This window comes from Lynx rufus, unplaced genomic scaffold (genome assembly GCF_022079265.1).
Source record: "Lynx rufus isolate CCGP_SWC_20201006 ecotype Redwood Valley unplaced genomic scaffold, mLynRuf1.p SCAF_1, whole genome shotgun sequence".
In the NCBI taxonomy this organism is placed as follows: Eukaryota; Metazoa; Chordata; class Mammalia; order Carnivora; family Felidae; genus Lynx; species Lynx rufus.
The window spans coordinates 122,902,232-123,046,410 of record NW_025814823.1 but is presented as its reverse complement, the minus strand read 5'-3'; the positions used below and the strand labels follow the sequence as shown (position 1 = coordinate 123,046,410).

At 39.7% G+C, this 144,179-nt stretch overlaps 1 protein-coding gene across 3 annotated transcripts; it reads left to right on the top strand.

The window, feature by feature from the left end:
• Positions 1-43,496: 43,496 nt before the first annotated feature.
• On the top strand, positions 43,497-111,543 carry JAKMIP2 (janus kinase and microtubule interacting protein 2). Of its 3 annotated transcripts, none has more exons than XM_047102505.1 (20): positions 43,497-43,625; positions 55,943-56,440; positions 60,271-60,480; positions 62,332-62,430; positions 66,421-66,567; positions 67,446-67,586; positions 70,087-70,143; positions 71,311-71,430; positions 72,481-72,609; positions 75,690-75,773; positions 76,454-76,516; positions 79,056-79,154; positions 80,606-80,704; positions 82,496-82,549; positions 83,387-83,452; positions 88,354-88,422; positions 91,710-91,787; positions 93,748-93,951; positions 99,912-99,977; positions 111,433-111,543. In XM_047102505.1, the coding sequence occupies exons 1-20, from the start codon at positions 43,497-43,499 to the stop codon at positions 111,541-111,543; spliced, it is 2,523 nt and encodes an 840-aa protein (XP_046958461.1). The 3 variants fall into 3 exon arrangements, with proteins under 3 accessions (XP_046958461.1, XP_046958544.1, XP_046958611.1); XM_047102588.1 differs by lacking the exon at positions 111,433-111,543 and adding an exon at positions 103,178-103,228; XM_047102655.1 differs by lacking the exons at positions 76,454-76,516; positions 111,433-111,543 and adding an exon at positions 103,178-103,228.
• Positions 111,544-144,179: the final 32,636 nt, after the last annotated feature.

Sequence of the window (144,179 nt, the reverse complement as noted above, 5' to 3'; positions counted from 1 at the left end):
GGTTCCGAAACAAAAGGCTAATAAGGGAGGAGAGGGGCGCCTGGGTGTCTCAGTTAAGCAGCTAGCTTCATCTCAGGTCATGATCTCGATTCCTGAATTTGAGCGAGTTCAAGCTCTGCTTCGCGAGCTCGGCTTTGCGAATCGGGCTCTCTGTTGTCAGTGGAAAGCCCGCTTTGGATCCTCTGTTCCCGTCTTTCTGCCCCTTCCCCGCTTGCGCTCTCTCTATATATCAAAAATAATAAACAAAAAAAAAGGGAGGAGAGGAGGTTTGCAGTAGAAAGGAGAAAGGTTATTTAGTTTAAAATCCAGCTTCACTGGGGGTGCCTGGGTGGCTCAGTCGGTTGAGCATCCGACTTGGGCTCAGGTCATGATCTCGAGGTCTGTGAGTTCGAGCCTCGCGTTGGGCTCTGTGCTGACAGCTCGGACCCTAGAACCTGCCTTGGATTCTGTGTCTCCCTCTGTCTCGGCCCCTCCCGTGCTCATGCTCTGTCTCTGTCTCTCTCTGTCAAAAATAAATAAACGTTAAAAAAAAAAAATCCAGCTTCACTGAAGCATCGTGCAGGCCTTGTGGATTTTGTTCAACTTTATGCTTTTAAGAAGTTTTCAGGGGCACCTGGGTGGCTCATTTGGTTAAGTGACCGACTCTTGGTTTTGGCTCAGGTCATATCTCATGGTTCATGAGTTCCAGCCTTGCACTGGGCTTTGTGCTGACAGTATGGAGCCTGCTTGGGATTCTCTTTCCCTCTTTCGGCCCCTCTCCTGCTCTCTCGCTCTCTCTCTCTTTTTCTAAGTAAACTAATTAAAAAAAAGAAGGAGAAGGAGAAGAAGAAGAAGAAGAAGAAGTTGTTTCCATTGCACTTCTGTTGTAACCCAAATATTGTCATTGTCCTTCTATGAATAACATTGCTCCATGCTATTCCTTTATTAGCTACCCTCTGCTGGGACTGGTCATGCACTTTAACAGTTTCAGCTCACTCTATAAGAAAAAAAGAAATAAGAAATTTCAGTTTATGATATTCTGGAACCTGCTGGTGCAAATCCTCAAAGATTTAGAAATTTGGGGAAATCATGAAAAGGAATTTTTGGGAAAGAGCCACTCCTTACACAAGGAACCTCCCATTTGTAAACTGCATAATTAAAAGCAAAGGACAAATTAAAGGGGTGGAGGTGGGGGAAAGAAGTGAAAGGAAGAGAAGGGCAGGGGAGAGAAAAGAAGGGGGGAATAACTAAAAAGAGCAAGGAGAGAAACCTGAAATCTGTGAGAGCATGTTATAACAGCATCCTTTAAGAAGTGCACAGGTATTTATAAAACTGCAAGGGTGAGAATTGCAACCAGAAGCAAAATACTAAGATTAGTCATTTGCAGCAAAGTTGGGTACAGAGTGCAAACAGCAATGAGTCAAATTTAGACCTTTTAGAAATCATTCAGTTCACTGGCTTTAAAATGTACTTTCAAATCCTTTGCAGTGTACACTATTTATGAATACCCAAGATAACTGGGACTCATACCTGTTGACAGGTAGTATAGTGTTTCATAATTAATCTTAAATACTTATCATTTCTAAGGTGAATCCTTCCTGAGCGGTCCTAGCCTTGGGAGAAAATAAGGAAGGTAATTCCCACTTCCTCCTACCCTTGAGTATGAAAGAAATATGATTAAAAATAATAATGTCATTAGATGTCTGGAAGGGGCCGTCATTTTTTTTTTAAGATTTTATTTTTTTAAGTAATGTCTACACCCAACGTGGGGTTTGAATTCATGACCCCAAGATCGAGTGGCTGCTCCCATTGAGCCAGCCAAGTGCCCCTTGAAAAGGCCATCTTTAACTCAGAGAGGAGTGTTTACAAAACAAAAACAAAAACCTCCCAGTATGTTTATGGATTTTTCAGCTTTTGTTTATAGTTTGGCTAATTTTGCTTTATGTTCTTTGAGGCTATGTTAGCAGATACACATAAATTTAAAATTTTTATATCTTTTTGGGGAATTGAATTTTGTCATTGTGAATTTACTCTATTTTCCTCTAGTGAAATTTGATTTTTGTTATTAATGCAGTCAACACTTCTTTCAACTTTGTTTTAGATTATATATAACATAAATATCCATTTATATAGTTTTAACTATTTCATATCTTTGCACTACTATAGATATGGCTCTTTAAAAAGCATGTAATTTTGGATTTTTTGCTTTTTTTCCCCAGTGTGTCAATTTTATCCCATAACTGATGTATTTAAATTATAAATTTGATGTAATGTAATGTATTTACTGATATTTGAATTTATATCTACTACCTCATTATATATTTTCTGTTTGTCGCAAGAGTTCTATATTAGTTTCATTTTTTTCCCTCTCCTTCCTTAACTTCTTTTGGATTGATAGGATAATTCAGTTTCTTCTCTGATAACTTAGAAGTTACAAACTCTTTATTCTAGTCTTTTAGTACTAACCTAGTAATTACAACATAGTCTTGAGTTATCAAATCCCTCTATCTATTTTCCTCCTAGTCCATATTTACCCCTGTGGAATTCTAGAACTATATGCTGTATTATTTTTGTGAATTTTAATTATATATACTATAATTACATATATAACTATATATATCTCCCAAAAAATATTCAAATTTTAGAATAGTCTGTGTTCATTTAGATTTGTCCTGATTTTTATCACTTGCCTGTTCCTTATTTTTCCCTGTATCATTTTCTTTCTGCCTGAAGAATACTCTCCACAATTTTCTTTTTCTTTCTTTTCTTTTTTTTTTTAATGTTTATTTATTTTTGAGACAGAGAGAGACAGATCATGAGCGGGGAGGGGCACAGAGAGAGAGAGACACAGAATCCGAAGCAGGCTCCAGGCTCTGAGCTGTCAGCACAGATCCTGACATGGGGCCCAAACTCATAGACTGCGAGATCATGACCTGAGCCAAAGTCGGACGCTTACCCTACTGAGCCACCCAGGCGCCCCTCCACAATTTTCTTTAGTAGAAAACTAAAATGTCTTTATTTTACCTTCACTCTTAAAGAATATTTTCAGTAAATACAGGATTCTCATTTGACAGTTACTTTCTTTTAACTTATTGAAAATATTGTTCTACTGTCTTCTGCTTCTCATGTTGCTGTTGGGAAGTCAGCTGTTAATATAAATGCTGTTCTTCTGTAAGCCAGACCTCTATTCTGCTCTGACAGATTTTAAGAGTTTCTCTTTGTCTTTGATTCTTGCTGGTACTTACTGGACTTCTCGAATCTATGGATTGGTATGCTTCACCAATTCTGGAAAAAATTAACCATTATCTGTTCAGACACTGCCTCTGCCCCATTCTGTCTCCCGGATCCTTCTGTGGCTCCACTGAACATATGCCAGACTTTGATGCAGAATCCTCTCTGTCTTCTGCATCTTGCATCCTTTTCCATCTCTTGATGTCTTCGTGGTTTCGACCTGTTTTTTTTTTTTTTCATGCACTGATTTTCTCTTCTGTTGCACATAGACTGCCTGTGAGCTCAACTATTGATTTCTTAATTTTGGTTGCTTATTCCTTCTCAGTTCTATAATTTCTATTTTAGAAATTATATTTTACTTTTAATTTAAATATAAATATACATTTATATATTTAATTATATAATATTTTATATTTTCTATTATACTATAACTTAGAAATTATATTAGATTTAATATAATAATTAAATTATATTATATTTCTGTTTGCTTTCCCAAATCTCCTATGTTACTTTTTATATTTTAAGGTTGTCTTTCAAAATTTTCAAGCTCGATTTTGTATCTCCTTGAATTAGGTAACAGTATCTGTTTTGTAGGAACCTTTCTGATAATAGCAGTACCTGAAGACTTTATGTTTCTATTGTCTCTTGGCTCTGCTGGTTTTTCACAAATGCTGTCTTGTCTGCTCATGTATTTGGTCACCTTTGATTGTGTGCCGAGTGTGGTATTTCAGTAACTGTTACTAGAAATTGTTTGAGCGCACCATGTCAATTTTCTTTTGCCTTTGCCAGTCTCCTGTGAGTAATATCAAACTGGGATTACCTTAATCTAAATTTGGAGTTTGAGATTTTCTGGGTCATCTAGATGACTCACAGCCAGTCTGGAGTCTTTATGAATATTCATGTGCTTTTACATCATCTTTTCTTTACCCATATGCAGCACTTTGAGGTCCTAGCCCAAAGCCATGGCAGTTTATCCGAATTCCAGCGCTTTCCACTCTAGCCTCATTAGTCTATCAAAAACTCATTTCAGCCTCTTGGCCTTCTCTCCTGGGTTAGATAGTACCATCAGACCGAAAGCCCCTGACTGCTCTGTGTTCTTGGCTCTGGGTTCCTATTTTTCCCCAAATCTCAGTTTAGGAATTTTTTTATAAGTCTTGTTTTTTCTTTAAAGCATTTTAAAATTTGGGGTTTCCTCCTCCCCCCCCCCCCCGCCCCCAGAGTTTTATATTGTCTTTATTGGTTGAGGGTTAGTCAGAATTATCTGATCTGCCATTAGTTAACTAGAATCCCCAATGCACTTAAATATTTACCATTTTTCCTACTATTAATTTCGTTATGAGTAAAAAAAAAGGATTACTTGCCTCTTTAGACTGTTCCAAGCAAATTGATGAATGCAAAGCCCCCAGGATAGTATCTGGAACTTAGTGAATGTTCAGTAAAGTGTAGTTTATATTGCTTTTCCTGGCATTATTGCTGTTTGTTAAAAATATCTCATAAAAATGGAACCTTGATGTTAGTGAAGGTTCACACTTGCAAAAAGGCTTAGTCTGAACTGTCAAAAAAGCTAAACAAATGTTAAACAATTTTGTATCAAACAGTAAAGATATGCTAATTCTACAGTCCTTAAAGTGAAAAAAAATCTGAACAACCTGCATTGTATCATTCCCGGCTAGAAATAGTTTAAATACAAAGTGTCACAAATATATACAAAGTACTATCAATATTCTGGATGATGTGGTTTATTTTTGGAGATTACCAGTTTCGTATTTCCCTATACTCTCACTTTCCTCCCCTCCTTGTCACATTTCTGAATTGTTAGCTTTATTACTTACAGGAGCCCTGCCTAACTAGAATTATTGGGTTTATGATCTCAGCATAACGAAGAGTATTTATTTCACCATTAGCATTCTCAAAAGGATTACTGCTTAAGCTTTTACTTGAGAAAGAAAATACAAAGTGTCTGTGTTTGAAGCTGAAATGTGTGCCCTTCCATTTTTGCTTTTAAACATTCATAGACATGGCCATTATTTCCATCAGAGTGGGAGGGGTGGGTGCTAGGTGCTGTGTGGTTATGGTGTCGAAATTAAGATGGATGAGGGAGCAACCGAGTGAAACATCCAATTCCTAGTTTTGAAATGTCTCCTCCCCCCTCCACTAACTGATATTGGCAAGGCAATTTTATGATGTGAGAAAGCCACACAAAGAGATGTGAGCAAAGCCCTGTGTAAGTATTATTAGTGGCAGGACTTTATGAAATGTGTTTCCTATCCTACCCTGCGCATTCCTACTGTTTCAAAAGATTCATATGATTTTACAAGGAACTGTATGCAAAATAGTATCTTATTCATACCAGAATTAAAAACAAAGAGAAACAGGACTTTATAAAAATGATGCATAAAAAGGCACTATCTAATCAAATCTTGTCATTTAACAGATGCAGAAACCAAGACCTAGGGAACATAAATCACTTTATCACAAATAAAATAGACTAAATCCTTTCCCTGGGCTGGGACTAACCCAGTGGGTATCTTGATCCTCTGGGTCCTCCAGTTATTTCGTGGAGTAGCTGGAAAGCATGACTTCTGCAGATGAGTGTGGAGTGGAGCCAAGAAGGGCAGCCCAGAACAGGAGGAGAGTTTCAGACACAGGGCTGATCGTAGGTGTGTAGGTGAAGACCTAAGACAAAGACAAAGGCCAGAACAAAGAGGGTTTGAATCAGAAAACAAAGTTCAAAGTGAAACATGGCATACCTTTTTGAAATCTAAATTACGGATAAAGCAAGGCTCCTTGTAGAATGTTCTAAATGGTGTAATGTCTGTGCAACTCATTTAAAGTTGTAGAGCTGGTAAAGACCTCTTTATCAGTGCCTTAAAGTCTACCATTTTCTAAGAATTTACTGTGTGTTACACACTATAATTTACATCCACTGTTTCATTTAATTTTCTAAAATACTCACGGGGTCAGTGACAGTACTATTCCACTTTTATCCACGAGGAAACTGAGGTTTAATAAAATTAAGTTGCCCCCAGTTCCCACAAGCATCTGTCTCTAAGCTGTCTGTATTGTCACCAATATGCCAGCCAGCCCATTTCCATGTTATTTAACGTTTGTTTCCCCTGCCTGATTGAACAGCCTGGGAAGGAAAGAAGCCCATCTCTCTTATTCACTACTGAGTCTCCAATTCCAAGCATAGTGCCCAATGCAAAATAAATATTTGTTGAATAAACTAATAAATGAGTAAACGAGTAGAATAACCTATTTTGTCGTCACTCCTGTGGACCAGAAACCACCTCATTATGACTATAGAAAAATGCATGTTGCCCCTACTATTAGGCACAGGCATCTGTTTCTTGGCAGTCATGGTCCTATTGTCTTTTTCATCAAGATCCTGTTTTCAAAGTCACTATGAAAATAAAAATAAGGACAGTTTTTTTTAAAGGTGGAGCCATTCATATCTCTATTGTTGTAAAATGGTGTATTTTAACATGTTATCTTTTCAAAAAAGTGAATAATTTTCAGAAAGATGTAAAAGCCTAAAACTTTGGCTTAAATAAGAAATAGTGTAAATATTTTCATTCCTCTCTGTTCAGAAATAAGCATTTGTTCCCTAGACATTTTACTCCTTGGAATGTGTCCCTATAACTGATTCAGAAATCTACATCCAGATGTAAAATAATAGTAGTACCTTACATTTGCATAATGTAATTAAGTTTTCAGAGCTGTTTCCCATCACATCTATCATTTTATTTTATGCTTCTCTTTATCAGAGCCTTGGTGCATTTTGAATTCATCGTGCCATAATAATATATAGTTAAAAGCATTAAAACATTGGTATTGGAGGATAGAACTACAACCTTCATTTGTACAGCACTATATAAACTGCTTTCACATATATTATCTTAATGGACCTCACAATAATTCTGAGAAGGAGATAAAGCAGGTATTATAATCTTTATTTTACAGACCAGGAAATGGAGCCTCAAAAGCTATTGACTTGTTTCTGAAGGTCACTGTTAGGGTCAGGCATAAGGCAGGGTAAAGATAGGAGTCAGAGGCTAAAAAATTTTAGCAGTCAAAGGCTTTATTTGGGAACTAAGGTCTCGGGCGAGGTTCCATGACTCAGGGAGAGAGAGAGAGAGGAGTCAGGGAAGTCGCACCCAGGTGTGGTGGGGTGGGGTTTTTAAGCTGCAGCGGTTCCGGGTTTAGGTCTGGGTGGGCCTTTTTCCGCATCAGGTCGTGCTGTCGCTCGGTGATTGGTGATTGGTTGACCTCCAATTCGTTCTGGCAACTTTTCCTTGGGTTGCGCTGGCAAAATGGCTGTCCCCTCTACTGTGGTTCCAAGGACATTCTAACAGTCACCAAGCTAGTGGCTGGCAAAACTCAGACTAGATTCTAGGATTTCTGACTTTTAAGTGAAATAAGCCTGTTGCAAAAGATCATATGTTGTGTTTCTTCTCTTTGACATTTTGCTGTATATATAATGCATACCTGTTGATTTAACTTTTTTTTTAATGTTTATTTATTTTTGAGAGAGAGAGAGACAGAATGTGAGCGGGGGAGGGGCAGAGAGAGAGGGAGACACAGAATCTGAAGCAGGCTCCAGGCTGTGAGCTGTCAGCACAGAGCCTAATGCGGGGCTTGAACCCACGAACCATGAGATCATGAAGTGAGCCGAAGTCGGACACTTAACCAACTGAGCCACCTAGGCACCCCTGACTATTTTTAATGTTTATTGTTTTGAGAGAGAGAGAGAGAGAGAGAGAGAGAGAGAACATCAGTCAGGGAGGGGGCAGAGGGAGAAAGAGAGAGAGAGAGAAAGAGAATATCTCAAGCAGGCTCCACACTATTAGTGAAGAGTCTGATGCAGGGCCTAATCTCATGAACCATGAAATCATAACCTGAGGCAAAATCAGGTTGGTAGTACAACTAACCGAGCCACCCAGGTACTCCTGACTTTCTTTTTTGATAGCTAACATATTAGATGGAAGAGATGATAAAATTGTGTGTCACTGCAGAATCTATGTATCTGTGTAATGTTATAAAGCACTGACCATAGTTTTTGAAAAAAAATTTTTTTTCACTATATGAAACAAAATCTACAAGACACCTTAGAGCGTAACTAACACCATCCTATGATTTTGAGTATGAGTGAACTAGGTTCTAAGGACATTAAATGACTTGTGCAAGTTTAAAGAGATAATTTGTAAAAGAACTCAGAATGGAGCTCATGTTTCTTGACTCATCATTCATTCAGTATTCCTTCAGATATTATTAAACCTCTATGATATGTCGATCACTCTGTTAGGCATTGAAGGATGCAAACACTAGTAGAATATTATTGCCTTTAAATAATTTGTAGTCCAATGGAGCAGTGAGGCATGCACATTGATAAACCAAATGCAAGGCAGAATGTAATGGGAACTTTAAAAAAAAATACAAACAGGAGAACAAGAAAGATTAGAATAATAGTTTTACCTCTCATTTACTTTACATTGAGTTCAGAGTAAGTTATTAATATGTGACTTGCTCAGATACTAAGATAGACCACAGAAACAATTTCATTGCATTTTTAAAATAACTTAAAGCACTTACTGTATATATAAGTATATATGTGCATATTTAAATAGGGATGCTTGTATAGATCTATGTACATATGCATAGAAATAATTATATATGTGTAATTTTAAGCATGTGTGCATCTGTAAGTAATTTTAGATGTGTACATAAAAATTTTTAGGGGGATGTGTGCATCCATATTTCCGTTTTTCTATACAATTAAACTTTTTTCCTTTTTTCCAGTTTTATTGAGAATAATTGACATATTACATTGTACTTGTTTTATTATAATATATGCATCTATATATACATATATGTATAATTTTGCAAAATGATCACCATAATAAGTTTAGTTAATATCTGTCACCTCGCATAGTTACAGATTTTTTTTTCTTGTGATAAAAACTTTTAATATTTACTCTCTTAGCGACTATCAAATATGCAAGATAGTATTGTTAACTATCCCCATGTTGTACATTACAGGCCTAGAACTTCATTATCTTATACCTGGAAATTTGTCCCTTTTGACCTCCTTCAGCCATTTCTGTCATCCTCCAATCCCTACCTCTGCCAACCACAAATCTAATCTCTGTTTCTATGAGTTTGTTTTTTTTTAAGATTCCACATATAAGTGAGACCATACAATATTTGTCTCTCTCTGACTTATTTTTCTTGTGTGTATATCTTCATACCCGAATGCATGCAAATATATACAATAGTTTCGTAATATAGACCCTTAACATTCTAAGCAGATATTTGAGATCTCAATTACCTAGTAATGAAGTTTTCATAACACAGTTGTAAAATATCATTTAAACAGGACACCTCCACAAATCTAAACTATTTGTATGATTGATTTAATAGATCTTATTTGCTGCCACAGCTCAACTTCTTTAGAGAAGATCACTCTTGGGTCTTTCCACACCCATATCAGAGCCAACCATTGGCTTTATTTGGGGAATGATTTTTACCAGGAAACAAAATGTGCTGTTGGTGGTGGTGATGGTTGCTTCATTACTTTAGGAAAGTCACTGCATTTCTAAAGAGTAAGGCTGCTTTTGGATGTTGGCAGGGTGCCTAGGCTCACTCACCAGCAGTAATGTCAGCTACACACTGATTTCAGAGTACTCCCCCCCCCCCATTCAAATCTAGGAATCTACAGTATTACAAAGTGTCCTCCTGCCATGCACATTTGAGGTCACCCACAAATGTTGCATTTCTTTGATTAAGACCCAATCCATTGTATTTTGTAACATTGATTTACTAACATCTTTTCAGGAGAAAAATACATAAATGGTAAGCAGTGTCTCAGTTTCAGGAATATTGAAGTGTGGGGGGTTGTATTAGAATGGAAGGAACAAGGAATGGAAGGAATGGAAGTTAAAATTGTGGATGAGAAATAACTAAGTTTAAAGAGCTGTTTACTTTGTAGATTGATTACTAAACTAATCATAATTAATGTGTTGGTAATTGTAATTCTACCTTGTTCCTCCTCCTACCTGACTAGCTGTCAGTTAAATCTTGAAATGTGTTATGCTTCAGAATCACCTGGGAGTAGGGGCGCCTGGGTGGCTCAGTCGATTAAGCGTCCAACTTTGGCTCAGGTCATGATCTCATTAAAAAACATTAACGTTTTTTAACGTTTATTTATTTTTGAGACAGAGAGAGACAGAGCATGAACGGGGGAGGGTCAGAGAATCTGAAACAGAATCTGAAACAGGCTCCAGGCTCTGAGCTGTCAGTGCAGGGCCCAACGTGGGGCTTGAACTCATGGACCGTGAGATCATGACCTGAGCCGAAGTCGGATGCTTAACCTACTGAGCCACACAGGCGCCCCTAAAAAAAATTTTTTTTAAATCACCTGGGAGCTTGCTAAAAATGGAGATTCTGGGCCCTCCCCTCAGAGCTAATTCAAAATGTGTACAGGTAGAGCTTAACACTTGATTTTTTAAAATTCTGTTTTAGAGAAAGAGAGAGAAAGAGAGAGCGAGGAAGGGGCAGAGAAAGAGAGAGAGAGGAAGAATCTTAAGCAGGCTCCATGTTCAGTGAAGAGCCCGATGCAGGGCTCGATCCCACGAACCTAGGATCATGACATGAACTGAAATCAAGAGTCAGAAGCTCAACCAGCTGAGCCACCCAGGCACCCCAACTTTGACATTTTAACTAACTCTTCACGTGATACTAAATCTGTTCAAAATTTGAGAATCAGTGTCTGAAACTCAGTACTGAGGAAATGTGCATCTTTCCTTGATCCATTTTCCTTATTTGAAATTTTACTTTGATTTTTGTGAGGTTTTTTTGTTTGAAATTGATATTAACCTTTGATTGTCACTTGAACCCTAGTTTGCTGGAATTTCATCATGTATATCTAAATGTGTAAAATATTTTCATGCTCAGTAACACTTCCAAGAATGTCTCCTAAGAAAATCGTTTAGAAACTAACTTAATATTCGTTGATAGTATATAATATAAATTTAAATCTCCCTTCTCTCTGACTTGTACTCTTAGGAGAAATTGCTCAGAAATCAGCCACAACTAAAGCTTTTTTGTAACTGACTTTCCTCAGACCAGTGTTTAGCCTACATCAAAACAGCCCAGGTTCTGTCCTCTAGAAACATCAGTTCAGCTCCTTTCCAACTTCTTGTTTCAATTCCTTTTTGCTAGGAAGACTCTTTACTTACTCTTTTGGGCCTGATTTATATATCAAACATTGACTCACTAAATTCGGTATCACAAACCCGTTCTTACATATCGCATCAACAGTCTTGGTCGAACATTTGGAAGGAGAATATGTGATGGAAAATGTGTATGTCTGTCAAATTTAGAATGGGATATGTCACCAGGAAGTATGTACCAGTGCTAGCAAAAACTGGTGGTTATGCATCACATTTCTGTGAGCACTAGCATCATAAAAGTTGAATGAGAGAATCTCATGGGTCATTGGAGGGGGCGCTATCACTCTGCCACAATTTGGCAGTAATCCAGTATTTCCTAAAGTGTGATGTTAAGTGGGACATGGATAGATTTCCCCCATAATTATATTTTTATTGTAGCATATACCAGAAAAATATTACTAAGACACCAGAATTTTGGTTTTACAAATGTACCTGTTTAGATCAAGGTAAAAAAAAAATAAAAATAAAAAATAAAAAAGTAGACTTTAAGGGAAAAATGAGTTGATTTAAAGAAAATTAATTAATATTATAGCTAACATGTAACTATAGTGAAAATTATGAGGGTGGTGTGGAAATGTCTGAAATTTGGGAAATAGTGTATTTATCAATATTGGCTGCACAGACATCATGGGCATCCAGCATCCATGAGAGCTCATGTTCATTTCTGTCCTTTCTGGGACTCTACAGCTCGGCTGTACTTGCCAAGGACTCAGCACAATGCCTGGTATGTATTAATTACTATGTATTAAATCACAATGTCTGTTTAAACTGTTCAACTTTCTGTATAAAAAAAAAAAACAAAAACAAAAACATTCATTGGGCTCCTGGGTGGCTCAGTTGGTTAAGTGTCTAACTTCTGCTCAGGTCATGATCTTGTGGTTGGCTCTGTGTTGGGCTCTGTGCTGACAGCTCAGAGACTGTAGCCTGCTTTGGATTCTGTGTCTCCCTCTCTCTCTGCCCCTCGCCTACTCATGCTGTCTCTCTCTATCTCAAAAATAAATAAACATTAAAAAAAAATTTCACATATCCTCTAAGAAAGCTTTGACAGCAGAAAGAACCCTTTAGTAACTGTCATTCTCTGCATAGATTATTAAACTTCTCAAGAGTCTGTGTTTCCCCATCTGACAAATGGAGGTAATATTTAGGTAAGTCATAGTTTTTAAGATAAATGGCAGAATCTACGTAAATTTCTGGTCATGCTGCATGGTGTATGGTACTCAACAGTATAATTGTTATTTTTTAAAGAGATGTCCATCATATCAGGTAACCATTCAAAGTGTTAAGAAAAAGAATCGTGAGTATTTATGACAGAAGGTATTAACATGCAGGCATTATTGGGAAGGGGGAATTGTAGGAAGAGGGACAAGGTAGAGGAAGAGATCATGAATAGAATACCTTAGCCAACAGTCCCTATGCCCATCCTTGCCAGTGCTGACTGGAAAGAGGTTCTGGTCAATTCTTTGTTAAAATGTGGTTACTGACCTTGCAGCCATTCCTGATTCTTAAGCCTTGGGGAACATGAAAAGAGTCAGCATCCCTTTTAAGCCTTTCTTTAATCAGGTACCTAAAGTGATTTCATTTGTGCAAGACTTTCCTTATTAACACATTTTAAGACTTCTCTATCAGTTCTACTCTTTGTCACAACAGCATGATCCTCCCCTGTAGAACTATTCCATTATAGATACTGATATTTAAATAGTTCTCCAGTCTCTTGCTGCTATGAACAATGCTATACTGACTAGCCTTACACAAAAGTCATTTCACACATGTGCAATTATACCTATAGCACAAATTTCTAGAAGTAGAATGTCTAACTTAAAGGCATGTGCATTTTCAGTTGCTAAATATGTTACCACATTGCTCTGCAGGAAGGTTGTGCTAGTTTCTCCTTGCACTACAGTACAGGAGTGTTTCCCCACATCCATGCCAAAATGGCACATTAAAAAAATTTTTTTTCTGATATATAAAGAACAGAATTACAGCTTTAAATTGCAAGTCCTTAGCTGTGTGTAAGATTGAACTGTTCTCTTTCAATGCTTTGTTTAAAATGAATGACCAACCTTCCAGCCACACGCTTTATCCAGAGGATAGATGATCAGAGCATTTCTGCCCTGGAATTGACCTCAGATTTCACTTAGCCCAACTCTCTCACTTTGCAGGTCTGGAAGTCGAAGCCCAAAGTGGAGAGAGTTTTGCCAAGAGTCACATAGCACCTCAAATATATTCTTTACTTAGTTAAGTAACCATTCACTGTTCCTTAGTTAAGTACTCTGAATCCCTTCTGACTCCAATAATCTGCTTAAGGTACAGAAAAGATAAATGACTGTATTAGAACTCTGGGGTTCAAACCCAACTTGAGCAAGACAAGTTTTTCCACATTCACATTTGGGCTTATCTAATTCAAAAGGCATTCTAAGGAACCAAGTAATCAGAGGATAATTATCCTTAAGAGCAAGGAATATTCTCTCTTGCAGCACCAATGAGCAGATTCTAAAGAGATTTCGCTCATGCATGCTGGCTGTAGCAGATGATGAGATAAAATTATCCCCACTGATTTGCGTGCAGATGTTTGCCTGTACCTTGTTATTCGCACTCTGCTATGTTGTGAGGGCTATTCTTTCTGGGTTCATCCAATAAATGCTGCATCCATCAGAAAAATGAACAGACACAGCTCCACTGGGCCTCTGACTACCTTTACCCACAGCCACACTGCAGTGCTTTTTCTGAGGTGCTTCCTACCTCCATCTCAGAGCCTTTTTTCAAAGTCAGAATGATCAGCCTTATCAACTACAAAAAATTACTGACAGCCAAAGATCTGTAAAAGTTAAGGAAGCAAAACCTCTGTCAGACGTCACTGGTAAGTAGTGATTGTACTGAGTGACTATCAAAGAGGATCCATTTGATTCCCATGGAAAAGCTGATTATTAATAGATAATTTAGTCCCACAGGAGTATGCATCCCTCCTTGGTTGTCTTTCCTCTTACCTAGCTCCACCTCTGATGTTGGAGACCTCTCCTATGGTCCTCTTTAGCCCTAAAGACCCCACTAAGGGGACACAAGGAGAAAAAGGGAGAACACAACACCATCTCTTCTTGAAATAAGAAAATATGAGAGATCTGGATTTTTTTTTTTTAAGATTTTTAAGTAATCTCTACACCCAACATGGGGCTTAAACTCACAACCCAGAGATCAAGAGTCATGCTCTTCCAACTGAACCAGCCAGGTGCCCGGAGAGATCTGGACTTTATCACTAAATCTACCATTAACAGGCTGTGATACTTGAAGCAAGTCAAAACATACTCTTTATCTCTGAGGTTCCTTACTGCTTTGAAATTCTAAGGTTGGCTTTTTTATGCCTTGTGAAACTCCCATTATATTGCAAACAAATAATATCCATTTCAAATTTTTTCAAGTCTATTCATCAGGAGTTGTTTTGCAAGTGACATGAAACTGATGTAAACAGGAAAGGTAACTTTATACCATGTAAATGGAAAGTGTAGAGATAGAGTGGTACTCAAGCATGTTTGGATCATGAGTGTTCTGTCTTGCTGACTCTCGATCTTTCTTTTGGGTTCTATTGTCCTCTGTATTAGCTCTTCTCTAATGGAGGGAAAGTAGTCACTACCAGATGTAGACCAACATTCCATCAACTTGAGCAAAATAGTTCTATGAAGTCTTGGAATTGAGTTTCACTAGACAAAATTGTGCCCATCCTAGAACCAGTTGCTAGGCTCCCAGTTTGGGAGCATACCAGCCTTTTGCCAGGCAAGGAGAAGAGCTGTACTGGGGGAAGAACTTAGCTCTACTGAAATTATATGGAGTGAGAATGGAGGAGGGATGATTCCCTGAAGGAAGTTCTGCTATCAGAAGAATGTAGAGGTGATGGAAATATAAAATGGGTGGGCAATAGTTTCCAGTATTATTGAAGCCTAACTTTTGCCAACAAGATTCTCTCCCTACTTTGCTCTCTGCTTTTCATCTTACTTGTACTATCTGTGAGGGTGAGAAGGAAGCCAATTCTCACCATCTTTAAAATATCCTGCCTCTACCACTCAACTACAAACCAGTTATCTAATGGCATCATGATTCGTTTATTCTACTGTCTTTGGATCCAAGACTCCTTCCTCCATGATACCCAGTCCCCTCTACTCAGAATCCTATTTTTCTATATCTTGTGTCTCTTCTTAGAGACTTTTTCATTCATGGCATTGGTTCTTACCAATTTTGATGCTACAATTCTGGGAAAATGAAATCCTTACTATAGCTTACAAGGTTCTACATATTTTCACTCCTAGCTACCACTATTTCCCTCTGTCACTTTCCTCTCTTTATAAATGCTCCAACCAGTTCAATATGCTCAAGTATCAAAGAAGCATCCCTAAATTTCTTCCTGCTAGAATTGAGTTGTTCACGACAGGTCCATGTTTCCACTGCAAATAACTAGAAAAGCTGTAATGTGTTACACAGGTTGTATTTTAAAGGCATTTTGGGAGCCGCTGAAGCAAAGACCAGAGGGACTAAAATTTCAGAAAGGAGAGAAACTTTGAGAGGTGATCTGAAGATCTGCAGTTGCTTTTTTTCCTTGGAGATGTGCTGATTCTTGGCTCTGGCTGCAGGCTGAGAATCTGGGCTTGGTTCTAAAGCAGAGGATTTAGTAGTGACACGGTGAAGGAAATACAAACACTCAGCTGAATTTCCCTCATATCATGCTAAATTCTAAAACTGTCATTATCTATTTGACTATTACTTCCCCCCAGGTTTGCCTATTTTCTCCTCCTGGAGATACACGAGATATATATCAGACTTTATTACTCTGATTTACATTTGTCTTCTTACACATTTTCTTCAATCTCTTTTTGTTCATAATATTGAATAATTTCTTTAGCTCTGTCTTCCAGTCTATTAAATGTTTTGTCATCTGTATCTAATTTAATATTCACCATATATTTAATTTTCAATTATAATAATTTTTTCCTTCCTGAACGTCCAGTGATTTTAATATTTTTATGAGTTCAATTTTGGTTATCTTATAAATTCTGTTAGTGTGATTATTTCCATCATTTTAATAAAAATTTGTATTTTAAATCAGTGCTTATATTTAAAATCTCATATTTTAAAATATTTTTAGCCTCTATAACTTATATTCTATGCCTGATAATTTCAATATTTGAATCTTTGTAAGTCAGATTTTATTGTCTGCTCCTCTCCCAGTAAAATTTTCTACTTTGGAACTTTATCTGGGAGAAGTTTTTGAAGTCTCTTTTAAAGGTATGTTTCTCCAAAGAGGTTTTGAGTCTGCCTCTTTCATTTCACTTAGATCACTGGCTTTCATCCAACATGTGGATATAACATAGGTAGTATACTTTCAGGTCACATAACATCATAAAGGGTGGATGACTGTGGCAATTTCCCTTGGTATTCTTCTGTAGAGTAGGCTGATATTTAGTTCTCTTCGGGAGCCCAGTTGTTTGCAGGCTCCTTAATAAAATGTCTGAGCATATTCTTGATAGACATTAAGGTTTATTTCCTGTCCCTAGTGCCCAAGAATCATCACCTTTTGGCTGATGCCTCTAGGATTGAATCATCTGTGGTGTTTGTTTATATTTCTGGAATTCTATTTTTGATCCATTATTGGTTGTTGCTATTGTTGATAATCCATAAATTTTAGGTGTTTAAGTGGGCAAAATGTTCAAGAAAACTAGATCAGTGTTATGTCTGGAAAAGAAATTCTTTCTCTCTCTCTCTCTCTCTCTCTTTATTTTAAATGTTTATTCATTTTTGTGAGAGAGAGAGCACATGGGTAGGGACAAGGGAGAGCAGGAGACAGAGGATATGAAGCAGGCTCTGTGCTGACAGCAGAGAGCCCCATGCAGGGCTTGAACTTAAGAACTGTGAGATCATGACCTGAGCCAGTGTCTGATGCTTAACTGAGCCACCCAGGCACCCCCAAAAGAAATTTTTTTTTTTAATTTTTTTTTTCAACGTTTATTTATTTTTGGGACAGAGAGAGACAGAGCATGAACGGGGGAGGGGCAGAGAGAGAGGGAGACACAGAATCTGAAACAGGCTCCAGGCTCTGAGCCATCAGCCCAGAGCCCGACGCGGGGCTCGAACTCACGGACCGCGAGATCGTGACCTGGCTGAAGTCGGACGCTTAACCAACTGCGCCACCCAGGCGCCCCAAGAAATTCTTTTTAATTCAGGTCAGTTCCCTAAGCCACTCAGCTCTATCTCCCCCTCACTTGCCTGTCTTCTTACCCCTATTCTTCTTGGTCTTACTCTTATAAAAGACTCCTCTAATCGTTTCCTTACCAATGTAGAGACTTTTCAGAATCTGTGTGTCAATTACCTTCTCTTACCCTGGAAATCTTTCTACATCTGTCTTCTCTATATCCACCCAGGTTAAAACCTAATTCTATCTTATTTAACGATTGCAGTAATTTTCTTACTATAACTCATTTTGACTTACTAATGCACAACTTTGCTCATCTCACACACCTGTTCACACCATCAGCAATCCATTTGGCCTGCTGAATAAGGCTTTTGCTGGCCTAAATTACCTTTCCAACTCTATTGTCTCCATTTCCTTTACCTACAGCACACAGTTGATGTGCCTTAGTGTTTTCTTACCATAGATTGTATGCCATATATATGACAATAGTAATAGTATTAGTATTATATATACTAATATATACTATATACTAATATATTAGTATACTAATATATACTATATATATTATATATACTATTGCCATATATATGGCAATAGTAATAGTATTAGTAATATATATATATATATATATACATACTATTGTATTTATTGTATATATAGCATACAATCTGCTATATAGTAGCAGTATACTATAATATATAGTATACTCTCTGCTTTATTAGACTGGGGTCACAGCATGAGCACAGGCAAGAAGGGATGAATGTGTATAGACCAATTACAGAAAAAGATGGGTAGCAAAGAGATTCTTTATAGATCATCTTAGACTACATAGATTGTGATAAATGATGTTTGACCCAGATTGTAAAAAGCTCTCCGTGCCAGACAGGTTGTTGTCATTCTGTGGGCCAGAGGGCACAGATGAAAGACCATATTGCATTTATTTTTGTATCACCACCTTGCACAATTCTAGGGAGCATACATGAATGACATCTCCCAAAATTGTGCAGTGGGCTAACCTCAGTAGACCTCATAGCATAGAAAACAAAATCTTAAGCATTGCTGGCATTTGGTATCTGCTTACCACGTTTTGTCCAGTCTACACTGGAATATGTCTTAACATTATTTTTGTAGTTACCTAACCTTTTTGGAGTGAGGAAAGTTACGACAGGTAATGATCTGTAATAATTGGGAAGATCTCCATAGATTTTTATTTTGTATTTGTCTCTCCTTTAGAATGGAAGCAATATAATGATATTATATTGAGATTTTAGATACTGGATATGCTGTGACTTTAAAATGTATAAAAGAAATATGTATTATTCAGCATCACCTTACTAGAAAAAACTTTTTTGATTTATTTAACTATGTCTAAGTCAAGCAGGTATGCCAAACATTAGTTCTCAACTCGTATAAATCATTATATAACAAATGAGGGAAAAAATCCCAAGCAACCTAGCTCTCTGACACTTCTCTCTCTCTCTCTCTCTCTCTCTCTCTCTCTCTCTCTCTCTCTCTCATTGTCAGACACACACACACACACACACACACACACACACACACACAGATATACCTTCACTTCCATAACAATAGAGAAAGAAAAGAGAAAAGCAATCCTTGCTTTGCTGGTCAGAAGCTAAGGAAGAACAGAAATATCTAGGCCGAGGGCACAGGCGAGGCCTGCTTCAGCTGGAGTGCTGCTATCCCTGTTAGATAATGCAGTAAGAAGAAATCCTACTCATCTGGCTCTCCCTAGACAGGAAATACAGGAACTGGGGTAGCCAAGCTGTAGACTAAGAGAAACCATCATAAATTTTACCTATGTTGAGTCTTAAGGAATGAAAGCCTGGATCCTTGAGATCTACCTTTTGAAGTGGGTGTGGAAGGAAACCCGACAATTGGTGCCACTTTTCTTTTCCTTTTTTTTTTTTTTTTTTTAATGTTTATTTATTTTTGAGAGATGCAGCACAAGCAGGCCAGGGGCATAGAGAGAGGAGACACAGAATCCGAAGCAGGTTCCAGGCTCCCAGTTGTCAGCGTTGAGCCGGACACGGGGCTACGAACCCATAAACTGAAAGATCATGACCTGAGCCGAAGTTGGATGCTTAACCGACTGAGCTACCCAGGCACCCCTGCTTTTCCTTTTGATCCTGTTAACTAATAAATAGGCTTTTCTTTATTTAAGTTTGTGTTAAAGAGCACTTAATTTAGCTAGACTGGTAACTATCTATAAACTGCCAAATTTAGCGCACAAATCACTTCATAAGAGTCCTGAGTGTTAATACCTGTCATGTCTTTAATTTAGTTTGATTTTAACTTGACCATGAATACTCAATCTAGAGTCTGAGTTTGAGAATAAGGGGAGAAAATCCTTCTGGTCCTGTGTCCAAAAATGGTCACATACAAAACAAACTGATTTGCTCGCATGTGTTCTTCTATTATTCTGTGCCTTCTGGTTACTCAGCCTCCAATTTAGAACTTTAAACACAAAATTTGTCACAATTTTATAAGCTTTGTGCCACATGTACTCATTACTTGGGTCAAAAGGGCAAGAGACATAAAATTTGATTTCTATGGCTTTAAAAACAACTTAGTTTTCTGTTTTATTTTCTTCATTTGACAGTGCATCTTTATTTTTTGCAAACATGAATTTGGATTCTTCGGCAAAGAGTGAATCTGAACGATACTAAGAGATAAGAAAAGTTTGAAAAATATGCAGTCTCAAAAAGAGAAGTAACACAGAGGCAAAAATTCAAGGAGGCATGAGAGGCCAAATTACACATCAGGCTGTAAAAGCTGCAGATGGAAATTGCCAGCGACAGAGAGGGAGGGAGTTGAGGAGAATGACAAACAGCAGCTTTGACAAGCATAGCCTATCAATTTCACTAGACAATTATAGGACCTGTAGGAATCTTGTTGGGGTGGCTCATTTTCCTTCACGGCCTCTCCATCTATCAGGAAGTTCTGGAATGGGGTAATGACTGCTTGTGGTGTAACAGCCCACTGAGGCGTCCTGTTTCTATTTGTGGTATGATCATGCTCCCCAAATAACCAAAAAGACCAGATAGGAAACACCCAAAAAGATAACGAGCTGCTAGCATCCCCTCTGGAAGATGAATTTTATCTTCTCTAGCCTAAAATAGAAACTTAGAGGAATTTTTAGACCTCAGTAGTTTTCCAGTGTAGGTTGTAGCACCTGCCAGCTGATGGGTCAACCTTAAATCTGAGATTGAATGAGAGCGATCCTATTTGACGCCCAGAGAAGAGCTAAGTTTAAATACATTAAATAATTGTCCATAAAATTCTTTTACAAAAGAGTTATTGAAAATGTCGCTAGAAGAAAGTATTTCTTTGAGAAGGAGTAAACACCACCGATGTGCTTAACAGATTTGATTTTATACTGAAATCTTACATGTCTAATCAGAAGTTCAAACTCAAAATTAATTGTAATTCTGAGTCTTTAAACCATGTAAGCCATTAAACCTGAGTGTTTAACAATCCTTTGAAATTCTGACTTGGCAAGACTGAGACTAAAGGGTAAATACTTGCACTTTAAAAATTACTATAAAAATAAGTTAATGCTTCTAATAGAGTGAAAATAAGGTGTTATAATTCCGTGTTTGGGGGACATTTTATTTTATGCCCCCTACTCCCTATCCCTCCCCCTCAAAAAAAGATTAATTAAGCCTTCAGCATTTTTTAATACAAAGAAAGGTGTTTGCAGAATCTCTTTGCCATTCCTAACCCCACACATCACTCACCAGTCTATTTTGTCGATGACTTTTTAATTCTGAAATATGAAAAAAGAAAATGATTTGCAATTTATAGTTATGACATGAATAGATGAGATTATCTCAGTGACTACTCACCACAGTCTCATCAAACGTCAGATGTCTAATAGTAATAATAATGCTAAAATGTATTGAGTTTTACTGCATGCCAATTATTCTTGTATGTATTTGCATGTATTAGCTTATTTCACCCAAATCACAGTCCTCTGAGACAGAAATTAAAAGCTGAGCAGAGAGAGGTTATGTGTCCAAGGTCCAGTGTAACCATTGTAGATGGTTAAAGCTGGTCTTTAAGCATGGGGTCTGACTCCAGAGCTATTGACCTCAATCATCGTACATCATTTTTCTGTAATTTTTAAGATACATGAGAATGCGGTTATATTTATAAATAGCTAACCTAAAGATAGAAAACAATGTATGATTTTTACTATCTTCGTCAAATAAAAATTGTCTGCCATTTTAGATTATATACAAAGTTGATGTACAAATAAAGATTGCGCTGATAAGAGAAAATGATGAAGCATATCCACTTTCTCTAACTTAAAGAAATCCTTTGTTTTCATTTTTCACAGTTTTCACAGTGTATCATCAGTGTTGGTGTTGACAGTTTTCCCTGATGTTATTAACTGTCTTGTCAATCTTATCATTCCCCACAAATTTTTAAAAAGACAAATGTTCTGAATCTAACTTGGCAAAAGCAAGAGAGAGGGAGATGGCTATTGAGAGAGAGAAGAGAGGCAGAGTTTTGGACAGGGAGAGATAGAGAGATCTTTGTTTTGCTCGCTGGAGGACACTTTTCCCACACCCCTGGGCCAAAATTGCAAGTGCTCTGCTGTTCTCTTGCCATTCATCGCTCTTTTCACTCATTCACTCTTTCTTTTACTTAAGAAATATTTATTGCAAACTGTACTGTTTTTATGCTAGTTGGTCTAGTGAGCAAAACCCAACATCATCTGTTTTCACAGGGCTTCCATTTCAGTGGGGGGATGAATATTGATAAAAAAAATCAAATAAATATATAACCCACATGCTGTGATGCAATGCTCTTTACAAAAAAATAGCTGGTGCTGTGAAAACATACAGTAGAAGAAACTGGCCAGATCTGGAGAAACTGGAAGTCTTCTGTATTAGCTTCCCAGGGCTGCCTTAACAAATTACTGCAAAGTGGGTGGCAAAAACAACAGAGATGTATTCTGGCTTTGGGGGCCAGAAATCTGAAACTCAGCTGTCTGCAGACATGGTTCATTCTGGAGGCTCTGAGATCTCCTCTGTGACTTTCTCCAGGCTTCTGCTGGTTGCTGCTAATCCCTGGTGTTCCTTGGTTTGTCGATGTGTGACTCCAATCTCTGCCTCCTTCATCCAGGCATTCTTCCCTGTGAGTGTCTGTGTGCAAATTTTCCTTTTCTTAAAAGCACACTATTCACTGGATTAAGACCCACCCTAATCCAGTAAGACCTCCTCTTAGTTGATTACAACTGCAAAAACACTATCTTCAAATAAGGTCACGTTCAAAGGTACTGGAACCTTGGACTTGACCATCATTTTTTAGGGAACACAATTCAACCTACAACAGTTTTCTTGAGTCAGTTACATTTGAACTGAGATCATTAGGATCTAAGGAAGAGAGGACCCTGCAAAGGTAATGGGATGTGTGAAGGCCCTGAGGCAAGAAGGAACATTCTATTAGATGACTTGAAGAGGATCCAGAAACAGACACAGGGAAACACAGGAGGCAAATGACCCAAGTGCGTGCATGCACAGGTGCAGCCCATGGGCTCCCACACAGGCTTCCGCACACAAGGTGTGGACACTCACAAACCGTGTATGCTTAATTCTGGTTCTGAACTCCTCCTTCTGCATCCCCCTAATCAACCAGCACCCTCACATGTTCTTGAGTAGAAAGAGGGAAAACACTCCCGTGTTCTGGGCAAGGTTATAGGAGAGAACGTCTATGTGGTAAAACGCCCTTCAGGGCCAGAGCCCGGGTTGTGGTATGTGACCATGGCATTTGGAAGAAGACAGCTTAGCTTAAACACCAGCCTTGTAACAATGTGGGTAAGTAATCGCACACTCTGAGCCTCAGTTTTCTCATCTATAACGTGGGGACACTAGAATCCGCCTCAGTCTCATTGTGAATATCGATGAGATAAAGCATGTTCGGACATCTTGTAAACTTATAAATAAGGAGACAGGCTACTAAGCAGCACTAGGAAGAGGGAAGACTGGAATCCTTGGCCTTTCAGCTTCCTGCAGTTTCTGTGAATGCCTTCCCAGCAACAGAAGGAGCAGGGCTGGGGGAGGGAGTTTAGTTATAGCATTTCCTAATGTGTATACCATGGAGGAGGTGAGAAGGGTAATAATAATCGTAACATTTAATCTGTGGAGAAGATGGGGGAGTTAATAGTCATTTTAATAACTGAATTTATATACAGTGGTTTATGGGTTACAGTTTGTTTCCTCATACACAATCTAATGCAATGCTTGTGTTTCCTAAATCCCTTTTTTTAAGGTTTATTTATTTTGAGAGAGAGAGAGAGGGAGGGAGAGTGCAAGTAGGGGAGGGGCAGAGAGAGGGAGAGAGAGAGAATCCCAAGCAGGCTTTACACAGTGCAGGGCTCAAACTCATGAATGGCTAGATCATGACCTGAGCCCAAACCAAGAGTCAGACACTTAGCTGAATGAGCCACCTAGGCGGCCCTCCTAAATGCCTTTTTAAAATAAAATTCACATATCAGGGGAGATGGGAGAGTTTGTGAACACAAACATTATCTACTGGCACACAGGCAGAAGTGGTTTATCATGGTTACTGATCATGGGGAGACTGAATGGAGCGAGACAGGGCTTGAGAAGATGGTGGCAGAGGAGGAGAAAGGAGGCCAGAAGGGACTCTAGTCACCCCCAAACTCCCAAGAAGGCCTTGAAAGGAGAGAAAGTGAAGAAATCCTGTTCACACCCAGGACCAACCCTGTCCTCTCTAAAGGTTTCAGCTTTTCCAGAGTAGATCAAAGTCTGTAATTGTCAGAGCTGTCGTCAAAGTGGGGCAGAGGACCACACAGTGTATTGTGCAGTGACCACAAAGCCATGCTGCCGTAGAGGGTTGCCTGGGGACTGACCCATGGTTGAGAAGGGAGGGGTTGGAACTACATTCCTCACATGGGTTGAAGCCAGTGAGGTGAACCATCTAGGAAGCCTTTTTGATTCCTAAATCTATCCTATCATATGTCATTCCAGAGTATATTGTGGCATTATAGATATATATGTGTACATAGAGGGGTGTGTGTGTGTGTGTGTGTATAACATTAGGCTTTTTCCTTCACTCGTTATCTTGTTCTTTATTATATGTCTTGAAGTAAAATTAGTCTCATTGATTCATTAGATCTACTTATATATTTTAAAACTATTGCATACTAATTTGTAGACTGGGACATGCCACTTTATTAAGCCAGTTACCTTTACATGGACATTACATGGTTCCCAATTTTTCACTCTTAAAGGTGTTGTGCAGTATGAACTTGATCTTTTTGAAGTCCCTCATTATTACCTTTTAATATGCTATATAATTTATATATATTTCTTGATGATTTTTTGTCTCTATTAGAATATAAACACGATGAGAGCAGGGATTTTTGTCTCTTCTGCCCATCTATTTTCAGCACTTAAAACTGCACCCAATATATTTATTGGAGGAATGCATATGGCTACATTATACCTCCACATATAGTTAAGGTGTATTGTCCTTTTAGCAGAATTAAGCTTTTAAAGGGACAGGGATAGTCACCATCATCTCTTTAGTCTGCAGTGCCTGGCATAATGCCTTTCTTAAACTGGGAGCTTAATACATTTCAGAAGCAAAGAGTATAGAACACTGTTTAAAACTTCAATGAGGCCTCTGTGGCTTTGCATCTCAGCTCAGCAATTAAGTGGTCGTAATTTTTGGCCAGATATCAATTTAAGAAGGATTAACAGCAGCTTATATCTGATTCCCCTTACTGCCTCCACAGCTCCTACCCCTGCCCAAGCTACCACCATCTCTAAACTGGATTTTTGCAAGGGCCTCCAAACCTGTCTTGGTACCACCACTCATGCAAATTCTTCCGCTCTTACTACTGCCGTCAGTAAAATGCTGAAACCTGAGTCAGATCAGGGCACCCTTCCATCAAACCCCCCAGTGGGGCCCTCACTCCAAGGAAAAGCCCAAGCTGATGTAAAATAGCCTAAAAAGCACAGCATGGTCTGCACACGCTGCCCTCCCATTAATGTCTGCCCTCAACTTGGCTGCTGTCCCAGTTTACTCATTCCTTCCAGCCTCGCTGGCTGCCTGCAGTTCCTGGAACTTGGATGTCTGTGCCCGCTGTGGAGCTCTTGTAATTGCCCCACACTCGCCTGGAATGCTTCCCCTCCCCCACCCCACCCAGGCATTTGCATGGCTCACTCTCTTCCAGACAGCACCTATTTGGTTAGAGTGTTCCTTATCACATGAAACCTTCCACCCCTTTCTCTCACTCTTCTTCTGGAACTCCTATGACATAGATATTGTTTCATTTCATGGAATCACTTAACTCTCTAATTGTCCCCTCATGATCTAGTCATTTCCTTTCCCTCTTTTTTTCAGCTTCATCATTTTCCATAATTGTATCTTCTATTTCACCTATTCTCTCCTCTGCTTCTTTCATCCTCGCTGTCACTGCATCTAGTTTATTTTCCATTTCACTCATAGCATTTCTTAATTCATCGCAACTAGTTCTTAGGTCTTTGATCTCTGCAACAGGAGATTCTCTTCTGTCTTCTATGCTTTTTCTCAAACCCGGCTATTAGTCTTATGCCTGTTATTCTAAATTCTTGTTTAGATGTGTTGCTTATGTCTGTTTCAAGCAATTCTCTGGATGTGATTTCCTGAATTTTCTCTTGAGGAGGATTCTTCTCTTTTGTCATTTTGGCTAAGTTTCTGTCTTTTGTGTGTTTTAGTAGCTTGTTATGTGTCCTGTACCTGCGAGCACTACTATATTACAAGGGGTCGTACACCATCCAGGGCCTGGCACAGGAAGCATTTCTGATGTATGTTGCATGCATGCCATCATTGCATATTTGGCTGCTCTATCCCACTGGTCAGTCCTCTGGAGAGCTCCTCCTTGCTTGCAGTGGTGGAGTGTTTGAGTCTTCAGCCAGGTGTGCTTTGATTTGTTCACTGAAGTGACCCTCGATCCTGCCAAGCTGCCTCCCTCCACCTGTGCAGATCCTTCTGCCACTCCACAGATCGATTTCCTGGGTGTTCCGACTGATCTGACCTCAGTACAGCTGTGCTTGAGGGATGAGGAAAATCCCAGTCCCTCTACTTCTCCACCATCCTAACTCCTCCTAGACTTTCCTAATCGAAAATTACAGGCCCACCTGGACACTTCCTATTGCCTCTGTGCTTTATAATTTTTTCCCCATAGCACTTTCTCATAATCGAGCATAGTACTTATTGATTTAGTTATCATGCTTACTGTGTGTCTCTCCCAACTAACACGTTAGCTCCAGGAGCCAGACATGTATGTCTTACGTTTTATTTTATTTATTCAGTGCCAACAACAGTGCTTAGCAAAATTAAGTGTTCATACATATTTGTTGAACCGATTTTAAAGAGAGTGCTTATTTGACACATACTCTGCTAAACTTTTTACCTGCATTATTCCATGTAATTTTCACCTCCTCCCTATGAGGGAGGTGCTATAGTGAAAGAGCAAAGACAATTGCCTGTACAGTCAAACAGCTTGGGTTAAAGCCTCACTCGGTAACTTACCAGCTCTGGGCTGAGAGCCAATCGTGTGTCTTCTCTAAGTCTCTGTTACCCCATCTGAATGAATACAAGGGGAATAGTAATGATTACTATTTACCGCTATTGGTTGTATTTTGTCAGTCTCTGTATGAAGCAACCAGGTGAACACTGTACGAAGTTTGTCCACCACAGCCCTAGATTTAGGCTTCAAATCCCATCTTATTTAGTTATCTCTCTCATGTGATCATTTAAGATTTAATAGCTATTTTGTGCGTACTATTGTGCCAGAGTAAAGTACTCCCTTGTCTTACCCTATTTCACACAGGAAAAATGTTAACTGCTAGATTATAAGTGCCCTGAAAAATGGGATTTATCAGTGAAATGCCCTAAGCGATTAACTCAGTCAGCTCTCAGAGCAATGATACACAGCTTTGTAGTAAATCTCTGTAATGCTCTGGACCAGAAATGTGTTTAGTAGCCTCACTCTTTGCTTTCTGTAGAATAGGACTTGTCTTTGAGTCATCTGAGAGTTTTAAAGATAATAATGGATATGAAAAAGAAAAAATAGAGATTCCGTCTCTTATACTAAATGAGAGATAATTACTGTGTAGTGGTTAAAACAAATGTTTTTGAATCAGGCTGACATGATTGTAAATTTTAACAGACACACTACAGGCTCTGAAGGAAAAGTCGAATGAATGAGTGGCTTGTAGACATACAAGCTGTGTCATGCTGGGCAAATTTAAAATTTTAATTTCTTCTCTTGTATAACGAGAAAATGATATCTATCTCATGAATTTGTTTTGAGGAAATAATATATGCGCAATGGTAAGTACTGTGCTTGACATATAGAAAGATTTTAATACAGTTATTAAACAACTTTTCACTGTCCAGTTAAAAATATGGAACCCTTCACCCCAAATTGAAAATTCAGATCAGCTTAGTATTGGATATAAAAATGAGCCCTTTCCAAATTCCTTTCCCTACTCCTCTGTCCTCACAACTCCGGTTCATCAATAGTCTTGGTACATCCGTGATTCTTACCCAATCTTATATTTATTCCATTCCTCCCTATCCTTTCAACCATATGACAAGTACTCTGTCATCCTTCAAGACTCAGCTCAGCTGTGCCTTCTGTTAGGCGCAGCCTGAGTCCTCCCCAGGGAATTGGATCTCCTCTGTGCTCCAGGAGTGTCTGCTTTCCTCCTCTGTTGCAACACTCATCACATCTTCAGGCCTGCGGTTCATTATTTGGATGTTGGTGTCTCCGACTGGGGAGGTGTCGAGAGGATTCATAAATCATGCATTCAGAGCTGGACTAGATGACTTTTAACACCCTTCAGAGCACTGAAAAGATAATGCTTGTAAATAGCTTAGCACTGTGGCCAGCAGGAGTAAATGGCCAATAATAATGATGACGATGATTAGCAGTACCAGTAGCTTTCATCTGTCACAGTATGAGGTGAGTAAGCAGATGAAGTTTAATAATTATCTATACAAATGCTATTGTGATGTAGAATGTTATAGGCCAAGGCCCCAGGGCTTTGGAAATATCAAAGATTGCTTAGAATCCAAAGAGGAAGTTTGGCTCTCAGAATCTTCCTGTAAGTTCCATGTGGAGAAAAACTGGTGAGCTTTGAGACTGCTTTTCCTAATAAGACTGTCTATAGAAATAGTTTGAAAGTATTGAGTTTCAAGTGAGAAACTATAATTCCTACTTTCTCTGTCAGGAAGTAATAAGTCAAGGAAAAGTACTGGAGGAAAATGTATTCCTTAGATGTAAATTGCTTACATTTGAAAGTAAATTACTTAAATTTCTGAGTACTTAGATATTATTAATATACCCCAGAGTTTAACATAGGGTAAGATAACAATATGCTTAAGTCAATCTTGAATTACACCTCCTTTGGTAATAGTCCTTCTTTGGGAGAACAACATTAATATTTTGTGGCTTTAAAGGAGTTCTTTATTCTCGCCACTGAAAATTCCATTTTGGAGGCGCCTGGGCGGCTCAATTGGTTAAGCATCTGAGTGCAGCTCAGGTCGCGATCTCACAGTTTGTGAGTTCGAGCCCTGCAACAAGTGAGTTCGAGCCCACATGGGGCTCCACTCTGACTCTCTCCTTCTCCCTCTCCCTATCTGCCCTCACTCATTTGCATCCTCTCTCTCTAAAAAAAAAAGAAAAGAAAAGAAAGAAAGAAAAGAAAATTGCATTTTGGCTCCATTCCCTTACTTCAACAAACATTTTTATATCTGAGTACCTACCATCAGGCTCTATGCTAAGCACTCTGTATAAAGTGCTGGACAGGCCCAGGAAAATCTCTGCCTCTATGAAGCAAAAAGGGATAGAGATATTGAAGGAAGGAAAGTTAATTTCATAGGTAATACAATTTAATTCCCTGAGTGATGTGTACTCTTAAGTCTGTAAGATATACATGGGAGAGGCTGGCAGGCAGTGAAAAAAAGAGAAAGGTTTGATAAAAAACAGTGTTCCCTGTGATTTCCAAAAAACGATTTATTCAAGGTCCAATCTAATTGACTGCATAGTCCCTTCCTGAGAAGGGGCCTGGCATCCATTCAGGAGTTTGTTCTGATCTTGTTGATTTCAGCTGTCCGGTTTTACTGAGTGAACAATTGTGCTGTGACTTGCTGTGTCTAATGGCTGGTTCTCTCTTCAGCGGAGAGAAGGGGCATTTTAGAGTCCAAAGCATTTCAGATTCAGGGACAAAATTTCTGTTTGCATTAATTCCAGCTTTTCATAATGTGATATTGAAAGCATGCCTGTGTGTTCCAGGCTCACTCCCAGCTCTAGCTAGTTTTCTACCTTACTTTCTTTCTGTTTGCTCCTCTTTCCTTTCTGAGTTCTTCATTGCCCCCCGCCAAAACATTATTTCATTCAGATTATAGAAGTTACATAACAATTATTATAGAAATCTGGGGGTGGGGGTGGGAGAAGAAAAGCCTTAAGAAGTTTAAATTCAGGGGCGCCTGAGTGGCTCAGTCAGTTAAGCGTCTGACTTTGGCTCAGGTCATGATCTGGCGGTTTGTGAGTTCAAGCCCCACGTCAGGCTCTGTGCTGACAACTCAGAGCCCAGAGCCTGCTTCAGATTCTTTGTCTCCCCCTCTCTCTGCCCCTCCTATGCTCATGGTCTGTCTGTTTCTCAATAATAATAAATAAATGTTAAAAAATTTTTAAAAAAGAATTTTAAATTAAGATCTCTCAACATCTACCACTCAAAGAAAACTATTGCCATTTAAACCCCTATATCTATGTATACACACATCCTGTATACTTCATGTTACATGCCTTTAATCTTAGTATGTTGAAGTGCATTTATTTGATTGAGGGTTTGGACATTGTTTTCGAATAAGTTGTGGAGAAAAATTTTTTAAGTAGGTATATAAATCAACAAATCATTGCGGGTGCTTGACTCGCTCAGTAAAGCACAGGACTCTTGATCTCAGGGTCATGAATTCAAGCACCATGTTGGGTGTAGAGATTACTTAAAAATAAATAAAATCTTCAAAAAATTATAAATTTAATTTTATAATTAAATGATGCTACTGCATGCCCTCAAACGTGATTTCTCTAAAAAAAAAAAAACTAGAGTATTTCTGGTCTAGCATAGCTGTTGGGTAAACAGTCTCTGGCACGAGACTGTCCGTGTTATGTCCTGACTTTGCTGTTTATCACCAATGTAATTTTACACAATCCATATTTATTTGGGGGGCTTTTTCCCCCTTATCTGTAATATTTATAATGTTGTGGATTAAATGAGAAAATGAATACATGTTATTTAGTGTGATGCCTGGCTTATGTTAAACACCCTGAAATATTAGGTCTTGTGATTTCTTTTAATTTTTTTAATGTTTATCTTTGAGAGAGAGACACACAGCAAGGGAGGGGTGGGGGAAGAGGGAAACACAGAATCCAAAGCAGACTCCAGGCTCTGAGCTGTCAGCACAGAGCCTGACGTGGGGCTCGAACTCACAAACCGTGAGATCATGACCTGAGTGGAAGTCGAAGGCTTAACCAGCTGAGCCACCCGGGCACCGCAGGTCTTGTTATTTCTAAGCACTTGTATGACTCATCTCACGAGTCTGTGGACAGTACCCACATTCTTCTAATGTCCCATGTGCAAGAGTGGTTTGTCATCTTTGACCTTCCCTTCTTTCTGTCATTACTTCCCCAAGTCAGCACATTATGTGGACTCTTCAAACACCACCCACCAGATAGAGAGAAGCATAATGAATCAAGTCCGTAAGAAGCTTCTGAGTCACACACACCTTGACTGTGCCATTTCCCTAGCTCTGTCTCTGATTAACAGAATGGGTCTCCTGTCAACTCAGTTCTCTCATTGATCAGTGGAGAATAGTAACTGCATGTGTCTCATCGCCTTGTTCTAAGTCTGAAATGGGAGAACGTGCACAAGCACATTTTGTGCAGTGCTTGGCACATATGACGTACTCGATAAAGCAAAAAGATGTAGAGTGATGATCAAGAGAATGGTGATGGTGAGATGAATACAAGTTCTTTTAGTTTTGGTAAGAAAAAGCTTTTCTACTCTCCATCCTAATACAAACGTCCTCTCTCTCTATTGAACATTGGCACTAGATTCCTCTGTGGACTTCTAACCTCCATTTCCTTTCTGTTCCATTCCGCTCTGCACACAACTTCAAGATTAATCTTCCTTTAAAAAAATTGGATCATACGTCTCCTCTTAAATATGTTTATCAGATTCTCAGTATTTATTATAACAAGATATAAATTCGGTATCTAGGCCAACTCATGCATAATCTACTTGTGCATAATCTACTCTTTCTTTATTTCTCTACTTGTCCTTTCATTGGTTCCTCACAGTGAACCTTGCACACCAGACATTGTGATCTATAATGTATTCCTCACACTTATCTTCCCCTTGTCCTACCTTCCTGTCTTTCCTTGATTCCTCTTCATCATTCAGGTCCCAACCTTAACCATAAGGACTTCTTTTTTGGTGAAGTCATTCCATTATTCAGAAGTTTTTGTTCAGAATCTACTTTGTGCCTGGCACTGTGTTAGGCCCTGAGATTCACAAGGAGCCAGGGATGGAGAGTCCTTGCCTTCATGCTGCTCTTCCTCTTGTTTGTGTGTGTGTGCACACACGTGTGTGTATTTTCCCCATTCCTTTGACACATGGTATATGCAGCTTTGTTTGGTACATACATAATACATCAACTTCACTGTAACACAATACTTTGCAGGTAACTGTGGTTCAAGAGAGAATAGTTGATCTGTTTCTTAAAATTATTTTCCTTTAGCACATGGCTTACGTTGGGGTTAGGTTGACTACCTTCCATTAGTCCACCTCACAGGCTTGCTTCCGAGATCCCATCAATTGAAAAAAAAAATGTAGTTAAACATTGGCCTCTGGGACAGAACTCAAAACAAAATCATAAATGTTAAAATGGGAATAATCTATAATGGTCTATAATTTATTATACTACTTTATGCTATATTTTATCATAGGGAAAATGGTGACAGCCAGTTTCTCTTCAGTAGAATATGGAAAATTAACTGCAGTTCTAATAGAACCATATAGTATATGCAGAAGTTTATGTGCTTTTACTTAAGTCATATTAATCAGTGAAAATCTGAATACAGATATTGTTCTGCCATTTTTTTTAAATAACAGGTACACGTTATTCACCTCCTATATATAGAAATTTCTGCTCATGTTTTGACACTTTGCAAAGGTGCGTTTCTATGATAGGTGTTTTTTTTGTTTTTTTTTTTAATTCAAGGTCTTTGAAAACAAGGAAACAGCAGAAGAGGTTATACATGTTTTACTTATACCTAAAATAGGAAAGCTTGCTGTCACTTATAAATATACTTATCTGAGGACCACTTCCTTCATTGATTTGGGTATTTTGCTTTAACTTAATATGCCAGTTTGTTTTTAATAAGAGCGTACAGACACCGAATGCCTGCCTGAGGAAGGGGCTCTGAGACATGTTTCTTGCTATCTGACCTTGAACACATAATTGTTTCCTGCTGTGTTAGGGATTTCTCCTCCATATCCAGTGAAGTTGGTACTTTTCATTCTATAACAGCTGCAAAATACTTCGAATACGGAAAGAAAGGACAATGCAAAGAAGTTGATAAAGCACTGAGAGAGTTATTTTGCCACACTAGTCCTTCTGAAAGCCTTCTAAATCCAGACAAAAGATTACGGTGCAAGATGACTTACTCAGTGCCGAGGAGTGAAATTAAGCTTGGGAGCATGATGGATAGCAGCAAGGACTATGAAATTTCAACACATGGCTTAAATAAAAACTTATTAAGTTTTATTGTTTATTTAATTGTTACACCAAGCTTTAACTTTTGCCTGAAATCAAAACAGTCATTCAAGGGCTCCTGCAAAGTAAAAGAAATTTCCCATCATAAACCTTATTACAAATGATCTTTATAAAAATTGTGAACTATATCCCTCAATCTCAGTTCTCCCTGGGTTTGGATCAATATTAATTCACTTGAATTTCGTGGTCATCACTGTGACAGGTACTTTGAGTACAAAGATGAATAAAACACAGTTTTGCCCTTAAGTTAAGGGACTCAGTCGCCTAAAAAATAACTACAGTGTAAATGAATTATGGCGACAGTCTCCTAAATTTTCTTTCTGCATCTCTGTTTACCTCTTTAGTCCATTCCATCCTCTGTTGCCAGAGGATTATTACTAAAACCAAAATGTGATTAAGTCCCTCCCCTGTATGAACCCTTTGGTGACTCCACATTGCTATGGGCATGGAGTCCATATCCTCTGGTGTTGCTAAGACTGCCAGCCCCTCTCTGCCTGCCTCTGTAAACTCATCTCTTAACCTTTCCTCCTCTGAGCTCCTGCCTATATTTTTTCCCACAGCATCATTCATATTCTCTTTTACCTGTAGACCTTCATACTCTGTGCTTTGTCCACCTGGAACATTCTTTTTTCCCCCTCAAACCCTTTATGGCCGATTCCTTCTCATCTTACACATCTTTGTTATGTATCACTTTTCCTCAGCAGTCCCTCCTGACCCACCAAGGCTCCTATGATTCCTATCTCCTATCATATGTGCAACTACCACACTGTACAAAATTGCTGACTCTTCCTCTGGGAAGGACAAGGACCCTGTCTCTCATGTTTAGCACAGACACCTGTCTCCTCAAGGTGCTTCATCAATACATGTGAATTGATGAATAAATAGATTAAGGAATGAGTGATGAATACTGTAATAAGTGTCTTCAAAGTGAAAATGGAAATCCAGATGAGGGAATAACTTATTCTGTCAGGGTGTGGTGAAAATGTGCAAAGGAAAGTAATACATGATGACATCAGACCTGGGCCCTAAAAGATGCAAGGGAGATCACCAGGATTTTGAGAAAGGGAAAGGCATGCATGAGCAAAGCCAAGGGTTTGCAGAATAGAGCATTTCTGGATGAATCCTACCTGGTTTGGATCCCAAATTTGACATCACTTCTACCAAACCTTCCTGACAAGCCCCCTTAAAGAGGTTAGATATCTCTTGTATGTGTGCTAAAATCTCTCTCTTATTCTACATTTTATGAAGTATATTTCTGATGTAAATTTTTGAACCTGAGATCTAAAAAACACATCTTTCAGGACTAATAAGTTTTGGGTTTTATTTAGCATTCATTAATAGGAAAAAAGCATTTCATTAATATGAAAACTTAACACGTTAACTTTAAATACTTTATGATAATAATGATTGCTAATATTATTAGGTGATAAAGAGGGCATTTCAGTGGAAGACTAGGAGAGAGAGAAAAAACAAACATAAAAAGACATACATGCCCGGTACCCCTACAATCTTGAAGATGCATAATCGCTACTATGCTGAATGTCAGCCTTTCAGATTCATTTTCTTCTAACAGATGTGTAATGCGTAAAAAGTCTTTTGATGTCATGGCCACACCACCACATCCCTTTTATATAGGGAAACTAGGACTCCAGGGTCGGACTGATTTAAACAGCACCCCCTTGTCCTTTATATTAAATCGTTGTGTCAAGTTCATGGATGCACAGTGAGACTTGTTTCCTGCATACAGAAAGGTTTAAGAAGTGCTAATATGTCTCTGCAGATCACCAGGCATCAAGTAAGCAGTTTAATTTGTTCGTTTTAAATACTATTAACATTGGACTCAGAGCATCGTCTTTAGGAAAAAGGTGGGAATGGCTGAAACAAACTACCACGGCTTTGTAGAGTGGACATACTCAAATATTAATCCCAGAGAAGTGTTGGAGCCTTTAGCTTCACATTTAGGAACGTCAACCCTTTTATATTACAGTTGCTTTGCAAATTATGACTCAGAGGCAACAACCTTATTGGAACCTCCAAGATTAATAATGACTTTATCCAGCCTATAGCTTAGGGCAAAACCAACTGCAAAGCCAAGACTTCTGGGAATACTGATCCTGCCAATGCAGGTCCCATTTCCCCAAAAGCATAAACATGAATTCCATTAGTCTTCCCAGGGATCTCTGTGCTTTTCCTGGCCTGTCTTTTTAACGTGAATAGGTGACAAATATGTTTCTTCTTCTCTTAAAATCTAAACTGGCTTTTAGTGGATAGTTAGCTCCTAGAAAGAGAATAACCATGGTAATGATGGTAATAATAATTTGCCTAATTATTTGACACACTTTAGCTTATTTACTCCTTGCAGGAGCTCAGTGAAGTTGATGTATCCCTTTCCCCATTTTACAGTAAAGAAACAAAAGCTTGGAGAGTTTAAATAGCTTCTCAAGAAGATCCAGCTAAGAAGGTTGATTCAAAGCCACTTTTTCTGATTTCAGATTCTAATCTCTTAACCACTACATCCTACCATTCTTTTTTGTAAGCCCCCAGTTGACAATGGCACACTTCTGCCCACCTCTTTAGCCTATGCAGAGTCAGAACTGAATCCTGCCTGACTTTCAGGACAGTGGTAATGAAAGTGTTAAGAAGCTTTGGAGATGGACAGATGGCATATTTGAGTTGCAGCTCTGCCATTTCTTAGCTGTGTAATTTTTCTCAAGTTAATTAACCTCTCTGATCCTCAGTTCCTGCCTAAGAAATAGTAAGAGTAAATATCTGAAAGGGTGGATTGGAACAGTTCAGTGAGTTAATGTACCTAATGTTAGTGTACGATAGCACAGTGCCCAGCACAGAGTAAGAACCCAAAAAGCTACACGACATCATTTAGACTCAGCTCACATGACACCTTCTCTATCAATTCTTCATCTTCCTCAGTCCAAACTAAGCTACTCCCACAACATGTACCAACTATAGCATTCGCTGCCTTCTAGAATTTGTTTTCTCTTTACAGACGTTTGTCTCCTTTTATAGGTTGGAAGCCATTGGAGGATAGAACTGATGCTTAGATTTTTTAACATCTATGACTAGACAAGAACAGTGCTCCATAAATAGTGGCCACATTTTCTTGACCAAATATGGGGCCATGCTCCTGACAAAGAATCGTGTGGTATCCTAGGATGTGAGAGCAAGTAGACAGTGTAGTTGGACATTAATATATCAGAATATCTAGGATACTTTTACTTTCTTGGACAGACTATGCAACCAGAATTATATTCTATGATCAATAGCATAGATTCATCATACTTAAATATTTATAAACTAATTTAATAAACATTTCTAATTTCTTGTTTTTTAAAAACATTCCCATATAGTTGACATACAGTGTTGTATTAGTTTAAAATTTTTTTTTTTCAACGTTTACTTATTTTTGGGACAGAGAGAGACAGAGCATGAACGGGGGAGGGGCAGAGAGAGAGGGAGACACAGAATCGGAAACAGGCTCCAGGCTCTGAGCCATCAGCCCAGAGCCTGATGCAGGGCTCGAACTCACGGACGGCGAGATCGTGACCTGGCTGAAGTCGGACGCTTAACCGACTGCGCCACCCAGGCGCCCCTGTATTAGTTTTAGGTGTGTAATGTAGTGATTTCAACCATTCTATATATTACTCAGAGGTCTTCATGATAAGTGTACTCTTTTTTAAATTTCTTTTAATATTTATTTATTTTTGAGAGAGAGAGATAGATAGAGCATAAGCGGGGGGGTGGGGGGCAGAGAGAGAGAAGGAGACACAGACTCTGAAGCAGGCTCCAGGCTCTGAGCCGTCAGCACAGAGCCTGATACGGGGCTCAAACTCACAGACCATGAGATCATGACCTGAGCTGAAATTGGACGCTTAAGTGAATGAGCCACCCAGGCACCCCTTTCTTTTTTTATTTTTGATAAGTGTATTCCTTTTTTTAAAAACTTTTTCATGTTTATTCATTTTTTGAGAGAGAGAGGGAGAGAGAGAGAGAGCGCGCTAGTGGGGAAGGGTCAGAGAGAGAGAGAGGGAGACACAGAATCCGGGTGCAGGCTCTGAGCTGTTAGCAGAGTCCAAAGCAGGGCTCAAACTCACGAACAGCGAGATCGTGACATGACCCAAAGTTGGATGCCCAACGGACTAAGCCACCCAGGCGCTCCTTGATAAGTGTATTCTTAATCTGCATCACCTATTTTACCCATTCCCTCACCCATCTCCCCTCTGGTAACCATCAGTTTGTTCTCTATAGTTAAGAGTTGGGTTTTTTTGGTTTGTCTCTGTTTTCTTTCTTAAATTTCACATATGAGTGAAATTTCACATATGAGTCATACCCTTTAGACCATCCATGTTGTCACAAATGACAAGGTTTTATTCTTTTATTCCATTGGATAAATATTCAAGGGATATTTTATTCCAATATCCTTTTATTCCACATCGTCTTTGTCCATTCATCCATTGATGGATACTTGGGCTACTTCCATAATTTGGCTATTCTAAATAATGCTGCAATAAACATAAGGGTGCATGTATCTTTTCAAATTAGTGTTTTCATATTCTTCGGGTAAATGCCCAGTGGAATTACTGGATCATAGGGTAATTCTATTTTTAACTTTTTGAGGAACCTCCATACTGTTTTCCACAGTGGCTACACCAGTTTGCATTCCCACAAATAGTGCATGGGGGTTCCTTTTTAAATTTCTTGATTTTTTAAAATCTTAAAGTGTGGATGTCTTTAAAAGAGAATAATGCTGAATGAGAATTTTTAAACCTGGACATTTTATTCTAAAAATAACTGCTTGATGTTCCTTAAACAGTAAAAGACATAAAAGGGCTACACCTGAAAGTAGATGATCTCAAGATAATTCCAAAAGCAGCATCCTATTTACAGTCTCCAGAAGGGGTGTGCAAGGAGAAACCAGGGTGAGGAAGCAAAAAGGCCTCCTCTGCTCATGTTCATGTCACTCCCCTCTCTCCTTGCTTTCTCTCTCTTGGGTTTTGTGCCAGTGCCTAAATGAGATTGTTTAGAACCAAGAATAAGAACAGCTTTTTTTCGTATTAGAGTCTTTCCGTAAGTGTGACATTTGAATTACTATTTTTTTCCACGTCTTCCATCATTCTTACTCAATTTAAGCTTCTTGAGGACAGCGCTTAACAAACTATTTTGTTTACACAACCTTAGCCAATAGTAGAAATAGAAAGCACTAAGTGGCAACTCTCATGTGTCATGAACTATGTGAGACTATCACTTACATTTTTCTGTATAATCGTCCAACACTCCAATGCCATAGTACTTTATATTCCCCTCTCAAACAACATTTGATTATTCTTAAACAATGATCCTTGTTTTAAAATACAAGGATTCCTGAGAGGTTATCTCTTAATTATCTGATATCTTTAAGAGGATTGGGGCTTAATTGAATAAGGCTTCCATTCCTCCTCCAGGTCATCTGCTGTGTTGGACATTGTCATTGACAAAGACTCCTAGGGTGGTCCAGAAACATACCATCTGCATGCAGTGACACCTTAAAGCATTCCTTTATGCTCTCCAGCACACTCCTTTCAGGGATGGCATCCCTTTACAAGGCTGACAGCTTCTCTGGAGGGCTGTCCTCAGGCCACTTAAGCAAAGGCAGTACGAGTGTCCATCAACTGATGACTGGGCAAATGAAATGCAGTTTTAGCCATACGAGGGAATATTACTCAGCAATGAAAAGAAATGAAATATCTGCACATGTTACAATGTGAGTGAACCTTGAAAATATTATGCTATAGTGGAAGAAGCTAGACACATATATAATTCTATTTAATACACAATGTTCAGAATAGGGGCGTCTGGGTGGCTCAGTTGGTTAAGTGTACAACTCTTGATCTCAGCTCAGGTCTTGATCTCAGGGTTTGTGAGTTCACGCCTCACATTGGGCTCTGTGCTGTGTGTGAAGTCTACATAAAAAAGATAAAAGAAATAATTTCCAAAATGTTCAGAATAGGTAAATCCATAAAGAGAAAAAAATAGATTAGTGATCGCCTAGGGCTGGGAGAGTTTGGTGAGGAATAAGCGATGACTGCTTACGGGTATAGGGTTTCTTTTGGGGGTGATAAAAAATTCTGAAATTCATTGCGGTGAAGATTGCACAATATTGCAAATATGCTAAAACCACTGAAGTAATACACTTTAAAAGTGTACATTGCTTATGTGAATTGTATCTCAGTAAAGCTGTCCAAAAGGGGGGAAATGCAGCACAAAGTGACAGAAGCATTGTAGTAAAATTATACTCGAGAGTCATGAGATTGCCAGATCCTCGTCACAACTGGAAAAGACTCCAGAAAGTTCCCCTTCACTAGGTGGATGTACGGGACCATCCTTATGAATAAATGCTCACCTTATGGTATCCATAAGTTGATTCTATTGCTAACTTTCTGTGATGCTTTTTTCTGTCCTGAACATGTTTCAAATTTTGTAACCCTTTTCTTTTCCCTAGCCTTTATGGGACTAAACTCAAAATAATTGTCAGACAAAAAAATCATGAAGTCAAGCACATAATATTATATTTGGGGGAAAGGATTATAAATTAAAATGTAAACTGTGACTGTGGCATTGCACATTATTGTTGCGAGCAATACCACAAAGCTGGTACTCGTTATTTACAATGGCAGAGAAGAATGTTCAAACCACTAATAAAGTTTAAAAGCAAGACATGAATCCATCAAAGTCTCCATGTGTCAGAGTTGCCACATCATTTTTCATCCCCGTGGCCATGGGTAGGTTCAGGGCTGTATTACGTCTGCCCCAACCAGTGAAGCAGTGAAGCAACTTAATTTCCTGCCTCTAGTCTCTCTCTTCCTAGGAACTCACCTTCCCTCACACTGCCCGAGCTACCTCTCTAAAATGCAAAATGAGCTACCTCTCTAAAATGCCTCTAAAATGAGGCATTGCAGCCCAGGACATCAAAGCCTGGGTCCCAGTCTTGCATGAAGGCCCCATCAGCTATGAACTCAGGCATTTTAGGCAAGTTACTTAATCTTTCTGTGAATCATTTCCCCCTAATTTTAGTGAGGATGAAATGAAAGCAGTATGTTAAGTGCTTAGTCCAATGTCGAGCTCATAGCAGTCAGTCAGTATAAGCTTTTATTATTACACTTCTATTCAACTGTTTCATTTCTACATAATGAAATCTAATCATTGGCAATGATATCTAACCACTGATCATGCAGGAACCTGTGTGATCTAACCCCCGTTTGTCTTCTCCCAGGTCCCAACCTTCTCTAAATACATCTGGCAAATTTGTGACTCCAAGTACTTCTCAAGCTCTTTCTCTGCCATTTCTGTATCTCCGATGTCGGTTAACCATCCAACTTCAGCTCAGGTCATGATCTTGCAGTTTATGAGTTTGAGCGCAGTTTGGGAGTACAGAGCCCGCTTCAGATCCTCTCTCCACCCCCCCGCCCCTCCCCCACTCGTATACATGCACGCTTTCTCTCTCTCTCTCTCTCTCTCTCAAAAATAAGTAAATATTAAAAAGAAGAAAAGGAGGGGCGCCTGGGTGGCGCAGTCGGTTAAGCGTCCGACTTCAGCCAGGTCACGATCTCGCCGTCCGTGAGTTTGAGCCCCACGTCAGGCTCTGGGCTGATGGCTCAGAGCCTGGAGCCTGTTTCCGATTCTGTGTCTCCCTCTCTCTCTGCCCCTCCCCCGTTCATGCTCTGTCTCTCTCTGTCCCAAAAATAAAATAAACGTTGAAAAAAAAAAAAAAAGAAGAAGAAAAGGAAAGTCTTATTTCATCCAGGAAGACCATAAGGCTATGAAGTGACTATGAAGCTTTCCTCAAATTCCTTCTTTTTTTGTGTTCTGGCAGCACCATAGGGGTTTGAGAGAAGTTGACCAAAGGGAGTCATATTTTATAGGAAACACAAACAGGACCCTCGGTGGACTAGAGAAGAGAAATGATGGATACAAGAAAAAAGGATGGCTTCTAAGCTTAGATCTGAACAACTGGGCCTTTCGTGGTGCATTTATTGATATGGGAAGCCTGGAGGGAATAAGGCTGTGAGGGACTAGTAATAAAGACATCCATGTTTTAGGTTAGGTTTGATAGGCCAGTCAAATATCCCGGTAGAATTGGTAAGTAAGATGTTGAATATGTGAGTCAGGATTTGGGGAACGGTCAGGGCTATGGATATAAAATGGGGAGTCATTACTCTATAGGTGGGACCAGAGGAGATAACTTTGGGGAACCCTGGGGACCAGCAATATTTAGAGATCAGCTAGAGGAAGAGAAACCTGTTAACATACATGTGTGAGTTTACTCGCCTAGCACCTTCTTGAAGTTAAATACTGTCTCATGTAGCTTTGTGCCTAGCAGTATTTGTCGTAAAAATCCAATAAAAGCTTGTTAAATTCATTTCAACTCTAAAAGCAAAGAATGGTGGCCTCTTAGACATCTCCCACCTGTACACTTAAATACTTTGGCAAATTTGCAAAATAAGCATGAAGAACGACGCCAGCATCCAGATTAGGGTGGAAAATGGTGGATAGTTCCATGACTTCTGGAGACAGACTGGTCCTCCCTGCCTCCTAACCTCTCCCTAGCCCTTTCCCTAGGGTCACACTCCAAAAGGCAGGGCCCCAGTGCTCATGTAGAAATGGCAGGAAGCCCAGGATCCCAGCATGGTCCTCCAGGCTGTATACCATGGGCCTTGAGAGAGCAGCAGCTGCCAGAACATATGGGTGACCAGTAGGAATTCCCCATAGTTGTGGACTGAAGCACCTCCGTGTACACAATACCCAATTTTCAAAAAGGTTTTGCGACAAACTTTCTCTAGTATCTTGCCATGTTTTTCCCATTGATTTTAACAGTTTCATACCCATATTTTTCTGATCCTGTTCCTGCGAAGAATTGAAGAATTTGTAGATTAAGACACATCCCTCTTTTTCACTCTCTTCTTGCTTCTGGTCTGTTTAGGACTTCATCATCCTTCACCTTGGAAAGTTCGGTAGCCTTCTATCTAGTCTCCCTACCTGCATTTTCTCCCCACTTTGCCGTCAGAATGACTACACCAAAGCATTTCCCTGTTAGGGTATCCACCTGCCACGAACTTCAATGGCTTCCATTGCTTACTAAAAATGTAAGATTCCAAAATTTTAAGGTTGATGTGCCAGATCTCCCGCAATCTGTCATTTCCAGGCACCCTGTCCAGTATTAGTGCCCATCAGCCATACTCTGCCTAATGGATCAGGCCCCCATTTTTTCCCCACAAAATAGTTACTGTGGTTGTTTGTTTGTTTGTTTTTGTTGTATATCAGCACCTGCCATTTCTTTCGCTCAGGATGCTTCACCTGTTTCCAAATCCATTAACATCCTACTCCTCAAATTCCAGGCCAGTGCCACCTTCTTCAAGGAAACTCCTTATTCACCCCACTGGAGGGAGAAGTCCTTGTCTATACTTCTGAAAGAACTAGTGCTTATTTATTTTTTTTTAATTTTTTTACATTTTATTTGAGGGAGAGGGAGTGTGTGTGTGGCATGAGTGAGTGCTAGCAGGGTAGAGGCAGAGAGAGAGGGAAAGAGAACCTGAGCTGAAAGACATAAAGCGCACTCCAAGATATGAAAGATACACTCAAATAGTCATAGGTCTTTGGAGGATTTTGAGCAGGGCATCGACATGACCAGACCAGATCTTTGGAAAGATCGCTCTAAATTTATGTGCAAGGTGGATGGGAGGATCTGGGGACAGGATCCCTCAGGAGGAGGCTCCTACATGTTGCTCAGGCTGAGAGACACCGCCTGGCACTTCTCCCAGGTCTCTGCCACAGCAGTAACCGCTGTCTCTGCCTCTAATCAGGGCTTCCAGGGCAGCGGCTGAGGAGACCTTACCAAGGAGCACCACGCAGTAGATGCTGAAACATCGCCCCCAGGAGAAGAAGCAGTAACATGGCAGCACCTGTTTGAAAGGAATTAAAAAGCAGCAGACTCCCTTTAGAAAGGAACAATGTCCAAGAAAGGGCGAAATAAGGGCGAGAAGCCCGAAGCGCTCATCGTCGCCCTTCAAGCTGCCAATGAAGACCTCAGAACCAAGCTCACCGATATCCAGATAGAGCTGCATCAGGAGAAGTCCAAGGTGAGTGAGGCCCCTTGGGGCCACAGCCTGGAGAGCGGCTCTGGCCCAGCTCTGCCTGCTGGCCCACCCCAGTGGCTCCTCTCTGCCATTTTCTGAGAAGAGCAACGACCCCTGTATTTATGGAGATTCTCTTGTGTGTGTGTGTGGCAGGACTCGAGCACAGGATTCACAGAAGGTGAAAATAACATGCTCATGAGACTGATCTCTGCCTCCTCAGGAAGCCTGGTTCAGGAAACCAGGTATAATCATTGAGACGACCTCCACCCCCACTCCCTCCCACCACTTCTTAGTTGTCCTGTCCTGGGCGAGCTCCGCTCTGCCCTCTATGGGTTCTTCCCGGTATGGCACAGGACAGCCTTTCTAAAATAGATCGTATCAGGTCACTCCTCTTCTCAAACCCTTCAGCGGCTTCTTACCTTTCTCAAAGCCAAAGGGTTTTCCCTACCACTACAGGATATCTCTTCCGCCCCTCGATGAGCGATCTCACAGTACTTTACCCCGGATGACTCTGTTATATCCTCTTTGCTGGATCAAAATATCCACTGATCACATTTAGGGCCTTTGCCCCTTTGCCACCAGGCAGCTGTGTACCTCTTTCCTATGTCAGCTCTGGTACCTACCATATGTCACAGTCTCTAAGATAGTACACTTCTCATGCCCAGTTACTTCCATAGCCTATTTTGATTCGTTTAATAGTGATTTCTGTATTTATCTATTTACTTGTTTAGTGCATATTTCTGCTGTCCAGTGTAATCTCCAAGAAAGCAGAGTCCTACCTGACCTCTATCCCCAGAACCTAAATAAATGTCTAGAACTGAAAAGCTTAGCCTGGGTTTGTCGACTAAGCAGAGGAACGAATGAAGGGTGATTCATTCCTTATACCTTAGCTTCGTCAGCAACATCCTACTATCTCAAGAGCTCTGATGAGGTTCCAGTTAGGCAAGTATGTAAAGCAGTTATGATGATTGGATGAGAAAATTCGTATCACACGCTCAGAGAGATGCCAGGCACCTGGTATACTCCTAAAAAATTATTCATAGTAATATTCTTTCTAATACCTCTGTACCTGAGTCAGTTGCTAACTCAATTTAGGAAAGTTTCTTCACTCCTCTGAATCTCATCTCTTAGCTGGATATGCTAACACTAATCTCTCCAGAGTGGTGCAGATATCAAATAGGGTCACAGACAGGGAAGTATTTTCAAATATCCGACATACAGGAGACATTTTGCTCCCTCCAAACCAGGCAACTGCCAGCATAAAGTTGCCCTATGTAGATAACTCTTTCTATAGTAACACGAATAGATGTTCCTGATCTAGCTATAGATCAAAAATCAATATCCTTATTCTTTTTTATCTATATCTTCTTCCTTGACATTACTATTAAATTTTAATTATTGGGGCGCCTGGGTGGCTCAGTTGGTTGAGCATCTACCTTCAGCTCAGGTCATGATCTCACGGTTTGTGAGTTCGAGCCCTGTGGTTGGCTCTGTGTTGACAGCTCAGAGCCTGGAGCCTGCTTTGGATTCTGTGTGTCCCTCTCTCTTGCCCCTCCCCTGCTCACACTCTGTCCCTGTCTCAAAAATAGTGAATAAACATTAAAAAAATTAATTATTGGGCCACCTGGGTGGCTCAGTCAGTTAAGCATCCAACTCTTGACTTCCACCAGGTCATGGGTTTGAGCCTTACATCGGGCTCTGTGTCCACAGTGAGGAGCCTGCTTGGGATTCTCTCTCCCTCCCTGTCTGCCCCTCTCCTGCTCTTGCTCTCTCTCTCAAAATAAATAAACTTAAACAATTTTTAAAATTATTTATTTTCCCAAATATCGATTCTCCTGGTTTCAGCAATAATAAAGCTTGGATCTGCCAAAGTCCCTTGCCTCCTGTCTCTGCTAAGGCTTAACCTTGGATAACCAGACCCCATTGTAAAATTTGTGAAGGAAGCTTTTTTCCATGAAGCAAAAGGGACGTGATATCATAAAAACAAAGAGAATAAAACAAAACAGAAACATTCATTTGAGAGTCAGTAGACCAGGGCCTTGTGTTTATCTCTCCTTGGGGACAAATTTAAGTGTCTCAATACCTTGACCCGTAATTCAGATGACTGAATGTGTTTCTGCATATCTTTGTCTCTCAAGCATCACTGTGCATTAGAATAACCTGGGGGAACTCATTAAAAATTGAGATCTCTGGGCCCACAGCGCAAAGATTCTGATAAAGCAGGCGTGGTGAGGGCCAGGACTTGTACCTCTAGCAGACCGTCCAGGCAGTCCCCGTGGAGGTGGCTCTCTGCCTTCTTGTTGGCAAACATACCACTCTAAGATTCCTTCCAGGTCCGACAGTCTATGAACATTTCACCAGTTTTAACTTTCCCTGGGGCAGCATAACGTTTCAAGGGAGGCCGACTCCTTTAATTGTAGTAATGACAGGATGACAAACTCCATTCATGGGAGAAGCCTGTCCATCTGGAGACCGGTAGCCATAAACTGACACTGATTTACGGAGAGCAGACTCCTGAGGTTTCAAAAGGCAGAGGTCCTGCAGACCCTACCACTGCCAATTTTGCACACATTCAAGTCTTTTAAAAGGGGGAAGTCTTGAGTGTGGACAGGGCTACCTGTTTATTCAGGGCCTGGCACTGGTATCTAAGCCAGCAGATCAAATGTAACCTCCCCTTCCTCTGACAAGAGCCTGGAAGTCAGCTCATATAGAAAAGCACTGCCCTTATCCTTCTCTCTGCTGGCTGCCCCCAGTCTCCCTCTCTGTGGCAGTTAATTACAGTCCCAGCACAGGGACTAAAACAAAGCCCCACTGCCTGTCAGCAGCCTTCCCCAAAGAGCAAAGGGAATTTAGAGGGCAAGCAAGTCATAAAGCAGTTTTATTAAAATAAATATGATTGTGTTTCCAAAGGCCCAGGCTTTAAGAGAGAGAATATAGACAATGCCAAGATGGAACTCATCCTCTCAGTTTGGCTCCTAGGCTATCATGATAAAATCACAATTCAGCTACTGAGAAATGGGCAATGTAAAGAGGGGAAACCTTTGGAACGATGGAGCATTACTCATTTTTCCGGAAAGACACATCTTCCCACTGACATTTACAGAACACACTGCAGACAGAGTCATGAATGTTTTAAACTGATTATATAAATAGCTACACATTATTGAATGTGACCGTGTACTATCTGTCACACACTGTAATAAGCACATTTCATCCTGACATCACTGCACCTCTCTCACTTAGCACCTGGGTGACCCTGAGGAGGTTTTAAAATCCATCTGTTTCCTTTTCCTCCTCTGTCAAATGGGAGAATAGCAGTGTCTACTTCATACGGATGTTTGTGGGTATGTTGGTCTTGAATAGTGAGTTTGTGTCAAGCATGTTCAGTATCATGATTCAAGTGTAGGTGGCCATTGTTGTTATCCCCATATTACAGATGAGGAAACTGAGGCTCAGTGAAGTAACATAATTTACCCGGAGTCACATGTTAGTAGGTGGCAGAACTGGTTTTTCCACTCCCTTTGCGTCTCCTCCAAAGTCTATTCTCTTATTTTCTTTTCTGATACATTTTCCCCAGCTTTATTGAGCTATAACTGATATGTCACATTGTATTCATTTTAGGTGTGTGACATAATGATTTGACATATGTATATATTAAAGAATGATTACAACAAGAAGTTTACTCAACATCCATCACCTCACATAGTTACAAAATATTTTTTCTTGTGATGAGAACTTTTAAGATCTCCTCTCTTCACAACTTTCTTGTTTTTCAATGTTCTATATCTTTTTTAAAAGTTTATTTATTTATTTTGAGAGAGAGAGAGAAAGAGAGTCTTCAGGCACAAAAGAGGAGGGGGGAGAGAGAGAGAATCCCAAGCAGGCTCCACGCTGTCCGCTAAGATCCTGACGTGGGGCTCCATCCCACAAACCATGAGATCATGACTTCAGCTGAAATCAAGAGTTGGACATTTAACCAACTGAGTCACCCAGGTGCCCTTCTGTCTTCAAAAGTTTCAAATATGCAGTACAGTCTTGTTAATTATACCCACCATGCTGTACCTTATATTCCCAGATCTTATTCATCTTATAATTAGGAGTTTTTCCCTTTTAACCGCCTTTACCCATTTCTCCCACCTGTAACCCCCGGCCTCTGACACCCACCAATCTGTTCTCTGTATCTGTGGGTTCAAGGTTTTTAGATTCCTCATCCAAGTGAGATCACATAGTGTTTGTTTTTCTGTCTCTGACTTATTTCACTTAGCATAATACTCTCAGGGTCCAACTGTGTTCTTGCTAATGGCAAGATTGCCTTCTTTTTAGTGGCTTAATGATATTTTATTGTGTATATGTACTTTATATAATGTGTGTATACACACACTTTCTTTATCCATTCATCCATTGATGGACTTAGGTTATTTCCATGTCTTACAGAACCTATGCTCTTAAAAAATAAGAAGGTAACTTTTTTTCTCCCTTCCCCTCCCCCATGGTCTTAAATACTGAGAACAAACTGAAGGGTTGATGGGGGTTGGGGGAGAGGGGAAAGTGGGTGATGGGCATTGAGGAGGGCACCTGTTAGGATGAGCACTAGGTGTTGTATGGAAACCAATTTGACAATAAATTATATTTAATATATAAAAAAAGGGAAGATCTGGGGCACCTGGGTGGCTCAGTTGGTTAAGTGTCTGACTCTTGGTTTTTGCTCAAGTCACGATCTCATGGTTCGTGATTTCGAGTCCTGCATTGGGCTCTGCGATGACAGTGCGGAGATTCTGTCTGGCCCTCTCTCCAAATAAATAAATAAGCTTAAAAAAATTTAAAGGTCCGGAAAAAAATGGAAACCTTCAGCAAAGAAAGAAAGAATGGCAGAAGTTTGTTCTACACTATTATGCAAATTACAAGTGAAGAAAGAAAGTGTTGGGGGTGGGAGTAGATGAACCCTTCCCCCATAGATGTCTGCGTTTCCACTGCGGGGAAATGAAACAAAAATACTAGACACAATCAACATCTAGTTAGTAGAAATTTGTCTACAAGAGTTGCCAAGCACTGATAGGAATAACAATTCAGGTAAGTCGGTCGTTTTGACTGAACTCCAAGCATAATGACTGAGAAGATGGAACCGGGGAGGCCCCTGTGGTGGGTAGGAGGGAACAGAAAGTGAGGCCTCTGTGCTGTATATCCTTGTCATTTCTGAGCCTGCACACTCATGTCTATAAAATGAGCGGATTGTGGACAGCATAGAGTCGCTACAGTCCTTCCAGAATGGTAGGGATACGTCAGGGAAGGCAACTGTGTGCTCCAGCTCTTCCTGCATGGAGATAGCTCTCAGGATCCTCAGGGGTCAGACGTCCCCTGGCCCCCTGGTCTAGGTGATGCCTCTTCCCCTACATCCATTTACTCTGTCACATCACCCTGCTGTACCTGTGTCATAGAACTCTGTACTGTCTGAAGGTATCATGTTCTGCTTATGTATCGCCTGCTGACTCCCTCACTCTCAGTATAATGTAAGCTTCTCATGGGTAAGAGACCATGTGTGCTTAAGGTACCCCCTAGGGAAGATGCCTTCAGTGATTTGAGTACTGCCTGGCATGAAGGAGGTGCTCACTGCTACTTGTTGACAACATTCTCATGTTGCCTTTTAGAAACTTCCCCAACAACCCCCTGGCATAAATTTATTTATTTAGGTAGAAAGCCCCAGGCTTGAGCAGAGAAAGGATTTCCATCCAGGTCTGTCTCTTTTTTGGACCAGCCCTCTGAGCCATTAGGCTTCGGTGTTTTCCTCTGTTTGTCTCTCCTGTGGACAGCGTGAGGCCATGATCCACTGCCCAGGGTGTGAGCTCACGGGGGATTGCTGTGAGATGTGAAATCCACTCACCAATTCCCTAGGGCTTCCTACTTTTCCTCAGAGGCAGCCTACAGCTCCAGTGAACCCCGAGGGCACCGTGACCGAGGGCTTGGAGGCCCAGGTAGCAGAGAACAGGGCTCTACGCTGGAGGCAGCAAAGCAGCAGGCCTGGGTTTCAGGGTCTGGAGGAGTCAGCTCCAGACAGGAGTTTGCACAACTGGAACAGCCCTCAGACTGCAGAACACTTTCAGACCTCCCAGCGAGCCTGGGAGGAGGGCAAGGTGTAATTACTATTCCAATTTCTCTGAAAAAGAAAATGAGTTCTTAACTCATTTAACTGATGTGCTCCCAATGACACAGCAAGTGGAGGAAGGAGCCAAAATGGGAATTCCCGGATGACCTGGGTAATACTGAATATCTTGTTGCCTCCAGGACTCCCAGAAAATCAGCCAACCCTTGTCCTCAGGTGACTGCTAGGGAGCCTCCACGTTCAAGGCCCCAATTTGGGAGGCAGTATTTCTTGCCTTATGCACTTTTTGTTTTGTTTTCAGGAAGTGTTAAATGTCTAAAAGTAAGAAATGCAACAATAGAAGCCTTTGTACCTTCCCAGTCGTGTAAAATTGCCCTTATAAGCAACCTTGTGATAGTGGGAGCTTTTCCCTCCTTCTCATCTCCTGACTGAGTGGTACTTAGTGCCTGGGAGACCCCCTGCCTGCTTACTGTGAGTTTTGATCTCCTGGAACATTCAGGGCAGATAATCCACACCAAGGCTTAACATTAGCTTGTCTTGCCTTGATAACCTCTCAACTTCCTTATCTTGGACAAGGCTATCCAATTTTTAAACCTAGATTTCTAAGGTCACGTCAAAGCTCAAACATCACCATCTTTATCTTGGCAGAATTTACACTGGCATTTTTCAAAGGCCAGACTAGAACGGAAGATACAATGCGAGACCATTGTGGGATAGTCATAAATGTTCTTGCTTCTGTCACAGTGTCAGCTCTTCTCAGTAAGATTACATTTTCCTAGGGATTTGTTCTCTTCCATAAGACCTCTGTATCTTTCAGAGCCCTGCTCACTGCTCAGCCCCTTGTCCTGTCTCACCCCACCCCCCACTCCTGCACACACATAATCTGAGTTTCTTCCAAGTTAAGAGTAGATGCTGCTAATACTAGGGAACTCAAGACATCCCTAGGAGGCCCAGTTTTACCTTTGAACATCTGTATCTGTTAGGAAAATAGTTATTACAGTCTTAATATAATAGTAATGTTAGTCTTAGCCTGATAATATGGGTTTTTATAGTTATGTTGTTGGTATTAATATAGCATTGCATGATATTATGGTATTAATATAGCATTGCATGATATAATAGTATTAATATGTACAATATCTGTCAAAATTAACACTGTACTATTTAACTATTGATAATTATTAATCTCCCAGGTGTTCCAGCCTTTGCAGAGGACTTTTGAAACATTATCTAATTCAGCCCTCACAACCATATGAGAATGAGGCCCCCAATCCCAGTTTACTTATGAGAAAACTGAGGCTGGGGTTGGTAAAGAGCTTGCTGGAGGTTTCAAAGTGAGCAGGCAGGTCCAGGACCTGACCCAGACCCGCCTCCTGGCCCACACTGGTCTCTCCACAGTCTTCTTCACACTCTGTTTGTACAGAGACCAGTCCTCACGCTTCTCATCTGACGTTCAGGTGACACAGATGTTACCTACATCACAGCTGCTGAGGGTAAACATGGTGGTGTGTGTAAAGCCTTTGGGAAGGTGCCAAACTCACAGTAAACCTCCAATAAGTGCTATCATGTGATACAGTGGAAATTTTTGTCTGAAATATTTCCACTTATCAAAATGGATTCTTTCTTCTTCCAAGTATTTTTTTTTTCCACTTCAAGTATTGTCTTTATATTTTTCATTGTTAGGAGTAGTCTTTTCTCTTTTTGGGTACCATTTACATTAAGATGGTAAAGTCCATTTTCTTACCAGTACAATCTGAGCTGCAAATAATTTTCAGAAAATTATTTTACTACAAAAATTTTAATTGGCTTTTTTTTCCCTCCCAAATGTCAGTCACATCCTTTGTGTCTCCTTCATAGTCAAACACTTCTCCCAAGCTTAGAAAAACAAGTCATACCTAGAAATTCTGCAAAAATGCCAGTTTCTATGGCAACCAAATAAGCAGACATGAAAAATGCCAAATGTAATCAATCAATGCCTTTGAATTTTCTTTGAGTTCTATGGATTCCTTTAAGTGATGGACAAGAAGGCCAGTGTTTGTATTTGTTTTTTTCTTCAGGTTGGAATATATTTTCTGTATACCTATATTTTCATTTTTTTTCTTTTTTATTCATCTCCAATCTACACACAAAGGATCAGTGTTTATAATTTGAGGGAAATGACAGAATCACAATGTAAAATAATCTAAGACCCCTGCAGAGAGTTTGACATAAATAATTTTAGGTCCTGGATATCTCCTCTTATAGTCAGTAATATTACCCTCCTTTTCATAGTACTTTACAGTTCAAGGTACTTTCCCAAGCATTATCTAATTTAACCCACAAAATAATCCTGTTATGGGTAAGTTGTAAGCATAACCAAAGATCCTCAGAGGGATAAAGCAACTTCCTTAGATATAGCAGATTGTTAAATAAAAATGCAAACCCAGAATTACTTATCCTTTGTCCCTTTTTACTAGTTATTTATTGTTCTCAAAAGAACTGCTAAAATTTCTGTTAAGTAAGTTGCTACCTGCCAGCCTTTATAGTCAAGATGTTCCAAAGGCCTAACGTAAGTACAACCTGCTGAAATTGAAGGTAACTAATTTCTTATCACTTGAAGTAAAGTTAACTTCAAGTGCAGGGTAAATTATCAGAGTTTCTAAATCAATGAAAAATAAGCCCTCTTTTTTCACAAAAACTGCATTATTAGAAGAGAAATCAGGAAGCTTTTTCTGTAGAGGGCAAAATAGTACAGATTTTTGGCTTTGCAGACCAGTCTCTCTGAGACCGCTGAACTCCATTGTGGCAAGAGCATGACTGTGTTCCAGTAAAACTTTATTCACAAAAATAGAGGCAAGAAATTATTTGTCTCATGGGCTGTGGTTTATCTACCCATAGTCTAGTCATGAGTTTATTCTAGAAAAATGGGGAGTAAGGTTTAGGTTGTCCTTATTGAAGCACTGAGAGAATTATCAAGCAGAAGAAAGGCATTCTTATATGTGATGGTCTTTTGTTTATTTGTTTCTTTGATTGTTTTATGCAGGGAAGTGATGGATGAGCGGTTGCTCCAAGAAACCCTACAAGTCTGTGTTCTCTAAACCATATGACAGGATGTATTATTCTTGCCTCTGGTTAGAGGGCTAGCCAGGGAAACATACTGGCATACATTCTTTAATTGCACACACACTCTCAGGCTCTTTATTATGTGTTGTGCTGGCAACCACTGGGTAGACAAAGATGAACAAGGCTTGTTGGCAGCTTTCGAGCAGTTTGCAGTCTGGAGTAGGAGCAGGAGAAGAGGTGGTGAAGACAGATAAGCATGCAAAAAACGATACCCATAGTATAAAGAAAAATGCAGAAAGGAGCAGTAAGGGGGTATTAGCCAAGTGCACTGAAAAGACATAAGCAGGAGAAATGAGGTTTGTCCTGGGCAGTCGGGGTGGTATGACTGGAGAAGGTGACATCTAGCTGGCCACGAGTGATGAGAGGATCCCCAAGAGAGCTGAGGGAAGGGCAGGTCAGGAAGAGAAAACCATAGGCACATGGGTACAGAGATTCAGGGCATGTGCAGGAAAGAGCATAATCCCCCTTAATCATGCCTGTATTATGGGACAGGTGAGGAGAGGTACAGCAGGAAGCAGAAATGGGAGCTGGAAGTCCAGCCGAATCTTTTTTTTCACTTTTTTTTAATGTTTATTCATCTTTTGAGAGAGAGAGTCGGAGCGCGAGTGGGGGAGGGGCAGAGAGAGGGAGACAGAATCCGAGCAGGCTCCAGACACCGAGCTGTCAGCAAAAAGCCCGATGTGGGGCTGGAACTCACGAGCCATGAGATCATGACCTGAGCAGAAGTCAGCTGCTCAACTGACTGAGCCACCCAGGCACCCCAGCCAAATATTCTGAGAGCCTGAAGGGCAAAGCTGAGGTGTAGGGGTTCCATTCTACAACATAAAGGAGCCCTGGGTGATTTTTGAGCAAGTACATAGATCACGTCAGACTTGGGCTTTACTAAGAGAAGTGTCACCAGCAGCGTGGGGAAAGCCAGGTTTATTCATTCAACACACCAAGAACCCTAGACCATAGCTGTCCAGGAGAAATATAATGGGATCCACAAATGCAAGCCATGTATATAATTTTTAAATTTCTTGTAACCACAATTATAAAACATAAAAGGAATCATTGTTTTTTTTTAATATTTATTTTGAGACAGAGACATAGAGCACATGTGCACACATGCATGGGAGGGGCAGAGAGAGAGAGAATCCCAAGCAGGTTTTGTGCTGCCAGTGCAGAGCCAGACACCGGGCTCCATCTCACGAACCTCGAGATCGTGACCTGAGCCAAAATCACAAGTCGGTCACTTAACCGACTGAGCCACCCAGGCGACCCTCGTTTTAATAAGATACTTTATGTAACCCAATTTATCCAAAATACTATTTCAACATCTAATCTATATAAAAACGATTACTAAGACTTCTACATTCTTTGTCTTACACTAAGACTTCAAAATTTGGTGTGTATTTTCACTTAGAGCAAGTCTCAATTCTGACCTGGGGCATTTCAAGCACTTGGTGTGGCTAGTAGTCCCCAGACTGGATAGCACAGCTCTAGAGCATATTTAATAAAAACGCATCCAGGAAGGGACCTTGGCCTGAGTTGGAAGCAAGATCAAAAGACAGCCATTTAAGGATGCCTGGCTGTTTATTTTGCCAAGTCTCCTTGTGCCCTGAGTTCTTTTAGAATAACCAACGTGGGAATAACTGCTGTGCCTTTAAAATAAAATATTCATAAATTGCCAGGTGGACTTAGAAAATTCTGCTCTAGCCAAAGGTAGGTAAACTGTTAAGGTAAGTAAAATCTCACACGCTTGTATTATAATTACAGTAGTCTGAATGAGGAGTTTGAATCGTAACATTTTTCAGCTGGAGAGACTTCACAATTATTTCACGAAAACTTCCAATTTTACAAATGGCAGAGACCCAATTCCACTCAACCAGATATTACTCCAGGGGTTGCCTAATTCTTCCCTTTTTCTAGTTTATTGTGTGTGTGTGTGTGTGTGTGTGTGAGAGAGAGAGAGAGAGAGAGAGAGAGAGAGGAGAGAGATTCTTTGGGTACACGGCAGAGGCAGAGAGACAAAGATAGGCAGCAGAGATGTGGGGTTCAGGGGAGGACAAAAATAAGGAACATTTGCTAAGAGGCTTTTTCAAGCTACAAATGTCAGGCCCCCACCCTGATCTACTGAATCAGAGCCAGACTCACACACCAGATTAAGGTAGTGCCATGGCTAATCTACAAGAAGACCTATGTTATCATTACAAATGTAACAAAACACAGAAGATTTTGTTCAACCAAAGTACCTGAAAGGTCTAAAGGCTGGAAGGAATAGTTATTAAACTGCTTGGCAGGTTGGTTGTTGGGGGAGCAGGAGAGGGAGAAGAGTGGAGGTAGAGAAGGGCACAAAGGGACATCTGTGGACCATGCAGAAAGTTCCAGACACCAGACCCCTTTGGCAGAGACAGCCCAGTGATCTGCACTGTTTTTGGCTGGTGTGTGTGTGTATGTATAATGTCTGGGGGTAGAACTAAGTTGTCACAGAAGGAAACATGATGTTCAGAATGTATCAACTATCTTTATTTTTTTACCTCCCCCAGTGCCTCAGACAAAAAGGAAGGGGAAAAAGGGGGGAAATGTTTTGTAATATCACTTTGGGCACCATTTTACAAATCTGATCGTAATATTGAACAATCCTAAGATGCCCACATTTAATCAGCTTGCACCTGGCCGGGAATGTGTAGCCTGAAAAGGTGTGCAGGTGGTCTGTTTTGAACTCCTCCCCACCAAGGTGAAAACCATTATAGCTCCGTGTCCTAATTTTGATGTGCATGCGGTCACCTGGGGACTTGTTAAAATGCACGTCCTGATTAGAGGTCTGGGAAGGAGGAGCCCCAGATCGCGCATCTCTGACAAGCTTCTGGGCGATGCCTGTGCTGGCTGTCTGCAGACCACACATGGGACAGTAAGGCCGAGGAACATCAGATACTGCCGCACAAAGTAATACAGCATCCCCAGGTATTTCCTCCTGGCCTGCACTATATTTCCCCCTTTGGGCCCTTCGGTTCCCTTCCCTCAGAGGACACCGCGGCTGGGAGGAAGCGATGAGGGGTTAGGAGCCCAGAGGGCCCGAGCTAGAGATGCTTTCCTTGAAGGCTCCTCCCGTTTCATCCTTTGACCTCTCTGCCTTCAGGTGTCTAAGCTTGAGAGAGAGAAGACTCAAGAAGCAAAGAGGATCCGTGAGCTGGAGCAGCGCAAGCACACGGTCCTGGTGACGGAACTCAAAGCCAAGCTCCACGAGGAGAAGATGAAGGAGCTGCAGGCCGTGCGGGAGAATCTCATCAAGCAGCACGAGCAAGAAATGTCAAGGACAGTGAAGCTGCGGGATGGGGAGATCCAGAGGCTCAAGTCGGCCCTGTGTGCTCTCCGGGACGGCAGCAGCGACAAAGTACGGACAGCGCTCACCATCGAGGCCCGGGAGGAGGCCCGGAAACTGTTTGACGCGGAGCGCCTTAAGCTCCTACAGGAAATTGCGGACCTGAAAACTGCCAAGAAGCAGGTGGACGAGGCTCTCAGCAATATGATCCAAGCGGATAAAATAAAGGCTGGGGACCTAAGGAGCGAGCATCAGTCCCACCAGGAAGCCATCTCGAAGATCAAGTGGGAGTCAGAGCGGGATATTCGGAGGCTGGTTAGTAACCCAGTGCAGTGCGTCGGGGGCACATTGTCTTGGCAGGTGTCAGAGCGCCGCGGGCGCGCTTTTCCAGGTGTCTCTCATGAGTGCCCACCCCTTGTCGAGTGCTCTACCCAAAACACAAGATGGGTCCATAGGTAGGCAGGTAGGTAGATAAACAGATAGGCCCAGGCCAAAATTGGAACTGTAAAATGTAAAAGACACTGGAATCACCTTTCTCCTAAAAACTGGATTCTTCCAGCCGCACATGTATGGAGAGTGTCTGTTCAATGATTCCTGTTTTCTCGAATGTCTATAAAAATATTCTAACTTATGAACTCTTCTAAAATCGACATGTTTTGTGGGCGTTCCATTTATAAAATGTTACTGGGTTTTTAAAGGGGTAGGGAAAGTTTCTATGGCTTTTTAAGTTTCTGTGCCATCTGAAAATGGCAGCCACTGAGAGCTTCCTGAATGATTCACCTGTGTTCTTTCCAGGGACTGTGTCTGAAAGCAAGAAATAGAGCTATAAGATCCCTAGTCATTTTTAAAATAGATCTTCTTTCCCAAAATAAATAAGGGCCATTCTAAGCAGGAGCCCTTATAATTTTTAAACTGGATGTCATTCCTAAGTAGTTTATTTGCTATTGCCAATTTCTAAGACTTATTTCAAAGCCTACAGAGTTAGATCTTTTTTCTCTTTTTTTAAATGTTTATTTATTTTTGAGAGAGAGAGTGAGCAGGGGAGGGGCAGAGAGAGAGGGACAGAGGATCTGAAGCAGGCTGTGTGCTGACAGCTGAGAGCCCAGTGAGGGGCTCATATCCATGAACCGTGAGATCATGACCTGAGCTGAAGTCGGACACTTAACCAGCTGAGCCCCCCAGGTGCCCCAGATCTTTCTTTTTGATATGTATCACCAAAAGCCACATTGGTCTCTCACTATACATAAAATAACAACAAAGTATTATGTGAAAGCCTAGGTTGACCACATTCAATTGTTTTAGAAGACACATTTACATGCATTTAAACTCAGAATGTTTAGCCTTAGTTATATCTTATCAAATTAACCCTCACCTATTCGAATGTACTTGATGCTTCTCTAAAAGTAGTATTTTCTGGGAACCTGGCAGGCTCAGTCGGTAGAGCATGCGACTCTTGATCTCAGTGTTGTGACTTATACCCCATGTTGGGGGTAGAGATTACTCAAAAATAAGATCTTTAAAAATAATAGCAATAATATTTTCTTAGGAAATCTACACTTTGTGTCTGCTGGTTCTAAGCAATTATTTTTTTAAGAACCCAATTATATTCCTTGGATTATATCTCTAGGATTTCAATTTTAGGTAAAAGTGGTTATCATAGAACATTTTAAAAAGATAAATGTGTAATTTTCTTTGTACTGCAATACGGTGTGACTGTAAATTGTTGCCTTTTCCACACTTTCCAAATTCTTTATCTGCAATTCATTCTATTGCCCTGGTTGACAATAAAGACCAAACACAGTGCAGAAATATTGGTCTCTGCCCTGCCTTTGGTTTTTGAAATGACAACGGCTGATGAAGAAAGAACCAGCACTGTGAACTCTGGAGTTAGCAGGTGGGTAGATGAAAAGGGTGTTGTACATCAAATATTTGTGTTTGTTGATGGTCTTGGATATAAACTCTCTGAGTATATCCACCTGTTGGTCTGTAGTTTCTTTCTGTGACTTGCTTTTACCAGCATACTACTAAAGTAGACACACAGTCTCTCAGTAAGAGTGTAAAATCTAAGCTACCTGAGGAGTGGTTAAAAAACTGGGTGCAGAGAATCATGGGAAACTTTTTCAGTAGTACAGATGCACTTGTCTTCAGTTTTTTCTTTTTCTTGTCTTGTCACTACCCCTACACCCAGCTCCATTTTTGGAACTGGAAAGGAGGGAAATGGGAGCCGTTCTGTTTAGAAAATTTCCCCAGGGAATTCTGGTATGTACCCCTCCCCATCTAAGAACTAGAACTGCGGAAGGATTTTCAGTATTCTGAAACCAAAGCCCATGCTTACAACCACTATGCAGTAGAGACTCATCGGCACTAATTACTGGATATTCTACTTTGAATATCCAGTTACTACTGGAAAACTACTTTGGAAAATGCTGGAAGTATGATGTTGGGGTCAATATTGCATAGTGCCTATTAGAATGGGCTCTGGAGTCAGAAGACTGAATTTAAAATTGGGCTTCACCACTTAGGAGCCATAGGCCTATGGCAAAGTTTTTAACCCTTTGGGTGCTCAGTTGTCATCTGTAAAGTGGTGATAACAGAACTTACATAATAGAATTGTCATAAAAGGTGATAAGGTATATAAAGCTTTGAGTATAGTGCCTTGAGTGTAGTAAAAATTAGTAAATTTTAGTTATGATGATGGTGATGATGAAGATGATTATATTGGCAGTAATGGAATAATTTCCAGTACGTTCATTTAGGTAGGGTACATCAGAACCAGCTAGGAGCATGCAGGTGTGGAACTATGGTAAATTGTAAATGACATCATCAATGACAGGTCTAACAAATGAATGTACCATTCAGTTAAGAATACCACAGGATTCAAATTTCTACAAGGAGATAGAAAAATAAAGGCAGTGCTTTCATTCCCAAATTAGCAGGACAGTGTTTGAATACTCACAAAGTTATCAGATGATATCATAGGGCCATGCAGAGTTTAGCCCAGCGTCCTTCCAAAATTGATCTAAAATGTACTCGTGTGACTGGGAGGCAACAGCTCACAGATACTTATATATGGAAAAATGGGACTATTTAACAATTTCTCACAGTAAAGAAAGATTTGTACAAAGTCATCTATTATAAATGAGACAGTATAATACAATTTTATTAAATGTCTCTATCCTATCCCCATTTTGAATATTCTCATGAAATATAATGAAATGAGAAGAAAGGTTTCACCCAATGGCTGTGCTCCCCTCAAAAATTGTTTACAGACATTAACTTCACTAGTCCTCACCAGGAGTGGCAAAAACTTTTCAGTCCGATGAAACTCTGATCAATTGGTATTGAATGTTTATGGCCTTCAGTTGGCACGTAATTCTGAGATCAAGCCCAGGCTTAACAGAAGTGAGTGTTGGGATCAATAATTATATCCCACAGGTGTAGGAGGGGCAACAGTGGCTCATATTACCAGGTGTTTTCCATTCCTCCTGTCCCAACCATGGTTTGACAGTAATGGTAAAATGCTTGCTAAGAGCTATTTGCTCTGACATGTGGAAAAGAATGGAAAAAGCCACATAACATGAACCATGTTCCAAATCCTCTCCTGAATTTGCTGCAAATTCACCACCTGAATGCAAACCTATTGACCTTAGGAAATGACTAGGCTCCTGCAAAAGCTGAAGCTTCTTCAGTAAAAAATGACCAATTCATAGTGGCTGCTGCTGTTTAAGGTGAACTCAAAGGCTATTCCTCTAAACAGGAGGGGATATCAACGATTGTCCTGGGAAATACTGTAGTGGAGTATTGAGTATCTGTATTTAGTAAAACAAATGACTCATTTTAAGGTCAACCTTTCTTTTCTAACTCCAACCAACCTGGACCATTTCAAACAATATATTGAATTAAAGCATCTACACAGGATATACCAGAGAGAAAAGGTTGTTCTCCTTGGCACCTAATTAGCCTAAGAGAGCCTTTCATTGTACGGTACTGCCTTGTCGTATTCATAAATTCAATGTACTTGTCACAGTTGTGATTTTTTTTCCGTATCAATCAGCAGAAAGAAGTTAAACTCATACCATTGTAAAAATGCATTTTTTTTTTTACAGCATTGTTAAATAAAATGTCCTGGGTGTCGTTTAATTCAGATGGATGAGATTAAAGCCAAGGACAGGATCATCTTTTCCCTGGAAAAGGAACTGGAGACCCAAACCGGCTATGTACAGAAACTGCAGCTGCAGAAGGAGGCTTTGGATGAACAGCTCTTTCTGGTCAAGGAGGCCGAGTGCAACATGAACAGTCCGAAACGAGAGATTCCGGGAAGAGCAGGAGACGGCTCTGAGCACTGCGGCAGTCCTGTAAGTCTTTCCGAGCTGAAGTGAAGAACTCAGGAGTCATCTTTTATTTAGCTCCCAAGTTTTACTTTCCACTTAAGCTCTTTTCCTGTTTACTGCAAGGCAATCAATTCTCCCTCCTACTATAAAACCAGCTAGTATCTTGGGAACAGGGTTTTCTAAACTCATAGACAACAAAGTGGTCGGCACCACATTAGCGGATCAGGAGAGAATTACCGGTCTTTTTAAATCTTTCATAGAATTTTTTTAGCCACGGGATACCTGTCCAAACTTCAGCCTATTGTAAGTGCCATAAATTAGATGAAACTACTTTGCCTCTTGCCAAGACTGGTAATTTTCCCTTGTGTGAACCATTGGGTTGGAAATTGGCAAAGATGGTTGTCATCTGCAGGGGTCAAAATGTATAACTGTATAAAAGACTAAACCACTTAAATCGTCATCTGAAAGCTTCTCTTCTGATTGAACTTGCCACTTATTACCCTGGATTTTCATCATTTTATATGAGAAATTATTTTCAGAACTGCAGCCATAGAAATCAGCTTGTATATAGTTGACTTTCATAAGTTATACCTTTCAAATTATTTAGCTGCTAAAAAGATGAAAATGGATTATTTAGGAACAGAGAGAGGTTCCAAAGTAGTACTTAGAACCAAGTAATGAATAATTTATGAATTGGTATTCAGGATATATATATCCCAGTAGGTGGCGGAACCAGGATTTAGCAGACGTAAGTTTTAGTTCTATCACTGACATTTACCTGCAGTGCAGCAAAACTGTCCAGAGAATGGGCTCTAGAGTCAGACTCTTTAGTTCAAATTCTGGATCTACCACATACCAGATGACCTTAGGCAAATTATTTTACTGCTCAGAATTTCCTCATCCGTAAAAGAGAGGCCATAGTGCTACTCCGTAAGGCTGCTCAGAGTCTAGAGGAAATGGTATGTAAAATGTTGAGCATAGTGTCTGGCTCATAGTCAGCATTTAATGCATATTAATTATGGATCTACTGGTAGTAGCCACAAGCCCTTGGATGAGTATGACCTCTCTGAATCTTCCCTGATCTGCTGAATCCTCTAGGATTCTATGAATCTGGAGATATAATGTGTGGGAAACTGCTTTATCAACAGTACAGCACTCTCAAAATATAAGATGATAATGGAATTGCAAGTCTCTAATGGTCCTGTGGACTCTGGAGCATAGACTTAATCCATGATGCCATGTGTAAAGTGATCCACAGCAATGATGCCAGTGGGGAAGCCAGGTGTTCTGGGCAAAATGTACTAGCAAAGGCTGTCTTATAATCTACTGCCTTTTATATGTGAAGGCAATATACCAGCCTTCTCACACTGGCCTTTTTCACCAGGAATACATAGGAATCTTTAAAGCCCAGCCCTACCTTCTACTCTTTGGCTAAGTGTAATAGGACATCTGTCTTAGCTGTGGGAAGCAATGTGCAGCCATGACTTAAGAGATGCTTCTTGAACCTCATGTAATTATGACATGACCCTGGCCTCATAGCCCCCAGATCTGATAAGTTCATCCAACCATCTACTACTCCCCCTGCCAGGAGTCAGGGCTCCAGAGAGTATCTGCCACATGGAATTCACTTGCAATTTCAACCAGTCTTGGTCTTCAATCCATGCAGTGAATGTTGAGGGTTAGAAGAGGGTAAATATTTACTCTTCTCTGAATAGAGAGCATTTTAGTCTCACCTCATAAGCCAGATGAAAGATATCAAGCCTCTTAATTATTTATGAGTGGAACTCCAAAACCTTGTGAAAAGTGTTATTGAAAAAAAAAGAGAGAAAGGAAAAATGTTACTGAAGAAATGCCCATTTCAATTTTCATGTGTAGGATTTGAGAAGAAATCAAAAGAGAATAGCTGAATTGAATGCCACCATAAGAAAATTAGAAGACAGGAATACCTTGCTTGGAGATGAACGAAATGAACTGGTGAGTTCTGATCAGAATTAGTTAGTTGGTTAATTAGTTAAGCATTTTGTTTAAAAAAGTATATATGATGTTGTAGAAGTATAACATAATAAAGAAAAATGCAGAAATGATAAAGGCACAGCTTAATAAATGCACCCAAAGTGACACACCCATATAACTACGACCCAGATGGGGACATGGATTACCAGCAGCTCAGATCGTCCCTTTCTTGTGACTGCTTCCAGTCACCATCGTTCTAGAGATAATCGATCGCTATACTGAATTCTATCGCTATAAAGGTCCACCACCGGTTTTAAAATGTTATATAAATGGCATCATACAATAATTACTCTTCTGTGTCTGGCTTTTCTGCCCAGCATTACATTTGTGAAAGTCATTCATTGCATTGCATGTATAATTCATTCGTTTTCTTATTCTATTTTTCCAATAATACACCACAGTATATTTACTCTTCTATTGTTAATGGACATTTATATTGTTTCTTGACAGTTTTATTGTTAATGGTGCATGTCTTTGGTGAGAAAACATGTTCATTTCTGGTGAGAACTTCCCAAGGAACAGAATTACTGGATCATAGAGTTATGCATGTGGCCAGATTCAGTAGGTATTGCCAGTTTTGCACACGTGTTATAGCAATTACATTCCCACCAACGATGTATGAGAGTTACGGCTTCTCCACATCTTTTCCAACATGAACCGATAATTGATCATATTAGTCACTTTGGTGAGTGTGAGCGATAATTTGTATTGTAGGATTTTAATTTTTACTTTCCTTAATACTGAGGTTGAATAATTTTTTACATATCTTTTGGCCTTCTGGGTATCCTTGTGCAAGTTGCCCTTTGTCTTTTGCAAAATTTTCTTTTGTACTGTCTTTATTTTCTTATTAAGAATAGGAATTCTTAAATAATTTTTGGATACTTGTATTTAAAATATCTTGCTCTGTGCCTTACATTTTAGATTCTTGATGGTGGCTCTTGGTACAAAGAAGTTATTTCCAGCCTTTCCTTTTTTTCAAATATATGCATTTTAGGTTATAAATATCTCTAAGCATGACTAGCTTCATCCCATTTGTTTTTTTTTTTTTTAATGTCATAATATATTACTATTTAGTTCAAAATCTTTTCTAATGTAGGATTTCTCCTTTGACCCATGGGTTACTTAGCCCTCAAGGCTTAACTTCAAACATCTGGAGATTTTTGAGTTACCTTTCTCTTACTGATTTCTACGTTAAGTCCACTACAATCAGAGAACATACTTTGTATTATTTCTTTTTCTTTTTTAAGTTGAAGTATAGTTGACACACAATGTTACATTAGTCAGGTATTCTTTGTATCATTTCATTCTTTAAAATTCGTTGAGATTCACTTTATGATGCTAGCCTCTTCTCACCTTTAGAAATATTCCATGTTCCCATGAAAAGAAGGTATACCCTGTGATCATTGCATGCATTTTGAATCAAGTTCATTAATCTCCTATATCTTTACAATGTTTTTGTGTGCTTATTCTCCCAACAGATTTGTCCATTTCTATTCTTAGTTCTGTCGACTCTGCTATATATGTATTTGAAGTCAGGGTACTAGGTATATATGAATTAAGATTTGTTAAATACTTGCATCATGAATTTTTTTTTTTATCTTCCGTAATACTTCTTAAAGTCTTGATCTGGTGTTAGTTGAACTACATCAGAATTTTTTCTCTTAGTGGTTTCATGAATAACTATATTGACTTCCAAACTTTATAGCATTTAATGCTATCTCTTTTTTTAATGTTTATTTTTGAGGGAGGGGCAGAGAGAGAGAGAGAGCAGGACAGAGGATCTGAAGCAGGCTCTGAGCTGTCAGCACAGAGCCTGATGCTGGGCTCAAACTCATGAACCGTGAGTTCATGACCTGAACTGAAGTCGGACACTCAACTGACTGAGCCACCCAGGCATCCCTAAGCTACCTCTTTTAAAAGGAACATTTTTGCGGGTACTTTGGATCTATGGTTACTGATGTATGATCTGGTAGAATTACTGATATCTCCTTTTATTTCTGTTTATCTACATCTTCCATAAATAGCATCTACTAAGTAAATTTAACTATTTAAAACCCCGGGGGGCACCTGGGTGGCTCAGTTGGTTAAGCATCTGACTCTTGATCTCAGCTCAGGTCTTGACCTCAGGGTTGTGAGATAAGGCCCTGAACTGGGCTCCACACCCGGTGTGGAGCCTGCTTAAAAACAACTATTTAAAATCCTTGTCATTGACCTTCGGCAAAGAGACAAAGTTTAAAATAGCAAACCTAGTGGAATAATTTATTTGTCCTTGTATGTGCTCAATATTTAATATGTTTGCTTCAGATACTTGAAGCTCACAACTCAGGATTAAATGGGGTTATGAAAAATTTTGGCCTTCAATATAAAATGAGTTTTCAAATGACAGTTGGGGAATACTGTTTCAGAATCACACGAGCAGCTTTTTCAAATATTTATAGGTAGCTAAGTCTCCTATCCCAGCACTTCCCAAAACGTTGGAGTCTCAGAAACAGGAGCAGTCTTGTCAGATGGTTCTGACACACCCCACCAGTTTTCTTGCTTCAGTACCCCTCCCCTAATACGTATCATTCAGAATCATTAGTATAAAGTGAATGAACTAACCATAGGAACTTTAATATGGAAATCCATTAGGTATAGAATGAACATAAAATATGCCATCCAAGTGGGAGAGTTTGGAGAGTAAAAGGGATGGGGACTATTAACAATTACCCCAAGACAGCATCCATAAAGTTAGACCAGTGGTTCTCAGCTATAGGCAATTTTGTCAGTACCTGGAGACATTTTTGATTGTCACAACTGGGAGGATGTTACTGGAATCTAGTGAGCAGAAGCCAAGGATGCTGCTAAACATGGTACAATGTACAGGACATCTCCTCATGGCAAAACCTATCTAGCCCACAATGTCTACAGTGCAGAGGTTGAGAAATCCTGCCTTAGACTAACAGGTGAACCAGAATATGGTCACTCTTAATTACTGGGGGGTATGAATACAATCATACTTAGCCTAGGCTTGGTGAGAATTAAATGTTCTTAAACATAAATATCAACAGAACTTTGAGAGTAAGTCCCCCCCCCCCTTAGTAATTTTCTTAAAAATAAGCATCTTTGGAGCACCTGGATCTCGGGGTCATGAGTTCAAGCCCCATGTTGGGTGTCGAGATTACAAAAAGATAAATAAACTTTAAACATGTAAATAAAAATAAAGAGCTTCAGCATGGTTCAGGAGTCTTAGCAAGATCTCTCATGGGAAGAACAGACTTTGGCAATAACTAGGCTTGGGTTTGGGTCCCGGTTGTACTACTTAGTGATGTGTGATTCATATGAGCTGCTTTATCTTTCTGAGCCAGTGAGGGGTCATTACAGGCCCAGGGAGAGGTGTGAGCAGCGTGAGATTGGGGCTGAGCACAGCATGGTAACTGGACTACAGGAATCAAGGACATGCAAGGTATGAAGTTGCTCTTCCTGAGCATTTCCAAAAGCAGAACTTTGGCAGCTTTTAAGGTAACACATTGATACAGAGTTCAGAAGACTGTGATGAAAAACCATCAGGGGCACCTGGGTGGCGCAGTCAGTTAAGCGTCCAACTTCAGTTCAGGTCATGATCTCACGGTTCGTGAGTTAGAGCCCTGCTTTGGGCTCTGTGCGGACAGCTCAGAGCCTGGAGCCTGCTTCGGATTCTGTGGCTTTTTCTCTCTCTGCCCCTTCCCTGCTCATGCCCTGTCTCTCTGTCTATCTGTCTCTCTCTCAAAAAGAAATTACATTAAAAAAAATAGAAAAACCATTAGAGGAAACTGAGAACAAAGCAGTCAGGCTGTTAAATGAATGATGGAAATGGTCAATCCCAAGATACATGGTGAAGCAGAGAAAAGGTGGCCCCAGATGGGCTTTGACTCCTTCTGCTCCCATATCCACTCTTGCACAAGAGACAAATTGTAACTTATGTCTTCCCAGTTAAAACGTGTGCGAGAAACCGAAAAGCAATGTAAACCTCTTCTGGAAAGGAACAAGTGCCTCGCCAAGAGAAACGATGAACTGATGGTGTCTTTGCAGCGCATGGAAGAGAAGCTAAAAGCTGTGACAAAGGAAAATTCAGAAATGGTGTGTATCAGAGACTCTGGGAAGCTTCAGCTTCTGTCCTTACGTTACTCCAGCAACCTGTCTTATTCTTTCTCAGTTTGTTTTTCAAATACGATGCCGGTCATGAAAGTTTGGGTTTTCCCTATGTAAGCAAGGAACCTTTAAGGAAGAAAGCAACGTGGGGCTGAATTTTAAGGGGCTTCTAAGTTTGCAGAATGGTTGGAATCTGCACTTTCCAGAATCTCCCAAATACAGAAGCAAACTTTTAACATAGCCCTCAGCCACAGAAACTTGCAAGAATTTCACTAATGTGCTCTTTATAGAACTGTACAATGGGTACCTCTTGTCTTCTAAGACCTTGCATAATAGTTGAGAAATAGTTGCCATCATTTGTATTTTTTTTTTAAACTTTTTAAGGTTTATTTATTCTTGAGAGACACAGAGAGACAGACCGTGAGCAGGGGAGGGGCAGAGAGAGAGGGAGACGCAAAATCCAAAGCAGGCTCCAGGCTCTGAGCCGTCAGCACAGAGCCCGGCATGGGGCTCGAACTCACGAACCTCTAGATCATGACCTGAGCCGAAGTCGGATACTTAACCAACTGAGCCACCCGGGCTCTCCGCCATTGTTTGTATTCTGTATGGACAGGTGATGAGCACATCCACTCCTTAACAGACTTACAAGGTAGCTATAGGGATCTTCAGACATTCCCAGTGATTTTGACTTGTAGCAAATAAAATGTACTTGAGGGTTTTGGTTGGTGTGCAGATGAACCTGAGCAATTTTCACATTTAGCTGGAGCCTCATAAAGTTTCTGCAGATATTTTATGTTAACTACTAAAGTTTGGGTTTTTTTTTTTTTTTATGTCTTTAACCTATACTTTCTTCTTTTCCACTCCAGAGAGAAAAAATAACATCCCATCCACCCTTGAAAAAATTAAAATCACTGAATGACCTCGATCAAGCTAATGAAGAACAAGAGACAGAGTTTTTAAAACTTCAAGTCATTGAGCAGCAGAACATCATTGATGAGCTCACAAGGGTGGGTCTTGATCAGTCTATAAACTCTAAGTTGTTCCCAAGGACAAGTAGCCAAGAAATCAACATATGCTGGAAGCACTTGATAATTTCTTCAGATTAGCCCCAAAGGCCCAAGTTTATATATTCAATATATAAATAGTTTGAAGAGACTGTATTCCAAAATTACTTTATATTATTAAGCTGTTTTATACATTTTCAATTATAATACTTAGTTAACTAATTTGACAACATAAATACTAGCTGCAAAGTACCTTATAAGGACTTTCAAATGCATCCTTATGCAAGTAGAGAGGTAGTGTGGGTATGCCTTCTAATTGCCTTCCTGTATCAAGATTCTGAAGGTAAGAGATGAAATATTTTGCCAACAGTAGCAGGACCACATGCCCTTTATTTCCCAACATTTAATTCAGTGTCCAGTACTTATGTGCAGTTTACTAACTATTTGTTGAGAGCTGCCCAGGTGGCTCAGTTGGTTAAGCATCCGACTTCGGCTCGGGTCATGATCTCATAGCTCATGAGTTCAAGTCCCTCACACTGCCAAGCCTGCTTGGGATTCTGTCTGTGTGTGTGTGTGTCTGTCTCTCTCTCTCTCTCTCTCTCTCTCTCTCTCTCTCTCTCTCCCCCCCCCCACTCCCTCTGCCCCTCCCCCACTCTCTCTCTCTCTCACAAAATGAATTGATAAACTTTAAATAAATAAATATTTGTTGAATGAATAGTGACCTCGTAATTACATGACACAGTGGAAGTTTCTTTCCCCGTGTTCTGTGAATTTAGTACCTACTGAAGTGTGTAGAACAATTACTATTCCCATTTGCATCCGGTCAAGGCCTGTTTTACCATCAGTAGTGGACTAAGACCTTTAGATGCCTTTGGGTTTCCTCTTTGCCTCTTGGTCTTTGTTCTGTGATCGACATCTCTGGTCGCTCTCACTTTAGGACCCAGCTGAGGCCTGGAGAATTGAGGAACCAGCAGTGGGGTGGGGGTGGTTAGGTGTGTCCAGAGAAGGGTGAACAAGATAATTTCCTGCCATTGAAGGAAGAGAAGATTATAACTTCTGTTTGTAACTATTTGTGGTTTACCCTTTGTAAATGGTCTAAGTTCAGTCTATGTTATAAGACATATAGTGTATTAGGAGGATAATCTAAGTGTAAACTTCCCAAGTTTCAGATGTGTTGAGGTTGTATGATCAAAATACTTTTTACAAGGCAGGAAATCCAAAAAGTTAACATCACTGACTTTAACCACACTATTTATAAAACATGTGAAGCACTGTGCCTCTTACTTCACATCCATATCCTTAATAACTCTTAAATCACAGATTCACTCAGCCAAGAATTTGCTCAGCTTTGAGTATCTAAGGTTAAAGCTAAGTTTCTTACAGGATTTTGAAATGTGGAGGCATGTCATCCAGACTTTCAGGGAAACTCACTTATTTAATCTACCTTTGAATTTGTACAGTAAATACATAGAGTACTTCGTAGATGAACGCCCAATTCCCAGGATATCTCCATGCATAACAAGAATGAATCAGGAAATCAATCATTATTTCTAGATATTCTTTGAGTTTCCCAGAACATTCCAACAAGAACCACTGTCCCTTCACACACCAGATGATTCCAATTCAGTAGATACTCCTGTTTCCATCTTCAGAGGCTGCAGGTGAGAACAAGGGTCTAAGAATAGTGAAAGGGCAGTTTTCTGTGCCTTCAGCTGATTAAATGCAAAGAATAAAGTTTTTGTACAGTAGTATTTTTTTCAGTACCTAAATATAAAGTAATTTGAAAAGTTACTGAAAGAAACTGAAAAATTGTGCTTTGGGAAAATAGGAGTGACTCTTTTCAGAGCTACTTAATCTTTAGGTATAACAAAGGATTCTGATGAAGAAGACTGTGCCCTTCCTGATTGGGAGGCTCTCAGATCCACATAGATGATCAAGAAACATTGTAGAGTATTTTTACTATAAAAATATGTAAGTATATATGGGACACCTGGCTGGCTCCACCAGAGGAGCTTGTGACTCTTGAGCTGAGGGTCCTGGGTTTGAGCCCCACCTTGAATGTAGAGATTACTTAAATAAATAAAAACTTTAAAAAAATGTGTAAGTATCAAACCTAAACATTGCCAATATTACAAAACACAATTTTACTTTAAATAGAAATATGTAATGACTCAGGCAGAAACAAACTCTGTCATTAAAAAACAAAACAAAACAAAAAAACAACCTAGGGCACCTGTGTGGCTCAGTCAGTGAAGCATCCAACTTTGGCTCGGCTCATGATCTCGCAGTCTGTGAGTTTGAGCCCCATGTCGGGCTCTGTGCTGACAGCTCAGAGCCTGGAGCCTGCTTTGGATTCTGTGTCTCCCTCTCTCTGTGCCCCTCCCCCACTCACACGCTCTGTCTCTCTTTCTAAAATAAATAAACATTAAAAAATTAAAAAAAAAAACACATATAAGAAAATATGTACAAACTCAACACCTGAAAAGCTTCATCTGTTTTCCAGGACCGAGAAAAGCTCATCCGTAGGAGAAAACATAGAAGAAGTTCCAAGCCAATTAAGGTAATGGGAAAACTAGGTTATCAGGCTTTTGCCACAAACACTGCCAGGGAAGTGAGGCTTGCCAAGGAATCTTCCTGCAAAGATGTGATAAATCAGATGTTCCTACACTGAAGCAAACCATGGGCTTTATTTGCTAGAAGAAAATCTCTTCTCCTGACAGTTCTTAGAAGTCCCCAAATGATTGTGTTATGGATTTTAACCTTTAAAGTTTGCTTTAATATGAGACTATCTGAGTGAAAGAAAGCACTGGGTTTGATGTAGAAAGCAGTATCTGACAAGCTGGAGAGTCAAACTCCAAGAACATGCAAGAGATACATATGATTTAATGCCTCCCAGCGAAAAATATTATTAGTGTCTCATACCCACCCTATAATTGATTAGTATATTTTTATTATTCAGTTGGACAGTATTACTGATAAGGGTTTGATTTTTATTCCATTATTCACTTGGATAATATTATTGATAATGATTATTAATAATGGTACTCTCAGGGGTGCCCGGGTAGCTCATTCAGTTAAGTGTCCAACTCTTGATTTTGGCTCAGATCATGATCTCGTGGTTGTGAGATTGAGCCTCGCATTGGGCTCTGTGCTGAGTGTGGAGCCTGCTTGAGATTCTCTCTCTCACTCTTTCTCTGTGCCCCTCCTCTGCTCACGCTTGCACTCTCTCTCTTCTCTCTCAAATAAACTTAGAAAAATTATCATTAAAAAATAATGGTACTCCCAATCCACCAATATTTGTATAGCCTCTTACAATCCACAGAGTTTTTTTTATTTAATTTGTCTACTTGATTTTGTTTTTATCAAGTACATCATTTGATTTGGATATGGGATTGGATGATAAGACTTAAGATTTGACAATCTCACATAGATGCCTGGACTTTAGGTTTCTTGATTAGATTTTAAATACTGAAAAGACTATTCAGTGAATGGAGCCAAATGTTAATGAATATTCCCCCCAAAACTTCAGAAGTGTGAAATAATGTGGGACAAACTTTTATTGGAATTACAGTGTTCATGCCCAAAGCTTTTCTTTCATCTGAGAAGCACTAAAGGACCCCTGTCTTCTGTGTCCATTTGCACATATGCCAGCCGATGGTGCCTTCATAATATGTTGACTTTCTCCACTTCTAGTCGTGTCAGTAAATATGTACTTTCCCTCCCCTAGAGGCCTGTTTTGGACCCATTTATTGGCTACGATGAGGACTCCATGGATTCAGAGACATCATCTATGGCATCATTTAGAACAGACCGAACACCAGCTACTCCTGATGACGACTTGGATGAAGTAAGCTTTTCCGCTTCTGTAGTCTTTTGTGATATTGTCACCAAATCTTTCCTTTAAGGTGGGAAAGAAGCCTTGCACTTCTAATATCCTGTATGAGCTGCACAACATGATCACATAATAGTGAACCCTTTTGACTTTTTTACCTCTTGGAAAATAGCTTAACCTGTGTCATGTAGCCTTTTTAACAACTTGTGTAAACTTCTGTAACTTGAAGACTTTTTTTTTTTTTTTTTTTTTTTTTTTTCAAAATAAAAGTCCCTTTTCTGGACTGCCTGGATGGCTCAGTCCATAGAGCATGCAACTTTTGATCTCGGTCATAAGTTCAAGCCCCTACTTAAAAAAAAGAAAGTTTCCAAAATTCTTCATCTAGGGAAGGTGTGAACCAAGAAACAAGCTTAGAAGAACAAGCTTCTCAATACAGTTAAAGACAGGATTTGGCAGAATGTGCCCTGTAGACTACCTTTATCAAAATCATCTAGGGGGATTTGATCACATTGAAAATTCCTGGATTCTACTGCACAACTCCTGATTTAGGATCCTGTGGGTAGAACCCTCAACTCTGCATTTTTCCCAAAACTCCCTGATGATTGTATTATGTTCTGAAGTTTGAGATGTAAAACTATAAAACTATGTTTTTATAATTTATCTCTGGAAGAAGTTGTTGGATTTGAATGTATTGAAAAGAATTGAGACTAAAACTCTAAGTATTATTGACTCACATTTGTATCCAGACTAGATATAAGTTCTCATTTGGGTCCAAAATTGACTGCAATGCAAACCCAAATGAACAATCATCAGAAGTGTATAAATAAGCAAATGCCTCTTATTAACAAATATTGAGTATTTCTGCAATGTCCATCTTGAAAGTACATAATTCATGTCTATGTATGCATTTTAAAATTAAGAATAAAATCACACCAAATCTAGTATCAAACATTTACTTCTCCTTATAAAGTGGGAAAATGTTAATATTTCATATTGAACACAGGACCAGAACGTAACATAATTATTTTTTGGCTTTTTTTTTTTTTTTTTTTTGGTCACCTTAAGAGTTTAGCGGCTGAAGAATCGGAACTACGCTTTCGACAATTAACAAAAGAATACCAGGCCCTTCAGAGAGCATATGCCCTCCTACAGGAGCAGACTGGAGGCATCATCGATGCTGAAAGAGAAGCCAAGGTCAGTATCCATCCAGGGAGCATGCTCTGAATTGGCTTGCAGCAGTCACAACATGAAAGTACTATGGACGTAAAAATATCAATAGGATAGCTTTCCCTGGATCCTTCTCTCCACTGTGGCTTTTGAACTGTTTCATCTTTTATGTCAACAAACCTTGGATCTAGAGACATTAGAACCAACTTAGATCGATGCTTTTGTTCCTGTAAAGATAGTAGTTCTTATGCTTGCTATTTGAAAACTTATATTTTCAAAGCTAGACAATATTGAATTTTGATAATCCACTTTATTTAGCTTCTTTCTTGGGAAAAAAAATACTTCAGTGGTTAGTCATTTTCTTTTCTTAGTTAATAAGTGCACAGCATGAAACTGAAAGCTCACAAAGAATTTTCAGTGCCAGTATCTCATTTGATTTTTATAATAGCACCCTAAGGCAGGTATTTTATAAAAGAGGAGTTTAAGGCTCCGAGAGGTTAATTGACTTGCCCAAGATCACACAGCTAATAAATAGAAAACTTGGATTCCAGGTAAAATCTAACTGGGTCACACGTTCTTTTCATTACACTACATCTGCCTCACGGTTTTTTAAAAACCATTATTTTAAGACACCCACCCCCCACACACACATACATATATGCATACAGTACTAATGCTTACAATTTATTGAGTGCTTGCTGTGTTCCAGGCATTGTTCTAAGCACTTTACATACATTATCTCACGTAATCCTAAAACAACCCTATGAGTTATAGGCTATTATTAACTATGTGCTTTTTATAGGAGAGGAGATAATAGCTTAGTAGGAGTTAAATGTAGATTAGCTAGGTTGAAACCAGGATATGTAGCTTAGTTAGATGATAGCTAGGATATGAACCTCGTGTTTCTGAGTTCACTCATAACCACCATGCCATAACTGCCTCATAGATTAATTTACGTGGGGCAAGAAGGAATATGACCACCCAGTGATTTTGTCTCACTTTCAATTTAGAGGGTCTGTAGTGTGCTGAGGAAAGTTGTAAGAACTACTGTTAGTTGTTTAGTGGGACAGGATAGATATTATAATTATGTATTTTTAAATGGAAATATATGTACATGCACATGTTTATACGTAACTGAATAAATGTTTTAAAAAAGAAACCTGTGATTTGGAATAGACAGGCAGGCAATCATTAGAAAGGGAGGTATGTGTGTTCCTTTGTGTTTATGCTCTACTATCAGTTGTGGTTTTCATTTTCAGTATGTTCTAAGCATTCTCACCAACATAGGATTGGTCATTTAAAATAAGACCATACGTCTTGTTTTTGAAGAGGTAATGATGTAGAAACTTTCTCTCATCTCACCCTCTTCTCCAAATAAAGGTTTAGCATTATCTCTGGCCAAAAACAAAACAACTTAATCATTCTCAGCAAAATAGTGTAAAACAAATCAATATGTTAGAAATAAAGCAATAGAGTAAGTTCAAAAAAATAAATAATATAGATGAATGAGCATCAGTGAAACAAAAGATGTAATCATTTTGATACACGAAAGAAAATTGATTGTACTCAACACTCATTTGAAGTTAAAATGATTCTTGGCAAAATTAAGCTTAGAATTTTTTTTAACCTGATAAAGGTAAATATAATCTTCATTGTCCAAATATACATCTTCCTCATCATGAAGAATAAGAAAAGGAGGGATTCCTGGCTGGCTCAGTCAATAGGGAATGCAGCTCTTGATCTTAAGGTTGCGAGTTTGGGCCCAATGTTGGGCATAAAGATTACTTTTAAGGAAGGAAAGAGGAAGAATGGAAGAAAGAAAAAAGGAAAGGATACCTGCCATTGCTGACTTTATTCTACATTGTAATAAGGAACCTATCCAGATAAGACAAAGTAAAATATGTGTATGGGCAAAAAGCAAACAAAAAGCCACTAATTTTTCACGGAGAATAAGGTCCTGTGTAGGGAGAATACAAGGGAATCTGAAAACAAATGAAGTCCGATTGCTCCTTAGAAGGTCAGTGTCCAGGGGTGCCTGGGTGGCTCAGTCAGTTAAACATCCAACTACAGCTCAGGTCATGATCTTGCCATTCATGGGTTCGAGCCCTGCATCGGGCTCTGTGCTGATCAGTATCCAAAATTGCTGATACACACACACACATGCACGCACACACACACACACACACACAATACATACATGCATGCATACATCTGGATTTAGATTTAAAGCACAAAGTTGGTTCTGAAAGAATGGTAAGTTTTGGGAGAGGCAACATGAGAGAAGGCTCCCCAGAAGGGGAATTTGTTCAAATAAACAGAGAAGTGGAGGGTTATAAGGCATATTTAGGATATAAGGAGATCACCAGTAAATCAGGGGTGAACTTTGTTGATGAGTAGGGGGAAAAGACTGCAAATATAATGGGAGTTCTCAAATCTCAGCTAACAAGTTTGAATTTTAACCTGATAATAAAGAGAACATTGAAAGTTTTAAGCAAAAATTTAGACCATAAAAATAGGGTTTTTTAAAGTTCATTTATTTATGTAGAGAGAGAGGGAGAGAAGGTGAGTGGGGGAGTGGCAGAGGGAGATGTAGAGAGAAAGACTCCCAAGCAGGCTCTGCGCTGTCAGCACAGAGCCCAGGCGACGTTCTCATCTCATGAACTGTGACATCATGATCTGAGCTGAAATCAAGAGTCAGATGTTTAACCAACTGAGCCGCCCAGGAGCCCCGACCATAAAAATAGTTTTAAAAGGAGGGGCACCTGGGTGGCTCAGTCGGTTAAGTGTCTAACTTCAGCTCGGGTCATGATCTTGCAGTTCGTGGGTTCAAGCCCCTCATCAGGCTCTGTGCTGACAGCTCAGAGCCTGGAGCCTGTCTTCAGATTCTGTGTCTCTGTCCCTCTCGTGCTTTCTCTCTCTCTCTCTCTCTCTCTCTCTCTCTCTCTCTCTCTCTCTCAAAAAAAACATAAAAAAATAGTTTTAAAAGGATCTTTGGTCATAGAAAAAAGTCGTTTTTCTTTCTTATTGAGTGCTAATCAAGGAACATGAGGGGAGGAAAAGTACTGAACCATTTTACTTACTGAGTTCTGGAATTTTGATTTCACTAGGCTCAGGAACAGCTTCAAGCAGAGGTGCTAAGATATAAAGCCAAAATTGAAGATCTGGAAGCGACTCTGGCTCAAAAAGGGCAGGTAGGCATTTGATGGCTAGCACTCCTGCAGATGCAGACAATTCAACCTGACCTTCCTCTAGACCACCCTTTGCATGGGCCGCACCCAGGACACAGCTTGGCTCTCCACAGTGACCTTTCTCACACTGTGTCAGAATGTTCAACTCTGTGTTTCTGTCCCTGGTGTTTTTCTGGCCAGAGTGTGAGCCCAGCTACAGCAACGAATGAGGCTGGGCAAGAGAGGGAATGCCAGAGGAAGCGGAGCGCTGTACAAATAGCCTAGAGTGGTCATAAGCTGCTAAGACAAAGACCCGCCCCTCAAGCTGCATTCTTTGCCTCTCTGCTACATTTATGGTTCTGCATTTTAATGTTTTCCATCCATATGTATCTAGCCTGTGTGCATTCTGACCCTTTTCACTTTTTGCCTGTGTGGTCACTTCTGAGTCCCCGGAAGGCTGGTCCTGGATTATTCAGACTGAATAAGTTAGAGATAGTGAGTGACAATGAAGAGGGGGTTCAATTTTCCTGGCAACTTTGGCCCCAATGTTCTTGAATGAGGAGCTGACGGGGGTGGGTGTCATTTACCAGCCATCAGCAGGCCAACAAACTGGGTGAGAGAAGACAGCTCTGGCAAAGTGGTTTGACACAGGCTCTTTCGTGCCACTCTGAAATGCTGACTACACGGTATTCTTTGTCAAACAGGATTCACACTGGGTAGAAGATAAACAACTTTTCATTAAGAGAAACCAGGAGCTTTTAGAAAAGGTATGTTGGGCGCAACACCCTAGTGGGGCAGAGGAGAAAATGATGAGAGATCCAGGAGCAGCAGGGGGTCCTCTCAGGAGTGGCACAGGGGCTCGGGGGAGGGGAGGCTTTCCCGGCGCTGCACTCTCCTCTGCTGCGTGCTCAACTGCATCCCTGTCACCACCATTGCCATCACTTAGTGGCACGTGTGCATGGCTCTGTGCTGGCATTGTGCCAACTTGAGAGGATGTGATCCCTGAAGCTTATTGATTTGTTAACTATATGTGTGTGTGTGTGTGTATATATATATATATATATATATATATATATATACTGTGTAGGTACTGTACATCTATATGTATATATATGCACACACCCACACGTGCACACATCCTATGTGGTTGTCCATCTACAAAAAACACACTGTGATTAGGACCTGTTATTTTGTGCAAGGCAGTGACAGAATATAACTCCAAGAACATGCTGCACCCTAGCATAGACTGTGTTCTCACTCTTAATCATTTTGCTAATCTTGGCTATTTATATACATATATATATGCTTTTTTTAAATATATATATTTATATATATATATATATATATATACTTTTTTTAAATAAAGAACTTTTTAAAAGATGCATCCAAGGTACAAAACAGCATGTCCAGGAAGTTGTTCAACAAATCAAGATGCAAAAGCATGGTTTAGGCCTAGTACATATAATTAATTCGATTATCTGAACCCAGGCTTTTGATTGGGGCAGTGAAATACAGCAGAGATCATTTTAACTTCAAAGGTGGTTCTTTCCATCAGTATTCACCTTCCATAAATCCAGTGAAAAGATTACAAAGTAACTTTAAATTATTCTTGAAAAAAAAAAAAAAACCAGAATTTGAAAGCCCATTTGAATAAGGGAAATAATTCTGTTGGTTCATCCAAAGGTTATGTAGAAATTACTTTAGGATTTTTTCTGCCAATATTCACTAGCCATGGCAAGTTGAAAATTAACCACAACACTCTTATAAGCATGCATAGGGAAAGAAGATGCTTGTCCTCCCTCCCCTCTGATCTAGCAGTCCTTACCCTACCTCACTTTCTGAATGAGGAGAAACAGAGCAGATGGATAGAAGGCGGGTGGGTATTCCAGGATCGAGAACTGGTACTCTCAGAGAGGTGAGGGGTCCCTGTAAAGAAGCTTCATCACACATCGGCCCTGGTCTCTGAATTGCAACCCAAGATCCACTGACCTAATTGCTAGTGCTATCCACCAGAATCAAACATCTCCTCAAATATCCCATCTCTGATCCAAATTCAAGATTCTAGGTAGTAGAATCTCTTTTTGTGATCTAAGTCAACTTCTAGTAGTCTCAGAGATGCCCAGTAGTAAGTGTTATTACACTTCTTTATCACCTAAAAAATAATTCTCATTATGTCTTCTGTCTGATTCCATTCGGTCTTGATTTCTTGGGCTACAAGGAGAATTTGAGGGGCTCAAGCTTCTAAGAGTAAAAGAAAACCAAAAATGATAATAAAGCTAAACATCCTACTTCAAGTGTGTATACTTGGGGAAGTAAGATTCATCCTATGATAAAAAGGCCCTGGATTTTTGTTTCTAAGTTCAAGATTTTAAATAGTTACTGTGCCTAAGGGTCCACCCACACAGCTTAAAAATCAAAGGCAGCCCCGAACCTATTACAGATCATGAAAATTTTCTGAGCCCTTGTAGATATGGGCCTGTCTTACAGGGTGAGGCGTATTTTACGCAACTAACTTAATTCTATGCTTCATCAGGTTATAGACGTCGTATAGGAAAACAGAGGGAAAAGGTGTAACTTCTAAATGGGTAAACAAAAGAAGCCTCTTCTGGTAGGGGATATTAGAGTTCCGTGTTCAAGGAAGAATAGGATTTCCTCACACAGGAAAGGAAATGGGGGGAGCCTCTTTCAGGCAGAGAGATGAGCAAAGATACAGCTCCTGGCATAATCAGTCCATAGGGTAGATAGGAATTTCTAGATTCTTATGTGTGATCACATGTGAGAGTGTGTGTGTGTGTCTAGAGATGACAGAATATTTAAGCCTGGAAAGCTAGGTGTTTGAATTCCATATTGACAAGTTTGGCTTTATTTTATGGGTAACTGGAACCCCTCAAAGTTTTGTATATGATCAGAGCTATTTAGGTAAAATTTCTCCAACCGTTTGTAACTCCAGAAACAAGAGATGTCAGTGTCCATGATTTACCCCATTAAATTTAGTCTCAGGACACTGTCCCTGACCCACAGCAAGAGCCTAATGAGTACTCGCAGATTCACTACTCACAGGGTCCCCAGACGTTGTCAGTGAATGTGTGTCATCTTGTCTCATTTTCCTCCATGACACAAAAAACTCAACCAAAGGATAACTAGGAGGAAAGCCTAAGATTTCTTTTGCTCACATCTCATTGGGATTTTTTTTTTCATGGTCTAGATGATTTATTCACCACGTAAACGAGTGCTCTCCATGCTTGCTTTGCTAAGCTGTAGACGGTGTTTGCAATGTTCACCTAACTTGAGGATTTACTTTATTAGATAGAAAAACAGGAGGCAGAAAATCACCGGTTGCAACAAGAACTACAGGATGCCCGAGACCAGAATGAGCTGCTGGAGTTTCGAAACCTAGAGCTAGAAGTAAGGCAATGATGATAATAATGATAATAGAAATACTCATAACAGTTAACATGCACTGAACACATTCTGTGTGGGAGGTGCTGAATTAAGCATTTCTGATGTGTACTCTCCTTGGACCTCAACGACCATAATCAGGATTTTATAGATGAGGCAACCGAGGTTAAACAACTTGCCCAAGACCTGTGACTATAAGTGGTGAAACACTGACGCAAGTCAGAATTGTCTGCTCAGAGACTGTACTTTTCAACACTATTGCCTTTAAGAACAAGACTAATGAATAATTTTTAAATAATTTAAATAATAGATATCAAACTTCATCAATATTTCATTGCTTCTCAATAATCATTTCAATCCTTCTTTGAATTCTGACTCATAAAAATGTTACCTCAAGAACAGTATTTCAGACTGGTATATACAAAAATATTTTGTTTTAGACACTTGAATTTGTGAGTAAACTTTTAAATCTATAACGTACTTATGAAAAAGGCCGAAAAGCAAGGTAACTTGTTTAAGGAAATACCTTGGCTAACCTGGCCAAATTTCTGTCTTTTTTATTTTTTTTTAAGTAAAACATAATAAAATCAGATTTTTATTTTATCACACAGAATCTGGCCTAGTGGGGTGCCTGTCTGGTTCAGTCAGTAGACCACGTGACTCTTGATGTCAGGGCATGAGTTCAAGCCCCATGTTGGGTATAGACATTACTTATAAAAATAATCTGAAACACACACACACACACACACACACACAAAACCTGACTTCTTTTGGGTGTCGGGTGGCTCCATCAGAAGAACGTGTGACTCTTGATCTCGAGGTCATGAGCTCTAGCCCCACATTGGGGATAGAGATTACTTAAATATATATTTTTTTAAAAAAAGAATCTGGCATAGGGTCTGGTTGAATGTATGTTGATATGTAAAAGGTAAGAAATTTCCCATTTGATAGCTCTGTTATTTTGCCAGCAGCTTCTTTTTGAGATTTTTTCAAATTAGATTTGGATAGAGTTAGTGGTTGGTGCTCCTCCGTGAAGAAGTGTTAAGTCATCTTTGGTAGCCCACATATCTTAATCATAAAGCTTGAGTAGATTGAATATGCAAAAGGCTGTTAGCTGCCATAAAACTTCATGGTCAAAAGACCATTCTCTGTGACACCTGAAAGCTCTAAATATTCATGTAGTTTAAATTGGAACTTCACTTCCTACATTTCTCTGATCAAAAAACTTGCAAGACTGAATGACACTATAAATTCTTCTACCATACTTCTTAGTTGATTTATCTCTTCTTTTCCATTAAATTTAAGCATGAACATCTTGAGTTCAATTTTTTTTTTTTGCACAATGACATTGATAAACTGAAACAGTATAAAGAGAGAACACAGACAACTGGTTTAGCATTTGATCAGTTGTTGCTTTTTGTTTTTTAATTCCCATATACTTTTCACTGTATTTCAAGGAAAGAGAGAGACGATCCCCTCCATTTAATCTACAAATTCACCCATTCTCAGATGGTGTGAGTGCTCTACAGATCTACTGTATGAAAGAAGGTGTCAAGGTAGGCAGACACTCAATTTTTATGTTTGTAGAAAGTGGAAAAACTGGGAACTGGAAAAGGGGAGGTTGTTCATGACTTGTTTTTCAGTCACTGGATGTCATTTTGATACAAACTATGTAGATATTGAAAATAGCTGCACCTAGGGGTGCCTGGGTGACTCAGTCAGTAGAGTGTGCTACCCTTGATCTTCGGGGTCATGAGTCCGAGCCCCACATTGCATGTGCAGCTTACTTAAAATAATTTTTTTTATTTATTAAAAAGATGTGTGACAGATGTATGAATGGTTAATAGAGAACACAATAAACCATGATTATTTAGAACACAATAGCATAAGGAATGATGCAAATTCAGATATTAAGATAATTAACCTTCATTATCTAGGGGAGATACTAAATAAATTCCATACTTCAAGAAACACATTTCAAGGATACCAGATAAAAAAGTGTTTGTCGAGTCCCTTTGTTGTGCTGTTCTAAGTGCTGTGGGATTCATAATCTTGGAATTTGGTGCTGGAAGGGACCTTGAAATCATCTGGTCCACCCTCTCTTTTGATATGTTTCATCTAGGGAAGATTTGTCTTTTGGAAGGATTTATGATTTGTAACATATTGTTCATTTAGATAAAATGTAATTTTATCTTTAGGGATATCGGAATACATTTTAAACATTAAGGTTGAATGGAGGTGGCTCCATCTCCTGGAAAATATATTATCCCTTCAATGTAATGAAATCACATAGTGAATATCTATCCCAGAGGGAAAGCTGGGATGCCTCCCGCTATTCCTGGTCTCTCCTTGACCTTGTGCATGGCCCTTCCTGCTCCCGCCCCAAGCTGCCAGATAATACCTGCTTTCATTGCTTTCTCTCTATCTATGAGATTGAGCTAGACCTCCGCCTTCCTGGTGGAAGGAAAGGATATACCGCTATCTGAATGTGAGTAAGAGTAAGAGGAGAAAGTGGTACTAACGCAGTAAAAAGTGGGAGGAAAATTAGGCAGTAAAATTGTGTTTCCTTGTTTTTCATCCTGAACCTCTTTCATGGTGTTTAAATTTCTGGCCTTCCTGGTCTGCACAAAAATTTGTAAACCAGAGCCATGTTTTTGTTTTGTTTTGTTTTGTTTTTTATTCAGCTCTAATTAAATGAAAAGTACTTTACTTTGTCTTTTCCTTAGATGCTTTTTCTTAGATAAATCGCAAACAAGCTAATCCAGTGGATGTAATTTATATTCAGGGAAATTTTTTCAAATGGAGTTCGGCTACTTCAAACTGTCTCAAGAAATATAGTCAAAATGAGCTGTTTTTCACAGCATGAAATTAATGCTAAAAGATGGAATGTGCTATATTTTTTTCTATGTGGCAGTCAAAATCTCAACCAGGTTAGAATTCCATTAATTAAAATGAAATTGGTTGATTATATTTATTACCTGTTAGTTTTCTTTATACCTAAAATTTATTGCAATTGAAAAGAAAATGGCAATTATCAGGAAAAAAAATTAATGAAAGAATTCAAGTCCTTATTATAAACTAGACTCTTTGATATAGAATCTCTTATCCTCAAAATCAGGAGATATTTTGCAGCTGGTGAATTTGAGAATGAGCCATTAAGTAGTTTTCCCAGGTTCACGCAACTTGCGAGAAGCAGAGTGGAAACATAAAGCCACATGTACCTGATTGAAAACAACCCAAGGAAGTACAGGTCTTAAAATGTCTACTCAGACTTAAGGGTCGGGCACTGATAGAATGCTAAACCGCATTTGTGTCTTTAACTTGAATGTATCTCCTTGATATTGCAGGATGTGAACATCCCTGATCTCATAAAGCAGCTTGATATCTTGGGTGATAATGGGGTAAGTAATGAATTGATTAAGGGCAGTAAAGATACGAATTTGCCCAATGAGAAGCAAGAAATATTTGCCAGTCATGTAAAATAATAGCAAGTGAGATACCATGTTCTCTTAAGGATGTGGCTCATGGGAGAGAACCAGTCATGGTTTATCAAACAAGTTAGTTGAGGGGTTCTAAGGATCTCTGGAAGGTAGTGGCAGAAATGGAAACTGGTAAAGTCCTTTTCTTCGCGGGCTGGTTTCAGGTTTGAATGCCGACCACATCTGCAGTGATTAAAGCTAATTACCTTCTCACTGTTGCTTAGAGCCATCCGGCGTGAAATTAATCAGTCATGCAGTTGCAAATGTTGCTAAATACTAGGGTTGGTGGCAGCCCCATAAAAATGGACCAGGAAACTATAATCTCTTTTCTTTCTAAAAAACACCTTCCAGGTAGGGTCAAGGCATATTAATTCAGTGGGAGGACCGTTCATTGAGCTACTAGGTGAATGATGCATATGCAGGTTGAAAGAGTCACACCATTTTTTTTTTTTTGCCTTGAAAAATTATCAAAGGAGAGAACAGAATCAATTAAATCACATCAAACGACTGTGAAACAAAATCAAGTCCGTTTTAGAGATATAAAAAAATCACATTTAATGTACTTTTTACACGTTTTGAATGAACATTTTAAGAATTGTTACCAAGTGAAATAGAACAGTTGTTAACCTTCATGCATGCATAGGCAAGAGTATCTATAACAGGCAGTTAGGCAGTATTTTCTGATAGTGTAAATATTGTGTCTTCAGCTTATTTTCTCTTTTCTCTCTCTCTCTCTCTTTCTCTTTTTCTTTTTGACAGAACTTAAGAAATGAAGAGCAAGTGGCCATAATCCAGGCCAGCACTGTGCTGTCCCTGGCAGAAAAGGTAATACATCATACTAACATTCAGATCATCTCAGTGTCTGGCTTAACCCCTAAAGACTAGGGTAGGGTTGAAGGACATTCTCTTTGCACATGACTTTGTGTTATTGAATACCTAATAAATGTCTTTTTTTCAGGGTGATGCAACCCCTATAGAATGGGAACACACTAAAGAAAAGTGTGATTTGGGGTGGGTGGATAATTCTTGCTCTGTAGTCTCTTAAAAAAATGTATTTCTTACAAAATGGAAAACTTTCTGGATTATATTATCCACACAGTCCCTCCCAAGCTGGGAAACCAATAGAGGTTTTTGTTGAGAGATGGTAAACTAGAGAGCCTGGCTCTTTTTATGGGCTTTTCCCTGGGTGTGCATATAGCAGTTGTTCCCAGATGATTCTGTAACCTGGCGGTGGTTCATGGCTATACAATTCAGAAAGTCCAACCTGGGGACTGTCAGCTGAGCAACACTGAGTGTGTGCTCTGGCCCCCTTGTGTCTTAACCTGGTAAATGGCAGGAAGAGAGGAGGAAAGAGCCAATCTGAGAAGCCTGAGAAGTGGCTGTGTTCAGGGTGCCTTGAGAATCAGCACATACTTGAAGAGGGAAGGGCTGCTATAAAATAAAAGATTACTTAAAAATTATTAAAATAATCCCTTTTTTGGATACTGATTCAGGGAAACCAAGGCGGGGGGGAAACATTTTGCTGACACCTGGGGAGATTTTAGTATGGACCAGGTATCTGATAACAAAAGGAATTATATACATGTGAAATAGTACCTGGTATTTGCTTTTTAAAAAACTTAGTTCCCTTGCAATTTAATTACAGACCCATCACTTTCCCTATCCACAACACATTAATAACCTTGCATTGTCCCAAACATAAGGTCCAGAATCTAGAACTTGCCAAGAGGGTTCCTAGGTCTGGCTCTTGCCTGCTTCTCCAGGATCCCACTTGTTTCTTTGGTCCCTAGCTGAGGGCCAGCCATATACAAATCCTTTTGGTGTCCCAGTCTTCTCTGTTTCTCTCTCTCTTTCTCCATCTCTATCAGTATTTCCATCCCTTGGTCCTTACGCTGTTCTCTTTGCCTAGAAGTTACTTTCTTCTTCCTTTTCTCCCTTTGTGTGGCTCAATCTTAACCATTAGACATCCCCATACATGGGTAGCCTTCTTCTTCGCCCAAGCCCTGTTAGGTATTTTTTTCTCTGTATTTCCACAGTGACCTGTGCATCTGCTACTATGGCTTTTAACAACTGTAATGTGGCTGCTTGTTTTTTGTTGTTGTTATATGCCCCACAACTACCTACCACTAGACGTTAAACTCCATGAGGGCAACTATGGTATCTGTTTATTCCACTTTGTTTCCCTAGTTCTTCACAACAGTCCAGCACATCTAACAGTTGATCAGCAAGTATTTACTGAGGGAGTGAATAAGTGACTTTGTGAATGTCCACAGGACAGTGTTCCAATGCCACGCTGATGAAGAAAATACAGTTTGTACTCCCATATCTGCTACATTTATTTGGCAGCAATAGCCAGTGTCGCATTCTATTGGACTCATGAGGGCTACAATTCTTTATTGAAAGAAAAGTCACCTTAATTTAGGGATATCAAGAAAACTTGGGCCAATTTCTGTAAAAGGCAAGGACTAGGATGTGAAGGAAAGATTAGGGAAATGGGAAAGAAAATAGGAATAGGCTGGGGCGCCTGGGTGGCTCAGTTGGTTAAGCATCCAACTTTGGCTCAGGTCAGGATCTCGAGGTCCATAAGTTTGAGCTCCATGTCGGGCTCTGTGCTGACAGCTCAGACCCTGGAGCCTGCTTCGGATTCTGTGTCTCCCTCTCTCTGCCCCTCCCCCACTCATGTGCGCACGTGCGCGCGCGCGCTATCTTTCTCTCTCAAAAATAAATAAACATTAAAAAAAAGAAAGTAGGAATAGGAAAAAGTAAAGGAAAAATGGGTCTGTGTGCCTCACATTTACTTAGATTGATGGAAATTTTCTTCCATTCCCTGCCCTGTGTGCATGCGATGCAACTTGAACTTAACCATAATTAACACTTGCATAGTGCTTTGTTTGTACCTGGCACTTCTCTTGATACTACTGTTATAGATGAGGTATCTGAAGCACAGAGAAGGCAGGTAACTGCCCTAGTCACACAGCTAGAAAATGATGGGGTCAGGATTCACACTCAAGCAGTCTGTTCCCGGAGTCCATGATCTTCTTCTCCGCTGCACCACAATTCCCCTCAAGCATTCTATTGAAAGCAGGAAGTGCCCTTTACAGAGCCTGTAGGAGCTGATCTATTAGCCCTTCAGCGAATTAGTTCACGCCTCCACTTACCTCCTTTGCAAGACCGGTATGAGGGGTTCAGTTGAACATTTAGAGTGATGACAGTGTGCTTAGCACTGAAGGGATAAGTGAAGAACCAAATGCACAAGATGCAAACCTGTCCTTAGAGTGCTCATAGTCTGTGCAGTTCACAAGTTAGTGTCGCCTCCTACCTTTGGGATTTACAGATGAACATGTCTATCTCCAAGTAATTCTAAATGTCAGCCTTGAACTTTTGAATACCACAACCTTGGATAGCATTCTGCTGTCTAGGAGTATAATTGATAACCAGAGATTGAACATAGACAAATTTCCAACAAGGAAATCCTATTGTGACTTTGTGTTAATAAGAGTAAGAGCAGTAACCTTAAGTGAGAACATGTTATGGGCCAGGTACTGCACAAATGTCATTGTTCTCCCAACCATCCTAAATTTATCCACTGTTTTCATTCTACACATGAGGAAACTGAGGTGTGGGCTATTCAGTAACTTGTGTCAAGCTTCACAAGTCAGAAGGGCTACAAGTCAACACACAAGTCTGTATCTGAAGCCCATGACTGAACTGCTTTAATTTACTATACTTAAAAATACGGTTTCTCAATGATAAATGGGCAGTAAGTAAAAGGCAGCATTTTAATAAAGCTTGATGGTCTGCACTTGCAGAGACTACCCATGATTTCGGATGGAAATCTGTTTCAAGGAGAGGCCACGTGTATGTACAAGAACTGAGAGAGTAGGTCCTCAGTCTCCCTGTGCATTTATTCTTTCCCCACATTTCTTATAGCTAAGAGGCTGTTGGACAGGTGTCGCCTTGTGAATGTCAGGCTTTAGTATGTAGAAAAAATGCACGGGGCACCTGGGTGGCTCAGTCGGTTAAGCATCCAACTTTGGCTCAGGTCATGATCTCGTGGTTTGTGAGTTCAAGCCATGCATCAGGCTCTTTCCTGGAGCCTGCTTTGGATTCTGTGTTTCCCTCTCTCTCTGTCCCTCCCCTGCTCATGCTGTTTCTCTTTCTCAAAAATAAATATTTAAAAAAAATGCTCAGTGCACCACATAATTTATCACAGATAAACTGAAATGAAATCACTAGTATGGAGGCAAATTCCTAACAGTGTAGATGTATAAAAATAAATGTTGGGGTGCCTGGGCGGCTCAGTCATTTGAGCATATGACTCGATATCAGCTCAGGTCATGATCCCAAGGTGGTGGGATCAAGCCACGAATCGGGCTCTGCACTGAGGATACAGACTGCTTAAGATTCTCTTTCTCCTTGGGGCATCTAGGTGGCTTAGTCGGTTTTAGCGTCCGACTTCGGCTCAGGTCACAATCTCACCGTTCACAAGTTCAAGCCTCATGTCAGGCTCTGTGCTGACAGCTCGGAGCCTGGAGCCTGCTGTGGATTCTGTGTCTCCCTCTCTCTCTCTGCCCATCCCCTGCTCAATGCTCTGTCTCTATCTCTCAAAAATGAATAAATGTTAAAAAAAATTTATATTAAAAAAAAAGATTCTCTTTCTCCTTCTGCCCTTCTCCCCTGCTCACATGCTTTCATCTCTCTCTCTAAAATGAATGGATGAATGTTAACCAAGAACTAGAATTATTGTGTACCCAGTACATGCAGTACATTGTGCATAGTGTCTTCCATTAATTACATCCTGTAATTCTTCAAATTATTAACCCTATTTCACAGAAAAGAAAGTTAAAGCTTAGAGAAATCAGATAACCTTTCAAGGCCACACAGCCATGAAAATCCTGGATTGGGATTAGACCCAGGGTAGTCTGCCTGTAGAACCCCCACAATTATTATGCCCAGTTGCCTCCCTACAGGATAAGCTGATGTTTAACTTGGGAGAGACATGTTATAATATGTGCTATTAAGCAATATATGTGGTAAGCTTATTACTCAAAATCTTATTATTCAATCTTATTATTCAAAATCTTATTCAAAGTCTGATTTTACTCAGGGTGTTGATCAATGTTAACGTCAGTGCCATATAACAGGATGATATATTCTAAGTGTTAGGAAAGGTAAGTTTTTTAATGTGATTTAAAATGCCTCCACTCAACAAAAATGATTCTTCAACACTTAGCTGTAGTCAGTTTCATACACTGAAAAATGGCCATTTCTCCAGTCTCACCTGGCCTTCTTACTTTCATTATGTTTCCCCCAGCCACGAAGAATTGGGTATCTCTTCTGCTTGGAACTTGCCCGTCATTTTTGCCTAATCATGTTTGACTCAAAATCGTCAGACTCTAGCGCAGTTGTCTTTTCCAAGAAAGCCTCCTATGATGTTTTCTAATGAGCGCAAAAAACATGTTGGTCTTACTCACCATAGAAGCCCTTGTACCTAGTGCAGTGCCTGACACATGGTCGACATCAGTGAATGCGTTTGTTGAGTGAGTGAATGAATGAATGAGTGAGTAACTCTATTTCCTGAACTAAGAGATAAAACGCACTGAGTTTCCAATTCAGTTCTCTGAGAAAAAAGAGGAAGAGACAAAGCAACTTAGTAGACTGCACCACATACACCATGTCAAGCAGTGATGTCAGACATTTTTGTTTACTCCTTGTTTACTCCTTAGTGGATCCAGCAAATCGAAGGAGCGGAGGCTGCCCTGCACCAGAAAATGATGGAATTGGAAAGTGACATGGTGAGTCCAAAGATGAGGCATCATAAAAATGACAAAAAATAGGGCACCTGGGTGGCTCAGTGCTTAAGCACCGGACTTTAGTTCAGGTCATGATCTCACACTTTGTAAGTTGGAACCCCGAATCAGGTGAGCACATGCCCCATTTAGGGTGAGCTCGTGTCCTGCTTCACGTGAGCTTGAGCCCCACCTCAGGTGAGCCTCAGTTCTTTCTCTCTCGGCCCCTCATGGGATTTTCTCTCTCTCTGCCCCTCAATCACTTGCACCCTCTCTCTCAAAAAAAAATTTTTTTTTAAATGAAGAAAAATACTCAAGGCAAATGGAAAACAACTGTTTTCTACCAGTTTCATTGGCACCAATGAAAGTTTGCAGCTTCGCATTATTTGGTGTACAGACTGGGGAATGAAATTCCTGAAAGTATCCCACAATTTCAAGTTATATTCTTCAAAGATATGTTGTATTTTTACAATATTTCTAAAACTAATGCTGAATAAAATTCAACTAGGTGATTTCTTTCTTAGGCTAAATTTTTCCACCATGTATAGTCAGAGTAAAAATTACAGAAATGATGAGTATAACTATGATTTTAAAAATCTCCAAGCCAGTTTGTGCCCATTAAGATGACCACTATCAAAAACAAAACAAAACAAAACAGAAAATAACAAGTGTTGGTGGGAACATGGAGAAATTGGAACCTATGCGCTGTTGGTAGGAACATAAAATGATGTGTAGCTGCTAATGAAAATAGTACGGTGTGGTTGCTCAAAATATTCAAAATAGAATTATCGTATAATCCAGCAATACCACTTTTGGGAATATGCCCAAGATAATTGAAGGTAGGTTTTCAGAGAAATGTTTGTACACCCATGCTCACAGCAGCATTATTCACCATAGCTTAAATGTGGAAGCAACCCAAGAGTCTATCACTGGATGAATGGATAGCAAAATGTGGTCTGTACATACAATGAATATTATTAAAGCTTTAGAAAGGAAGGAAATTTGGGACGCCTGGGTGGCTCAGTCGGTTGAGCATCCGACTTTGGCTCAGGTCATGATCTCGCGGTCTGAGGGTTTGAGCCCCGCGTCAGAGTCTGTGCTGACAGTTCAGAGCCTGGAGCTGCTTCAGATTCTGTGTCTCCCTCTCTCTCTGCCCCTCCCCTGCTTGAACTGTCTCTCTCTGTCTGTCTCTCTCTCTCTCTCTCTCTCTCTCTCCTCTCTCTCTCTCAAAAATAAACATTAAAAAAAACTTTTAGAAAGGAAGGAAATTCTAATATATGATATAACGTGGATGAACCTTGAGGATATTATGCAAAGTGAAATAAGCCAATCGCAAAAAGACAAATAATGTATGATTCCACTTATGTAAGTATCTAGAGTAGTCAGACTAATAGAAAGTAGGAACAATGGCCGTTAGGAGTGAAGACGAAGAGAAAATGAGTTGTCATTTGATGGATACGGTTTCAGTTTTGCAAAATGAAAAGCATTCTGGAGATTGGCTGCTTAACTGTAAATATACTTAACCCTACTGAATTGTACACTTAAAAATGGTTAAGAGTAATTTTGTGTGTTTTACCGTAATTAACTATTTCTTTAAATCCCTAAGCACAGGAATTGTTCATTATAACTTGCAGGAATATATAGGATTTTATAACTGTACTGTCATTATTATTATTACTACTGAAAAACAGGTAGTGATTCCTATCAGGTTAGGGAATCCTATAACAAGAATAACTTGCAGGGTGCCTGGGTGGCTCGGTTGGGTAAGCGTCTGACTCTTGATTTCGGCTCGGGTCATGATCTCACGATTTTGTGAATTTGAGCCCCAAATTGGACTCTGTGCTGACCACACGGTCAGCTGAACCTACTTGGGATTCTCCCCCTTTCTCTGTCCTTCCCCCCACTCATACTGTCTCTGTCTCTCTCAAAATAAATAAACTTAAAAAAAAAAGCCTCACTGTCACTACTTGTAAAGTGGGGGTAAAATATCAGCCTGGAGTATTGTATGGAGCTGCTATGACATTCAAAGGAGGTAAAAAGTGTGCAGAGCTTTCAAAGTGATGAAGTTTGCTCTGTCAGATGATTTTATGATTTCATTGAAATATGGAGCAAAATGAATTCTGTGACAGAACACCAATATTAAATGTTTTTCTTATTTTTCATTAATATTGTACTACAGTATTGGTAGCCTTGAGAGATTTAAAATGAACAGTACAGTTAAAAGTTTTAGCTATGAAACCAACGGAGGAGTCAAATACAGAAAAAATAGAGAGACAGCATCAGTGGGAAGGGGGCAGAGAGAGGAGACAGAGGATCCAAAACGGGCTCCACGCTGACAGGCTGACAGCAGTGAGCCTGATGCGGGGGTCGAACTCACAAACGAGGTCTTGATCTGAGCGGAAGTTGGATGCTCAACCGACTGAGCCACCCAGGTGCCCCATGAGATATATATATACTTTTAATGTTTATTTATTTTTGAGAGAGTATAGAGCGCACGTAGGGGAGGGGCAGAGAGAGAAAGGGAGACACGGAAGCCAAAACATGCTCCAGGCTATCAGCACAGAGCCTGACGCAGGGCTTGAGCTCATGAACCTTGATCCCGAAGTTGGACCCTGAACCGACTGAGCCACCCAAGTGCCCCACAAAGTTATGTTTTTAAATGCTGTTGGAAAGATGCTTGCGATGTGAGACCAGGCATGCAGACAATGGGGACAACCAAGGGAACTTCAGATTTCGGTCCCAGCTCGTACTGGTTTTGTGGCAGAAGCACAAGCCCATTCATGAAGTGACATTGTGGGTGGAATAGCTGCCATCCCCCCACATCATTATCCATCTTTGTGTTTGCTAATTGTGCGAGATAATTTTGAATCATTTTTTATTATACAACTGTGCATATTACATTTCAAAACATTCTTACAAAAATAGACTCTCACAATATATTTGCACAGATATAGTTATTAGTAACCCTGTCCTTAACCACGTGCTCTTGGACTGGCATAAAAATCCTTGAAAGCATTCCATGTGGTGGATTGTTCATGATACCTTGTATACTTCTTTCCATTGATTTTCACATTCTCTGTGTGAGACTATGAAAGTTGAACTATTTTCCTAACAGAATCTATGACCCTATAAATGCTAGTGACTGGTCTTGTTGGGGAGTTAGAGGAAACATTCATCAATACCATTTATATACTGCTTTCTAGTAAACTAAGTTCTTTTCTCTTTATCATTCTCTTCATCTTTTATCATGTAAGCTCATATCGCTTTGTCTTTTCTCTTTATCCTTTTTATAGGAACAATTCTGCAAAATAAAAGGCTATTTGGAGGAAGAACTAGATTACAGAAAACAAGCTCTCGACCAAGCATATATGGTAGGTACAGCAAGCACTCAGAACACCCAGAGTTCACAGTCCTGTGCTGTGGAGTGAAGCATCATGGTTCACTTGTCCCGCCATGTACTTGAATAGACCACAACATGCAAGCTCATTTATTCAGTGGTTTCCAGTTCTGGTTGTAGAATAAATACATCCCTACCTATTTCCCGTTATATTACTCTTATAATATGTAATGCATACTTAATTATGCTTCATATAAAAAAATTAAGTGTCTGTTACAAAATACTTTAATGAGAGACAGGTTGGATGGTACTGTAGATGAAAGAGAAATTTTATTAAATCTGTTTGGGAGCCTCACGTAGTGAGAGAAGAGTAGAGCATTTAATGTCTGCTGTGTATATTTTTCCTTCACATATTTCTCACAACCCTCTGGGGTGCAGGTAATATGATCATTCCTGTATTACATATGAGGAAATGAAGGCTTGGAGAGTGAAAGAACTCTGCCCGAGAGAGCAAGCACGTAGTGCTCAGTTCTGACTCCAGACCCTGTGGCCTTCTCTACCGTAATCCAGCCACAGTAAGTGAGGCTGTTCGGGAGATGGGTTGTGCCTTTTCTCCCCCACAGAAGGCTGTGTGGACTGAGGACCCCATTTGATTCATTCCCCATGACAGATTCATAACACATAATTCCTAATACGGGACAACAGCTTGCATTTCTTCTCTCCATATACTGCCCCCCCCCCCGCAACCATTAATTCACAGTAATGACTCAAGAGAAAAAGACCAAACTTAAAAGGGGAACATTTCAAGGAGTTTCTGGTAGAGGTTTTTATAATGCTTTCCTGGAAGCAGCCTGAGTCACTTTGGGGATAAGAATGAAGCACTTAGCCCCTGCTTGTAACAGAGATGAATTAGTATTCTCCAAAATGAGTAAGAGATTCTGAGCACTGCTCGATGGGGAAAGGAGAAAAATGAGAGTTGGCCACCAGAGAATAAAAAAGGAAGCACTTTCTCCCCTCCCTTCCTACCCTTTTATCCTTGCCTTCTTTACCTACACATGGTCAGGTTCAGGTGCTTATGTGTCCCATGAGCAAGTACTCATTCAGACACATGTCATGTTAAAAAGGTGAGATCTGTTCAGTCGAGTACAAAGCTAGGAACTTGGAAACAAGAGCTAGGAAAATACTCTGTACCAAGGCATGACCATTTACCTCTGTCAAAGTCACAGGAGGTAAGATTGTAGATTTTGGTGACTATAACTGAAGCATGTTTAAAAAACAAAACAAAACAAAACTGGAATATAAGGATATAAGGATTCTTCATCCAAAACAGAGAAGACTCAAGGAGGCATTTTATAGTTAAAGCAGCTTTAAATGTCAGAATATTAAAAAAACAAACCAATTGCAAAGACTCCAGGCCATTTTCAGATCATGTCTCCTAATTTGTATTTTAAGATAGGGAGACTGTAAAGCCATCTTCAAGTTCGTATGTGTGTCATGTGGAAGAGAGGTGGCATTTTGTGTGTGAAATAGATCCCCAAGTTAGTATTCCAACTTAGACCACTTTTCAGTGCTTATTTCTAAACGTACAGCCACCATGATAGATGTCTACGTATCTGAAGGGCTGTCAGATGGAAGAAAGCACAAATCTGTTCTCAGCTACATTTGAGAATAGAAGAATATGCAATTTTATAACAAAGTAAGGACTTACTAAAAATGAAAGGTGTGTGAAATGGACAGGATCCCAAGAAAAAGAACAGATGCCCCATCATCAGAGAAGTTCAGGTATTGTTAGCTTGATGACTCACGGAGTCTTACAAAGGGGATTATCAGAACGGTAGTGTGGCTGGATAAGCTTTGAGATTGATTTTAGTGCTATGATCCCGTAAGACTCCAGTAATACATAACTCCCCTCTCCCCCACACGCAGTGTCTCCATTCACATACCACCAGAAATGCTAAGTTCCAAAGTTAGACTTTTCTAATTCTGTTTGCCAGAGAATCCAGGAACTAGAAGCTACTTTGTACAATGCTCTGCAGCAAGAAACCGTTATCAAGTTTGGTGAATTATTAAGTGAAAAACAGCAAGAAGAGCTGAGAACAGCGGTAGAAAAGTTACGGCGGCAGATGCTGAGGAAGAGCAGAGAGTATGACTGTCAGATTCTTCAGGAGCGAATGGAGCTCTTACAGCAAGCCCATCAGGTGAGGACGGAGCCACTGCATCTCTGTAGGGTTGGTACTAAGCAAATGGGACTTAGTACTAAGTACGTGGTATGGAGTGTGGGTGAGAGAAGCCCAGGAGCTGTACGCCATCTTCGGAGAGTAAGATACAGAACTCTTGTTGGCCGCCTAGACTCAGAGACAGGATGACAGTTTGGTAATGATTCAGTCTTGAGAAAATTGGCATTCCAGAAGCATTGCCTACTGCTACTATTCGGGGAGCTGTTTTGTCATGAAATACCCTTTGGGTCTCCTGGAGCCTGATTAGCTCCCTTATGCAGGGAAGCAAGACTCTCCCCAGGACAGAAATACTGCTTCCTCCTGTTACTCATCCCAGCCCATAATCTAGCCTGATCAGATCATCTGAATAGGGTAAAAGAGAACAAGGGCCTTTTTCTTTATTCCCAGAACAAACAGCAACAACAACAAAGCCTGGAAGCTGCCGCTTACTTACTGGCATTTGCTATGTCAGGAACTAAACTAAGGGCTCTGCTTACATCATTGCATTTAATCTTCACAGTAGCCCACTAAGGTAAGTATTCTTATTATCCCATTGAGGAGATAATGATACTGAAGACATGAGTGCTTAAGTCATTTGCCCAAGGTGACACAGATAGTGAGCACCAGAGCCAGTATCTACTCAGGTGTGCATAACTCAAGGCCAGTGCGTATAACCATTGTGCTACCCTCTCCTATGCAACTTGAGTCCTCTCTGATTGATGTGACCCATCTAGACCAGGAAGGCTCTGGAGACACTCAATATTCATTTATAGCCAAAATTCTTAATTCCATCTGTTAGTTCATGTCTTAGCTTGACAGGTGAGGACTAAGGCCCTGGTCAAAAAGCAGATTCCAAAAGAATTACAAAGTTGATAGTGCCAGTAGGATTTGGTACTTAGAAGCTGGGATAAGCAACTGATACACAATCCAGATGGACAATACAAGAAGTAAGAGTTGTGTGGTCTTTAGAGATCAAGGTGGGTGGGAAAGGAACAGGTTATTTTATGACACCCATAAGAACGGTTTATGGGGAACATGACACTTAGCACACTTCCTGCGTAGCCAGGAGTTGTGTGAATCTTTATAATCGAACAGATTATCTGAGTTAACAGGGAGCTAAGAGCAGTGAAGCCTTTTGTCCCAGAGATGGTGAACACATGCATGTTTGTTTCAGTGCACTTTCAGATTCCATCTTAAAGTTCTGGGTTTTGATCCTGGAATGTTTTTCAGCCCTTTAATGATAGACCCCATGGCCTCATTAGTTGCGGGAATAAAAGTGCCCTCTGCATAATTTTTTTATACTGCAATGGCATTTAGTTAATTTCAACAAATCAGCAGTTGTGCTATGGAACCACAGAAGTGTTTATTTTTTTAAAAAAAATTTTAATGTTTATTTATTTTTGAGAGAGAGAGAGAGGCAGAGAGAGAGGGAGACACAGAATCTGAAGCAGTCTCCAGGCTCTGTCTGAGCTGTCAGCACAGAGCCTGATGCGAGGCTCCTACTCGTGAACTGTGAGATCATGACCTGAGCCAAAGTCGGACGTTTAACTGATTGAGCCACCCAGGTGCCCCAAAAGTATTTATTTTTAAGATGGGCAAAGAGTTATCTAAATTTATTTATGATTAAAACCTTGTCATTTTTTTGAGTCTCTAACCAAGCCAAACCTGAAAGACATGTTTTGTTTGCTTTGTTTTAAGCTATCCAGTGAGAGTTACATTACATTTCTAAGCCTCAGAGATTTCCATTGAAATTTTCTATCTCCCAAACAAATGTTCATTAGAAAATGCCTTTTCTAATTATTTCTTACTCTTTGTCTCCCTTTATAATCAGTAGATTTAAGAGAATTATTCCAGAAGGTATTGGCCAGGTTTTGTCATGTATAAGCTATGTGATCCAGTTAAATCCTAGAGCCTATCAGTAACTATTTATTGGACATTTCTGTTTGAATGTTTCACAGTGAACTCATATGAAACATATCTAAGTGTGCATTTTTATTCTTTCCCCTTTTCTCCCCATCTGCCTGTTTTCGTCAGTAGAATTACCATATCCCAAAGCACTCAGGCTGGAAACCCTGGAGTCTTCTTTATCCTTTATCTCCAATCATTAATATAGCACTACATCCAATTAGTATTTCTCCTAAAATGTTTCTGAAGCTGGTCTATTTTGTCCACACTTGTAACTTGAGGCAGAGGCAGGACCTTTCAACCCTGCAACAGCTCCCAGATGCTGCCAGATGTCCTCTGATATAACCTGACTCCGTCATCTAGGCATTTATTCAGTCACATATTTAAATGCACTTCCCAGTCTTTGGATACCATTTCAGACATAGAGAACTCACATGGACTCTGCTTTTACAAAGCATAGGACTTATTGATGGAGACAAAGGAGGTTAACACAAAGAAAAAAAATTACGTTTGGTATCTCTTGACAAGTGGCATAAAAAAGTCATATGCAGGATGCCACGGGGATTGAGTGGTGGAGAGGACTTCCTGCCCTCTCTGTAGTTCATCATGCATATCACTACACATTCTTTCACCTTTCCTCAAGGTACATTCTTCCTCAAAGCCTCCATGATCTCAATTTGCAGTTGGGTCTAGGCCTATGCAGCTCTCTCCAGGTCCTTCATTAGCTGGCTACCCCTTCTCTGAAAACCTGATCTGAGACAATCTCCAGAGTATACTGTCCTCTCTACTCATGCAGAATTCTTCCTGGTACCGCTTGGGTCATGACTCCCTCCTCTAAGCCTTTGTTGGCATGACCACTCACCATAAAATGCCCCTCGTGTCTGCTGCATTTATCTAAATGTTCTCATTTTTCCAGTCCCAGCTTAAGATCCACCTCCTTTAGGATGTTCCCCTGATAATAATGGACTACATACTACTGAAAAAAATCTGTACTTCATATCCTGTTACACATTGTTTCAAAACCATATTTGAAAGCCTGCTTGTGCCAGGAATATTATGGTGGACAGAGACATAAAGGTCACTGCTCTCATCTGTCCTACCCATGAAAAGGGTCAAAGCAACAACACAAATTAGCAATGACCAAGGCAATTTCAGAGAGTGTCAATAAATGCTATGAAGAAAAGTATACGATGTGTGTGTGTGTTTGGGAATACGATGTGTGTGTGTGTGTTTAGACTGGCTAGGCAGATCAGGCATCTCTGAAGATGTCTAAAACCCAAGGGACCAGCCACACAAAGATCTTGGCAAAGTGCCCCAGAGATAGGGACAACAGAGTCTAAGTCTCTATTGTGGGAACATTTGGAATAGTCAAGGAACAGAGAGAAGGCCATAAAAATGGAGCACGTAGAGCCAAGGTGAAGTGGATGTGAAGTGAAGTTGGAGCGGGAAGAAAAGGCTAAATCACACTGGGCCTTGAAGGAGTTTGGGTTCTATTCTGAGTGCAGCCTGGCTGCCTCTCCCTTATTCTTACGCTTGTTCCTCTCCGCCTTAAACTCAGGGCCTGCCCTGATTATTCCACATGTCAGGAGTACACACAGCTGCTGTAGATGGATGTACTAAGTTAGAAACAGAACTAGCAGTAAGCTCTCACCCCAGTCCTGATGCGGACAACAGTGACTTGGTGTACTGATTAGCAGGACAGGTAAGATAGAAAGGGGTCTCTTTTAGACCTGAGAAGGTTCCCCCTTGGATGGGGTGGCAAGTGAATGGGAAAGGAAAGAAATAGAGCATGCAGCACACGACTGTAGCATAAATAACTCATGTAGTTAACAAGCATAGGCAACTTCCTTGTGCTGAACGCTGTCCTACTTACTAGAGATTAGTGATGAAGTTACAATGGTGTTGCCATCGTTTACCTTTTCTACTTAATTTGTTTCTCCCTGTGTTTTAAACTCCATCTCTCCATCTTATTCCAATGGTTCTTTGGGACCAAAAATGGACTGGTGTCTGTATTCTCCATTATATCCAGCATAGTCCTGACCTTTGTAAGAAGTTGCTCAACAAACATGCACTTGATGGCCAAGTAGACACTGTAGTAATCTCTAGTAATCCCACATGTCCATGATTGTGTTGAGATAACACTTGCCTCCACATTCAGTAGACATATAAAGGAATTACATGTACACTCAAGGTGGAAATGTCTAGCAAATTTATTCTTTTATTGTGTAGCTTTGGCGCCTGAGCAGCACTGTGGAAATATACACAAGCACACACATCACTCCCATGTACACACACCATTAGCTTCCAGGCCCGTTCTCTTACCCATCATTCATTGTCCTATAATTTCACGGTCAGCCTTGATAGTCTCTCTGACCCAAACACCTCATCCTCTCCTGCACAAACCTCAGTCCCTTCCCTTTAGAGCACATTCCTCAGTCTTCTCATTCCCTACGTTTGGTCAGATGATTCTTTTTCTGTTTTTCATGTATTTTGGTTTTTGTTTATATATTTTGTTTTTTATATATTTTGATAAAGAGAGGGTGAGAGAGAGTATGCACATGTGTGTGTGAGCGGGAGAGGGGCAGAGAGAGAATCCCAAGCAGGCTCCACACTGTCAACATAGAGCCTGATGTGGGGCTCAAACTCCCAAACCATAAGATCATGACCTAAGCCGAAATCAAGAGTGGGATGTTCAACCAACTGAACCACACAGGCACCCTGGTCAGATGATTCTCTATGGTAGGGGGCTGTCCTGTATATCATCCTGGGCTCTGCCTATTAGATGGTAATTACTACCCCCACCCTAGGTGTGATTATTGACCACATGTGATTAAAAAATGTCCAGATAGTCAGTGATGATGGTTGCATAACTTTGTGAATATTCTAAAACCACTGAATTATATACCTCAGATTAAATTAAATAACTTTAAGAGATATCCAGACATTGCCAAAGCTCCCCTGGGGGGCAGAGTCATCCTCTGTTGAGAACCACTGTTTCAGAGTAGGGAGATACGATTTTCAAGTTCAAGTATTTGTTCTAGCTTCCTCTTCTTCACATATTGCATTATAAAAACCTCTTTTTCTATATTATTACCACATTTAGCTTCCACTGTTTTCTTCTCAGACTCCTGTTCTCATTTTCTGATTATTCCCAAGAGAGGCATTAAATAACAAACTTACACTGTATAACCATGTGCCATGAACATAAAAGGCCTTTAGTTGCCTAGAAATTTGAAGATTATTTTTCACTTGCAAATAATTATGTAATGTTGATTTCAAATCTGCACTTTTTAAATCACTGGAATTTTGTTACACAGTTGACAGGTGAGTTCAAAGATAGTTCTGGAATTATTTTGTCCTTAGGATTCCTTATGCTTTTTGCTATGTTTAGTTTTTCCCTAACTTAATCAGTTGTCTCTTTGGAATTTTTGCCCAAGTCTTATCTCTACTTTTTTTTATGAGAATTGGCAAATCCTGTTTTATGAGGAAATTCTACCCTGAAGCAGAGATGAAACATGGTTGGAAAGGAAGGGTAGCAAAAAACAAGGGGACTGTTTGCATTTGTGTATGTATATCACCACTAGCCATTTTTTACAGTGGTAATCAACAACCAAAAATCCCAATCCCAATGGCTCCAACACAGTTAGTTTCTTGCTCGCCAGTTCCAGGACATAGTGCTGTCTCGATGAGCAGGTGGTACTCCTGTGTGCTCCTACTCACGTTCCACTGGCCAAATAGGCCTCACGGCCAAGCCCGAGGACGCTGGGGTGAGAACGTTACCTCCCTCTCAGAGATAGGTCTGTAGAGACAGGTGCATAGACAGGGGTAGCAAATTTAAAAACACATACGTAATCAATGCCATGCTTTTGCATGACAAGTATGGGTAATCCAACCGTCTTCTGGGTGTGGGAAAACGTATACGAGATGCTTCCAGCTGTGAGTACTAATGTTAATGTTTTCGTAGCAAGTTTCGTGTTTTAGGTTGGCAAACAGTCTTCTTGTTAACACCCACTCTTTCTCTTTTTTCCTTTGTTCAGAGAATTCGTGACTTAGAAGATAAAACAGACATCCAGAAAAGACAGATAAAGGACTTAGAAGAAAAGGTATGTGTTAAATTCAGTGTGAATTTCAGTCTTTAACTTTTAGACCAGAAAATAATAGGAGTTTCATTCACTGCATTGTGTTTCTTCTGTTACTGTGTATCTTGCTGAGGCAGGTGTTGTTACAGTCAATATAAACTTCACCTCCAGTCAGTCACCAGCATTCCAGAAAAGGTTCTGTCTTCAGCAACCTCACCTGGACATGTTTGCCTTTTGTGTTGATTCCTATTTTTTGCTATGGGTGTTTTCTTTCCTCACTTCCCCTTTCTTATCTTCATTTCCTTTCCAGAAATTTCTCATGAGTTTTGTGCCTCTACTTTGCTCTTTCTTTTCAAAATATTTTTCGTCCCTTTTTGAAAAAAAAAAATCATTCCTGTTACTATTGATAAAAAGCCCTTTCTTCCTTGTGCTGCAGTGTCCCCTCCACAGTAAGTCCAGAAACTTAGGTTGACACTTAGGTGATGATAAAGCCCTCATGTCACTTCCCCCAGTGGCCTGAAAGCCTCCTCAGAGTCAGCCAACACTTTCAGGGGAAAGCGTAACAGTCCTGAAAGACTGCATTTGGGAATGTACACGGGGGGTGGGGGGGGACGGGAGAGGGCTTACACAGGAGTGCTGAACAAGCTGCAGTGAGGCCAACAATCTTAACACAACAACAGTGACCCTGCCGTGATGCCCGGGAGCATCGTGCTGAGGAACACAGCAAGGATCGCAAGAGGCTTTGCCTAGAGTTCCAATCTGAATTCCTGTGATGCCAAAGAATATGGCTATTTTGCAGCATCTTCCGTGGGCACCCAAGAAGAAAATAGCAAACCATCTGCTGCTTCTGAGACAACGGTCAGGATTTTCTTCCTCCCAAATTGCTTCTGTAGCTGCCCATACATAGGAGATCAGAGGGAGCTGGTCGGGGCCAGGAGCCAGACCATCAGCAGCCTGGATTCTTACGTCAGCTGGGTCTTCACATACTTACTTGACCTTGGGTATGTGACTGAGACTTGTGTCTAAGCCTTATCGATAAAATGGGGATGATAGAGCTTGCCCTCCTCTCCTCTCGTGGGTTCTGCAAGGAACAAACAGGGCCGCTTAGGTGAAAATTACGAAACACTGAGAGTGTTCGATTAAAAAGTATAATTTTTAAAATTTCCAGACATAAAGTACACATCCTCTGCAAAATTTTAAATTTGAATGGTCCTCATTTCAGAAGTGTGCTGCCTAGCTCTGTGGGACTGAATGAGGCAAAGGTGAAGTGCAGTAAGCCAAGGACTGAGTCTGACTTCCCAGTGTTTGGCAAGAAGACCCACAGAAGGTGGGAACTGTTTCCAGCTTCTCCAGTTGTCAACGCACATGCCTGATGCCTTCCATTTTCCATAGCTTCAAATGGCTAGCTCTTGGTTCTAGTAATTTTCTGTACGAAGTCTTAACCAGCTCTGTGGCTGACAAAGAGGAAGTCAGAATTAAAACCACAAACTTTAGTTTGATTCCATCCCCATTCATGTAAGGAAAACCAGACTAAAAAGGGGGGGGGGAGTGGATTTTTAAAATATCTATTAATGTCACTACCCTAGGCATTTTCTTTTTTTAATGTTTATTTATGTTAGAAAGAAAGAGAGAGTGAGCAGGGGAGGGGCAGAGAAAGAGGGAGACACAGAATGCAAAGCAGGCTTCATCGGCTTCATTGACTCTCCTGCAGTTACTCTGTGAGACAGACACAGCAGATCTCAGGATCCCCTTTTTTGCTGGTAATAAAACAACAGGTCAGAGAGATTAAACAACATTCCCAGGACCATATAACCAGTCCATATCAAGACGCCCAGAGGCCAGGGTGTCTGACTCAAGGTGCTACGTTCGGCCCACCACACTGCCTGGACAAAGAATCTCATTGCCAGCGAGGTGATGGGCCTTTCCTCATGTCCCGAGAGGCGGCGCTGATATCTGACCTCAGAGGAGTAGAGGAAGCCTCCTTTCCCCTCCATCTTGTACTATGGGCATCATTTTACCACTCTCCATCTTCAAAGAATGGGAAAAAAAAAAACAAAAAAAGAAAAAGGACAGAGTTTCTGCTTTCCAGACTCCTAGAACGGTCACCAACACATGGCTCTTAGCACCGTGTTTATAACTTGTCCCTACAATTTTGCTATGGTGAAGCCAGAGCCCTGTAAACAGTGGCCTTAAAAGACACATGAGGATAACATGCTCAACATTAGAATGCCATACACCACCCTTATTCAAGGAAGTCGTGTCTGACAAAATGGTGCTGAAATGTGATAACAAGGTCAAAGTCTGATTCTGTAGGAGTACCTCACCAAGGAAATTGGTATTTGAAAACCTCTGATCTGACCTGTGACCTTCTACAATTAGTATGCAGTTGGTTATGCACCACTGCTATGCAAGCATGTCTGTCCACCCAAGTATCTGCTTTTCTGGAGAAAGTTCTAAGCGAAGAGACACAATTCAGACTCCATTTAAGTTCTATGAGTCAAAGAAAGAGAATATCTGCGAAGCATGGAGGTTTGAACAGCAGCATGCATTCATTCATTGTCTAAGGCGTCCTCTGATGTACAAGCACCTTTCATACCACACATCCTGGCTCATCCAGGGTAGACCCAGGATACACCTGCTGTCCTGATGTAATTACTGATAGCGTCTGCATTTCTACCTCAGGAGTAGCCCACTGCAGATAATTTATCATAGGTTTACCTTACATATTAATATTCTCTCTGCTATGCCTTCTTCACATTAACCAAACAATGATAGCATTAAGTGATGAAGTGGATACTCTGATCATATTTTTGTAGTTTTGATTTACCCTGTCACACATTAAAAACAGACAATAATATATAATAAAGTAGGATCCAGGAGGTCTAAATTCAAGGCTTTACTATGACATGAAATTACATGCAATTAGACTGTTGATGAACCGTTCAGTGCTTGCTTTTCTCACTTAAAGAATTAGGGGCTTAGATCCATGATCTATTAGACCACCTCAGTTGTAAAATGTATCAGGTGATGTTGGTTGACACCAGTTAGTCCTCACATTATTTTGCCAATAGATAGGTAAAACATGTTTGTTTGTTTTTTTTAAACAAAAGGTCTTTGGTATGTATGTGACAAGTGGTCAGACCTGAGTAAAGTGGAAAAGCTTGAGGTTTTGTTGACACTACAGAAATTCAGATTTATGTAATCTTCTTCTTTTTCTTCTGCAGTTTCTGTTTCTATTCTTGTTCTTCTCTCTTGCCTTTATTCTATGGCCTTGATGTCAAGGTGCCTCTTCAGGTAAGATTTCATTTAATTCTCAAAATGTGGTTCTAAGAGGTGTTTGATCAGAAGGATGCTGTATACAGTTACTAGTAATGCCCATGTTTGTTTGGTTTAAAAAAAAACACAAATACATTTGGTTTGGTTAGCTTAAATGCCATAAAAGGAGAAACAGATCACCTGGAACTAATGTAACATTGTGTATCAACTGTGCTTCAATTAAAAAAAAGATTAAAGACCTGGAGCCTGTTTCCCATTCTGTGTCTCCCTCTCTCTCTGCCCCTCCCCCGTTCATGCTCTGTCTCTCTCTCTGTCCAAAAAATAAATAAACGTTGAAAAAAAAAAAATTTTAAAAAAAAAAAAGATTAAAGTAAAAAAAGTGAGAAACAGATCCAGTCCATTTGGGTGATTTTTTTTTTTAATTTTTTAAATGTTTTTATTTGTTTTTGAGACAGAGAGAGACAGAGCATGAGCAGGGGAGGGGCAGAGAGAGGGGGAGACACAGAATCCGAAGCAGGCTCCAGGCTCTGAGCTGTCAGCACAGAGCCCCACGCGGGGCTCGAACTCACAGACTGTGAGGTTATGACCTGAGCTGAAGTCGGATGCTGAACCGACTGAGCCAACCAGGGGCCCCCCATTTGGGTGATTATTAAAAAAAATAAAGCAACCACCAAATATGGAAATCAAGAATATTGTTCTAGTTAACCGTGTTGCTTTGGGAAGTCATGGTGTTTATGGGGCTTAGTATTCTCATCAGTCTTTTAATATATGGAAGGATTTGCTTCCCTCTCTGCAAAATGAAGAAATATCAGTATATTTTTAGTATCTCATCCAGCTTGAAAATTCTGATTCTGTAAACCTAACAAGCTAAAAATGGCTGGTTATTTTTAACCCCTTCTCCCAGTCTGATTTCATCAGAATTGAGGAAAGCAGGCTATTAAGTGAAATTGGATCTTCTTTTCAAGTAAGCTAACTTTCAGTGCCCATATAGAAAAACGAGAGTTTTATTACTTCTCAATGATTAAGTCTTTGTCTCACAAATACATGTATAAATAATCTTAGACACTGATTCCCAAAGCTATGAAAAATACAGGTTCCAAGTCCTTACCTCCAACTCAGTGGATCAGGTTACTGGAGGTGGAGGTGAGATGGAGGGGTGGGAGAGGTGGAAAGCAAGGACCAGTCTGTGTTTCTAACAGGCATACCAGCTGAGTCTGATGTCTCCCTGGGTACAGAAACTGCACCTCATAATAGCATTATTTAAAAATGAACAAGGGCCAGGTGCTCTTCTAAATCCATACGTCATGGTCTGCGTCCACTTTGATTTTCCTCTTAAGTTCCATTACACAGGGATCTTCCCTGGGCCTCATGTTATTCAACATTTTCTATAGCAAGTTGAAAAATAGAGAAGAGACACTTTCTCTCCATGGGTATCAACCCTGTTACCTACGTGAGGAACCGACAAGCAAAAGTACATTAGCATGGCCTGATACAAGGAAGCAGTTAAGCATATATGCCCAGAAAGTTTATGTCCTCATATAACCAACCTTCTGGCTTTATGCTTTCTTCCGAAAGAGTTTCTGTTCAGCCTGCCAGCCGTCCTTTGTCTGCCAAGCAGGATGGTAATCCTGCAGAACATAGGGAAAAGACTGTGTCTCTTAAATTGAATGAAAATGTAAGGTGAAATGGGTGAGATTTTCTAGGACGAGGTAGGAATGGCCAGAGCATCAGAAAACGAATAGCCCTCCCCCACCAAGAATAATAAAGAAACAGGACACAAGTACTATGTGGTAATTGAGGGGAGAAAAATCAAAACTCATCAAGACTAGTCAGAAAATGGGTAGGTTCGAACAGTCACATCATTAATGGCTTACCCTTACACGCCAGGGGCTGTTCTGAGCTATAGATACAGTAATCCTCAAAATGCCCCCTGTAGAGTAAGGGCTGCATTTATTCCTTTCTTTACAGTTGGAGAAACAGTAGCACGGGAACTTCCAAGGCCATAGAGCTACAATTGGCAGGATTAGTATTTGTACCCAGACCCTCACTCTAAAGGCTTTTAGCCACTTTTAAGCACCACGCTGCCTCCCAAAGGAGAGGGCATTGCTGTCACTTTGTGAGCGCCATTTCTGTTTGTATATATAAGCAATCAGAGGCGTCTTCTGAAATGTGGGTGGTACTGCTGGGCTAGTGGGTTTTGAAATTACATTGTGCTCATCTCTCTACCTTTTCCCATTTTGTGTGACTCTTTGAGGGTTGTACAAGACTTAATTTGCTTTTCCTCCAGAGTAGCACGTAACTGACACTTAGTAATTGTCTGTTGAATGAAAGATCATGATTATAAGTAATAAGGATATAGCAGATCAATGTGACAGGGAATCTGGGGAGTCTAAAATATGTATGGGAAAATGGCTGAGTAGTTTAGAGTTACAACTTCGAAGTTAGATATACTGTTAAGTTTGGATCCTGCCATTTACAAGCTATGGCGTGGTAGCTTTAATCCACCTGAGATTAGGTTTCCTTGTCTGTAAAGTGGTTGTATTACCCACACCATGGTATTATATTGAGAGAACTAAATGAGATTGTGCACATAAAGGACTAATTGCATCACTTGGAACATAGTTCAATCATCAGCAACTCTTAGCTGGTATTATTTTTAAAAGCTGGCTATCACGTTTACTGAATTTGTTAATATATAAGTTTGAAATTATAACCTCTAGCATTATCAAGTAGTTTACCACCCAAACCAGAACAAGTAGTTGCCGTTTCATCTCCTCTTTTCAGGGAGTAATCTAGATTTAAATAAGACATGCCTGGAAATTGATTAATGCCACTTTTATCTCCATAGCAGATGAGCTAGAGATAGGGAAAAAAATCAGGGAGAAAAATGCTTGGCTTGTCTGCAGAGAGTAAAGGCATGCTACACACATAATCATAAAAATATTTTTCCTACTAAATTAAGGGTTTATATTCTGCTCTTAAACCCAAGACTAACTTAAAGTATATTTAAAGATTTCCTCCTTAAAGTGAAGCGACTCATGGTTTTTTTCCTTTTAGCAATTACAATTACCTAAGTCATTTTTGTCAGTGATGATCTAGAAGCTGCTGAAGGCTCCCAAGAAGGCACCCTTATTGCCTTATTGCTCTCAGTGACTGCTAAGTAACGCAAGTCCATGGATTATATTGGGACTTTTATCTTAAGGAGAGGAACCCCAGGTAGTTTTAGGAGATATCATCTGTCCATGCATTCTGTATATTTACTCGAAATAAGTAGGGTACCACAAATTCTTTCATATTAGTTATTTCAGGAGACAAAGGAAAGAAGAAAATGAGAGGAGTACAGAAATAGCTATCACTGGGTTGTTATATCCAGGTTACAATAACCCACTGAAAAAAACCCTGTTCTTCTGAAGAGGGACAGTTTAATAAAGAACATAATAGAACCAGCTCTGTTCATTATGAAGTTTGGAAGACCAGACAGAAAACAGGTGATCATGATTCTTTGTCTATGTACTCTGGTTCCTTTTCTCTCTTTTTAATTTTTTTTAATGTTTATTTATTTTGAGATTGAGAGAGAGAGAGAGACAAAGCACAAGCAGGGGAGGGGTGGCAGAGAGAGAGGGAAACACAGAATCTGAAGCAGGCTCTGGGGTCTGAGCTGTCAGCACAGAGCCCAACGCAGGGCTTAAACTCACGAACCACGAGATCATGACCTGAGCCAAAGTCGGAAGAATAACTGACTGAGCCACCCAGGCACCCGTACCATGGTTCCTTTTTAATGATTCCTGTGTCAGCCACGAACTCTTGAACCTGATAGCTGTGTATTTTCACTTCCTGTCTAGTAACATAAAACATATTAAAAGTCACATAATACTGTATTATTGTTCTGATCCAAAAAAAAAAAAAAAAACCTTTAAAAATATATACTGCAGTATAAGAACAGCCACAGGTCATTAGTTACAAATTCTCCATTAAAATATGCAAATTTTCATTTCTTATTTATAGTTTTCAGTCTCTCCTCCCACCAAGGCCTGCAGGTGGCCTGTGGAAAACAGATGGCAACAGGAACTCTACTATATTTATTGTTTCAAATAAAGAATTTCGCTCCTTATTCTTTTATATTGGTAGGACAGGTCTGTAAGATGAATCATTGTATGCCAGTTAATCAGTCTTTCTTTATGTAAATGTATCTATTAGCCTTCATCTAGTCATATTAAGAATGTTTCCCTATCTGTCTTACATAGACTATTAAGAAAGTGTAGAGTAGGGCTTATGCTTTATCTTTGTATCTTCAATGTCTACAACAGTGTCTTATACATACTAGGTGCTAAATACATTTTACGTTGACATATGGACAAAAGGGTAGACAGATGAATGAGTAAATAGTTGGGTAAATTGAAAGCAGATTTATGACATGTTAGATTGTAGCCCTTGATAGCATAGTAGTGTAATACAAAGATAAGTGTGTGATTTGTTCTTTATATGTCATTGGAGAATAACCTCAAGAATAAGTGAACAAAGGAAAGGATACATGAACAAATACCCCAACTTCCTAGTGGGGACACCCTCCTAACTCAGTTCATTGCTTCTCCAGACACTCTTATAACTCACTCTCCACACGGCCACTGAGTCCGTTTTAGGAAACAAATCTAATCATGCCCCATTCCTGGGAAAGTATCATTATTAGGGGGAAATCCCAATCCCTTCATGTGGCCAAGAGAGCCCTGTGTCATCTCACTGCAGATGGTCTCTTTGGGCTTTTTCTTGCTCTAGGATCTCCCTTGATGAGTCTTGCTCCCTTCTGCCTACCACAGGGGTTTGCCCACACAGTCTTTGTGTGCATGGTACTTTCAACCCTGCTTTATCTAGTAAACACCTACTCACTCATCCTTCAGAACTCAGCTCACTTGTGATTCCTGCAGGGAAATCTTCCTTGATTTCACTCCCAGCAACATTTCACGTGCATTTGGCTTGTTTTGGTTGTTGTTATTGTTGTTGCTGTTTTTAATTAATAATGCCTCTCTCCCTCATTGTATATAGGTTCATGAAGGCAGGGACCATACATGTTTTCTTCGTCCTTGTAACCCCAGTACCCAGATAGTGCCTAGCTTATAGTTGGCCATCAATAAATACTTCTTTTTTTATTATTTTTATCTTTATTTTTATTTGTTTGAGTTTATATACTTATTTTGAGAGAAAGAAAGAAGGGGTACACAAGCAGGGGAGGGGCAGAGAGACAGAGGGAGTGAGAATCCCGAGCAGGCTCCTCGCCATCAGCACAGAGCCCGATGCAGGGCTTGAACTCACAAACCATGAGGTCATGACCTGAGCCAAGGTCAAGAGTTGGATGCTTAACAAACTGTGCTACCAGGTGCCCCAATCAATAAATACTTCTTAATGGTAGTGATGATATTATGGTAAGGAAGAGGAAGAGGTTATCTCTTTTGTGGTTGAAAGAGTACATTTCATATCTATTGTATTTAATAGAGTGATTCTACAAAATAAATACTATTATACTTCTCTAAACATTAATTTCTTAATATAAAAAATTAGCAAGTATTAGCATCTACTATTTTCCTAAGGATTAACTGATGTTATATAAGTAAAGCAACCAATATAGTACCTGGCACATAGAAAGACTCATTAAAAGCCAACTTCCTAGGACATAGCAAACATTCTGTCCTGGATCATGCATTGTGAGACATACTTGCATCTACTCGGGCCACATGTTTCCCACACCATGGTCAACTATTTAATATCCATTTGTACTGCCCATCCCAGTGTAAAATCAGGGACTCAGGGAAGCCTCCCCTGATCTTCTGACTTCAGTTACATTTCATTCAATATTTCCTGCCTTTCTCATGGGGCAGTTTCCTCATCTGTAAAATGGAGGCAATAATAAGAGCTATCTTTTATTGAATATTCTACCATATGATAAACTGTATATGAGGACTGATGGAATGCAAGGTGTCATGAAGGCCTTAGGGGTCTGGATGGTACAGTTGGTTGGGTCGTGGTGACCTTTATAGAGACACAGGAAGCAGGAAGAGGGCGTGACTGCTGTCCAGGATTTACAGTTACTTGTGATAACTAGAGATCAGGATATGGCTACAGTTTGTTAATCAATATGCCTCTAAATATGTGGCCCATAAATTAGGATCTAAACTACCTTCTAGCAGTTAGAAAACCCTCAAGAATGGTGAACATAAGTAGTCTGCCGATTGGACCCGACTAATATTCGCTAAGTGTCATCTATGAATCAACTGGCATGGTGGGTACTTGGATACTAGAGTCTCAGGTCAGAAGTGACATCACTGTGCTCATTCACTTAGAGTCTGGTGGCAGGTAGTAAATTCTCAGAAATGATAGCTGCAATCGCTATTTTACAGAGGAGGAAACTAAAGCTCATTGAAATTAAGGAACCCACTGAAAAGAATCCTTGAGGTTCTGTAATACCAGCTTTCAGAACCAAGATGAATTTATATTCTATACAGTTTGAGTTATAGTGTACTGACCTTTAGTTGACTGAAAATTGGTCATCGATGGCTAGTGCTTCACGTATTCGGAATGCCCATTTGAATAAATGTGGCTTTGCTCCTAGTTCCTTTACAGATACTCACTGTACAGAAATTTAATATTCTGGGAGACTACAAGCCCCCTTTTTTTTTTTAAACCAACATGGTTTTATTCAAATGATGGGCTTTACTTCAGTTGTGACAGGCAGAAATGATGCCTGTGTGTTTTGAAACAGAATTTAGGATTTATCTCTGAGAATGTATAAATTGAAAGTTTGTAAGTAAAAGACTTTCTATGTTTACATATTTATTTTATACACACACATACATATACTATATACATATAGTATATATATTTGTATACATGTAGTATATTTGTATATATATATTATATAGAAACAGGCCAGGTTCTTAAATAGTACATGATAGCATGTCCTCTGTGCTGTCTTTGCCTGTTTGGAGGAAGAGATTATTATGTCCTTCACTTCTAACCAACTAAAAACCCAGACATAGAGACTTAAAGAGGAATAGGGATAGGAATCCTAACTGGCATAGTCCAGGGACGTACCTCTTTCAGGAAGATCACTGGAGCCAATGAAGAAACCCTGTATGGCATAGTTCCCAGGTCAGGACCTCAGGGTGGAGACCATCTGGTACTGGATACAATTGTTGAGGAGGAAGTGTGACATAAAAGTAAGTCATTGAAGGGCATAGACAGACCTGCTTTTTAAAATCTTACATTTATATTTGGGGATATAATTCATTAGAGCTTCTTAAGGTATTGTCTTAGAAGGCCACAGAAGAAAAGGCAACAATCATAATTGCTAATATGTCAGGCCACTTATTATGAAACAAGAACTGTTAATTGCTTTATGTGCATTATGTTGCAATAACCCTTAAAATAGATCATTCTGTTTTCTCACTTAAAATCAAAGTAATTAAGCTTAGAAACTTCATTGATGTAACTTAAAGAAGATCGTAGAGCTCAAAGAAGTGGTAAAGAATTTTTTTTTCTTTAGAAAAAAAAAGAGCTTTTTTCCAGTTTCAGCCATGGACAGAAATGATGATTAAAGAATTTTCCCTCTGTTTTACAGAGTAACCGAAAACATGGATAAGACCCCAGAAAGGCAAATGCCTCTAAACCTTCAAAGATGGCAGAAATGTTTACAACAGTGAAAGGGAGATCAAATGCTAAGAACTACCGTGTAGCCAGGACTACAACTGTGTATTTTAAAGCCATTATTCAAGGTTTCTTACTTGACAGTTCCTACATGACCCTGTTGAAAATCTACAATATATGCTGCATTTAATGAAACATGTATATGTCAAACCAGAAGAGAAGAAGTATAAACATATATTGTGTAAAGAAAAAAAATCAGCAATGGAAACAGTTTCAGCAGATCAAGGAAAGATGTGTCTTGGGCATGGAACCAAAGTTACAAAGAAACATTCTACCCCTGCTGTGCAGGGGGATCATTTTAATGTAACACTACACCCCCATGGAAACTCTAGTCCCGAAATAAACATTTTAAAAAATCAAAACAAACAAACAAAAAACAAGGGAGGGTGGGGAATGAAGCACGAGGAATACCTATGAGGAGCTATTTACAATAAAATGTTTCATTTGAAAAGTCTGGTTTCTTACTACAGGGATTTGCTTTTTGTCTTTATTGTTGTTTAAAACTCAGGAACAGAGACATCTACAGTGTGAATGGGAAGAAAAGCAGTCTCCCGTTGGTCTTTCTGCAAAAGGTGAAGCTTGTGGAATGCATTCCACAGATGACAGAGGATCACAGTGAGCCCCAACTAAACTGGCAACGAGGCGAGGCAAAGGACCTCGGCAAATGTAACATAAGAAATAAAAGCAGATTTGATGCTTCCCTGGCCTTCTGTCACATCTGTGTTCCTCCACAAACAGACTGATCTCATTGCTATCGAAAATTAAGAAGACGATGTTCTAAATCACAAGCTCCCTGACGTAGTTCTTTTTCGAATGCCAACGTCTATAGGGAACACGGGCCAGAGAGCATCTTTGAATCCATTTCTAAAATACCGGTTTTCAAATGGCTGCTTAAAATGCCTGCAAATAAATATGTTATATGATTTGAGTAAAAACACACAATACAGGCGATAAGTAAACTTCTACCAACAGTTGAGTTTGCCACAGAGATGTGAATATTTAATAAAATGATGATTATTTTTTAAAGTATCCTGATATGCCTAGAGCATTCTGACCTCTTGTCATTTAGACTGATAACATTTTTTTCCCCCAGAGAGCTGACCACAGCAAGACAGCTCTACTTTTTTTATACAGAAGCAACATATGTTATGATAAGGTCGTTTTCTACCAGAGGCAATTAGAAGACTGGTACTTTTCCTAAGTTATGTAATACTTAGTCTTGGATTCAGCTCTGAGAGCCAATAAATGTTCCTGAAACCTAATTTTACACCTCATTGACTGTAGATAACAAAACAGCCTCAATTTTTCAAATTGTCAAGGTTTTATTTACAGGGCTAGATCTCCCATGCCTAAAGAATGTGTGTAGGGAACCAGAAACTCTTTCTATGAAATGCTACACAAATCCTTCCAGACATGAGTTCAGTATCTTATTCCTTGGTTTTAGCACTGGCATTTTCAAAGCCAGAACAATAACTTAAGAATAGGCAAGAAAGGCTAGAATGCTGGGGTCCCACTTTTTGTCCTTATATTTACTGCTGATCCAGGTATCTTTGGTCCAGTCACTTAACCTCTCTGTGCCTCAGTTTCCTCATCTGCAAAATGAGGTTAAATGCTTTTTCATAAAGTTGTTTTTTTTTTTTTTTGCAATTCTCGAACAAGAGGTGCTTAAAGTAGCACAAAGTGCTTTGTAAAATTATGACTGCTGTATTATTTGACTTTCTTATATTGTTGAGAAAGAGTCCCTGTGTCATAAAATTGTGCTTCCATCTGGTTAAATCTAAGCACTGCAGCACTGAAGCTTTCCCATCAAACTACCTGGGATATTGCTAGCAATAAAGGTTGAGAGATCCAGAGCCAGGATCTCTGATAACCTGTAGTAAATAGATCATCTCATGCTTTTGAACAAGATAGAAGAATATCATCTCACTGATAAGCATCTCCTAGCTCTCTCTATTGCATATGCATGCCATGATACCAAACTCCACTTTTATCTTAGGAGAGCCAACTATGAAATTAAGGCTTGGAGTAAACCGATAGTTATCACATAATTAGTCTGATTATCCCTTTAATTTTGGGGAGATGTACAGTAATATATCCTACTGGGAATATACAAAATATCCTTCTGCTGGATTCTGTATTCAACTAGGTAGTTTCTACACTAAATATGAACAGCACATTCATTGTGCAGACAATGTAAAAGAAGGTGCCACTACCGTCTGTGACCCAGCCCTTTCAAGTCTCAGAATATATGGAGGAGGATAAAGCATTCTTCCCTGTCTTTGACTTCTGTCTTCCGTTGCTCTTTCTTGGCCATTCCAGGATCCATCTGAGCAAATTCATACTCCATCTGTTATATCATACCTACTTTCCTTCTCTTCATCGTGCTTTTTCCACCAAGAAACTTTATATTAAATTTTATATCTAAACACTGACTTTGGTTTAAATTATCAGAAACATTTGTAAACTAGTGTGGCTTGATCATGTACCTTATCTTATAAATCTGTATCACACACACATTAAATCATACAAGAACAATACAGGTAGGATGACCATCTAAGCAGCTTTTGATGTTTTTAGGGTGAATGCAAAAGGAGAGATTCTTTGTTTAACATTCAAGAGATGAGCAAAGTTCTCTAGATTTTAGGCTAAATGGTGATATTTTACCAAGTCTTACTTCTGATCCTCATAATTAACATATCTTTGAATGAGGCTGAATATTTTGGTAGGTACATCTCTCTGTTACTCAACAATTACAAAAAATTTAACAAAATTGTAAATGTGTGTTTCACTCATGGATCCACAGAAATGAATTATATTTAAATGAATGCTTCCCTTGCAGATAATGTTTAGCAACAGTAAAGAGTGTCTCATTAGTAATGAAGAGGCTTACTGTGGCTGAACTTCTTACAGAGAGTACATAATCCCCACTTTGATCTTTAATTTCTGCATCTTGACTATCCTGACACATTTGGCCAATGAGTTAGTAACAGAACAGCGTTCTTCAGGGCTCATTTGCCTAATCTTTCTTAACAAAGTATTCATCTCTTGGAAAATTAAACATAACTTATAATATTAAAAAATAGTTTGCCCTAAAATGAAAGTCCCACTCTGGCACAGTTATTCATGGCAGGAAAATTTTCATGAGGAAGGAAAAACAAAATCAAAAATTATTTGGCTATACTAGCAAGCATCTATTACTAATTTGACTGTCTAACCTTTTTTTTTTTTTTTTGGTCACCCACATTTTATTTTAGGAAACACTAGAATGTGCTGAAAATAAGTATCAGATCCCTTTTAACCTATGTCATATAAATGAAATCATTGCCAATAGGGAGGTTGTAGAGGTGGAAGAATAAATTTTGCTTTGATCTTTCTGCCATTCACAAATAAGCGTTCACATAGGTTGCCTGGTTCTTCAGGAGGATAGAAATGATGTAGAGGGCTCATCAGTCATCGCTGGAGTAGAAAGGGGACATTCATTCTCTGGTAATATAGAAGATACAATTTTGCCAAATAATTTTTGCTACAGTATTTTTTGCAACTAATTTTTGTTTAAATCTTTGATAAACTTGTTCCTTTTTGCATATTTATTGTCGCCTTTTTCTGTAAACCCACTGTGTGATTCACATGTTCAATGTCTTCAATGTAATTCAAAAGTTCATTGTTTCAAAATGAAGTGTTTTTTAAAAACTGCCTAGGTTTTCGTGGGAGCTGTAAAAATATTTATAATTTGTGTTGATGTTTAAATAATTGGATCATGTGTGTTATGTTACATCGAAATAGATGGACAGCATAGCCATTTTATTTTCTAAATATTGCATTTTTTTGATCTGTCAAAGAGTGGCACTATATATGTACATATATACAGTATACGTATGGTGTATGTATACAACACATTATCTACTATATTGAAAAAGCTCAATATAACATCTGAGAGATCAGTAATCAAAGCAAACCTTAGACGATTATTTATGTCATGAGTTCATGCTTTCAGGATGGGCCTGAGCCTTTCCTTAAGTGGACTTCTCCTTTCTAAATGGAAAAACAGTAGGTCACAAGGTCTTAAAGGACAAAAGCTTCCATTCTGTTCAACCGCCTTGTCACTTCTATATAATATATTACCTTGAGACTGAATTTCAGGTGTATTGGCAAGAGGATTCAGACATAACAGAAGGGTGGAGTTGATCCTGTGATTTCATTTTAGTACTGGGCCGGGCAGATTCACATTCCTTTGTTGCCTTTAATTTGGTAATTCAGTTCTTCCTAAAGAAACCTCTTGTTGAAGGTCCAAGTCCAATGTTTAATCAAGTTACTAAAGATCTACTTCAAGGAGCAATGTGACAAAAATAGAAGGATTATAATTTGCTATATTCAACCTAATGTATCATACTCAGAGATGCAGGTGACCGACTGGGTGAAGTTCCCTGATTTTGTATTTGTGTTTTCTCATTGAGATCTTTGCATCCGTGCTTGTATTTCCATCCTTGTTATATCAAAGTTCTGTAGGATGGAGGTGGTGTAGCTAAAGAAGTTTGTGTCCAACTTTGCCTACAATCAAGATTCTACAAACTTGCTAAAGTGTGGGTGATGCAATTTCCCAAAAGCACATCCTCAGCATCCAGTAGTAACAGCAATCACTTACTTTTGATTGACATCTCACAAAATGTGCCTATTTTCCCCCATTAACTATAGTAACTTCTTACAATGAGACAGATCAAAATCCAAACACTTTTATAAATATGTACATATATGCGCATATATATTCTGTACATAGTATGATGGTGTGAGCACTTACTAGATGTGTACTTCTGTCCTAGGACTGAGGACTTCAGGAAGGGGTTTTTCTGATGCTGCTAGGTAACTCATATTTTGGGTTAGCATCCGGTGTCTGTGCTCTCCTCCTTCTCTGCCTCTTCTCCTTCCTCCCCTACCTTGATTCCCTGTTGTTGACTGAGGCAAAGGACTACTGATTGGTTTTCCAATTACTCAGGCCGGGAACCAGCCTTGTAGTGATGCCACTGGTTTTCTAGAAAGAGCAACAGAAAGTCCAGTATGATCTACAGCATTAATATTATCCCACAGTCCCATTATTTTTTCAGCTAAAAATCTCGTTCCAACAAGGGTTTATGCGTGTTTTAACCTTCAAGATACAATTCTTTGGGGACTCAAGTAGAGAGCCAGTGTATTTGAATACATGATTCCCCGGATGCCTACTGTACTAATGTGGCCAGGGGACCAATTTCTCAGAGCTTTCATCCAATCAACTGCCTCATTTGGGGTTCTTTATCTCCATCTCATTAGCATGACTCCATATATTGGTTCAGTGCTTGTTTATTAATGCGAGAGAAATACAAATTGACTGAGTTTCACCAGGATGATCCCTCTGAAGTACACTGAACATGTACATGTAATGTATGTATTACCGTAGAGATGGGAATCAATTTATTGTATGTAAAGTTTTATGAATGGTTATTTTATAATTTATGTATTTAATATAGGAATCAATGAGCTCTGGTGTTTTAGTTTATATAAAAATAAAACAAGCTGCATTTTTTAAAACTTTATCTTGCATCGTTCATAGGTTTTTGTTTTTGTCTTGTGCTTAACTGTATTTTGAAAAACAGGCTCAAGCAAATCAGAGCTATCGGTATAATGACAGTGATCAAGGATAGGAAACATTTTTCTCCTCATGTGTTCACTCTGAATTTTTATTGCACCTGTCAGGAGCACTGTGGTGAAGAATCGAAGGCAAAATTTACACTTCTGAGGAGGGAACAATGATCATTCAGCATGCCTGCTCTGAGTGTAACTTGGGAGAGAATCTTAACGGGTATTTGCCATCCTTATTCCAGACATTTCTTTTCCTTTGTCCACCGCCTTTGTTCCCTATTGTACAGGGTCACTAAATGTAGCAAGTTAACAAGTATGTATTACGTGAGCATCCATCCTTATGGCCTGGTATGTATGGGTCTACCCTCAAAGAGCTTATAGTTTAATGTGGGAAACAACCCATGTATGCATCAAACAAAGAACCAAGATGGCACAATATGAGGTACAATTTTGTAGGTCATTGTTAAGAACCAGTAAAACTAATAATGGTATTTGGGGGTGGGCTTCAAAAACCCATGCTAAGACAGTTTCTTTTTTCAGTTGTATCCTGTTATTTTTAACTGCAGCAAACTTTAGTTGACTTAAGTGCTTAAGCAAAAAGCATTGCTCATCAGTTCATTACAACCTTCTGTTACTCTTTTCTAGGAACCATCTGTGTGCCGTGTCAAACCATTAAAACAGAGAAAACTAAAACAAAGCCCCAGCCCAAAAGACATCACAATCTGCATTATTTGATGAAGCCTTACAACTGACTGAACCTCTTTGAGAAAGGTACCAAGCATGTCAATATTCTAAGAAATTGGCCGTTATTGTTATGGATTCTATCTAATTTTATAAATGAAAAGCTCTGTTTTGATGAACTTTAATTCTGATACATAACTCAACTATGCCATCATGTCAGCAACTCAACTGACTTCTCCTAGCTTATGAAGAGAGTACCCCACTGTCTCCTGGAGATAGTGCAGGGGATGGGAGACACTTCCTACTACAGTGCCTGGGAGATGAGTGAACATCTACACAGAGGGATCCCTCTGAGGATACAGCGCTGCCTCTTACCTCCAGGTGAGCAAGTACAGTCACACAACTGCAGATATTTAGACAAATGCTTGCCTACCTCCTGGCTAAAGATCTATGCCAAATGGCTGACGGAGCATGCTTATTTTATTTAAGGAACTTTGTAGTTACATGTGGAATGTGAGGTTGAATTATGAAGGGTTTTTTGCTCACTGAAGATACTTCAAATAAAAATCTGTTTTTGACAAATACATTCTATGTGAATATAGAACCTTTTGATCAAAAGGTTCAGTAACAAATAGTCACTGGTAATCTGTGCCTGTAATTACTGTAAAATTTTGAGAACAAGGGCCACTACATGTATGTTATCCATCTGAAGCTCCATACGACACTGGTTTTTTTAGAATTGAGGAGGAGGAGGAAAAACAAAACTAAATAAGAACCACCTCAGGAACAGAATTTTTATTCCTTTATAAAGAGATAATTTACTGTGCAAATTATTTTACCCTACCTAGAAATGCACGAACAAATCTAAAATTGAATTATGGCATCCTATCAATTCTTTCTGTTTTTTTTACTTTATTGATTTTATTGTTTTGCCTTTAATTTAGCCTGTAATTTATACCACCTCAAATCTATTTTTATACAGCACAGGATATAAATTGAAAAATTTTTAAATGCACATTAAATATTCTAAGAGCTACTATAGGAAAGTATGTAGAAAAATATCTTAAATAAGAATAAGACAAAATGATGAGTGTGTATCTTTATAATTTCACCTTGGAGGGGTTTCAAACATGCTAGCTAGAAGGTAATTTGGGGCGCCTGAGTGGCTAGGTCAGTTGTGTGTCTGACTTCAGCTCAAGTCATGATCTCACAGTTTGTGAGTTCGAGAGCCCCGCATTGGGCTTGCGCAGACCCGGATCCTCTGTCCCCCTGGCTCTCTGTCCCTCCCCCACTCACGCTCTCTCTCAAAAATAAACTAAAAAAAAAAGAAAGTTATTTGACCTCGGGGAAATGCAACAATTGATGAGAGTACACATGTACAGTCACAGACTTAGAGAAAGTTGATAAGGTGTGACCTATATTTTTTATTTCTGCTTTATAGAAGAAGAAAAACCCAAAAATTAGGTTTTTGTCCTGTATACAAATTAACCTGCCTAGTTTCCAACCTACTGTCTTCAATTCAGCCTATCTTTTCCCATTCTTCAAACTTTTCATGAACCAGCTTAGTTGTTCTGCTGGTTCCTTCCTTCCTTCCTTCCTTCCTTCCTTCCTTCCTTCCTTCCTTCCTTTCCTTCTTTCTTTCTTTCCTCCTATCTTTCTTTTTTTAATTTGCATCCAAGTTAGTTAGCATATAGTACAATAACGATTTCAGGAGCAGAACCCAGTGATTCATCATTTATACATAACACCCAGGGCTCATCCCAACAAGTGCCCTCCTTAATGCCCATCAGCCATTTGGCTCATCCCTCACCCACCTCCCCTCCAGCAACCCTGTTTGTTCTATTTAAGGTTCTCTTATGGTTTGCTTCCATCTCTGTGTTTATTTTATATTTACATTCCTCCCCCTATGTTCATCTGTTTTGTTTCTTAAATTGCAAATATGAGTGAAATCATATATTTGTCTTTCTCTGTCTTATTTCACTTAGCACCATACACTCTAGTTCTATCTACATTGTTGCAGATGGCAAGATTCCATTCTTTTGGATCGCCAACTAATACTCCATTGTGTGTATATATATATATATATATATATATATATATATATATATATACCACATCTTCTTTATCCATTCATCCGTCAGTGGACATTTGGGCTCTTTCCATACTTTGGCTATTGTCGATAGTGCTGCTATAAACATGGGGGTGCATGTGTCCCTTCGAAACAGCACACCTGTATCCCTTGGATAAATGCCTAGTAGTGCAATTGCTGGGTCGTAGGGTAGTTCTATTTTTAGCTTTTTGAGGAACCTCCATACTGTTTTCCAGAGTGGCTGCACCAGTTTGCATTCCCACCAGCAGTGCAAAAGAGATCCTTTTTCTCTGCATCCTCGCCAACATCTGTTGTTGCCTGAATTGTTAATGTTAGCCATTCTGACAGGTGTGAGGTGGTATCTCATTGTGGTTTTGATTTGTATTTCCCTTATGATGAGTGATGTTGATTGGTTTCTTTAATTAATGAAGTACATAACATTTAGACATATGTTCATTTATTTTTATGAGAATAACTTTCTAAAGTTTATTTATTTCTTTTGAGAGAGAGTGTGCATGTATGGGACAGAAAGAGAGGGAGAGAGAGAATCCCAAGCAGGCTCTGCACTGTCCGTTGAAAGCCTGATGTGGGGCTCAAACTCCCAAACCATTGAGATCATGACCTGAACCAAAATCAGAAGTCGGGCACTTAATCAACTGAGCCACCCAGGTGCCCCGAGAATGACATTAAAAAAACTTTTTTTAATGTTTATTAAAAAAATTTTTTAATGTTTATTTTTGAGAGAGAGAGACAGAGACCGAACACTAGTGGGGGAGGGGCAGAGAGCGAGAGAGGGAGACACAGAATCCGAAGCAAGCTCCAGGCTCTGAGCTGTCAACACAGAGCCCGACACAGGGCTTGAAGTCATGAACTGCGAGATCACGATCTGAGCTGTAGTCAGAAACTTAACCGACTGAGCCACCCAGACACCCTGAGAATGACATTTTTAACAATTTGATAAGAGTGTTTTTTCAAAGGGCATTTTAAGGGATATTGAGACAAGATATGGTCCTTGCTGTCAATGAACTTGTAGGAAAATAAGACAGATCAGGCCGAGAAACAATGAAACAGAAATCAATCCAGGATGATGAAAAGCCATGAGGATACCACAAACCAGTAAGTGTCCTGAGTTAATTTTTCATTCCAGAACTGCTCTTTCTCATGTTCCCCCAACTCAGTGGGAGATTCTAGATGAAATCATAGATCCATGGCCTTAATTCTCTCCTATTTTTCCCTGACCCTCAGCATCGAATCCTTCCCAAGTTCCAGTGAGCTTAGTTCTCCTGTCTTCTGTTCTTCATCACTTCTGTTAGGAGTTTCCACCTGAACTCCTGCAGCAGCTTCTTAGTTAAATTAACTGTTCAGTTATGCCGTCTTTGAATCTACACTACTGGGGCACCTGGTTGGCTCAGTCAGTGCAGCACAAGACTTGTGATCCTGGGGTGGTAAGTTCAAGCCCCACGTTGGGCGTAGAGCTAAAACCATCTGATAAAAACACAATGAATATACCTACTTGTTTCCAGTTTGATTTAATGTGCAAATCAGACCAGGTTGTTCGCATTAAAATCCTATCTTGGGGGCTCCTGGGTGGCTCAGTCGGTTAAGTGTCTGACTTCGGCTCAGGTCATGATCTCACAGTTTGTGAGTTCAATCCCCACGTCAGGCCCTGTGCTGACAGCTCAGAGCCTGGAGGCTGATTCAGATTCTGTGTCTCCCTCTCTCTCTGCAACCTCCCCTCACACTTGCACTCTGTCTCTCAAAAATAAATAAATGTTAAAAAAAAATGAAAAAAAATCCATCTTGGGAGGTGCCTATGTGGCTCAGTTCGTAAATATCTGACTCTTGATTTCAGCTCAGGTCATGATCTCATGGTTCATGAGATCAGGCCCCGAATCGGGCTGTCCACTGACAGTGAGGAGCCTGCTTGGGATTCTGTCTCTCCCTCCCTTTCTCACCACCCCCCTGCTCACACATGCTCAGTCTCTCAAAATAAATAAATAAACTTTGAAAAATAAAATCCTTTCTAGGTTTCCCATGCCTTCCTTGGGTTAACTCTCAAATGCTTATTGAACTAAACACATGACATAAACCTGGGAGTGGGACCTGGGGTAAGACACTGCAGACAGCAGAAGGCTGCTATTTTATCTAACCAAACTCCAGAAAATAAGGCTCACATTGTCTCCTCAGCATGGCCATGTATGCCCTGGATAAATCCTATCCATAAAGACTCTGCTGAGCCATGATCTTCTTCAAGAGAATGAACAAAATAGCCTTTGTTCTCCCGAAGCATTAGTGTTAACCTAGCTTGTCATTTACCATGTATATTACTTGCTCTGTTTGACCCCACCATACCCCCAATTAAATCTGAGTTATCTGAGGGCAGAGAATAAGCCTTTTTCAACTTTCGGTCCTGTGCATGTTACATAGTTCCTACTACCTAGCCAAGTCTCACTAAATTACTCTGTTGTTTATGTATGGAACTATGGAGGGAGGAATCGCTTTTTGTTTGGATGATCAAAGTCTGCATGAAGGTGGAAATAGGTAAATTGGGCCATTTTTTGGGAAGTTATTTTGTTGTAGTTTCTGGGTTTTTCTTATTTCCTTATTTTTTTCCATTTTTTTTTCTTTTTCCCTCTTTTCCATTTGCAAGAAGAGTTTTATTCCGTAAAACAAAAGCTCTTCAGGGGTGCCTGGGTGGCTCAGTGGGTTAAGCATCTGACTCTTGGTTTCGGCTCAGGCCATGATCTCACAATTCATGAGTTGAAGCCCCACATCAGGTTCTGTGCTGACAGTGCAAAGCCTGCTTGAGATTCTCTCCCTCTCCCACCCCGTCTCAAAAAAAATAAACATTAAAAAATTTTTTTAAAAAGCTCTTAAAAAAAACTAGACAGAAAGCCACATTTCCCTGCTCGCTTCACCTTAACTCCCCCTGTATTTTACTATCTGACCACAGGAGGGGAGCATTTGTCCGGAAGCCCAGCAAAAAAGTGTTAGCTCAAGGAAAATGTGAAGCAGATCTTAGGGAGTATTTTGTGTCCCTGGGTTTTGTGTTTCTCTTGCACACATCCATGGGAAAGCAGTAATCTAAATAGAAGCAATGCCTTGTCCACTCTCCTGATAGGGTTTTTCACCATCCTGGTGTTTTTAGCCTTCCTTCATTTCAGGGAGCCGAGTTGTCTTCACCCAGGCAGCAAATTCATTTACAAACACAAAGGCTCAGAGAAACTTAGCGACCAATTACACAGTCTCCAAATATTCCAAACTCGCTCAGACGCCAGACAAAAGGGGTCAAGGCAGTTCATCAGATTCACTCCCTAATTCTCCACCTCTGAAGCAAGCCCTCCCCAGGGAGCAGACAAGGAAAGGTATGTTACTGTGTCTAGAGTTTCTCTATGTGAATGCACTTGAATTTTTTTAAATAACAGTATTATGTTTTAAATATCTTTGCCAAAACGTGTTATGTTTCTTAAAGGAATTTTTGAAGAAAAAATTAGGGATTTGTCCTTAAAAAACATTTACCTCCCAAGAAGCATGAAAACACCAATAATTTCTTGTTGTTTGCACAAAACGTTGGCTAAATAAGCTTTTATTCCACTAGTCTGCCCTTCTTAATCATAAACAGCATTTTGTATGTCTCTGTGTAATTGACAAAGGATCCCTGCTTGTTAGTCCTGGCGTCCCCCTGCATATATATGGGGCTGCAATGGGAAAGCACAATTCAAAATGAGCCAGGACCTTCAATTTTCTTTTCTTTATTTATTTACTTATTTTTATTTTTGAGAGAGAGAGAGGAAGAACAAGGACCCAAAGTGGGATCCACACTGATAGGACAGAACCTGACGCGGGCCTCCAACTTACCAACCGTGAGATCATGACCTGAGCCGAAGTCAGACACTCAACCGACTGAGCCACCCAGGGCTCCACCATTTTCTTTTATTTACTGATGAAATTAGGGGCACCTGGGTGGCTCAGTCGGTTAAGCGTCAGACTTAGGCTCAGGTCATGCTCTCACCGGTGATGAGTTGGAGCCCCACTTCGGGCTGTTATCAGCGCTTTGGCTATCAAATACCCACTTTGGATATTCTCTCCCCCTCTCTTTGCCCCTCCCCTCCTCATTCTCTCTCTCTCTCCCTCTCTCTCTCTCTCTCTCTCTCCCTCTCTCTCTCTCTCTCTCTCTCTCTCTCCCTCTCTCTCTCTCTCTCTCTCAAAAATAAAATAAAATAAAACATAAAAATATTTTTAAAAAATAAGAGGAAGAAAGTAAAGCAGAGACCCAATCATGTTTGTCTTTTCTCTTTCTGACTTATTTATCTTTTCTTTCCTGCTATGAGAGGCATTTTATGTATAGAAGACCAACAGACTAGGCCCCAGTCCCACTTCTGCCACTAGGTATGTGTTATTCAGTGAGAGAATCATTCCAAGCCTCCCTTTCCTTTTTTATAAAATGGGATAATGAAATCATTTCCCTTGTTGAGCTGTTGTCAGAATTAAATGAGACATGTAGCAAGATTAGTACAGAAAATTTTAATGTATGACTGCTATATAAGGGCCCAGTCACTGGCAGTCTCCATAAATCAGATTTGTATTATTTGTTATGTTTGAAGTTCATTTGTTAGTGTAAAAGGAAAAAGTACACAGGATACTAGAGCACAAAGTATGAAAGAACAGTAGTAAGACATCCCTGCCTTCATGATCCTTTCCTAAATCCTGCCACTCAGGAAAAACACGCAACCAGAATATTGCAGAATAAACAGTGATTTATGCAGAGGAGCAAGCAGAAGCCTTCCTGCTTGGGCAGGGGTTATTAGGCCGTGGAGGGAGAGCAAACAATGGGCTGGACAAATCCCTGGCAACGTGTGAAGGACCCGGCGCTGCGGGGAAGCCTGTGCAATGACCTTGCAGTTCCCCCTTAGTACCACAGGGGGGCACTATAAGGACCTTCTGTGATCTTGTGCATCTGGAACTCCGATATCGCTGACGGTTTTTCTTTGTGTACATCATAAGGACAAGTTGCTTTCTTTTATTTTTTTTTAAGTTTATTTATTTGAGAGAGAGAGAACGCAGGAGGGTCAGAGAGAGAGAGAATCCCAAGCAGCCTGTGCACTACCAGCACAGAATCCCATACGGGGCTCAAACCATGAGATCACGCCCTGAGCCAAAACCAAGATTTGGATGCTTACCCGACTGAGCCACCCAGGCACTCCGAGAACAGTTGTTGTTTAGATCTAGAAGATATCTTAAACATTTATTCATTTGTTTATTCATTCATTTTTTTATTCCTTCATTTTTCAACATTTATTGAACAGCTACCATGTGGCAAGCATGCCTGTGTATAAATGAGAATACTTGTATGACTTGGCTGTTGGCAGAATTAATAAATAGCAGAGCCAAGACATGGCTCAGATAATCTGATTTCAAGTGTAGTGAACTTCCCCTAAAATGTATATATAATTAATTCATGCAATTAAGGCATCATATATTATATAATCCTATATAATATTAATATACTCATCAATATAACTAACATGTAATTATTTATATATTAAATGAATAACAACATACAGTGGCTGAGACTCTACCATATGTCAGGAATTTTTATGCATTTTTTTTCATATACTATATGGCCTCTAGACTGGTCTTGTGAGTCCCAACTCTGTTCCCCATTAGCTCTGTGACCTTAATTAAGTTAATGAATGTCTCTGAGGCTCAATTTTCTCATTCGTAAAATGGAAATAATACAACTTATTATGATAAGGGTTATGATAAGGATTAAATTAAAATGAAATAAAATAAAACATTAGTAAGCTACGTAAAATGTCCCATACATGGGGTACCTGGCTGGCTCAGTTGGTAGAGCATGTGACTCTTGCTCTCGCGATCGTCAGTTCAAGCCCCATGCTGGATGTAGAAATTACCTAAAGAAATAAAATCTTCATTTAAAAAATGCCCCCTATAGGGTAGGGTTTCATTTATTATCATTCATGCTCTTAACTTTGCATTTACTAATGAAGATACTAACACATAAACTTTTGGTGATTTGCCGGTGTTTATTCAGCTAATAATTGGCTGAGTCAGAATTTGAACTCAGATCTACCTCTGAAGTTTGTGCTCACTGCACTATACTGTGCTGCCAGTGTGCTTTTTGTCTCCAAACAGTGATTAGGTCTTTGAGGTGAGAGAATATTTAATGCGCCCCACAGTGCCTGGCTTAGGCTATACATAAAACATGTTGGGGAGGAGAATTGTTCCTCTATCATCTAAGATTCTTTTGGCTGGTTTAAGAGTTAAATTGATGTGAGACAGATTAATAGGAGAAAATCAAATTTAATTACTCAAAGGGTCATCACAAGAATATGAGGCCCACATACAACAGGCAACTGAGGCTTATATGCCATTCAGAGGTAAGGAAAAGAGGGTGGAGATCTGAGACTTCAGGGGAAGAAAGACAATTCACAGAAAGATGAAAAAACATAAAGGTTCGGTAAACAAATGTTTGCTCGGCCTTATAGAAACAATTGGACATAGACAGAAATTTTAACAAACTTTGCCAAGTTCCAATCTGTCGACCACACCTAGTTCATATTATACTGGGCTTAATCTGTAGCGATAGTTCCCTTTTTGAAACGGGAACTCTACCTAAACTCTTTTAGGTAGTTAGAGGGAAGGTCAGAGTTTCTTCTTAAATCTTCTGTGTCTTAAAAATAATCAGCCCAGGGGCGCCTGGGTGGCTCAGTCGGTTAAGCGGCCGACTTCGGCTCAGGTCATGATCTCACGGTCTGTGAGTTCGAGCCCCACGTCGGGCTCTGTGCTGACAGCTCAGAGCCTGGAGCCTGTTTCAGATTCTGTGTCTCCCTCTCTCTGACCCTCCCCCATTCATGCTCTGTCTCTCTCTGTCTCAAAAATAAATAAACGTTAAAAAAAAAAATTAAAAATAATCAGCCCAAAATAATCCACATGCCAAAGAGACACGTTTGAGGTGGCAAATTTTTCTCCCCTCTACCAGTTAGTCTACACATGTCTGTTAAATAAGCAGCATATGTAGACAAGGGGAGAATACAGAATAGGAAAGTTATATTTTTGTTTTTACTCTTTTGTGTGTGTGTATCTATAATTAATGTACTGGTAAAAAGGAAACCACAGACCCAAGATGGAGTCACTTATGCTAGGCCATGTCACCAAACTGAGGCTTAATACCTAACCTAACTACAGTTTCAACCTCCCAGAGAAGTGTAGTCTTAATCCATCAGTCATAAATTTTCTGGTCAGCACCAGTGAGGTAATCTGTCCTGTGGACCCTCTCCATCCCCATCCCAACCCCTCAAAGGGGTTATGCATAAGACCCTCTGCTCTCCCCCTAAGGGAAAGTGACCTTGCCTGCAACAATCCTTCCTTTCCTGTTGCTAGTAACTTCATTGCCCCACCCTTTCACCTATAAAAACTTTCCATATTGTACAACTTTTCGAAACTTCCTTCTGCTTGCCAGGTGGGATGGTGCCTGATTCATGAATCTCTTTATAAAGCCAATTAAATCTTCAAATTTACTCAGTTGAATTCTTCTTTAACAATCCTAAGAGTTAAGAAGAAACATAGCTAGCGTGTTAACTAAAGATGGAAGGATATTGTCTTTTCACTATAGAAAAGCTTGTGTATTCACACTGTTCTCTGCAAAGAATCACTTTGGCTTTTGACCTCTTTTGAAGTAGAAAACAAGGTTCTCCCCTCCATTCCTGTCCTCTCCCTTAACCAAGAGGGCCCAGTGACTCCCTGCTGCTCTACAGAGGGAAGGGTGGGACTGGGGGAGTGAAGTCAGGGCTGACCCTGAGTGTGGGTAAACCACGGCTACCTCTACCCTCCTTACCTTTTCTGCTGCCTGTCTCTCACATGCCCTCAAACATTCTCATGGAGTTAAAAAACAAATACATATTCGAGAAAGTCTCTGGGCAAAACAGAAGTGAGTTACCCAGAAAGGCGATATACTAAAGTAGAACAGAGAACCTTTTTTACTGGATTATCTAGCTGTTTTGTTTTACAGCCCTGAGGCACTGGGCGGGGGGGGGGGGGGGGGGGGGGGGGGGTTGCCAGGAACCCATCAGGCTTTGTCTTACAAGGGAATAAGGTTTTACAGAGAGACCCAGATGAAAGGAGGGATATGGGGAATTAGGATTAGCCAAGACAAACTGTAAATGCCTTGTGATCAGTGGTATGCTGGCAAGCAGGAAGAGACAGGAAGCCTTGATTTATACTCTTTGCAGATTTCTCGAAGATAAACATTTCTACCAAGGCTGATTTCAAGCCACCAGTGACAAAATTCCAGAATATTTAATAATCGGCCTTCAGGGCTGGTACAAGCCAAATCAAGTACATCATCACCAGTAATTAAAGATAACTTCCTGCCATATGAGTGATAAGTGATATGATTTTTCAAAGTAGGCATGTGTTTATCCCTATGACATACAATGTGCTCTGTACCCCACCCCACCCATAATAGTAGTGCTCACTGAGGAATAAACAGAGTTAAGATGGACAGTCACCACAAATCAGTACATGTGAAAACTGGTGATATCTGAATCAAGCCTGTAGTTTGTACTATACCAATGGTAATTTCCTGGTTTTGCCATTGCACTATGGTTATGTAAGTAGTTACCATAGGGAGAATCTAGATGGGACTTTGTACCAATTTTCCAACTTCGAGTTTATAATTTTTTTTTTTTTTTAGGTTGGGGGAAAGACCCTCAAACAATATAGGCAAATAGATGACAGTGAAATTTACCTACAAATTGTATCATTTGATCATCATTATCAATACAGGGATATCATCCTAGACATCTTTCTATGTAACTATACAGGTGGATGGGGAGACTTGGAGCTACTTTAGGGAAATGGAGTTCTATCATAGATCCTATTTTTAAATATCTATAAATAATTATACTTGAATTTAACAAAAAAACCTGATGTTAAACAATAAGAATCAATGTGAACTTGACTTATCATGATGAGCACTGAGCAATGTATGGAATTGTGTATTATACACCTGAAAGTAATAAAACACTGTACATTAATTATACTGAAATTTAAAAACCAAATAAAAAAAATAGTTTGAAATAAGTTTACTGTTACCACACACACACACACACACACACACACACACACACAAAATGGTGTATCAAATTTCTTAAATGACCAGAGCCTGTGGGACCATTATTTTGGCCTTAAAATTAAGGCCCCTAAAATTATAACTTGAATTCTTTTTCCGTTTTCAAAGATAATACCACTAAAAAAGGAAGCTTTGAGAGAGCCAGCCCACTAAGCTTTCAGAAAAGAATGCAAAAAACACTAACCCTTCAAAACATCTTAGAATCTTTTTCTTTCATCTTAGAATCTTGACTGACAACTATTTTTTTCTGTATTTGACTCCTCCGTTGGTTTCATAGCTAAAACTTTTAACTGTACTGTCCATTTTATATCTCTCAAAGCTACCAATACTGTAGTACAATATTAATGAAAAATAATAAAAAACATTTAATATTGGTGTTTTGTCACAGAATTCATTTTGCTCCATATTTCAATGAAATCATAAAATCATCTGACAGAGCAAACTTCATCACTTTGAAAGCTCTGCACACTTTTTACCTCCTTTGAATGTCATAGCAGCTCCATACAATATTCCAGGCTGATATTTTATCCCCAGTTTACAAGTAGTGACAGTGAGGCTTTTTTTTTTAAGTTTATTTATTTATTTTGAGAGAGACAGAGAGAGTATGAGTGAGGGGAAGGACAGAGAGAGAGGGACAATCCCAAGTAGGTTCCGTGTGGTCAGCACAGAGCCCAATGCGGGGCTCAAACTCACAAAATCGTGAGATCATGACCTGAACCAAAATCAAGAGTCATATGCTTAACCGACTAAGCCACCCAGGTGCCCCAACAAAGTAAACAACTTGCCTATGATCGTAGGAGTAAGTGGAGGGGCCATAGAGTTTTACCGATTTCTGGACTTTTATCTTTTCTATCACATGTTAACAGAGGCTTAGTATGACTTAAAGACCCTTAAAACTCCCAAATCATAAATATAATTTAATACAGCTTTGTAGTATATCAAAAAATTAAAGCATGAAGTGAATTGAATCTTGTCAACTCCCCCCAAAGAAAAATATTTCAAATTTACTAAAAGGTCAGGAGGATTTTTATTTATTTTTATTTTTTATTTATTTATATTTTTTGTCAATATATGAAGTTTGTTGCCAAATTGGTTTCCATACAACACCCAGTGCTCATCCCAAAAGGTGCCCTCCTCAATACCCATCACCCACCCTCCCCTCCCTCCCACCCCCCCATCAACCCTCAGTTTGTTCTCAGTTTTTAGGAGTCTCTTATGCTTTGGCCCTCTCCCACTCTAACCTTCTTTTTTTTTTTTCCTTCCCCTCCCCCATGGGTTTCTGTTAAGTTTCTCAGGATCCACATAAGAGTGAAAACATATGGTATCTGTCTTTCTCTGTATGGCTTATTTCACTTAGCATCACACTCTCCAGTTCCATCCAAGTTTCTACAAAGGGCCATATTTCATTCTTTCTCATTGCCACGTAGTACTCCATTGTGTATATAAACCACAATTTCTTTATCCATTCATCAGTTGATGGACATTTAGGCTCTTTCCATAATTTGGCTATTGTTGAGAGTGCTGCTATAAATATTGGGGTACAGGTGCCCCTATGCATCAGTACTCAGGAGAATTTTTAAAAATCATATTAGTAGGTTATCTTATAGGGCAGGATCCAAGGAAATGGAACAGGGGACAAATAAATTTTATTTTGGATAGAGAAAATAATAATAATAGATAATAGTTTAAAGATACCATGGCACTGTGCTATGTATACTCACTGATCCTTTGAGGTAGACATAATCACTCTCCCAATTTTCTAATGAAGAAACTGAAGTCAAGGAGATCAAACAAGTAGGAAGTAACAAAGGAAATAGCAAAATAACAAAACATCTGAGATTTGAGCCCACGATTGTCTGACGCAAAACCCTACATTTTTAACCAGAGTGAGGCTATATTATAGTCCGTGGAGAACAGAGGGAGACCAAACAATCAAAACCCAAGACTAATTAAAGTACAACTGAAAAGAAGGAAGGTTGACCTTTGAGATTGTCTTGTATTCTCTGTCTCTTTGTCCTTTTCCCCTTTTCCCCTCCAGTGACCCAAAGCCACTGGACTCTATTTTCTCTCATCCCTATCTGAAGTTGCTCTCTAAAAAGTGTCTGGATCTCATTTAAGATAAAGGATGAGTGACTCTTGACAGCTTTGAAAGTTGTTGCTCCTGGGGCTTTAGATCAGGCATTAGTTCATCCTTTGGAAGCTTAAATTGCTTAGTTCTCAGGAACTGGAGATTGGGGATAGAAAAAAACAACTTTAAAAAATATAGCATCCAATCAATTCATTTTTGATAAGAGTACCAGAACAATTAAATAGAGGGGAAATAGTCTTTTTAACAGACGGTGCTGGAACAGCTGGATATCTATATGCAAAAGAATGAATTTGGGCCTCACACCCTAAACAAAAATTAATTCAAAATATATCATAGACCTAAATGTAAGAGCTAAAACTGTGAGACTCTTAGAAGGAAGGTGTAAATCTTCATACTCTTGGATTAGGCACCAAAATATGGCACTGATATGGATAAGGCACTGTGAAAGCATAAGCAAGAACAAAAAGTAGTTAAACTGAAGTTGATCAAAATTCAAAACTTTTTTGCCTCAAAAGACACTCCCAAGAAAGTGAATAGACAACCCACAGAATAAGAGAAAATTTGGAAAATCATATATCTGATAAGGGATATCTAAAGAAATCTTTCAACTCAGTAATAAAAAATAACTCATTTAGAAAGTGAGCAAAGGATCTAAATAGTTCACTAAAGAAGATACATAAATGGCCAATAAAACACAAAAAGATGCTCACCATCACTAGACATCAGGGAAATGTAAATCACAATGGGTTACCACTTTATACCTGGTAGGATGACTCTAATAAAAAAAGAAGAAGGAGAAGGAGAAGGAGAAGGAGAAGGAGAAGAAGAAGAAGAAGAAGAAGAACTGTTGGCAAGAACATGAAGTGGAGCTTTTATACACTACTGGTGGGAGTGTAAATTGGTGCAGCCATTTTGGAAAAGTCTGCAATTCCTCAAATGGTTAAACATATAGTTACCAAATAACCTAATGATGGTATCCCTTGGTGTATACCCAAGAGAATCGGTAACTTGTTCACATAAAAATGTTCATATGAATATTCATAGCAGTATTATAAATAATAGCCAAAAAGTGGGTCCACCCAAATATCTAGCAACTGATGAATGGATAAGTAAAATGTGATGTAACCATACATCGGAGCACTATTTGGCAATAATGAAGCAGTAATATGTGCTACAACATGGATAGACCTTGTAAACATTAAGCTAAGTGAAAGAAGCCCATCAGAAAGGACCAAAAATTGTATGATTCCATTTATGTAAGAAGTCCAGGGGCACCAGGGTGGCTCAGTCGGTTCAGCATCCGACTTCGGCTCGGGTCAGGATCTCACTGTTCATGAGTTTGAGCCCCCCGTCAGTCTCTGTGCTGACAGCTCCGAGCCTGGAGCCCGCTTTAGATTCTGTGTCTCCTCTCTCTGCTCCTCCCCTGCTTGCGCTGTGTCTCTCTCTCTCTCAAAAATAAATAAAGATTAAAAAAGAATTTTTTTTAAAGTCCAGAATAGGCAAATCTTTAGAGATGATAAATAGATTAGTGGTTACCTAGGGCTGAGGGTGGGATGGAAGTTTGGAGGGTGAATGGTTAAAAAGCAAGGGGTTTCTTTGGGGATAATAAAAATACTCTAAAATTGTTATGGTGAGGGATGCAGTACTCTGTGAATAAACTAGGAGCCATTGAATTATTTTAAAAGTGTGAATTATATGGTATGTGAATTACAACTCAATAAGGCTATGTAAATGTGGCAATACAGCTGGTGGGAATACAAATTAAGACTATGATAAGATGTCACTCCATACCTATTAGAATGGTTAAAATGAAAAAATAGTGACAATACCAAATACCGTAAACATGTGGAGAAATGGGATCTTTCATCTAATGCTAGTAGGAATATAAAGTGGTATAGCCATTCTGGAAAAGAGTTGGGTGCTTTCTTAAAACTATCCATGCACTTGCCATACAACCCAAAAACCTTGGGCATTTACTCCAGAGAAATGAAAACTTATATCCAAATGAATCCTGTACATTATTGTTCATAGCAGCTTTATTTGCAATTTCCCAATGTGAAAATCCTTTCAAAAGGACAATTTGCTTAAGCAAACTGTAGTACAGCCATATCATAGACTATTACTCAGCCATAAACGCTAGTGAGATACTGATATGGGTGCATGTCAAGGGCCTTGTGCTGAGTGAAAAATGAGTGAAATGAGTGAAAAATGAAAAAAACCTACTATATGAGTCTAATTATATAACATTCTCAGAACATCAAAATTGTAGAGATGGGGAACAAGTTAATGGTTGCCAGGGATTAGCGACGGTGGAGGGATAGGGATGAGTGTAAGCCTGAAGGCATAACGTAAGGAAAATCTGTGGTGATGAGATAATTTTGTATCTTGAGTCAGGACTCCTTGCACCAACCTATACATGTAACAAATTACATGGAACTGTACCTTGTACCAATGCCATTTTTGTGACTTTGATATTGTGCTACAGTTAGACAAGATGTAATCATTGGAAAGAACTAGATGAAGTGTACCCGGGAACCTCTTTGTACTATCTTTACAACTTTCTATGGACTTATAATTATTCCAAAGTAAGAGGTTAAGTATATGCATGTATGTATGTATGTATGTGCGTATATATGGCAATATACATAAATACATTGCCATATATACACGTATTTATATACGACAATGCAGTTGGTAGATACTCAATAACTTATAATTAACCTATTTATTTAGGGTATATGTATAAATGTACGAGAAATGCAAGAGAATCCATTAAAATTAGGCACATTGCCCCTCAATCCTCTCAGATAACATCATCCAAGATAAGAACCAAGAGAAACGAGTCATCCTCTGAAGAAGTTAGAGGAACTTAGATGCTTTGTCTACACTGAAAATGTGTGCAGGGGCCCCTGGGTGGCTCAGTCGGTTAAGCTTCTGACTCATGGTTTTCAACTCAAGTGATGATCTCACGGTTCATGGGATCAAGCCCTGCATCAGGTTCTGTGCTGCTGGTGTGGAACCTCCTTGGGATTCTGTCTCTCTGCCCCTCCCTCCCTCTCTCTCTCTCTCTCAAAACAAATAAATCAACTTAAAAAAAAAAAGAAAGAAAATGTATGCAAATAAATGATAACAAACATGACATGCTTCTTAAATTTTTCCAGCTTCTAAATGCTCATCATAATAGTGGATTTTAGTTTCTAAAGATATCTAAACTGTCGCCCCAGTCCCCTAGTCTGGAGGAAATGCTATGCTGCAGGAGCCATGATCTCATTTCCTTCCATAGCAATTTCCCCCTTTCAGGTTCTTGCCCATGTGAAATCCCCTCCTCATACACCCCATTGGGTAGTTGATTCCCAGTCTTGGAGTAAATTCAAAACTTGTGGTTCAGAACATGCCAGCAGCTGCCAGAAGTGTCCTAATCTTTCCGTTCCTGGACCATTGTGAGAAAGGGTTTGTAGCCAAGGTAATCAGAGACTGACTGAACTTCTCAACACAAACCAGACAGCCAGTGTGGAGGGTTCCCCCTCGGGCCTGGCTCAGCTTTTCATCCCCACAGACTACTTTCACAAGGTCTCAGCTATGTGAACCTCATCCCTCATTGGTCATTTCCCTCCCCTGCAGGAGTGGGGCAAAGCTCAGCAAACATGGCTGACAGAGACAACTAGAACTCTATGTCTAAGGCCCTAGGGCCCACCAGGCCAGCATGGACTCAGTGAGGAAGGCTTCACTCACCATATTGGAACCCACTTAAAATCATCTTTTCACCTCTGATGATAATCCTTCAAGCCTTCCACACAACTTTGAACCCACCACCCAAACTTCCGGCTTTACTTCACATTGTCTATGTATTTTCTCATTTTCCAGAAAGACTCCTACAACACACGGCACTGTCCAATTGCTAATGTTAACGTTATTACTGACATCACCTTTTCATAAAACCTTACTAGGCTCTGAGAATTTATATACAGCATTTAACTTAATCATGGCAGCAACCTTAAAATTAGGCCCAATTTTTGTCCCAATTTTTGAAACAAACTAAAAACAATGTCAGGTCTGTATATTTCCAAAGTCCTTGCTTTTAATGTTGCCACCATACAGTCTCCCTGCTGTACAGAAGAGCTTATATTTCCATGGTCCATGTTGTGACCATGAGACACCTGGGCTTGAACCCAGCTAAGTGACTCTCTTGCTAAACGGAGCTTGCATGGCACACAGCCATCTGAGTTTCATTTCCTGAGTTGTGAAAATTGAGGATGAAGATAATGCCTGGTTCACTAAACTGTTGTGAGAGTTAAATGAGATAATGAAGCATTTAAAATATGCAGCATGATACCTGATTAACAGAAGACCCCAGTGAATGTCTGTTAAATGAATTAAGGAGTAAGCCTGCAGAAATTAGCATGAATAGAGGACAGAAGAGACACAGAAAATGCCAAACAATGACTAACAGGAGATCAGTAGGTATCGGCTGTGTGATGCAGCCAGAGACATTTGGAAAAGAAAGCCCAATGGCTCTCTTCCAGTTCTGCTGGCTGTTCTGTCTGTAGGAGTTCAGTGCTAATGAGGCCACACCTTGTGAGCAGTTCACTTTATTTGATTCCATAGGCACCAATAACATCTTCAAGGCAACCACTCAAAACACTGTTTTTGAGAGGGACTAATCCAAAAACACTTATATCTGAAGAGCTCTCTCTCTCTCTCTTCTGCTAGACAGAGGGATAACTTCCCACAGAAAGCAAAAGTCATAGGAGGCACTGACTCATATCTGTGCTGGGCCCAGTGGTTCCATGTCATTACCTTACCAGCTCTGGGACTTAAAGATTTTCCCTCCTAATAAAAGAGGGGAGAAAATAGGGAGAAACCTCCAAAAAGTAGTTTAGAAAGTCAAGTAGATTTTTGGGGCGCCTGGGTGGCTCAGTCGGTTAAGCGGCTGACTTCACCTCAGGTCATAATCTCACGGTCTGTGAGTTCGAGCCCCACATCGGGCTGTGTGCTGACAGCTCAGAGCCTGGAGCCTGTTTCAGATTCTGTGTCTCCTTCTCTCTGACCCTCTTCCGTTCATGCTCTGTCTCTCTCTGTCCCAAAAATAAATAAACGTTAAAAAAAATTAAAAAAAAAAAAAGAAAGTCAAGTAGATTTTAAGCCAAAGAGTAAAAAGGATGTATCTCCATTTTCAAAATTGTGCAAAATTTGATTCACACTCATGACACTGATCTTCTTTCTCTTATTTTGCTACATACTCATGAAACCTTTGCTATGGCGCTAACCTCAGTATATGGACTGGTATTTGGGAATGTATATTATATTATACAGTATATTATTTTATTTCATAAAAACCCAGAAACAGTTATTATTTTTAGTTGACAGATGAAGAAACTAAGGAATATAGAAAGAAATTTCCCAAGGCCCAATACATTAGACTGAGTGGGTGGGCTCAGACCCAAGAAGTTCAGAATTAGGAAGTTCTCATGATCTACTGCCAGTGCCCTAAGAGATGCTAAATAATTCATGAAAACTTTCTCATAGCAAATTTTAATCCACAGTTATATAACTATAAATATGTTTTAAAAATTGAAATTTTCAGCAGCTATCTTTAGAGTTTTGCCACTCCCCCAAACCCTAAATTACATGTTTAGATAAATCTAAAAGTATGGCTACTGATTTGTTATAAGGATGGTAAATTTTTTAAATGTTTATTTATTTGAGAGAGAGAGAGAAAGACCGCATGCGAGCATGGAAGGGGCAGGGACAGAGGGAGACAGAGGATCCGAAGTGGGCTGATTCAGGGCTCAAACTCACCAACCATGAGATCATGACCTTACCTGAGGTCGGACGCATAACCAACTTAGCCACATAGACGCCCCATAAGGATAATATTTTAATCATTATATACTGTGCATGTGTGTGTATATACTTATATGTATTCTCTCAAACATATATATTTCTAAATATATACTCTGTCAAATATATATATTTATATATATACATTTTTTATATATATACTTGAGAGACCATAGCTTCACCATTTTCTCTCTCCAGCTTCCTTCCTTGCCCCTCCTTCTTTTCCCCTGTCTAAAGCATACTCCATGACATTCTCAGTTCTACGTAATGCCCTGAACTTTCATACACTCTGTATATTACAGTAGGAAAGAGTTGGAGTGAGTAAAGTCTTAATATGTTTTTAGAAGCAAGTTGATAATGAAAATATCTTGGAAATGCCACTAATTAAAATCCATACTTTACTGCAAGGTCCCAATATCATGATAAAGTACTTACCCCTGCTGGTTCTACCCATTAAGACTTCTTAGCTCCCGAGTCCTCAGAATTACTGTCCTTAATATCCACCACTTTAAAGCAACGCCTGGTGTCATCATATTTGTTGCAAAGGACATTTTTTGATGGACTAGATGCCCTGCATGCAAACACCTGCTCTCATGGCACACATCTGGGTGAACCAGCTTCCAGCCAACCCCATTCTTGGGAATAACCAGAGAGCAGAACAACACAGACCTCTGTTTTTCAGGGTTTCAGTACGTGCACCCTTCTGTTTCCTGACTCCAAACAACCATAGAAACAACAACAGACACTTTATATTCAAATGTATTTGGTTAATGCTGGATTATGTTATTTTTATGCAGGTCTGCTCAGAGCCTCTATGGTACTGTTCATTAGGAATTGCCAAATATGCCGAGTTTTTCAAATACATTAAATGAAAGAGCCACCCCCCCCCCTTTTCTTTAACAGGGTTCAGAGAGATAATTTTAAAAAATCCTATACTATTATTCTGTGGGAATGTGGCTTCGGAACTTATGCTTGATCATCAGTGTGTAAACCAGTGTCGTTTACCTGACACCTTTCAGATTAGTAAAATCCTTACTAATGTTGCACCTAAAGTAAAAAGATAAATTGCAGATGTCTTTATTCTCCAAAACCAAGTCCAATTCCCAATACTTGGGCTTGAAATATTCTATAATTTTTCCCTTTCCAGGACCCAGGGCCAGTGCCCTCCATATATCTATCTTTAGCTGTAATTATAAAAGTGAGAGTTTAATAGAAGCTCAAAATATGCCAATAGGCAAGCTACATACAATATTTCATGTAATCCTCTAGTCAATGCAATGAAATTACTATAATTATTGTTCCTATTTATAGACAAAGGATCTAAGTCTTGCTAGGTTGAGGCATTTTTCAAGATCACTTGCATAATTATTGGAACCAACGCACACCGTTGCAGAGTCAGCATTCTTCAACACCCATTTCTTCTCTGTTGTGTAAGTCTGAGCACCTACACGGTGTACCTCCTTGATACTTTATCAAGCCTGACCTTATAAAACACCTGCACCTGACTCTTGCCATTTCTGCAGCCCCAGCATCTGAAAAGTGTGTTGGAGGTTTCAACCCCACTTTTTTATTTGAATAGAGACAGAAAATCGTCAAAAGGATCAAGACATCTGCAAAAGGGCAAAGGGGACTGATTGGATGTCCCACCCCAGACAATAGCTGTGTCCATCTCATTCCTTTGTGAACGGCTCCACACTTGAAGGATCCTCAGGGAACACAAAAGACTCATGAAAAGAGAAGAGCAGTCCAGCTGACTGATTAAAAGCCTTCTCTGTGTCCCGTCCCTTGGACTTGGACCCTAGTGAATACCATTTGTTTAAATAATGATCACAACATAATAGATATGATGAGGTTGCCAAGAGCCCGTCCATTCAACTCTGCTTGGCTAAGGGAAAAAAAGAAAGAAAAAGAAAGAATGAAAAAACCCACCCTGACGTGGCCATGACATGCTTCACTGGGCTCAGATTTCTCCAAACTGAAGTTTAAACTGGAATCCCAAGATCTATCACTTCTGAGGAATAAAGAAGTTGGCAGACAGACAGGACCTCCTCCCCCTCTCCAAACAAAACAAAACAACCCAAGTGGGGTGGAGAGGACTGGTAACTACTTAGGAGCAATTATCAGAGCAGGAGACCTTTGTGACACTCCCTTCCCGTTAGTCCCTGCAGCTGGGAGCAGGGTAGTAATGGCTGATGTATTCTGCACTGGCAGAAGTGTAAAATGGTAAAGAATAGGACCTTTGGTGTCTTTGGACTGAGCTTTAAAGCCTAGCTCTTCTTTGGTCAGATCATGTGCTCTTGATCAAATTAATATTTTTTCTCTGAGACTTGGTTTCCATAGTTGAAAAAGTGGAGAAAATACAACTGCTGAATTCTATGCAAATTAAATGACTTACTGTATATTATCTAAGGACTGTGGAATGGAAAAATTTTGCTTGTCATAGGAAGCAGAATCACTACCATCAAAACCATGGAGGATGCATGATTTTCTTCCCTTCTCCATTCGAACCCAAGAGCCCTGAACTCTTCTCCTTGTTTTAGCCATAGACCACATACAATTTTTAAAAAGAAGCAGATAGTGCTTAAAAATCCAGTCTAATATATAATAAATAGAGATGCTGGTGGAGGCATTATGTTTTGAGCTATTCGTGAGAATTACAATCATCTCCAGGGAAGAGAAGGGGTGATTGTTGCAACTCTTTGTATACCAAAATTCACAACTATCCCTTGCACCCCCTGAAGACTGAGCTCCTCCTAATTTACAGAAGTATAAACATACTTCTGTGGCCTCCAGCAGAGAGAACTCAGAACTGCACATTAAAAAATGATCACCAACTATTGTTCCTGCAGGTGGAAAATGTTGAGGTCCAGACTTCTCTGGGCAGGAATGCTGTAGACCAAGTAGGAAAACCTGTGTCTCACAGTGCTTCCACTTGTACCTCCCTTCATCCAATTCTGTGTAACCAAGAGGAGCTACCAAATGGGGATTGTAATGCACTTGCCGTGCACACCTAAGAAACATTACTATCTGCTTAACAAGTACTCCATAAATGGAAACCACTTTACAAATATAAGATGTTACCAGTGGGTGAGATGCTTCTTTCCAAGATGGGAACAACTTAGAACCCTGTGTGGATTATCATTAAACTGAGTCCAGGCTATTATCCTCACATGCCCCAAATATCATCCAACCTCCATCATTTTAGCTCAGACTTTCATTTTCTCTAAATTCAATCTTCTTAATCTAGTTCCTAATTATCTTGTTATTCTCCAAAATATATAAAAATATCTTCATGGTCTTCTTCCCTCCATTGCTCCTGCTATAAGGGAGGGGAAATTTTTCCCACCTACCATTCTAGGTTCTCGGCTAAGACCCCACCCTTACCCCTACCCCCCATCATAAAAGATTGACAGGAGAAAAGCAAGCAGTTTAGTTACATGTGTACCTTCTGTATACTTGGGAGATACCCAGTAAAACTGAGTAATGTGCCAGAATTAAATACCTCCAGCTAAAGACAAAAGAAAGATGCTTCACTTTGGAGATAAAGGGTGGGAAGGCTAGTTATGGGAAGTTTTCAAGTAAAGCACAGCAAGCATGGGTGTGGTTATTATGCAGATTTAAAGCCATGCCTTGTCTACTGATGAGAGGTCATAGAGATTTGGTCATCCCCCCCCCCCTTCTTGGCACAGAGAGGGAGACACCCTTACAAATACAGACTTCCCTTATAAATGTAAAAGTGTCTTACAAAAGGGTAACTTCTATGTGGTTTTCACATTCTTCTATGTCTGCAACCTCTCAAAAACAGCTCAATAAAATCAATATGTCAAAGAGGCATATTTGAAGTGGTTTATTTTGCTCCCCTTCATTCTCTTTTCACTCCTGAATTACCTCCCTTCCATAAAAGTAAACTCTATATCAAAAATATATCCCAGGCGCCGAGGTGGCTCAGTCATTTGAGCGTCTGATTTCAGCTCAGGTCTTGATCTCACAGTTCATGAGTTCCAGCCCCCTCACTGCTATCAGCACAGAGCCTGCTTCAGTTCTTCTGTTCCCCTCTTTCTGCCCCTCCCCCACTCATGCTCTCTCAAAGATGAAAAAACATTAAAAATATATATACATATATATTTATATATCCAATATTCTAAAAAGGATTTGAGCAATCTCATATGTATTTAAATTAACCCTACCCACCCCCACCCCTGCCTTTTCTCCACTGCTCAGATTCTCAGGAATCTGAGAAAAAAATGACCAGGTCACAGCAAAGAAGCCATCCCTCCTCTGCCCCTCCCCCACTACTATGGGTTTGAAGGGAAAGGTTTGCAATGCTCATGCTAAGAAGCCTGAGAGTATGTTAGGCTCCAAGGGAATAAACAAGGAAATTACAACAGAGTAAATTAGATACAGCTACTTAAATTCCACCAAAAGACAGCACTTGCTTATTAAGATCTGGACATGTAAGCCTCAGAAATTTTATCTTGGCCTGATTTGGAGAATTAATAAAACTATTTTAGTTCACTCTTTTTCTTCATCTAGCTATAACTATCCACAAACTGAGCCCACCCAGGGTGGCATTTCAAGAGGACCTAATCCTCCAATTTTAATCTCAGTAGGAGGCCTTGAGAATTTAATCACAGGAGTCCAGAATCCAACAGCACCTAAGAATTAGCTCTTTGAGTTTTCATAAAAAGAAATTCCTGGGACACAGGCGGAAACCAGACTTACTGAGCCTGGCATCTACTCCTCCTCACAAAGCTAGATGACCTACTGATAACCCTTCTCATAGCTCCCTATACAGGGATAGGGATAATAAAAATTATCAGGAATTATAAACTGATACAGCTGGAAAATTCCATAGAAGAAAAGACAAAGTCTAATTCTATATTCTTCTGCTTTTGAAGATTAAAAAAACATCAAATATAATGATTATGGCAAGAAAAACACAAGGTCCCACTGGACTCCTGGAGAGGTGCCATTTATTGAGCAGAGAAATGCATATAAAGATAAAAAACAGGAGAAGCCAAGAACCTCATAAGGAAAGGGATATGGAGGGTCCATAGGGGATGGTCTTGGAGAGAAGGGAAGTTGAAGTCATCAAGTTGGGGAGGCCGTGGAAGAGGAGATTTGGGGAAGAGGAAGAACATGCCTGGCACCTAGACAGAAAACATAGAAAAAGAATAAATAGGAAAAGTGGCTTCTGTGTAGTTTTGTATATCTATTTGTGATGTTAGTATATTTGTAAGAGAAATGAATGAAACTGCAAGTTGCTGATGGGTGAATAGAGGCTTTGCTGGGGCATCTGGTCACATTGGGTTATAGATCCCTTTTTTACTGAATACTTAAAAAAGTAACAATGGGGAGGCACCTGGGTGGCTCAGTCAGTTGAGAGTTGGACTCTTGATTTCAGCTCAGGTCATGGTCTTGCGGTTTGTGGGTTCGAGCCACACATCTGGCTCTGTGGCTGACAACATGGAACCTGGGATTCCTCTCTCTCCTCCTCTCTCTCTCTCTGCCCATCCCTGCTCTTGTGCACATGTGCTCTCTCTCAAAATAAATAAATGAAACTTAAAAAAAAAGTCAAAATGGATCAATTTTTCTCTCAAAATTCAGTGTCTTGGATTTCTCTGAGCACAAGAAACCATTTAATGAACCTTCTTTTCTATTTTGATGGCAGATTTTGTTCTTTTGGTGCAGTGGGAGGTGGGGAATAGGGGGTATGAGAAAAGAAAGTTGTGTTTCTCCTTCAACTAGCTTTTCTATGATGATCTGAGTCTGACAATATTTTCTTTTTTATTTTTTAATGTTTATTTACTTTTGAGAGAGAGAGACAGACAGAGTGTGAGTGGGGGAGGGGTAGAGAGAGAGGGAGACACAGAATCCCAAGCAGGCTCCAGGCTCTGAGCTGTCAGCACAGAGGCAGACTTGGGGCTTGAATCTATGAACCACGAGATTATGACCTGAGCTGAAGTCAAACGCTTAACTGACTCAGCCACCCAGGCGCCCCTATTAATTTTGAGAGAGAGAGAGAGACAGAGAGAGGGAGAGAGACAGAGTGTGAGTGGGGTGAGGGTAGAGGGAAAAGGAGACAAAGAATCTGAAGAAGGCTCCAGGCCCAATGCAGGACTCGAACTCACGAACCATGAGATCATGACCTGATCGGAAACAAGAGTCAGACATTTAATTGACTGAGCCACCCAGGTACCCCTCCTTTCATAAAACTATACACACATGTAATTAATCTGTACAACTAAATCCATATTTTCTGCTAAGCATTTTCAGGTTGTTATGAAATGAGAACTTTATACGACCTATAGGGTGCCTGGGTGGCTTAGTTCGTTAAGCATTCAGCTATTGATTTGGCTCAGGTCATGATCTCACAGTAGTGAGTTTAAGCCCTGTATTGGGCTTCACGCTGGGTGTGAAGCCTACTTAAAAATAAAAAGAGGAGAGAGTTAACTAAAGTTAAGAGGTTTAGAAACTTATCCAAAATTCATGAGCAAAATTTGGAGACAATGTTTTTGACTCCTAGATTGGAGTTTTTTCCATCACACCTGTGTGTTCCTCAAAGTGCGGACCATAGACAGCTACATCAGTGTCACCAGGGAGCCTATTAGAAATCTAGAACCTCAAGTCCTATGCCCGACCTCCTGAATCAGAATCTGCATTTTAACAAGATCCCCAGGTGAGTCATATGCTTTCTTCAGTTTGGAAAGCTGGCCTTTCCCCATATCACTCACTCTAACTGGGGGGGATTCATTTCTAGCTATAGCATTCTGTGGATATAAAATAGCTGAGAAAAGTTCTGTATGAAATTTGAAAAATTTATGTCGTTAAGACACCATATGGGATTAAAAAGTAAGCTACAAAGCAGTGTGTATGGAATAATTCAATTTTAAAATGAATTTTATATAAATAGGCATGTATATCCATACAGAAAATAAAGACTAGAAGGATTTAGAAGAAAATGTTCTCTCTGGTGATGGGATTATGGACAATTTTGTCTGTTACTTTTTGAGTTTTCTTGAGAAAACACCTATTCATTTTTGAAAGTTAGGTTTTCTTGATGATCTTCACTGAATCTGGTCACCCAAGTGGTAAGAAAAGTAATATACAAGAAACCATGAATTGGCATAACAGAGACTGGAATGTCACTGCTGAAATTTTCTGGGGTAGACACCAGGGCTCACACAATCATTCTAGTACATCAGGCGTTCCATTCCCTGCCAAGAAGGGGCTCCTTCTTCCAGCCCCCAGGGAGCAGCCATGTGTGGGTTTATAAGCACCGGCTCTTCTCCCCAACAGCGTGCATAATCAGGCATCTTGTTAGCCATAACTCATCTACACAGAGGGCCTGAAACATTCTGGGCACTTTAACAACAACAACAAATATTATACACAGAGAGAGGTAATATTTTATAAATAGAGACAAAATCCCCCAATAAACAGAAAAGAAACAGAACACAAACCACCCACATTGTTCAGCCATAGCACCGAGGACTCTAGATTGACTGATATCTTGTGTTTGTGGGAAGTGGGGAAGGTAGAAAGCATAAACAACAAAGACACCAGACAAAGTTCAGACCCTTAAGCAAAGATGTAGTTCTGCTTCTGACCAGCTGTTCAAGTTTGGGTGAGTACCTTAACTGCTCTTTTCCTCTATTTCATCCCATTGTCAGCTTCCCAATCCTTGGCTTTGTGAATTTCATGAGTGCTTTAAATGCACTAGTTTCCCTGTTGGGCTAGTCTAGGGAAAAACACGTCTGTGTGTCTTATCTACTCTCAGTTCTCTACTGC

Bases quoted from the DNA above. Each gene is read 5' to 3' on its own strand.
- JAKMIP2 (XM_047102505.1), top strand. From the start codon at position 43,497: ATGTCCAAGAAAGGGCGAAATAAGGGCGAGAAGCCCGAAGCGCTCATC. The intron at 76,517-79,055 runs GTATGTTGGGCG...TTACTTTATTAG, and splicing joins ACCAGGAGCTTTTAGAAAAG to ATAGAAAAACAGGAGGCAGA. The intron at 83,453-88,353 runs GTAATACATCAT...TTTACTCCTTAG, and splicing joins TGCTGTCCCTGGCAGAAAAG to TGGATCCAGCAAATCGAAGG.